Source organism: Rhamphochromis sp. 'chilingali' (genome assembly GCF_963969265.1).
Source record: "Rhamphochromis sp. 'chilingali' genome assembly, chromosome: 2".
NCBI classification, from domain to species: Eukaryota; Metazoa; Chordata; class Actinopteri; order Cichliformes; family Cichlidae; genus Rhamphochromis; species Rhamphochromis sp. 'chilingali'.
The window spans coordinates 18,701,237-18,831,891 of record NC_137930.1 but is presented as its reverse complement, the minus strand read 5'-3'; the positions used below and the strand labels follow the sequence as shown (position 1 = coordinate 18,831,891).

General features: G+C 40.9%; 9 protein-coding genes across 14 annotated transcripts in view; 6 read left to right on the top strand and 3 right to left on the bottom strand.

Moving 5' to 3' along the window:
- Positions 1 to 10,885: 10,885 nt before the first annotated feature.
- Positions 10,886 to 14,593, top strand: LOC308392566 (dnaJ homolog subfamily B member 5). The gene is made up of 4 exons (XM_080875646.1): positions 10,886 to 11,067; positions 11,648 to 11,906; positions 12,252 to 12,784; positions 13,694 to 14,593. The coding sequence occupies exons 1-4, from the start codon at positions 10,960 to 10,962 to the stop codon at positions 13,925 to 13,927; spliced, it is 1,134 nt and encodes a 377-aa protein (XP_080731772.1). The 5' UTR covers positions 10,886 to 10,959; the 3' UTR covers positions 13,928 to 14,593.
- Positions 14,594 to 15,129: 536 nt separating this feature from the next.
- On the top strand, positions 15,130 to 18,613 carry hwa (huluwa; the record flags this gene model as incomplete). The annotated part of the gene is made up of 3 exons (XM_080875559.1): positions 15,130 to 15,711; positions 16,287 to 16,482; positions 18,081 to 18,613. The coding sequence occupies 3 exons, from the start codon at positions 15,130 to 15,132 to the stop codon at positions 18,245 to 18,247; spliced, it is 945 nt and encodes a 314-aa protein (XP_080731685.1). The 3' UTR covers positions 18,248 to 18,613.
- An 849-nt stretch (positions 18,614 to 19,462) lies between these two features.
- atp5fa1 (ATP synthase F1 subunit alpha) lies at positions 19,463 to 25,841 on the bottom strand. 2 transcript variants are annotated; one of them, XM_080876111.1, is made up of 11 exons: positions 25,701 to 25,841; positions 24,506 to 24,584; positions 24,158 to 24,327; positions 22,111 to 22,284; positions 21,619 to 21,785; positions 20,772 to 21,072; positions 20,453 to 20,677; positions 20,276 to 20,383; positions 20,037 to 20,181; positions 19,774 to 19,924; positions 19,463 to 19,687 (listed from the first exon to the last, which is right to left on the bottom strand). In XM_080876111.1, exons 1-11 carry the CDS (start codon positions 25,758 to 25,760, stop codon positions 19,609 to 19,611), a joined length of 1,659 nt encoding a protein of 552 aa, XP_080732237.1. In that variant the 5' UTR covers positions 25,761 to 25,841; the 3' UTR covers positions 19,463 to 19,608. The 2 variants fall into 2 exon arrangements, with proteins under 2 accessions (XP_080732237.1, XP_080732238.1); XM_080876112.1 differs by having other exon boundaries at positions 24,158 to 24,331; positions 24,509 to 24,584; positions 25,701 to 25,755.
- A 721-nt stretch (positions 25,842 to 26,562) lies between these two features.
- Positions 26,563 to 37,516, top strand: ark2n (arkadia (rnf111) N-terminal like PKA signaling regulator 2n). Of its 4 annotated transcripts, none has more exons than XM_080863901.1 (5): positions 26,563 to 26,780; positions 27,598 to 28,503; positions 35,292 to 35,462; positions 35,900 to 36,011; positions 36,135 to 37,516. In XM_080863901.1, the coding sequence occupies exons 2-5, from the start codon at positions 27,663 to 27,665 to the stop codon at positions 36,322 to 36,324; spliced, it is 1,314 nt and encodes a 437-aa protein (XP_080720027.1). In that variant the 5' UTR covers positions 26,563 to 26,780; positions 27,598 to 27,662; the 3' UTR covers positions 36,325 to 37,516. The 4 variants fall into 4 exon arrangements, with proteins under 4 accessions (XP_080720027.1, XP_080720026.1, XP_080720029.1 ...); XM_080863900.1 differs by having other exon boundaries at positions 27,595 to 28,503; XM_080863903.1 differs by lacking the exon at positions 35,292 to 35,462 and having other exon boundaries at positions 26,566 to 26,780; positions 27,595 to 28,503.
- Positions 37,517 to 44,022: 6,506 nt separating this feature from the next.
- On the top strand, positions 44,023 to 57,934 carry ark2ca (arkadia (RNF111) C-terminal like ring finger ubiquitin ligase 2Ca). The gene is made up of 8 exons (XM_080870502.1): positions 44,023 to 44,200; positions 50,918 to 51,218; positions 51,307 to 51,432; positions 51,576 to 51,705; positions 51,790 to 51,894; positions 52,125 to 52,220; positions 52,320 to 52,420; positions 53,986 to 57,934. The coding sequence occupies exons 1-8, from the start codon at positions 44,140 to 44,142 to the stop codon at positions 54,101 to 54,103; spliced, it is 1,038 nt and encodes a 345-aa protein (XP_080726628.1). The 5' UTR covers positions 44,023 to 44,139; the 3' UTR covers positions 54,104 to 57,934.
- A 1,109-nt stretch (positions 57,935 to 59,043) lies between these two features.
- On the bottom strand, positions 59,044 to 95,176 carry loxhd1a (lipoxygenase homology PLAT domains 1a; the record flags this gene model as incomplete). Its single annotated transcript, XM_080864727.1, has 41 exons — positions 59,044 to 60,590; positions 60,706 to 60,861; positions 62,050 to 62,182; positions 62,277 to 62,447; positions 62,560 to 62,745; positions 64,874 to 65,051; positions 66,518 to 66,635; positions 66,748 to 66,875; positions 68,180 to 68,365; positions 68,496 to 68,704; positions 68,823 to 68,949; positions 69,661 to 69,870; positions 70,003 to 70,157; positions 70,405 to 70,567; positions 72,346 to 72,462; positions 72,609 to 72,790; positions 72,865 to 73,032; positions 73,132 to 73,260; positions 73,340 to 73,444; positions 73,570 to 73,721; positions 73,971 to 74,104; positions 74,822 to 74,973; positions 75,108 to 75,444; positions 75,532 to 75,692; positions 75,805 to 75,997; positions 76,092 to 76,288; positions 76,370 to 76,446; positions 79,059 to 79,219; positions 79,321 to 79,475; positions 79,588 to 79,723; positions 80,490 to 80,576; positions 80,715 to 80,875; positions 80,973 to 81,108; positions 81,187 to 81,437; positions 83,495 to 83,618; positions 83,714 to 83,862; positions 84,129 to 84,227; positions 84,867 to 85,051; positions 86,800 to 86,880; positions 88,611 to 88,725; positions 94,444 to 95,176. 41 exons carry the CDS (start codon positions 95,174 to 95,176, stop codon positions 60,110 to 60,112), a joined length of 7,278 nt encoding a protein of 2,425 aa, XP_080720853.1. The 3' UTR covers positions 59,044 to 60,109.
- Positions 95,177 to 96,996: 1,820 nt separating this feature from the next.
- Positions 96,997 to 114,718, bottom strand: st8sia5 (ST8 alpha-N-acetyl-neuraminide alpha-2,8-sialyltransferase 5). Of its 2 annotated transcripts, XM_080876130.1 has the most exons (9): positions 113,955 to 114,718; positions 109,272 to 109,379; positions 108,834 to 108,929; positions 105,345 to 105,437; positions 102,963 to 103,049; positions 101,507 to 101,651; positions 101,255 to 101,367; positions 99,101 to 99,193; positions 96,997 to 99,006 (listed from the first exon to the last, which is right to left on the bottom strand). In XM_080876130.1, the coding sequence occupies exons 1-9, from the start codon at positions 114,098 to 114,100 to the stop codon at positions 98,544 to 98,546; spliced, it is 1,344 nt and encodes a 447-aa protein (XP_080732256.1). In that variant the 5' UTR covers positions 114,101 to 114,718; the 3' UTR covers positions 96,997 to 98,543. The 2 variants fall into 2 exon arrangements, with proteins under 2 accessions (XP_080732256.1, XP_080732257.1); XM_080876131.1 differs by lacking the exon at positions 108,834 to 108,929.
- A 3,878-nt stretch (positions 114,719 to 118,596) lies between these two features.
- On the top strand, positions 118,597 to 123,079 carry rpl37 (ribosomal protein L37). The gene is made up of 4 exons (XM_080875136.1): positions 118,597 to 118,720; positions 119,454 to 119,589; positions 119,882 to 119,966; positions 122,969 to 123,079. Exons 1-4 carry the CDS (start codon positions 118,718 to 118,720, stop codon positions 123,036 to 123,038), a joined length of 294 nt encoding a protein of 97 aa, XP_080731262.1. The 5' UTR covers positions 118,597 to 118,717; the 3' UTR covers positions 123,039 to 123,079.
- Positions 123,080 to 127,388: 4,309 nt separating this feature from the next.
- The window catches only part of LOC308391534 (prostaglandin G/H synthase 1-like), a 12,746-nt gene continuing 9,479 nt past the window's right edge, over positions 127,389 to 130,655 (top strand). The window contains exons 1-2 of the mRNA XM_080874165.1: positions 127,389 to 127,604; positions 127,705 to 127,788. Of these exons, the coding sequence (XP_080730291.1) occupies positions 127,598 to 127,604; positions 127,705 to 127,788 (91 nt within the window). The 5' untranslated portion in view covers positions 127,389 to 127,597. The remainder of the gene's footprint in view (positions 127,605 to 127,704; positions 127,789 to 130,655) is intronic.

The window sequence follows — 130,655 nt, the reverse complement described above, 5'->3', positions numbered from 1 at the left end:
CCTGGCTCACTCCCACAATCCAAAAGCATGCATTGGTTAGGTTAACTGGCACTTCTATTCAGTATTAGCCCTGCAATAGATTGGTGACCTGTCCAGGGTGCACTCTGCCTGCGCTGGATGAAGATGGATGGACAGAACGCGGTGGTCATAGAGGAAAGGTCAGGGAAACACTGTCAGAGGTCTCTTCCTGTTTAATAGGGAGTTCTTCCTTCCCACAGTCACGAAGCGGGGCATTGAGGCTTTCTCTCTAATACTGCAGGGTAATTACCTTTCAATACAAAGACAACCTTTGTCGTCAACTGGCGCTATATAACCAAAACTTGGTTGAACTCCAGGCTTTATCTTCTTTTGACAATGTCTCTACAAACTCTTATACAATTCAACCTGTAGCTGCTATAACCTGTAGTGTGTACATAATCCAGTTAATGATCTGCATGAACAAGCACGCACTACAACAAAAACAGCAAAAAACACCCCCAAAAACCTTCAAAGGAAGAAAGTCCAGCTGGTTCCTTTTGCTTCCATCCTATTGGGCTTTTTACAGGGAACATGTAATGTTATACTAATAGAAGTATGGATATGCAATAGATTTCAGCAAGGAGTTAATTTTGAGTGTGAATAATTATGACTGATGGTGACTCATAGTACTACTAATAAAACTGAAGTCAGTTTATCACAGTTTATCATCTATCACTAGATGGGCTATCATCATTTAAAGGGTAGCCCAAGACACATTTCTCATCAGACCTCTCAGTTGGCTCCTAACTGTGGTTAACCTCATCCTGCAGAACACTGGAGCGCTCTGAATGGTCTTCTGGGTGTTCTAGTTCCCACTGGGTCTGGCTTCTTTGCTGGGACTAAAGAGACCCAATGGCTTCTACTTATCTGTAATAAACCTTCTTTGAGTTCATCGTGAAAATAGGGAGAGAAAAAACACCTTTTCCTCCAAACACAAAGTCATTATCACTGTCTTTTCCCCTTATATTCCCTGGGCCTACACTTCTGTTGACTTTTACATGTGTACTTTACACAGTTTCTCATTTAGCTGCATCTCACTAATTTTGGCTATATTTGTCACATTCAGCTCAGGGAGACCACGTCAGTGGGATTATATGCCTACAACGGAACATAGTGATGGCCATGTTCTCTGCCTAAAGACACTGGCACTGGTGGCTTTTCATGTCAAATGTTTTTATGTCCATGTTGCAGTAAGTGTTCTCCTCCAGAAATTAATTTGCTGCATCCTGTAAATGGGAAAGGCACCTTGTCAAATGTTAAAGACCAGTATAATAAGCTGCACTGTGAGCAGCTGATATACTCCGGTGCAATATGTTTGTCCTTTTTTTTTCTGAGTGTCTAAATTACGATGGTTTAAATGCATCTACCATAAAGCACCCTCAAAAAACCCTCAAGGGAAAAAGGGGTCAATTACATGGTTGTTATTTTCAGCTAAGTACAGCAGCGTTCGGCAGTGTGCTGCATCATTTAGTTTCACTGTCAGCTGTAAATGTGGCTCTTTGGATTATACGATTGCTAGCAGAAAGAGGTGTGGAAGCCACGAACACTACCTTTAGCTTACGCTGTGACACTGAGACACATACTGATGAGCGAGTGAACATGACTTTACATTTTACCATTTAAAAAAACTTTAATTGGGGCAATAAATGACAGTATGTTGCATTGTAAAGGGAGTGTTTTTCAGGACACAGCCATAACTCTACAGTGGCAGCAATAACATGATGATTAGTAAGTCTCAGTCCTTAATCTCAATTTACTGCAGACTGAAAAATATCAAAGTACTCGAGCCTTACTGTTTTTCTAAAGTCGTAATAGAGTGATTTAGAGGTTTTGGACAACATGTTTTTTAATTTTAGAGCAGCTTTGCCCATCAATTTTCCAGTGCAAATGAAAGCTCCTGCTGGCTGAATTTTTCAGCTTGTCAATTGGATGGTTAAAAATAATGGTCTCTGATGTGTTTGGTGAGCGCCTGACTTTTGCATAGAACTACCACGCTGTTGCCTTTCTGTTTGTTCTTTTCAAAAGCTGTGAAAGCGCAATATCCAGCAGGGAATCTGCTCATCTGGCTCTCTTTGATTGGACATTTGCCCCATAAATAATAACAAATATAATGTCACCCTGTAGCGATTCCAAGTTTCCTCTTAATTCATTTCCTGTCCAGTAGTTGTCAGTGCTTTGCCCTCAGTTGCTAACAAATGAGATCCTTCCATCTAATTTTGTGGATGTGGCTGCACATTGCAGCTACATGAGCTACTCACACAGATAATCTTACAGAGTGCATAAGATATGCAAAAAACCTCATGTTTCTGGTCCACTAGCTATGAATATCTAAATGGTGGGTTTTTTTGTGTTTTTTTTTGACATTTTTCTATCAGCGCCATTAAAAAAACAGTGCTAACTGTTTAAAATGTAAATAAACGGAGGCTGTCATTTTGCAGCTATTCTTGTCAGTGCCAGTTGGTGCTGGCCAGGTGTACGGCTGTGACAGTCCTTGGACAGGAGGTCTCATCCTTCTGTCCCTGCTGCTCTGCTTACCAGCTATTTGTTTTCATGCCACGTTTGGGCTCTGCTGCTGGCATGTTTGCTGCTGAAAGTCTCAAAACAATTTGCATAGAAATATGCATAATGTCTGAGCCTCAAGAATGACCTCTGGCTTCTTTAAATGGCACAGTGGAATGTTTTCTTAAATAATGCACACGTTCAGTTTTCAGATTCATGCAGTTGCTTGTTATTTGTGTAATACTTCACACAAATGGGGGGATTAAAGTGTTTTTCACTGATGTGTGGTGGATGGCTTGCTCTGGCCTGCTCCTCAAAGGGATATTTACACAAGGCTGTGGGGATGTAATAGTGCACTATCCTCCAGTGCCATTGGGGGTGTCTTCCTCTGGTTCTGCTGTTTGGTGAAACTCATAAACTTTTCTGCACACATACACACAGATGATTGCAGCAACCTCAAATCTGATGTCTGCAGTAGCTCAGAAACTTTCCTCCCAAGTCTGCAAACATCATTTCCACGTGCTCATCATGTGTCACGCTCTCCTCTCCTATGGCATCCCCTTTCAGCTTACATTACCGGCCTGCACGTGGCCGTTCTGCCTGTCGACTCTCATCTCTCTCCTCATTTCCTCTGAGATTCCAGCAATCTGCAGACTGCCTCTGTCTGTGGTCTCCTACCCCGAGGTAAATCTCTGCTACCAGAGACAATTAAAGAAAGCTCAGCACAGTCAGCAGAAGAGCGGCCAAGAGGAGGCCCCGCTGAAGGAGAGGGAAGGACCAAGTGTCTATCTGGCTGCAGAGAAGAAGAATTTGTCCTTAACATTTACCTTTGTGAGCATTTATATTGTAGGAATGGAACGGTGATGGAATGGCTGGCGCCCCCCCCCCCCACCGCCGCCCCCCCTTTACATAACTAAATTTGTTATATAATTTGGCATTGTGCATGGTGACAAATGATGAATTTCTAAACAGCAAATATTTTCTTCTTCAGTATTTATTCTGCCCTGAAGAGGGCAGTACATTCCAATAAAAGGGTGTAACAACAGTGGATGTAAATCTAATCATACTGAGAGAACAGGCTGAGCACGTGTGTGTGTGTGTGTGTGTGTGTGTGTGTGTGTGTGTGTGTGTGTGTGTGTGTGTGTGTGTGTGTGTGTGTGTGTGTGTGTGTGTTTTAGCTGTAGCATATTTTATTAAGCTTCACTTTGCAAACCACAACATTTGTCGTGCTGATTAGTTATGACTGCAGAGCAAAAAAATTAGGGGGGGCTGGGCAGTCTTTCCTCGACAGCACAGTAGTGGCTGTTGGTAGAGGATATGTAGGGAAAATGCAGAAGTGTTTTCAGCTGTGCAAAAAATGAGCTGCAGGGGAGATTTCATAACCCCCCCCCCCCCCCCCCCAGCAGAGAAACAAAAATAAAAACACCTCCCTCACTGCCAGACATAATCCATCTCCGCCTTCTGTACTCCGCAATCTGTCTTAATGTTTTCTCTTATCATTTCCTCCCCATCTCTCTGATAAATTTTATAACCCGCTTTCTTACTTCTTCCCTTTCTGCCCTTTTCTCTCTTTTTGCTCATCTCTGTTCAGACATCATCTGTCCTCCACCAAAATGATTTTTCTATCTGGGTCACGGTCTGTATCTTTGTGTGCATTTCTGCCTGTATCTTTCTGTGTCCTTATTGCCATCTGTCTGTCTCTATCTGCTGCACTTGAAGGCGGATGGCTATAGTCTAGCCAGAACGACACATACGAGCCAGTCACACACCCAGCCATGTGTGGGAGCTGCAGTCGGGGGGTAGGTGCGAGACGGGAGAAGGCGACAGAGTCGCAAATGAGAATGTCTCATTACTTTGCCTGGTGATAAAATATGGCTTGTTATGACTGTCTTTTTTTAAACTTAATATCTGATATGCATTCCCTAATTCTGCCCTCATTTGAACACAATACTCAAAAAGATCTCTGCTTAAACTCTTGGTGCATTACGTTACATAAGGAAACTTTCCCCAGCGGCCTGTAAGTACACCAGACCTCAGACAATAGATTTTTTTCGGTGGCCTTTTCAAGCAATGTCGATTCATCCGGTGACATTTGAAGGACAGGGTGGCGGTGTCATGATGTGAGATGAGGTTGGCGTCGCTTCCTCCCGTGTGCTCTCAGCAGTATGATTCACCTTTCTGCATCCCCTGCAGGCATCACCCAATACTCCCACAAAAATGAGACAGGGCTGAAGCATTAGCAAACAGTCGCCTGTATGAGTGCTGTGAAAAAAGAAAGAAAGAAAGAAATGAGTGAAAATAAAAAGTATTTGGCCACATCTCTCTCTACCAGCTGTCTACTATGCTGTCAGATAAGAATAGCATGTCTGGTACAGAAATGTAGGCCAAAGTCTTCCATAACTGTAGTTACATTATCCACTTGTACTTGTTTGGTACAAATACTGATGGTATCAGTTAAATATGCTGCATTTTTCCTGCTCTTTTAAGGGTGTTTTATTGAGCAGTGTTGCAGTTTCTTGATCTGCACGGCCTCGTTATATAATTATTAGCCTCTCTCTAAATAAGCTTGCATTCTTTATATACAGGAAAAGCTGTACAACTTTGAAAATAAAACTGCAGAAAATGCAGTTAAAGGTAAAAAAATCTCGCACTCCATGGAGAAGATGCAACAGTATGTAAGCCACAGCTGTTAAATACATCAAGATGTACAACTAGAATATCACTCTTACGTGGGCAGGGCTCTAATAACATAGACTTTATGTACAAGTCAATTGAATGAATAGAAAGGACACAACAGGAGGCTGAGCACACAAAACGGGGGGGGGGGGGGGGGGGGGGGGGAGAGGAGGGGGCAAAGTGGAGGTGGTGTGACTGCCAATCCAAACTGCCAGGGATCTGTTTGTGAAGTCCAATATCAGTTGTTTGGTTGCCTGCCCATCAGTTTGTGGTGTGTGTGTGTGTGGGGGGGGGGGGGGGGGGGGGGGCGGTGTCGGCTCAGAGCTCAGTGGGTTCAGTGTCTGCTTTTGCTTCATCACCTTGTTTTGAACTGAAAGCATCATTATGAGTCGGCTGGTATTATGCTTTTGGAGGACAGAGTGTGTCTGCCATAAAGATGGTTTCTTAAGTAGTAGTGATTTACACCCACAACCCTCCTGTTCCTTTGCTCATTAGTGTCTAATCAGGCAAATCACATGGATTTGGGCTAGTCTGAACATTTTAGAAATTGCTAATCTCTTGTGATTTTTCCCTAACAAAGAATGGCCAAAAAAAAAAGAAAACATATCATGCATCAGTTCTCTGGGTGAAGATGTCTCCTTGATGCCAGAAATCAGAGAAGGGTGGGCAAGACTGCTTCAGACTGACAGCATAATAGACAGCTGGTAGAGCGAGAAGCGGCTAGGATCGATAGGAAGGCAACAACATGTTAAATAAGCGCTTGTGGTTCAGGTGACGGCAATGTAGTTGTGTGGAGGATTGTTATGACCCAAGTCATCATTGTGCGTACTCTGTCCGCTCCTCCACACCTGGGGGTGGCGTTGTTCATTGTTTCTGTTGTGTTTTGATTATGTAAGCTCCAGGCGACAGCTGACCATTGGTTGGAGACTGAATGGTACTCGCTATAAATTGGTACCTGTCAGCACTGGCTGGGCACTGCCTACTTCCTGTTTCCAACAAGGCTGGGCTGTGTGTATAATTGCATAGTGTTGTGTGACCGAGAGTTCTGTGTCTAGAACAGCTTGATCTTTTTATGCACCTGGTAGATGCAGGGGTGGGAAGTCTTTTTCTTTTAATACATTTTCTCTTGTTTAGGTTACGTTAGTTGTGTTCCCTTTACCTAATGTTTTGTTGGTTTTTCTGGATGTGCTCACCCTGACATTTTTTACCGCTATAGAAAAAAATAAACTATTGTGTTTGGGCCTGCAGACCTTGCTGTAGTACTGATCCTTCCTTGGAAAGAGGGAGCATAACAGGGACATTTTCCTGACTCACTGTGGGCAACAGATGACAATTTTTCAAACTTCACAGCCTGCATGAGTATTGTTGCTGATCATGTCCATCCCTTTATAACCTCAGCACAGTACACACATCTTCTGATGGATGCTTCTGGCAGAATGACACACCTAGTCATAAACTGGATTCTTGAACATAATGAGTTCACTGTATTCAAATTGCCTCCACCATCACCAGATCTCAATCTAACAGAGCACGTTTGGAGAATTTTGGAACATTTGCATCATCGACAAATCTGCAGAAAATGTGTGATGGTATAATGTTGAAGAGTGTTTCTGGCATATTGTTGAATCTGTGCCTCAAAGAATTAAAGTGGTGTACCTAATGAGGTTTGCAGTGAGCTTATGGAAGCTCATGAAGTAATAGTAATTGATAGTATGAAATAGGTAGTTTAACCACTGCTTTAGTCTACTCAGACATGTTATATATAATTTAAAGTTAACTTCATGTATTTGATTCCAAACAATAAAAAGTAGTACAGTATGTACTACTGCAGGGGGGGGGAGAAAAACAGCAGCCTGGACAAAGGAAGACGAGAGTGAACACTCAGTACAGCTACTACAAAACACGCGAACAACACCACAAAGAACACCAGGCTCCGTGTAAGCTGTCCGCCTTCTCACCACCTAACAATAACAGTGTTACTGCTGCTTGGTTCTTTAATTAGCATTATTTTCTCCGAGACTGACAGGCACCTTTGAATGTGTCTCTGTGAGAGAGACACAGAGTGTGAATGTGCGACAAACAGGACCAAACACACTGACTGTTCCCGTGGGCAGGAGTTATGAATGCTGGCTGTTCTGATTCACTCTCTCCTGCTCAGTCTGTGAATAGTATGGATGAGCTGCTATCTGTTGCATGACGCTCCTGGCTCAACATGTTCGAACCAAATTTGTCTGCTGCTTCCTGTGAGACGAAGGGAGAATCCTGAGGAAATTCCATCCTCCATTGGATGCCTGAAGCATCACGGAGGAGGAAGCACTGCCATGTATGTACGCTCTCTGTGACACCGACTCCATATCCATGAGTGCAGTCTGCTGTGTGTGTCGTAATCTCATAGTATGTGTAGTACGATCCCAAAATAGAAATGCTAATTTGTTTTTTCTTCAATGGGAGTAAAAAAAAAAAACTAAAAACAGATGACTTTCTGAATTTCATCAGAGTGGCCTTTGTGTAGTAATCAGCACATGTCATCATGTGAATCATTCATCCAGGACCAGTAGAAGAGGGGCAGTCACTTCCTACCACAGATTTATGCTTAATGTAGTCATTACAACCAAAAATTTACTTCTAGGTGCTCAGTGGCACAGATACACAGAGAAAATGCCAGTGTGTCAGCCATAATGACATTTTTCAAAAGCAGCAGATTTGGCTACCTCTGATTCTGGATCATCCCAGCACCATTGTTTAGTTTAGTATCCACGTTTTGCCACGATGTAACACATATTCATCACAGCCTACTATTATTACTATTCTCTGACACTAGGAATAAGTTCAAATATGAGAACATGACCCGTTTGTCTGTTTGTTGGCAGTTACTAAATCCTCGTCTTATGCTATGTTCCATTTACATGCTTATTAGAAAGCCACATCCTTCACTCAGACTAACTCAGATAACATGCTGTAAAAATGCAAGACAAAAACTGAGGATTCGTGACTGTCAATCCAAACTGTCTCGAGTGTGTAACATGAGCCCAGACTGCCAAGTTGGACGGTTTCTCGGGGGGTGTAAGTGTTGTTTTCACTGTGTGTGAAGACTGAATGGGGGATGTGGAGGGGGGCTGCTGTGGAGATGGCACGCTTTGTGTTTTTATAGTTTCGGTGATTTTTTGCTTTAGTTTTTTTTGGCTGTGAATGCAAACTGGTGAGGGTCCAGGCTGGCTTGAGATGGAGTCTTTGATGTACTTGAGAACCAGCCTGTCGACACATTTCACCAGAATGGAGTGTGCGCCGCGGGCTAGCAGCCCTTTAGACTCTGCAGGCTTTCAGAGACGATTGTTGGCTTATTTGAAGCAAGTGGCAACACATTTAAGTGACAGCGATGTGTTGAAAATTTATGTAACACCAACAGCCAGCCAGGTTCAGGTAATATCTCAAATTTTCACAAGATATTTGAACACTTACAAGGGTTTTTTCTTTTTTAACACGTTCAGTTACATAACACTAAGCTGTCTTTTTCTTCTACAGCTGTTTGCTGCTAGCTGCCCAGTGCTTTACTTGCATAGGTTTGCATTTATTGACGACAGAATTATACACAACTGCACCTACTGTACGATCTTATCCGTTCAGTAAAGGCTACTAAAAACATCACAAGAGGGGGAATGGCATTGAAAGGAGGACAAATTGAAATCAATGGGAAAATCCAGCAACAGCAAACATGATGGTTAAAGTAAATTCCAAGGGGGAGAAAAGGATTTCAAAACCTTATTTTAATTTGAGTTATCTTAGATAATCACAATCACTGCTTAGATAAGTGCTTGGTGGTGTTATGAAGATGGCTATCTGCTGACAAGACTTACTTATAGAAGGATTTGGATACTATTCTGACCTTTTAATCAATCTCCATTAGCAGCTCTTTACAGTACAGAAAATCAGCTTTGGCTCTTGGTCACGTGAACATCTAAATGTGGTTTTCTTTTGAATTATGGTCAATATATAAAATATGAGGAGTTTGGGATGTGACAGAGTGCAATCCAACTCAATAACTCCAACTCACTGTGATACTGCCCCAAAAAATGATAATTTTGCATTCCGTCCTCTGCTGTTATACTACATTAGCTTGATAGCTAAGTCAGGTTTTAGACACTTAGAATTTATACTACCTTTTTCTGCCGCCCGACTGTATTATAACAGTTTTTATTAACTGTCTGATGAAAGATTTGAATTACATAACATAACAGACGTCTGATTAAAACTACCGTGTAAAGCAGCAGTCTAGTTAGTACCCCTGTCATGTTAAACAATGGTTTTGTCACTCCTTCTTATTTTCTTATTCATCTCACAAGCCCTCACATTTCTCTTGAAAGGATAAAAGACTAAAATACCAAACTCTGTGTGAACCATCATCTCCAACCAACTACAGTTGTTCAGATGATGCATCACTGATCCCTACATATACACACACTATACCCATCTATGTATCCCTCCTCTTCCTCTTATCTAACCCTATCCCAGCTGCCATAGGGTGGAAGGCAGGGTACACCATGGACATGTAATCAATTTCTTGCAGGGCTAACACCGAGAGACAACAAGCATTCGCACTCACATTCACTGCTATGGCCAATGTAGAAGTACCAGTTAACCTACCCCCTCAAGCTGCATGTCTTTGGACAGTGGGAGGAAGCCTGATAGTCTCAACAAAGTCCAAAGAGTAAAAGTGGAATTTATGACAGACATCATGTGTCTGAAAACTGTTCATAACAAGGCGCTCCTTGAGGTGGTGCCATATTCGTTTCCTTTCAATAGCTGGGACCACATCCTTATTATCCTCATCTAGATTTGACAGTCGTAGATAGAGAATCATGTACTATTATCTACATAACAAAATAGTCACAATACATTTTAACTGGAATACATTCCCCCTACAACTGAATGAGCATTGCCTTACAGTATAAGGTGCACTGTGATGGCTCATAATGTGAATTTAAAAGCAATGATATATAAATATGATGTATACATATAATTATTTTGAATCGATCTGAATCAAACTAGGTGTGAAGGACACGCCCTTTTACCTGAGGGCATCTTGCCTAATATGGGTATTATGGCATTATTAATATGTACTTCAGAAATGGCTATTCCTAAATGATTCTGCATACCCACCAACATAAAGACGATTTAGTCATTTTTGTTCCTCCCATCCACTGAAAACATGTTTTTAATCTGTAAAAAGAACGACAAGGCGTGAGCTTAAATGCAAAAATGGCACTCGAGGACAGGGGCTCCATCACCCAGCAGGGTATGTTCTGTCTGGAGTTTGTCTGGGCAGACAGCACTTATGAGTTCTTTTTCATAACTGTGCCTGTTCTGTCTGTGGAAGGAGAAAAAAAGAGGACTCGGTGTACCGAGTCGTGACTGCTCAAATCTGCCTTAAAGAACTCCGGAAACAAGTCTCAAGATGGAAAAGGGAAGCTGCAACATCCGCGTGATCATCGCCCGAGCGCCAATAGCTCTTCACCGAGAGCGCTGAGGACACCGGCATCCCCTGCCGCGCGTGAGGAAATGGGCGGGTCCGGGGAAAGCTCAGTCACACCGCGTGGGCGGATGGAGCGGCTAGTGGGAAAGGAGGGGGGAGCCGCCGCTCTGGTATTTAACGGAGAGCCGAGGAGAGCTCAGACAGCACGGAAAGCGAGCGGAGCAAGCGAGCGGAGCAATTTCAGCACCAGCCCCGAGGACAGCGACACACGTAGCACCACAGCTAAGTTTCCCATCATGGTTCTCATCTGGACCCAGTTCGGTGTGAAGCACAAAAATGGCAATGTCAAGTGCAAAGTGCGAGTTATGCACAGGGGGGACAGCTCCGGCTCCTCGTCTTCAGCGGTAAGTTTCGCATTTTTCGCGGGGAAGTTTCTGGGGCTGTTTGTCTTTAGCATGTATGAAGTGTGTAAAGCTGCACGGTGCTGACAGTTCGTATGAACGACACCGTATAATTAAACAGTGTGTATAGAACTGGCACATTACTGTTGTACCGGATTCATTCATATGTAAGAATTGCCGGCTCGCTTTCAGCCAATCGCTGCAGAGTATCTCAGTCGCTGAGGTGGGGAAGAGTCTTTTGCCTCTTATATGACTTTCCCCCATCACGTTGTGCTGTGCATGAGCCGATGAAATTCATGGATATGTGACCGCACATGCAGCAGCACGGAGATAAGGGTGTTTTCCCACTGAGACTCTGTTAGAGGTGGGGGGATTTTCTGCATATTAATAGATATTCTGCAGCAGTTTTTTGGAAGATATCTTGAGCATCAGCTACTCTGTTTAACATTCTAGGTGATAGAGGTTTGAATTTGCATGCTTATTCGCCACTGCTTGGCAACACTTGGGATACAAGGTTGGCGCAAGCTGATGTTTAAAAGGTGAAGAAAGGTTTTTAATGTGACATTTTTGTGTGTTTTCGCAGGAAAGCACCAGGTCAGAGCAGGACGTGCCCTGTCTGCCCATCAAACCCGCAGGCAAAGACTTCTACAAAGTCCTGGGCGTCTCCCCTGAATCCAATGAAGATGAAATCAAGAAAGCCTACAGGAAAATGGCCCTCAAGTTCCACCCAGACAAGAACAGCGATGCTGACGCGGAGGACAGGTTCAAAGAGATCGCAGAGGCCTATGAGATCCTGACTGACCCCAAAAAGAGAAGCATATACGACCAGTTTGGAGAGGAAGGTGAGGAAGGGCGAGGATCTGAAATTGTGATTGCTAGCATTTTAAATAGCTTCACTAGTAACTGCCATCTGAGTGATTAGTGTAGCGTGGGCGATTAGATTAACTATTCATGTCATCATCAAATGCTAAATATTGATGTGTGATGACTCCCACTCCTATAAAACAAGCTCAACATGTGAAATGTGACAGCTGTGAGGCTGATTAGCTATTGAGGGAGAAACAGAAGAGTTTTCTTGGTCTCTACAACATTTTAGAAAAGGTGGCATGAAGAGAACTTAGGGAACATTAAATTAGGAGACGTTCTGCAGCAATTTGACTTGAACCTGTTTTCTTTCCCCTTTTCAGGCCTTAAAAACGGAGGCAACATTTTCCGCAGCAATTTCCACGGCGACCCCCACTCCACCTTCTCCTCCTTCTTCAATGGCTCTGACCACTTCGACATCTTCTTTGGCAACGAAGAGGGCGACGACGACCTCTTCAACCCCTTCAGACGGTTCACCTTCAGCCACGTGAGCGGGTCTGCAGGCCCCGACGGTGGCCTGCGGAAAGGCCCGAGGCACTTGCAGGGCGAAGTGGTGGTGCACGACCTGCTGGTGACCCTGGAGGAGGTGATGCAGGGCTGCACCAAGCATGTGAAGATTACCCGCAGCCGCCTCAACCCAGACGGCCGCACCTTGCGAACAGAAGAGAAGGTGTTGAATGTGGTGGTAAAGAAAGGCTGGAAATCGGGAACCAAGATCACCTTCCCCAGGGAGGGGGACGAGACCCCCAACAGCGCCCCCGCAGACATCACCTTCATTCTCAGGGACCAGGAGCATCCTCAGTACAAGAGAGAGGGCTCCAACCTCGTCTACACGGCCAAGATCACCCTTAAAGAGGTGAGTTTGGTGCATCACCATCAGATACATTATGAAACATATGAGTGGCCTATACTCAGATACAACCACTTACACCTACTCAGATAAAGGCTAAGATCTATGCACCACTTCTTGTCCTTTATATAACCATTGAGTAACGTTCTTTCTTAAATGCCAGAGAAAATCGATTCCTGAAAAAAACAGCAGTAATACATAAGATTGAAGGTCCAATCTCTGCCAAATGCAGGGAGGGAGGACAATATCTTTGATTGCAGTCTGAGGAACAGAACAGAGTGTTCTGTTATGGGCATCTGAACCCCTCAGCTTACAGCGGGCTGACAGACCCCCACAAACACAGAAACAGCAGTAAGCCTGCCAACGCCTCCGTTTACCTCATCAGCCCCTGCAGAGAGAGCGAGCAAGCAGGAGCTAAATTTAGCTCCCAATACTGACTGCCCCCACGAATTGCACTTCACCCTCCCTCACAACTACTATGCTGGCTGCAGACTTCTCTGCTTGTATAAGGCAGGCGCCTTTTTTTTTTTTTGGCTCACTCTGTCTCTGGCTCTCGCTTCCACCAGCCCACACACAGATTAGCAGGGTAGCAGTCACTGAGAATGACATTTCAAAGAGCTCCTCCATCTTCCTATGGCTCACTTCAGTCACTAAAACACTTAACGCCCACACTGAGCCAGTAAATGGAGCAGCGATTATAACATCTGTAACACCGGTCTGTTGCATAACGCAGAAAATAACACAGAGAATTGTTTCAGAAGGACAGACACCCCACATTTCTCTCTTATGCAACTTGACACTTTTAGAGAAACTGGATTCCACTCGTAATTAGGCCACTCAAAAAAGAATTGTGAAACAGGTTAAGAGCTTCATGGGTCTGCAGGGCTAACTGTCTCTTTCTTCTCTTGTCTTCAGGCTCTCTGCGGCTGCACAGTAAACGTTCCAACGCTTGACAACCGGATGATGCCTCTGCCTTGCAGCGATGTCATCAAACCCGGTGCCGTCCGCCGGCTGAGGGGCGAAGGCCTTCCCCTGCCCAAAAGCCCATCCCAGCGAGGCGACTTGGTGGTTGAGTTCCAGGTGGCCTTCCCAGACAGAATCCCACCACAGTCCCGAGAGATCATCAAGCACAGCCTGGCACAGTGCTAGCCGGGTGACTCTTACCAGTTCTTACCAGTTCACAAACACAGCCTTGCCCGAGGTGCTATCACAACCAAATCACAACCTCTTATTGTGTTTGGAAGCGGCAAGCGGCGCATAAGCAAGTTGTAGATCACGTGCAACTTTTTGCGAGGAGATGACTTTCTGCGGGCGCTCGGCACGATGCACACCAACTTAGCAGTGCTGTGCGAGCAGTGAGTTGACAGCTGATTAATGGGGGTCTTTGGTATCTGAGGGCATCCATTGACTCGATAGCCTTTCTCTTGAATGAGTTATCTGTACTGTTATACTTGCAAACCTTTCGCAGGATATCAGTGTGCTATTCAAGTCTGTATAGACTTCCTTAAACCTCAATGGTAGAAACATGTAAGGGAAATAACACAACTTTAGTATTCTTATTATTATTACTTCTACTACTGTCATCATTATAGTTATATGGTGTTCATATGACTGATCTTTTGCATTGATTTATTACAATAGCAAACATACTTGTCTACAAAGATCTACTTTGTGTACAAAATGCTGAAACACTGTCTCTAAAAGAGATTCATCTGTCAAATGTTCTATTGAATGATTTGAAATGTCTGTATATAATCTGCGATGAGCCACCTGCTGATGTATTATTATTATTGTTATTATTACTTGATATAGAGATGTTTGGAAGCATGAAAAATAAAGAAAAAGAACAATTTGACTTCTGTTTCCGCCTCACTATTGGATAAAAGTTTATTATTTTCAAATCCTAAACTTACATAAGTGAACTCTCAGACATTTGCAGTCCACTAAATCACACTTCAGACCAGATTTGAAGTTGCTCAGCGATATAGCAGTCATCTTCTGCCATCTAGCGGCCAGTCCTAACATCATCCTGCACACAATAAGGCACACCTGTTGGTCTGTAATTTATGTGGCGGCCAACTGAGCGCTGCACAGTCCTGTCAAATAAAGCCAGTGCTCTGATAGCAGTGAGAGCGCATGCCTACAGTGATGGAGACAAGAATGATTAAGGACAACACTCATATTTGGAGGCTGCATACATTTGAGATGCAGGATGGCATCAGATAGAAAATACTGGCAAACAAAAAAAAGACAGTCCACATTGATTTAAGAGATCGAGCCACCTGTGTAAAGACAGACGACCTGTAATCTGAAGTTTTCCGAAATTCAGCCTCCATGTGTTTAGGAATGAAATGTCGCAAGTAAGTGAAACCACAGCATCCAGTCTGACTGAAGGGAACCCTGTGACGAGTCTGACCTTAGTCGTTCTCTTGCTCGTTCCCTGCGTGGTCGTTCTGCTTCTGCTGAACTGCCTCTTGCTGGGTTACAAGTTACTGATCCTGTCAAAGAAGAAAATCAGTCTGTGGCCAGAACGCATGGAGGAGATGCTTTTGCGGTCTCCTCAGAGAGTCAGACTGTCCGATGTGGCGTTTCCTTTGCGCCAAGACGGGCGGAGAGCGTATTTATCGCTATCAGAGCCCGTGCTCCCTCATCCCGTTACTTCTTCCAGAGCTTCTTCCAGGGAAAGGATCGGTCTGGATCACAGGATCCGGCTTCTGAGGCCAGATGGCGCTACAGGTTCAGGGTCTCAGAGAGCGCCGAGCACCATCCGGGCAACCTCTCCAGAAGCTTGTTTTACCCCGAGACTAAACCTGGCCTCCAGCTCACGGACCTACAGCCTCAGCAAAACAGGCTGGCGCAGGAGTGCACAAGTTTTACCGCACGATTCAGGGACTGAAACCAGAGTGAACCTTGTTCCTCCAAACACTCCTATGGTGAGTAATTGGGTTTTTCCCCAATTTTTTTTTTTTTTTTTGACAAAGTATTAAACGTTGAGTCGCAAATACTTCAAACTGCGCAACTGGCTTAATTAACCCAATTTAGGGCCCGTTAACCCCCTTGTAGCTGAATTAAGTACAAATGCAAAGAGAAGTTTAAGGCCTCACTAGAAGCAGCAAAACCCTCCCATTAGTAACTGCTTTTGTGTTGCATGCTCTGATGTTACCAAATAAACTATCTGTAAAATAAAAATATACCAAAGAAAGTTGTTACACAAGGAATCTCTGAAGGTTGTGTGGAGTCCAAAGCCCTGGGCAGCACTGGTTTGGTGGTAATCTATCTGCTATATAGTTTGCCTGCACGTTTAAGATCTTTTGGGGTTATTTTAGATGTTGCAAAAATATATTTGCAAGTATTTTGGCATATAGAAGAAATAAGTCTAATTTTATCTTGAATGAAGTGTGATGTGATGCAGTTTATCACTGGAAGATGTTAATCCTTGAGGTGTGTGTGTGTGTGCAGTAGATCGTGTTCTTATGAGCAGCTTTTTGTATCCCTTTGTTTTCTGCAGGAGACCGAATTTGTGGGTCTGATTCGGAGGAGCAGTACTTGTGAAATGCTGCCAGGTGTGGACCCAGGTGTTGCAGGGTGCAGGGTTGACAAGATAGACATGGAGTGTGAGTACACCAACCTGCATTCAGAGGCGTCCTGTCTGAACGCGTCTGCAGCGGGTCCTGGACTGGATAGTGATTTTGGAGCAAGTGCAGGTACTTCCCCTCACAATGATCACCACTACAACAACTTCACTGTATACAAATGTCTTCAATAACTGATGTTGATCCATACATGAAATGGGGCTTGCATTTATTTTGAAAACACATTTTATTCCTGACTGAAAGTACTCTTAAATTAAATCCACCAGTTTCTAGACAAATAAGAAAATGTTGGCATATTAAATTTTGATTGTAGCCCAGAAATGGTCAGGAAACTGACCCATGATTTTTATGCGTACACTCACTGGCAAATTTGTCAGGTACATCTGTCAGCTGCTCAGAAATACAAAGACTAGCCAATTACATAGCAGCAACTCTTGGCAAGCATGGCCAAGACAGCCTGCTGAAGTTCAAACTGAGCATTTGCTTGGGGAAGAAAGGTGATTTAATTGGCTTTGAACATTGTGTGGTTGTTAGTGCCAGGATGTTTTAGAAGTTGTTGATCTTCTGTTATTTTTCTATTTTTTATTTTTTTCCCCACACAAACATCTTGAGTGTTTACAGAGGATGATCTGAAAAAGAGAAAACATCCAGTCAGGGGCAGCTCTCTGAGTGAAACTGGCTTATTAATGCTGGAGGTCAGAGGAGAATGGGTAGAGTGCAGTAAGTCAAATAACCGCTTGATACAAATAAGAAATGCAGAAGAGCATCTCTAAGGCATAACATATCAAACCTTTAAGCAGATGGCCTACAGCAGCAGAAGACCACACTGGGTGCCACTCTTTAGGAGTGGCAACTAAGGAAAACTGAGGCCACAGTTCTCAGAGATTCTCCAAAATCGGACAAAGGAAGAGCGGAAAAATGTTGCCTGGTCGATTTCTGCTGTGACATTCAGATGGTAGCGTAAGAATGTGCTGCATAAACCATGATTTGTATCAGCATTGCAGGCTGGTGGTACAATGGTGTGAGGGATACTGGCAAACTTTTAAATGCCACAGACTGTCTGAGTGTTGTTGCTGACCGTGTCCATCCCTTTATGAACAAAGTGTGCCCATCTTCTACTGACTATTTCCAGCAGGATAACGTGCCATATCACAAAGCTCAAATCATCTGAAACTGGTTTTGTGAGCATGGCGATGAATTCACTGTAATCACCTGAAATCTACATGCACTTAATCCAAATCAGTAGCACCTTAGGCATGAAATCTGCAGCAACCGTATGACACTACTATGCCAATAATGATCAAAATCTCTGAGGAATCTTTCCAGCACTCTGTTGAATCTATGCCGTGAAGAATTAAGGCAGTCCTATCCAGAACTAGTTAGATATACCTAATGAAGTGTCTAAGTGTGAATAATTGCTTTAATAATTGCAGAAATCTGTAGACTAGTGATCACGGACAGTAATATCTACACTAAATTCTTGGAAAGATTAGAAAGTTTTCTTCTTGTTGACCTTTCACTACGAAGAATGTCCACATAGAATTTGACCGCAGACGAAGAAAAGATATCGGAGTGTAATTCATGCACATAAAAATCCAAAGTTTGTGTGATATGAATCCTCCAGTTTGCAATCACTGAAAACAGACTGTGCAGCAAAGTACAACCTTTGATCCAATAAACATCTAAAGTGGAAATGCAATTCCTTTCAGGGGTCTCCCTGCGGATTCTGTCTGCAGACAGTGACGGCCTGTCCAACGGAGTGCTGGCTTCAGCTCTGGAGTGGGATTATTATGACCCCTGCTATGTCAAACAGAATAATATACCCAAACATAAACATCGCAGACCTGCAATCCACATGAAACAGTACTGGGTGTAAATTTGTACTTTTAATGTTTATTAATGTGTATCATGTATTTATTCCATTAAGTTTGTTTTTTTTAGAATTTCTTTGTCTCATTAACACTATTTAACACTTTATACAAACTGACATAGTTTTTGTTGTTGTAAAACTCACTCTTCCACAGAACCTGTTCAGACTATGTTCTTCTTCACTTTGACTTCAGTTACTATCAAATGTTGTCAGTGCACTGATAACACGCTTCACTGATGTTAGTTAATTCATCTCAGTTTCACATGCACTGGCCCAGTGGGCTGGTTCTAAGTATCACAAACATTTTCATAACAATCAGTTTCACAGTTGATTTGAAATTCTTTGATTCACTTTGATCTGTAGTAAAATATAATAAAGTACCTATTGATGAAATTGTTAATCTTTATAATAAAAAAAACAACTTCATGTTTACATACTTTGTTTCGGCATGTTCCAGTTGCCTCTCCTGACCAGCAGAGGGCGCGCTTGGTGATATGGTTTGTGATGGGATTGTGCTTATTTTTAAAAATGTCTAAATAAAAAGGCAGCCGAGTCTTTGCAGTAGATTAATAACACAGAATAAAAGGACACTGGCTTGAATGGTATTCATAAACAGTGCTGCAATGTGGTTCAAGTAAACTTGCAGTTTTCAGAATACAGGCTGTATGTATTAATGCATCTTGCTCAGTCACAGAAAATTTAAACAGTTCCTTTCTGTTTAAGGTCTTCAAGCCTTGATCTTAAAAGAAGCTTCAACTACAGCACATGCGATGAACCTTTAGAAAACTTTACAATGAGCTCTAGATGTTTATCCTCTAATACAACTGATCTAGGCTGAGATATGGTTACAACGACAAGACGATCATCCTCATCAACCATTTACTTCCAGTTTCTAGGAAGTTTGTCTTAAACAGTGTTTGGAAACTTTAAAGAACTGAGCTCAAATAATGAGTCTGACCTGATAAAAAGCTGAATTATGCATTTCCTGGCACTGAAACAAAGTTTGAGTGTATGATCATATGAATACAAATGAGAACTATTTGCATTGCTGGTCTTTTGAAATTTGAGGGATATACAACTGCAGCAGTTCTTTTTCTGCTACAGTTTTAAATAAATGCTTTAGCTCAATGCTTACATGTAAATGATTAAAGAATAGGCAACTGGGAAAATACAAAAGCTCCACATAACAGCAGTACTGTAAAAACAAAAAAGGAAACTGAGTCAGAGTTAGGTGGAATACTTTATTCTCTGTTCAGAGAAATCTATACATTTAAAGATCAAGTGCCCTTTGAGTTTGTTTTTTTTAAGTTCATAGAAAGTATAACTGACACTGAACTATGAAAACAACCAGACCAAAAAGCACCACTTTACTCAAAGCTGGAGAGGAAATTCAACACAATTTGTTTGAGCTTGGCATCGGATGCCTCAGAGATTTTGCCATCAGCCCTGCAATGAAGAACAGATTGAGATGTATTGTAACCAATGCATTAAAAATAAAGAATCTGCTACTGCTTTAGAAATGTTAAACTCACTTAATATTTGCCAGCAGGTCCTGGTGCTGGCTCAGTATGTGCTGCAGGAACGCCTTCTCAAACTTGGTGATCTTGCTTGGCTCCATTTTGTCCAAGTGTCCCCTCACACCAGCATAAATGACTGCTACCTGTTCTTCAATAGCCATTGGAGCTGAAAGATGGAAGTTCATGGGCACAGTAAGTAAGACAACTGCAGAATGGATAAATTCTATTTTTTTTTTAATATGGATGCATCATTTTCTATACAAACAGCAAATACTCACAGTACTGTCCCTGCTTAAGCAGCTCAGTCAGACGGACGCCACGGTTCAGCAGCTGCTGAGTGGCAGCATCCAGATCAGAACCAAACTGAGCAAAGGCAGCCACCTCACGGTACTGGGCAAGCTCCAGCTTCATGGTACCAGCCACCTGATGATGGACAGGAAAAATGAAGTTAATGTGAAAGACTCCCAGCACAAAAATCAGTTGAGAGACTAGAACTAGGCAAGACTGAAAGACCAACCTGTTTCATGGCCCTGGTCTGGGCAGCAGATCCGACACGTGACACAGAAAGACCGACATTGATAGCTGGACGAATACCCTTGTAAAACAGCTCAGTCTCCAAGAAGATCTGCGGGAGAAAACATATTTAATGGTGGCTGAGGATCCAAATTAAAATGAGGGAAGGCAACTCACTGACCTGTCCATCTGTGATGGAGATGACATTAGTTGGAATGTAGGCTGACACATCACCAGCCTGTGTCTCAATAACAGGAAGGGCTGTGAGGGAGCCACCGCCGAAGTTGTCGTTCATCTTAGCAGCTCTCTCCAGCAGACGGGAATGCAGGTAGAAAACGTCTCCTGGGTAAGCCTCACGCCCGGGGGGACGACGGAGCAGCAGGGACATCTGACGGTAAGCGACAGCCTGCAGGAAAGCAAGAACCAGACACAGACTTTAAACACAGTTTTTTACGCTTGTGTTAAAAAACGCTCTGTAGCATGAGACCAAATAAACTCACCTGCTTGGAGAGATCGTCATAGATGATCAGGGCGTGCTTTCCATTGTCTCTGAAGTACTCTCCCATGGAGCAGCCAGAGTAGGGAGCCAAGTACTGCAGTGGAGCAGCATCAGAAGCTGTAGCTGACACCACTATGGTGTACTTCATGGCATCGGCATCAGTGAGCCTCTTCACCAGCTGAGCCACTGTGGACCTCTTCTGGCCAATAGCAACATAAATGCAATAGAGCTTCTTCTTCTCATCAGTCCCATCGTTGAAGCGCTTCTGGTTGATGATTGTGTCAATGGCAATGGCAGTTTTTCTGCAAGACAAATGAGGATACACAAACCACCAGTTCACATTTTTGTGCTTAGAACAGTTTTAGAAGATCTAACAGTCTAAAAAAAGTGTATTATATTATAAAGAGTGTATTTCTAATCCATTATTCATAAACACAATAGAAATCCTAGCTTCCAGCATACAAAAATGACACCTTGTTCACAGTGATGTAAGCTCATGTAGATATATGGAATTATTTTGCACATTTGGTTTCCCATCTGACAAAAAACAATCAGATGCTTCATGAGACATCATATCTGCAACGAAACATGAAACAAAGCTGGCAGAACTTAGCCTAATATGAACTAATGAGTTTAAAATGTCATTTATGAAGTAACAAAAAAAACTTGTCTGTGAAAAAAATAATGGTCAAGTGCTAAAAAACACAACAACAACTTATTATAATAATAGGGTATCTGTGACCCCTTCTTTGGAAGCGTCACTTCCACTACTGTAGAAGCACTTAAAAGGGACTGGAAATCACATCAAATACTCTGTCGTATTCAGCTATTCACTTTGAGCCTCTTACCCAGTCTGTCTGTCTCCAATGATGAGCTCACGCTGTCCACGACCTATGGGGACCAAACTGTCCACAGCTTTGATGCCGGTCTGCATGGGCTCCCTCACAGAGATACGGGGGATGATACCAGGAGCTTTCAGTCCCACACGCCTGCGAACCTTGGAGCCCAGAGGGCCCTGTGGAGAAAATGATGTATAAAACCATCAAGTGTACCATCAATCAACTCCACAAAGCCAAAGGCCAAGCAAAATTGGGTGAACAAAAATCTCTTTACACATATTGAACTTTAGTTGAAAGTTAATGAACCAACTCCTCAGTTTACTAATAGATTATTAAACAGCAGTTTCAATCATTTATCAAACATACCTAACACTCTACATTTAACCATGTGATCATAAACTATAATATTTGAAGTTTCAAGTGCTGTTCGGCTAGAATAAGCAATGACGCAATTAATTTAGAATCTGGAAAACAAGACTCTCTTGGTTTTCTGACAGGTACCTTTCCATCGATGGCATTTCCAAGAGCGTCCACAACGCGACCCAGGAGCTCCTCGCCTACAGGCACATCAACGATAGCGCCTGTTCTTTTGACGATGTCGCCCTCTTTGATCAGCTTGTCATTACCAAACACTACGACACCAACGTTGTCAGGCTCCAAGTTCAGAGACATACCCTGGGTAGGAGAACAAATAACCATTATTACCTTTGTTTGCATGAATTTACCATGCAAAGTACTTGAACAACCACTGTGTTTAATAATCCATTTTAAAGGACAGTATGTGGGTAAACTAGGGCTGAACGATTATGGAAAATAATCTAATTGCGATTTTTTGCCCCAATATTGCGATTGCGATGCGATATGCGATTATTTTTTAAGGTATTTGTCTTCTGTATTATTAAACAAAGACAAGCAATACATCATATAGTATGGCCAATACTATATTACATTAATTTTAAACTGTTCTTTCCTGGAAGACAGACCTCTGTTATGATGACATGAGGTGATGCATGAATTGATGACTGACATTTTTATTTAACTTCTTCAATCACAACAGTATATTTGAACATACACAATAGTTTATTTTTAGCTTACAAACATCTGAGCATAAAGTGCTGACAAGGAACCCTGGTGTAAACATTAAAATGAAAGTCAGTACAATGTGCAGATTGCAGAAATATACATAAACAAAATCAGTGGCTTTACCACACTCAGTTTTTCGACATCTGTGAACTACTAGACAGTCATTCAATTAAAAAATAATATTAAATAAATAAAACTAATAAATAAAAAATACACACAGCTTACTGATCTCTGCAGTCAGTAACATTACACATAAAGTGCAAACATAATAGCAATTGTATAAACACACACACAAACACGCCTATAAAATTTAAAGGCGTGAAATTGGACGGTCTAGCCTTCTGAATCAGAAGGCTAGTTCTGATTAGCGTCACCGCTGTCTCGGTGGAGTTTAATAAACTCGGCCGTCTGCTTCTTGCTATCTAAAATATAACCAGACACTGGCGTAAATTCTCGACTGTCTCATACTTCTGTATGTTTTCTGTTTGACGTTTAGTCAGCTGTGTGAAAACCAAGGAGGAACCCACCCGGGGGATTAATAAAGTTTTATTTTATCTAATCTAATAACTTTAATCTCAGCCAAACCGATTTACTCACGAACAAACAAAACACTGAAAAAAGCCCAACAATAACATTTTTAGGTTGTCTAAGTGACTTATATATTACGTTTAACCCGAGCAGCGAAACTCCGCGGTGATCTGAAAATGATGTGCCGGGAGTTGTGCCGTTCTCGGCCGCATCAGTAACCCTCGAGCTCCCGGCTAGCTGTCGAGCTGGTGGGTAGCAGACGCCTCTGAAAACGTCGAAGCACTTTTGCAAATATGGGATATCTTGATAAACCGAGCAGATATTTGATGTTTACACAACTACTTTCTCGCCTGAAAATATTTTAAAAGTTTATTTTGTGACCCAGAAAGATTAGTATGAGTAATTTTAAAACTTAGTAGCGGCCGCCATTGTTGGAAACTGGAGTTTGGCTGGGCCGCGCTATGAATTCTGGGATATGGTAGTAATTTGGACAGCCTTCGGCACGTCGCTGTGACGTAATCGGTCTACAAATGCGGCCTCAGGAGGATGCAGCCCATGAATTTGGACATGTCCAGAGTATAATCGCAGCCTTTGCGGTTAGAAAATTGCACTTGATCATGTCGCGATATTATCGCAAATGCGATATATCGTTCAGCCCTAGGGTAAAGACTAATCACAACCACATCTTTAACTCAATTTTCTGCCAACAGATCCACTTATTATCAGAGGTTATCATTTCAAGGAACAACACATTAACCTGGGATTTAAACTTGAGGCAGTATGCTTACCCAGTGGCTTACAGATATTCTTTGCTGCTAAAGTAAAAATCTATCATTCTCCAAACACCTTTGACTTAAAATGATCTAGAAACTGTTTAAATATTTTTATTCACTCGTGGTATTTAAACAAGGTCATTATGTAAGACTTAGATAGTCACCTTAAGACCAGAGGAGAACTCCACCATCTCCTCAGCCTGCACGTTCCTAAGACCGTACACTCTGGCAATACCATCACCAATAGACAGTACGCGACCAGTCTCCTCCAAATCAGCACTGGTATCAGCTCCCATGATTTTCTCCTCCAGAATTGATGAGACCTCAGCAGTGCCTGTAATGTATAATGAGTGTTTACATTTCAGGGTTAATAAAGTTCTATGAAACTAATTAAGACAGATATTGTGAGATCTTTACATAGTGGTTCTTCCTCAAACATTGCTGGGGAGAAATGTTCCAAAATAATTCATTTCTTAGATTCTAGGCTGAAGCAGACTTCCCAAAACACTGACCTGTTTTTTTCTGCAGCCATGGGCTAGAGGTGTGTAGATTCTTGGCTCCTACACAAGCCGCAGCAACATTCTTTGATACCTTTATCACATCAAGAAAGAGCGAAAGAATTAGTTTTATCCAGGCTGGAAATACAGCAGTTTTCAATCATTAATTATTTAAAAACAGTCTAACCAAATATAAACTGGCAGCTTATTAGGCAAACTAAAATTAAAGAGGTCATGATGTCAATCATGGAATAAATCGTTCCAAATGAACATTATAAAAAATAATAATGAAACCCCCGTCTTTCATTATTAATTACATTGTATGATAATTTTTGAGATTTGTTGTGCTGTTAATTTTGAAATGTCTAATGTTTTGTCTATAAAAAAGTAGATGATAAACTTAATAAAATCCCCAGCTGCTAGGGAACCTTTCTACCAACCGTCAACTCAACACCAATTATTGTGAAAATACAGAAAACACAGCAAAAAAAAATAAGTGACCAAAGTAAAGATTACAGACTGGACTTGTTTTAGGTGTCACTGCCACTGGATTTAAATCACCTATAGCCCCCTGAGTCACAGAGGTGACAAGCAGAAATAAAATTTAAAAAGCTACATACAGAATACACATGAACTACTGCACCATGCATTACCGTGTCATTTAATCACAGCAGCTATATTAAAATTTTATAAAAGGTTGGGCTGGTTCTAAGTATGACAAACTGTATATAAAAGGTTTCAGGTCATAGAGTCATAGGACAATCTCAACCGATGACTGGTACAGATCGAGTCTATAATATCCATCCAGAACAGTGAAATGTCTACCATAATGTTGCTTTATGTACTGAAAGAACTGTACAAAGCTTGCTTGATAAATACATTATGACTAAAGCTGTCATACCGAAGGGGCCAAACCTGACCTTCAACACCAAGTTACAGCTTTGTCATTTCCACTGACACTCGCCTAGCAGTGCAACACGTGGACCAGCGTTTGCTTTTTTTTTTCATTTATCGACTCCTCAAGTTGGGTTTTGCTGTCTGTCAACTACAAACATGTTAGCAACAGTGACTGGCACTGTGAAGGGCCCAGTGCCCTCCGATGCAAAGACGTGCGCGCGCACAACAGCCGCCATGGTTTTGTGCGAATAAATTCTTGTTTTTCTTTAAAGAAGTGAACAAAAACGTCACATATAGAAGTAGAGGTGCTTACCAATCCAGCCCTGCGGGGCAGGTTGCGGGCGAGAGCCGCTGCGACGCGAACTGACAGCATGTTGGTGTCCTACGAGGTGTCCTGCTCCTGGAGAGGAGAGAGAAGGATGGCGGACACGGCAGCAAATTGTAGAGAGGTCACCGCAACCCGGAAGTACTTCAAAATAAACCACTCTCCAGACTTTTTGTAGTTTTTATTTTTTTTTTACTTTATTTTGTTGTATTTCTTCGGGTTCCCTTTAAAAAGTGTGTCGGTAGCTGCATAGATCACAGTAAAATAAAATCATTTGGATACTGACTGTACTTCAGTTTAATTTTTATGTTTTTTAAAAGATGGCTCCTGTGGCTCCTCCACAGATCTTTTTTTTTTTTTCATACTTTAATTAAATTTATGCACATATTACAATCTCTCGTTGGGAGACAACATTAGTGCAACAACATCTCGAAAAGGTTGAATAAGAAACCAAACAAAAAAAAAACAAAAAAACAAAACACACAAAAAAACAAAAAACAAAAAACAAAACAAAAACACATATATACATATACATAAATATATGAAGGCCATTTTTATGACATATAACAGTTTCCTTTCTGCGAACACTTTAACATACATGTGGCTTACTCCTCCACAGATCATTAACCTAAGGAATAATGCGGATATATGGAAAGAGAGAGAAAGAGGGCGAGGGGTGGGGGTGACAGAGATGGTGCTCGGAATAGTGTAAGATGGAGGCAGATGATCCGCTGTGGCGACCCCCTTTGGGGAAAGAAGCCGATAGAAGAAGAAGTGCTGATTTCCGAACAATAGGGGGCGCTCGTCTAAGTAGCGCATACCGGAAGTGGCGCACGTAGCTTTGTGAGCGATGGAGACATTTTAAAAAAAAACATACAGCTAACTGCTAAACAGGGCTCGCGGAGCTGCGAGTCTTCTGCGTCAAAACACATTCAAATTCTTCCAAGTTGTAAATAAGTCAAGTGCATTCAGCGGTGCACAGTTTACATATCACATATCAGAGAGGTTGCACGTTACTGAAGATGTCGAGTGTGACACTTGGAAAAGAAGAATATAAGTAACTCTGCGGTAAGTTGTAACTAGCCGAGTGCTATTTTAAAGGCTAAGTTGGTTATCGCTTTTGACTGATAGCTGCTGACATTATCCTGCTTGTTACAGCTCTGGCTGGATTCGTAGCGCTTCCATTTTTAGGCTAATGATAGGCCGCTATCTTGCAACGTGAATATTTTTTCCACGTCTGCCTGTCGCCAAGTTTGGGAATCTTAAGGTTATGACCGAGGTTAGCTTCACTGTGCAGCTAAAAGGGTGTGCTAGTTCCAGCTAGCCCTTGACACAACTAACTGAAGTAATTTATCCGGGAACAAATAAACATCCTGTAGTTTACACGGGTACTTTAATGGGTTTAAACCTTTGTTTAAAAGGGTCGTTTTCGCTGTCTGTGAAATCTAAAACTAAAGCAGATGCTTAGCACCTTCTAGTAATACCGTTAAAAACATATTCTGGCCAAATATTGTCCGACATTTAACGTGTCTGTGTGCTTTTATACTTAAAGCAGTAATTGGATTAGAAAGGAAGAAGTAGTAAACTATAATATTCCACTTTTATTTATTTTAGTATAGGGTATAGCTTTGATTTAAGAACTTTACGGTTATAGTAATAATTGTTAATTATTCAGTCTCCTAAATATTTCCAAATAAATATTGTAGTAAAGAATTTATGTGTCATGCAAGATATTTATTTTAAGTTGTGTTTTTTTTCATATAATTCTTTTGTAAAAGTAATTGTTTTGTTTAAAAGAATTAAGGTTTAAAAACAATTGTTATTGTCTTTCAAGTTTGTTTAGATTGTTTAACTAAAGTTTGTGATGCTTCGTTTCCTCCAGCAGGTGAGGTCCTGTCCAGGGACATTGGTCCATGCTTGTTGGACCTTTGGCCGCTGGGCTCAACTAGCATGAAGATGGCTGACTCAGAAAAGGCAGAAGAATTTGTAGATGCTGAGTGCCCCTCAGAGTGCCTTGATGAAGCTCAATCAGCCACAGCTTCTGTTCAAGCAGAGCAGGATGAGCATCTGAAAACAGAAACCACTACCAGTACCAGTTCGCCCCCAAGGGAAAAGGAGGCGGACAGCCCCTTGAATACAGAAGGTGAGCAGAGTCTCCTGTCCATGCCATGCTTGATGAAGGAGCTTCGCAGAGACTCACCAGAGTCTCAGCATGCCTCAACAGGAAGTGACAAACCCGTGTCTCGTCATATCTACGAGAGTGACTCCTCGAACCCCTGCATGCTCTCGCCTTCATCCAGTGGCCACCTGGCTGACTCTGATACACTCTCCTCAGGGGAAGAAGGTGCTGCTCCTCCCATAGGAGAAGAGGAAGAGGGCAGCATGGAAGCTACAGGTGATCCTGGGCAGGCAGGAGGAATGCAAGCATCTGCCACAGTTGCAGGGGGAAGGAAGTCTCGACGGTCACGTTCAGAGAGTGAGGTGCCTCCAAATACAATGGCTGCAAAGAAGAACCGCTGCCAGCCCACCATGATAGCAGCCGCAGGAGGCCAGGAAAAACAAACCAATGGCAAGTTTTCAAAAGTGAAAGGTCACCGCAGTCAGAAACACAAGGAGCGAATGCGCCTGCTGAGGCAAAAACGAGAGGCAGCAGCACGGAAGAAGTACAACCTGCTGCAGGACAGCAGTACAAGTGACAGCGAGCTCACTTGTGACTCCAGCACCAGCTCCTCCGAGGATGAGGATGATGACACCTCAGGGGGTAGCAAGACAATCAAGACAGATATTCCAGGTAATAACCGATGTTTACAACGCATGCTTAAGAGCTCAGTACTACTACCATCACTGTCCACTAGCAGCCACTTAGTATTTCATATAAATCTCTGACTCACATTGCAGACTAGTACTGGTTTACAACATAAGAAAGTATTGACTACTGATCAGTTAGACATAAGAGTCTGCCTGCATGAGTTAAAAAAAATTGTCAACCAAATCATTAAACTGATACAACAACTGTACAAATCCTTCCTAACATCAAATCAATAACAGGGCTGCTTTGTTTGTTTTGTCATTTTTTTCCTTAGTTATTTTCCCATCCATGTCTATATTCATTCAAGTTGTCTTTAGATGTATACAGTATATGTTTAGAGGACCAGCACCTAGTCATAATACAGCATTACCCCTTTCAGACATGTACCGTTTTTAGTCAGACAGACATCATCTTAGAATGCATTGGCTGGACAATCATTCTGTTCAGTTTTATCTAGAAGTCTCAACAGAGCGTCACTCTTACAGGCTGAAGCTGCTGTAGGTTCAACCTGCATTTGCATATCACTGTCAGTATGACACAAGTCTAAAATATATGCAGTTGCATTAATGAAATTGCAACTTTGCACATCTCTCTTAGCATTTGTCTTGGTAAGACATCCATGATGAAGAATTTTCACTTTTTCCAACCCAGAATAAAGCTCATTTGCTCTCACACAGTCTATATGCTGTATTTGGGAGCTGCTACAGCAAACACTCACACATACAGAACCTGGTCCTTGTGATGATGAAGGAGGAAACAAAGTCTTCAAAAAAGGAGATTACACTTCTTCAGAGTTGAAAGTATCCTTGTCACTTTGTTTGGCACTTTATAAACCAACAGTGTATATAAAATTATATTTAAAGCTTAAAGTAAATTAAAGATCATTAAAAAATGGTCTCAATATAGATTCATCACCTGATTGTTCTTCTTTGGTTCTTTGGTGGTAGGTCAAAACCTCTTTGGAAGCTTTTTTTCTTTTCTTTTCTTTTTTTTTTTTTGATTGGCTGGAGAAATCCTGCAAATAAGACACACATACCATGGCTCTCCCCATCACTGTTATATCAATGAAGCTTTAAACAACTAAGCAACATTAATAATATAATTAACAATATAAAGCCCCTTTTCGATTAGTACCTACTTGGATCGACTCGGCACGTTTCGCCACAGTTTTCAGAGTTTTCTGTTAGGTCATAGTACCTGCCTGGTACCTGGTACTTTTTCGTACTTGCTCAGCCGGGGTTCCAGTGATCCGAGCAGGTACTAAAATGTGATGCCGTCAGACTGCATGCCACTGATTAGCTGGTCAGTAGCATCACAATGGCTACAAAAAACCGTGGTCCCTGAGTCTGGCGAAAAGCCACAGACCGAGTAGCAGGTATATTTTTGCCTCGGCGTCCACCTTTGTTGTAGCGTTCATGTCACATATTAATCGCGTCGTTCACACACACATTAGGAGGTACTAAATTGTAATGGAAAACCAGTCGATCCGAGTCGATCTGAGTAGGTATTGATGGAAAAGGGTCTTATGAGTGATAACCAGGACTGGAACAGAATGGTAAAGCAAGCAATCTGACATATCCCATGTCTGAAAGAGACTTAAACATTGTCATGAAACTCTTTCTTACTGATGATTTGCTATGGGAGTCTAATCAACATTGTCCAGCTCAGAGTGGTAAAAAAAGAGTTGAGTTAATGTAACCATTACTGTGAGTTCTGCAGTTCAACAAGTCAGCCATTAATATACACAGCCTTTGCTCTAAATAGACATACTATGATCTCACTGAGTTGCAAGACTCTGCAGTCACTGCTGGTGTCAGTAAGCTGTAGAAATACTGGCTTATACATGAGTAAGGACATAAAATCCAATATCTAATGTTGTGTTTCACTAGATTGCCTAACCTCATAAGTAATTAGTCTGTTTTGTTAGAGGGAGTTTAGCAAGTATTTCATTCACATGAAAACTGCTGGGCATTTAGTATTGCATTTCCTGCATTTCTGTCCTTACTAAATATTCCTTAATGTTTCAATATTCTTTTTGTCCTGACCCATCACACACTTCACTCCTCCTACAGTGAATCATGTCAGAAATGTAGTTGGGTGCTTTCCTATACTTTAAATGATTTTGCAACACCTTAGATGAGCCCGTGAGTTCTTGTCATCCTGTTGAAAGTGTAAATGCATACAAATATATACAAATCTAATTGAGAATGGCTTTTTGCGAATCTGTGGGCCAGAGGTGTCTACCTGGAATAAACACTCATTGGCAAACGCTGATTGTAACGCTTGCATGCACGTTAGACCCCGTGAGTTTGCTTACATGTTGTAGAAATCTTTTGGGTGAGTTGAATTCTCCAGAAGTAGCTCCTATCAGGCTGGTGTTTAAAGGTCTCCCAACGGAAGAGAAGCACTCGGTTTACTGTTGGATAATCTTTTGATCATGATTGTGTTCTTTAGCGTATAGCTTGATGTATTTTATTACTGTAGCATTTTTACATTAAAATCAAATTTTAGTTTCTTGTGTTTCATAGATGATCCGTAATAAATTGTTTTTGTATTAGTAAAGGTACTTTGGTTTATATAAAGTCTATCTCTTAGTTATGTCTGTTGCTTTTGCGGCTCAGATTTGAAGTTATTTTGCTTTGGGTTGTTGCATTTACTTTAAAATCTTAAACCTTTTCCAAATCACTCGATCAGTCACCCTCAGACCACCAATTATCTTCCTTCAGGGATCTGTAGGACATGAAATGTTTTCAGCCATTTTTTACATCCCGCACACAGATTTGAGTGCTACAACTGCATGATGTAGTCCATCAGCATGAAAAGAGTCGATCTGCACGTTACCTGAAACAAACTGTCATTTTCTCTGTAATGCAAAAGTCCACCTCCGAAGCATGAAAGTGCTACTGTATTTTCTTATGGCTTGGCCTCAATGTCTTTAAAGCTGGCTTCAGACGTGCTTCGGAGAGATCCAGAGTGGGATCCCAGATTCATGGGTTACTGGACAGCGGCTCGTGGGACAGGAACGGCATCGGCAGCGTTCTGGAGGAGGCCATGACGCGCTTTGCTGTGATGCAGCGTCAGACCGAGGAGCGCTTCCGCGTCTGGATGGAAAAGCTTGCACACCTCGACTCGGACAACGATTCTTCCAAGCGCTCGAGTGACGGCCCAGAAGGGCAGCAGCAGGCCTCACAGGGGGCACGGCCTTCCCCCCCAAGCTCATTTTTGCCATCTTCAGAGTCTGCAGAGACTATGGCTGCCTACATGTTGGCACGAGAGAACAACAGTCTCACCCACACCCCTATAAACAACAACAACAACATCCACCCTGAAGTTGTCACTCAGAATGGAAATCTAGGTGTTCCAGACCCTGGTCTCTTGAATGTTTAGATTTCACTTCTGCTTCACCCCTCGCAGTTTCTTACTTTGATCTCGGCAAGTGTAGAGATAGTTAAGGCAGAAAGCAATGGGGTATACCCGTTCAAGGATGTGAGGGCACTAAACAGAAACACCACCAGCAGCAGCAGCTGGGCCTGAACTGGTCATTTGAACTTGACTCTGTGCAGACCAGGGGCCCGTGCTATGAAGCAGGTTTAACATGTCTTCTTTATATGGCTTTGTTAAGCCTAGCAAACACAGTCACATGGAGTCTGGTAATCGGTTGGGTTCTTTTTGTTTGTTTGTTTTAATTAAACCCAGCTATGAGCATTTTCGCATAACATGCGTAATGGTGGCACCAGATGACCAACTGCAAAGACTATGGGACTATAGCCACTTAAAGTCAGAACAAACAGTAATCCTGATATGAAGAAAATTAAAAATGTAATCCAGGCAAAAAGCCAGGAGGAAAAATTGGCATAAAATTGCATTTTGTGTGAATGTGCAATTTACTAAAAGGCCCATTAGTGATGATGCTCCATCACTGACAAACAAGAAAATATAACTTGAATTACAATGATGTATTTCTTCAAATTCATGTGTTACCTGTGGTTGTTTATTTAGATAATTTTAGCTCTGTTGTTTCAGCTACAACCCGGGTAATGTTAAATCGAATGACATCGGGTAAAATATTTTTTTAAATTCTTGCAAATTTTATAAGGTCTAAGCACTGGAATTTAATCAGTTAAAGAGTCTTGACATATGGAAAGAAGAAATGGGCTCAAATGCTCACAGGCATAAGTGAAATAAAACCCACTCAGTACATGTGCTGTACAGCCCAAAGGATCTTCACAAAAGACAACCAATTGGTCAGTAGTTGGTGCTTTATATACGTTCATCTGTTATGTTGAACATGACCTACTCAGGAGGTCGTGTATTTTGGTGTGGTCTAATGTGGCAGTGTACCCGCAGAAGGAACTGAATTTGGAAGCGGGGGAACCCTGAAAACCTGAAACTAGCTTGGAATCCTGCTTAGTAGCACGGGCCCCTGAGGCTCAGCATGTGTGCTGGCACTGAATCACTGTGAGATTTGACACTGAGAAAAATTCAACTCACCTATTTGATTTCTGCAGCATCTGTGACACGGAAACATGGCTTCTCAATAGACTGAGTCAGGGCTCTTATTGTATTGCTTTGCTTTCTTTCTTTCGTTTTTTTCAGCACCAGCTGAATACCCTCTTTGACACATACAGAGTAACTGTTTTATTTCTTTCATTCAGCATATGAACTATAATGATGGGTAGCCATCATTGCAGTGTTAAGTGGGGTGCTGCTGTGTAATAGCATGTGCCTTGTCATTCTGAACTCATGATGGGTAAAGCATTATAGTGCTGTTTCCTTAAGAATCAGGTTTACCACTGCATACCCCCCGTTTGTCTTGAACTGTTTGCACTTTGCTTGTAAACAGTTCAGGAAAATCTTGTGACAACCTTTATTTTGGTGGCATAGCTTTACTAACAGAACATTTAAACATAGATATGCCTATAAATATAAACACAATATACTAACACACACAATTTCTTGCTTTTTAAAAAATCTATATTAAGGATTAGACGTGTTTACATTTTTTAAATAAAGGCCTTTCTGTTACATTTGCTGCTGGCACTGCATTTGCGCAGTAACATGAAACGAGTGATTGAGGAATCTGGAAAAGAAAACTTGTGGTTATTTTAGTAGCTTAGGTGTAGATTTTATAACATCATATAAGGCATGGGTTCTTTTGTTGTGGCTATTGGCTGCATTGGCCTCAAATCTTCAGTCATATTATAGTAATGGGTATTTGTCTACTTCAATTTTGTTTGCACTGGTCTGCCAGTTTATCCAGTGTCCCCACCAGGCACTGCGTATTCGCATCTTGACTTTAAACTGAAAACCCAGGCATCAAACGTGCAGATATAGAGCAGTAATACAGCTGCAGTATGGTGCATGGCAATGTTTACGGATTTTTTTCTAATTAAAAAAAGAAAAGAAAAAGTGAGATCTATGTGATCAAGTGGCCTTCTGGTTCACATCCTGTGGTCTTTGAAAGGGGGGAGGAAACAATCCTCCTTGAACCCCCCTCCCCCCCACACTGTTTTCACTGATGTAGATGACCATTTGGGTCTTATTTCTAAATACTGCTAACAACCATCACAGAGACTGATGAAGGAATCTTTGGCCTGATCATATTTAAAGTTAAGATGTTCAAAAGTGTTCTCTATATGTGTATATGTAGCCCTATGACTGTCATTTTTACAGAGCCTAAAGCTAAGCGACGTGTTTCCCCCACCTGTTTGCATGCGAGTATATTAGTATATAGAATGTGCAAGGCCAAATTAGTTTACATCAGCAGCACGTGTGCAAGCTATAGCTTTTCCTTATGCTGATAAACGGTGACTGACGGGACATTTTATCTCTATATTTTTTTTCCTTGTTTTCCCTTGACCTAACGGTTTCATGTTGTGTGAAGATTGCTTGTTTTGTAAAGCGTTCCTTTGCCATTACGGATTTAAATAGATCCAGCGTCAGCTCTCCTGTACTCCTTAAAACTAGAATGACTTTTAAATCAACAGTTTTGTCAGCACAGTAACGAGAGCCTGTGCATGAAATCAAAATGTGCATTAAAAACAACAGCAAGGACAGTCCATTGTTTACCAAAGACACTAACCTGGTCTACATTAGTGCTTTTCTATCTCTAATACATGGCCTTTATATTGGCATGTGCTTGGTTTCTTTGGTAACCCTAGTATCTACCTATATCAGCTATTCATAGGCAGTGTTCTCTCACAGTACATGCTGTCCAGACAAAACCCCTCTCACACACCCACAGATGTCTGGATAGCAGAGTGTGTGTCTGTCTGTGTCTGTGTGTCTCTCTCTCTCTCTTTCCCAGGGACTCCTTTTTACAGGGTAGAACAATTATGTGCTCCCGCTCTTCTAGTTACACTCCTGTTGTTTGGCTTTGTTTTGTTTAGTTTTTTTGACTATCCCCACTACATTTCATTCACTGAGTAAGATTATTTTGAAATGTGTTTTGTAACGACTGTACTCGAGTGTAGTTTTTATGTGAATGGCTGTTATTTTAAAAAGCAATAAATGGAAAGAACAAAAGGTTTGTTGATGTGCTTCAAATACAACCATCATTTATAAGAGTATAATGCATTGTTTTATTTTAGAGTTAATGTAGACCTTTACTTCAGGGGAAACGGGGGACCAATGGGGGTTTTCTTGTGTCTATTGTAGATGCTAAGACTTAGCGGGTCTGTGGAAGCAGTGTCCAGTCTCTCATTCAAACAGAAGTCGCACTATTCCCAGGCATGATTTGAATAATGAAGTGTTTTCTTTGTTCTCTGCAGACGGGCCTCCAGTAGTGGGTCACTATGATATTTCAGACACTGATTCTAACCACGAGAGTATGAATGTGGAGGCAGTCCGGCCCACGGTGATAAAGCATGAGCTAAAAACACACAGAGGCCAGGATATGGCAGCTCACTCTGGGTGTATAAGAGCTCTGAGCTCTACCTCAGGTCAGTTACAAACCCGGTATAATAAATTCCAATCCTCTCAGTGAAGGCAGGACATTTTAAAGGCATGGGTTGTCATCAGTAAGCTGAAATGTGCCGTGTGGCAGGAGGCGGTCTTATTAATCTCAGCAAGACACTTTTGAAGCACTCTTTATCCCACACACCGCCAGCTGGCATTTGATGTTACTAAAAGTCTTGACCTTTTTTGCAGCCGACAGAACATGAATATAAAGGCAGCCATCTAATGTGTCACTCCATGCTGTCCAGTCAGTTTTACAAACACCACTGTCAGCTTCATCTCTGTTTTGTGTTGGGGTTTGTGTTTTTTGTGTGTCTGTGTCAAAGCAGCTGCTGTCTTCACGTGTCAGCGAGGTCTGAAGCGCTCTACTGCTTCGGCCCTCCTCACAAAGCATGACTGTGTTCCTCTACATTTGTTTCAGGCCACATGGAGGCAGAGCTGTCGCACAAGGAGAGCTCTCAGCACAAGGGCCAGATTAACATTGTTTCCTCTGACAGTGAGGTGGAAATAGTCGGAGTGCAAGAAAAAGCACGGTAAAGACTTTCAGTGGGGAAACTGTAAAATTCTACTGTTACTGCCCACCCCTCCACTGAATTCAACTTTTTACTTTTTTTTTTTTTTTTTACTTCTTTTTTTTCTTTCCTTTTCAAATCTAGATGCGCCCATCCTTGCGGGGGGGTCATAAAGAGTTTGTCCTCCTGGAAAGAGAACTCAGGGGAGCAGTTAAACAGCACAAATCAATCACAGCTCTGGACTACTGTTTCCCCTCAGCCCAACTGGGTGTCCCCTCCTGAAGTGGTGGACCTCACGCTGGACGAGGACGGCGGACACAAATACCTACTTTAATAAAAAAAAAAAAAACCCAACGTATACACTGAAGACTTTTTTTTCCCTACACACCTCTTCCTCCCAACTGCTCCTCATCCATCTTGCCTGTCCTCCACGTTAAAGCTAAACTGAATCCTTTCTAGAGTTGTGGCCTCGCCTGTAACCGCTTGTGGGCTCTTCCTGCTCCAAAGCACTCTTTTGTTTTTAACTTTACTGTTGAACAATCATGTATCAAAGCCATTCAACTGGTGTGATTCCCTGAACCTTTGCTTGTCAGCTATGAATTTTAGCTGCATCTAAATGGCACAGCACCTCAAGTGAAGGTGGAAATGTACAAGAATGATTTATCTGGTAATGATAGCAATATCTTCCCTTCATTTAATACCTCAGTTACCCTTCAATACCAGATATAGGCAGTGTGTCATGTGCTTGCAAGCCGTATAGTGAACATTTCAAGTTGCTGCTTTAGAGCAGGTCAGTATCATGAGATGGCTGTGAACCTGCTTCACTACAGACTTTGAATGAAATGTTTTCAGAATTGATTTGGCTTTTTTTTTTTTTTTTTTTTTTTTTAATCTGCAGCCACTTTAGGTCAGAACAGAATGGCAGCTTGTACACTTTCTGTTGTACAGTAGACCATAGATAAATGACAAAGTTTACTTTGTATCTGTCAAGGGTAATTTTCTATTTTTTCCCCCCCATTTTCAAAGGTCTTGCCACTGGACTTGCATTTAGATCCGTCTGCCTTTATAGATTGTTTTACTATACGGTGTACAACCCATGCTCTGATGCTGTCAGTGAGTGCTTTGCTTCATTTGAAAAGAAGTATCGGATATTTAGGGAAACTTTCACTATTTTTAGAGAGTTAGATGAGAAGACTGGTAACAGAAATCTATTTAAAAAAATAAAGCAGTTTAGAGCTAGGTGGATGTGGTTCTTGAGGTAGAGTGGTAAATGGACTGTATTTATCGCTCTTTTCCCTTCACCCACATTCATACAAGCACTTTTTTTCTGTCCATGCCTAAGCACTCGCACATGCATGCATTAATGGGAACTCGGGGTTCAATATCTTGCCCAAGGATCCTTCGACATGAAGAAGAGCCAGGGATTGGATCACTGATCTTCCAATCAGTAGAAGACCTTTAATCTTCAGAGCCACACAGAGAGTGAGGCATCCCATAATTGGAGAGTCGGGTTTTTTGATTTCCTAGCTCCATCTAGCCACATGTCAAAAGGGTCAAAATTTTGAACTCCAGAATCTTCCCATTAATGTGTAATCTGCATCTGACTGTTTGTGTGATAGTGCTGGATGCATGTTTGTGTGATGGGTGTTTTAGGTGGGTGACAAAACAAAAACTAAGACTGCAGTCCATTTATATTCGCTCGACAGAAATCAGGGAAACACTCTCTCCAAGAGCCACATACTAGTTCCTTTGCATTTACTAGTTAACACATGGTATATCAGTATGAGTAGTTAAAAAATAAAAGAAAATTTTTTTTACATGCTGTAGTGTGAAACCCCGGACACTGCGTACACATTGGTCTTTGACTGACGAGTCATTAACATTTATCCTCCTTTTATACTCCTTATGTAAACCATAAATTACAAAATGAGCTTCATGTTTCATTCTGTATGACCTGAAACTAGTGATGGAGCCCATGAAGTCATCAGGGAAGTGTTCAGTGAGATTACAGAGCAAGCAGGTTAACGGCTGTTTTCCGATAGGCTCGCGCACAACCAGAAGTCTTTTTGCAGCCAGAGGAGTCACCTGCTGCCGGCTGTTAAAAAGAATACAGGTTTAAGACACTTGGGAGTTGGTTTCTCCACCTTTAGTATGGTCAGAAATAAATAGGTCAAGTAGATGGACACGAGCATGCTTGCAGTTTCCTTGGTCTCTATTCTTTCTACATAGCTAACTGGCCGCTAGCTTCACACAGTCAGGTTATCGATCTTCTCATCTAATGTTTACTCATCACCAGAATGCCAATAAACATTTCTGAAGAAGTCACTTCATTTAAAATTTCAGTTTTTGTTTGTTGCCACTATAATACAGGAACAATAAAACTTTTTATTTTTGGTTAGGGGTGTCTTGTTTTTTGGGCCCTCCACAAGAATTCAAGTTTGTCATGTGACACCTGGGGGAAATTAATTGCACACCTGTGATTTGAAGCCTGGGAAGAAAATAAGCAAAAAAAAAAAAAAAAAAAGTCCAAGCTACAAAACACTACGACAGTGCTGTTTTTGTTTTCAAAGATGCATTGGAAGCCACACTTTTGTTACAGTGTTTGAGTGTCCAAGGGCGACTTTAATTATCAGTGAATGTATGTCCTTGCCGTGCTGGCTGGTTGTACTTATTGTTTGCATGCTTACCTTGAATGGATGCAAACTCCTTTAAATCTCTGGGGACCCCTTTATAATAACTGAGGAACTGTATCTTCCAATGAATACTGCAAAGCAAGATGGCCTGAATGCCTTGAAATGTGCACTATTTCCTTTTAGAAAGGTTTAAAGCTTATTCTTTTACCTTACAAAGCAGCGGATTTTGCTATCGCAACAATAAATATTTTAATAATAGATGTTAATTTCACAAACACACATATATCTATACATATATATCTATAGAAAAAGAGTAAAAGTGATGTTGAGTTTATGCCCAATGTGTGAGTTATGGGGCATTTATAGATGAGATGATTATTGTATAAACTGTTTTCTGTTTTTGTTTTTCAACCCTGATCCTCAGGGCCTGCTTGCTCTCTTTCCTGCTGTCTTCTTTTGTCTTCATGCAGTACTGCAGCCACGCTGGCTAAAAAAAATGTAATCAATAGCTTTACAGGCTATTTTAACACATTTCTTGTAATTGCATATTTAATAACATACACTTTCCTAAGTGACACTTGATAATTATAGATTTATTTTAACTTCTGCTGGTCACAGAAAGATAAAATTTGAACGATCTAAACCAAAGTCTATATGGAGCTTTTGTTCTCAGTTTATTTCCCAATTTATTCTTAGAAATTTACTATGTGAATCTGAATCTCTTCATTTGGAAGTCAGTGAATTTGCTGTGAAAAGATCGAATATAGTTACAAATTGAATATATTGTTGAATATATATTTGGTTTTACTTGGCCAGTTTTTTCTGTTATATACATCTACCACTGTAAGAACTCTGTACCACAACACTTCAGCTTGCAAAAACCATTTTGCTGTTTTTCTGTGGGACTATTATGAAATGCTAGCGAGGCATCACTTGTGTCTTTAGTGATATAAGTGTGGTAGAAACCACGGCAGTGATGCTGGTTGCACATAGCATGTTTGGTGGCATCTTTCATCCTCATCTCCGATGTTATCGTCATTGCCGGTATTTCAGCCTCACTCTTCTGTTTTTGCTCCGTTTTGCTGTCAGTATTTTAACTTAACAGAAGTGTTTATTTTGTTGCTTCTGCAAGTCCCTGACTTCCTTGAAATTATGTCTGTAGAACAAAAAGAAACTATTTTAAAACTAAATAAACGGACCGTTATTTAATGAGCTCTTGTCAAGTCATTTATTTCTGTGTTTTACAAGCATATATTTGCAGTTTTTGCTCGTGTGCTGTGACTGGTGTCAAGATTTTGACACCAGTCACAGATTTTTGCCTTTTCTGGCAGACCAAAGTGGTGTAATTAATCTGAGACGAGGATGGTGACACGTTTCAGCCTTTCAGGTATGTTTACAACTTTAGCATAAAGTGCGATTTGAATTTCACTTTTAACAGTTCACCCTAAAAATGTTAAATCATGTCATTACAAGACTGATCTGAATTCTTGCTTACTGTGAGTGTTGTTTGAGTGTTCTTATCTGTCGAGTCCTGTGCACAAGTCTCGAGCCAACCCTCATTCCTTTTACATTTTCATCATGAAATATAACTATAAGGTAAGAGGGAACAATATAAGTGAGTTACTGAAACGTGCACACATGGAACAGTATATAAGACAAATAGTTCGTACAGTTCTAATAGCTTGAAATTAATATTTGGTATGGCCGCCTTTATATTTCGACACAGCCAGGAATCCTTCTCCAGGCTTCTTGAAGAACATTCAAAGCTCTCTTTGGACGTTGGCTGCCTTTTGTTCTGCTCTCAGTCAAGATGATCACACACTGCTTCAATAATTTTGAGGTCCAAGCTCTGGGGAGGCCAATCCATGACTCCATTGTGTTTTACAGATGACTGTTGACACTCACTGCTGTACCTCTACCCTGACGTCCTTGGTACATATTCATGATAATAAGACGTGTTGCCACTGGTTTTCAGTCCAGTTCTTGTGTAATTTGGCATACCTCAACATACCTTTCTGCCTGTTTCTCTTCCTTAAGAATAACTCCTTGATAGCGACCCCATTAAGACCATTTATGATTCAGTGAACATTAGATGGATGAAGTGAAGGCCCAGATGAATCTCTCCATCTTACTTCTAAAGGACATGACTTTCAGATGCTGCTCATCTGCTGTAGATTTTTTTTTTAGCCCTGATGCTTCTTCTTTTGTACTCCACTTGTCGAGCTTCCTCAATTTGTTTTAGGGAGACACTGCACACCACACCAAGATCTGCCAAGTTTTAAGCTAATATCTTTTTGGAAATGGCCTTGTTAGTGCAGAAATCGAATTTTACGCACGTCAAGCTGACAGTTTTCCTATATGCAAATAAAGAAATGGGAACAATTTATGTGTTTACAACTTCAAGTTCTTTCTAGGTTGTCTGCCACAAAACTGGTTTAACAACAACACTAGTTCAACCTTCAAGTTAAGTATCCTTTATTGTGTTTGAATGATTGATAGGTCAGTGTTAAGTGACTTAACAAACAAACAAAATGGTTACGTACAAGGCCTGGATTGAAAATGAGTGAAAAAGCAGACAATGTCCAAGGACACTTTAACAGATCTTCAGAAGCCTGGAGAACTATTGCTCAAGATCACTTTTAAAAGAAATTACAAGCGTCTGGCTCCTTGGAAACAAAATATTTAAAGGGTGTCACAAGACTTAGTACTGTATAACTGCCACCATAGGTATAGCACTTAACAAGATGTCTCATTGTTTATTTTATTCTGTGGCCAAGCAGTCTAGACGGCTGCCTGACTGTGAACAATGCAGGTTCATCCTCACCCACCAAAGTAGCATGCCAGGTCAGAGGTCACCCTGTAACACCTGCCACTAGGGGGACATATGGAGTTCACATGAAGAAGACAATGAGGGAGTGGAGCAATGCAGTCTGCGGGGCCCTTTAACGAAAAACTAAAGCCCTTTAGCCAGCTCTTTCCACCCTCGGGGCAGAACATCAGCTGTATGCTAATTTTCACAGGGCAGCGGTGGCCTCACAGAGCAGTGAATGTGCTGGCTCACTCTCAAAGCCAGAAATGATTGCGCTTCATCTTGCAGATGTCCTTTTACACTAAATGATGCCACTTAGGATTTTTGTGTTGTACATGTTTTGTTCCAAGTTATCTCCAGTTTCTTCAAAATGGCATTTCATTTGTTCAGTCCTCGCTCTGCCCACCTCCAGAGGGCTTTCTAAAAATAAAGAGTGGAAATAAGTCTCATTTCTGGTGAGGACACAATTTTTACATCAGGTTCTGCTGAAAGAGAGCTCAGCTGCTGCTTCTGTTAATACGTCAACTACAGCCAGCTATCCTGATAAATGCTTGTGTTCAAATGTACATAAATGTGTGGAATAAAGTGGCAGTTTTGATGTGTGAAATTGATTGCAGCAGTGATAGTAAAGCATCGTGAAAGGCTCTTTGTGTTTCACAGCAGGCTTAAGGCATTAGATGACGGGAACTGGAGGACATATGGGACTAAGAGTTTTGTGACCCCCTCAGCCTCCACAGGCCCATCTGTTCCTTCATCCTTCAGGCTTAACACTACAGGCAGTGAGGTTTTTGGGACACAGGCCCCTTTTTTCACAAGTTCTGCTGTATGACAAATCTGGCCAACATATATTCACGAATATTCAAAGAGTTAAGTATTACTTGAACTGTATCGGATCATCAAGAAGATCATTCAGCAACATTTTCCTGATGATCGAGTCTGACAAAGGTCAAGGCAAATAATCTATGCAAGTATATATCTTTCCTTTTTTCAATTCTGTTTATGAGAGAATTCAGTTGCATATGCATAACCATTGGCTGCCCTATAGGTAGGGTTAGGCCCAACCAATCACAACACTTCAATCCAATCTAAAAAGCAAAAACAGTAAATACCTTTTGTTTCACTTTTGTGTAAGACAACCTGTGCTGTTTTTCTTGTCAGGCAGTGAATATTTGGCTGTCACAAATCACCCTTGTTGGCCCTTAATTGTTAAAGCAAGTTACATCCTTCCTCTCTGCCATCAGTACTTGTTTCAGCGTTGATGAAGACTGACATTTTTCATGATTTCACTGAAAGCAGATGTGATGAAATTGGACAATAAAGTAAGTTGTTTGTTTGTTTGTTTTTCTTTTTACAAGAAGGTACCATATTGAAGCTAATGGTGTTTGCAGTTTTAAATTTACTCAATTTTTCAGCCCTGGAAGTTCTCACTTTTACTGACTTAACTTTGAATGATTCTTTAAATGAACTGCCACCTGCTAAGCTTTTTGGGTAATATAGGCAAGAGGCTTTGACAAGGTTTGAAAAGTGCAAGTGAAAAACAAACAAACAACTGTGTCTGCCTTATCAATTTTTTGCAAGCTGCCCATTATGAGTCCAGCAATACATGTATGGTACTGAATCCAGTGTAATTTTCATAATGCTATTTTCTCTTCCCTTTTAAGCCAACTATACCTGAAGCATCAAGAGTAACGCTACTGAAAAGACCCTTCAGAGTGTTAAATATAATCACATTTGTACTCTCAAATGTTATTTTACCCATGGTCCATGTACATATGATTTTCCTTATTATGAGTATCACTGACACCTATCTTGCCATCCTCTTAGATCCTTTGAATAGAAACCTTTTCATACTTTTCAGGGCATATCTCATATAAATCCCTGCATTGTTCAGTTCAGTATACCCTATCTGCAATACATGAAAGCAACTTTGAACTTAAAAATGTAAATGTACTAAATAAATGATAAATCTACTACATTGCAATGCAACATTTATGCCTTACGTGTAAAGAAGGTAATGTATATAGCAGAATCATCTCAAGTCCTGCATTGAAAATGCCTGATATAAAGGCATAATCGGGACAAGTTGGGGCAACTGCTGATTACTATTGTTGTGGATACAGCTGCTGTTTTTGTAATTTATACATATATTGGGTAATACTGGTGTTGTTAACTGTGCCAGTATAGTATTTATCTGTAGTATCACATCAATTTTAAAAGTGTAACGAAAACATAGTGTAATGAAAACTTGAACCTATTTTAAAAGGGGAGAGGGGGGCAAGGAAGACCAAAATAGAAAAATATTTGCAATTAGTCACCAAAGCTGTCAAATAAATGCAGTGAAGCAGAAGTCAAAACTTTCATAAAAAAATACTTGAGTAAAGCCTGGTGAGGTAAAGTTCCGTTTATTTCAGGCTCCGTGATAAACTATAGCCATAAGGTACCATCAGATCTAAATGTTCCAGCCACGAAAGTACCCCGCACTGTGCGTGCGGATGGGAAGGATATCTCCGCCCAGGCACTGATCCTATTGGCGGATCCCGCTGTCAAATCCGGAGGGTCCTGCTCGGAAGGCTCCACTGATTGGCTACAGGGGTCTGTGTGTGTGTGCAGGCAGCGCAGTCTGTTTGAATGTGCTGGTGACTGAAGAGGATCATTTCCATGGACCATCTGTCTTACTGGCTGCGCACAAAACAAAGAAGGACCCAGGATGGTTTTAGTGCATGTCGGATATCTGGTTCTCCCCGTCTTCGGCTCAGTTAGAAACAGAGGTATGAGGAGCTTTATGTTCTCTCTTTTTTTTTTCTAACGCTAACCCCGAAATAATACTTCTTCATTACTTGTCTTAAATATCCACAGATGATGTAAACAGAGCTGACACCTGCTAGCTAAAAGCGAGCCAACGTAACAGCGAGCGATACCGAAATTATATTAGCCTTCTTGCTAGCTGTAGCCGAACCGAGACCGCTAATGAAGCGACCGAAGACGTGAGCCCTCAAATGCCGACGAAGACGTTGTGTTTCGGGCCTGTAAACCGCACTAAAAGGACTTCAGCTGTCAAGCGGCAGCTTTTCTTTTCCCCTTTTCATTTTTTTCTTTTTTACCCTCGGCGGCTAGCGCGCTTCTGTCTGGTTTATCTATTTATCCCTTCGCCTTGTTTATGTGTGTGCCGTCGCCGCTAGCTACTACAGCCCGGACAACAACGGCAGATTAATACCAGCCCAGCTTTATTTAGCTTACAACCTCCACAGGGGTTTCTTAAATTATGAATTTAGCCAAGCTAGGGTAGACCTCTGAATCCAAAGTGCATCCTTTAAAAAAAATCTCATTTCTGCGAGTTACTTTAACTGGATGGTTCTTCCACTGAAAGACAGCATTAGGCTAATCGGTGTAAATTAGTATAAGCATATGACTGGTTTTTAATGCGAATAGGCTTTAACATTTTTGGAGCATGTCCCCGTCAAACCTCTAATAAAAATAATAATAAAAAAAATTCCCTGCAAATTTCGCTGCAGGTGCTCCAGTAGTGAAACAGCATAAAATCCGTTTAATAGGGCATAACAACAATAACATCATCCTCCACTGCAGCAGGGCTCTCTGTGTTGATTATGTAATAATAATAGTAATTTGTCGTGCATTGTTAAAACTACATGCAGTAGCACCAATGATTTCATTGTGCTTTTATTTGTGTTCTTTTTTCCTGTTCCATAGTATCGAGGCTGGCTCTACATTCCGCATTTCTCAGACCTTTGTCCCCCTCCATTGTGTAGCTAACGATCATCTGCTGCTGTCTGCCGTAGCCTCTGCCTGTTCTCTGCATCTAGCTGTATTGTGAACCCCTTCTTCCTCATTTCCTCTTTCCATCTGAAGACGACATTGGCATTAAAACAGAGTTCCCACTCATACCGTATCCTTCTGTGTAACAGACTAAAGAATAACACTCTCTGTAGAAAACAGTTTGTCTTAATTTAAACTGTCATGTTGCTCTTTAGTGAATAACCCATTGTAGCGTTAGACTTTACTACAGACTGTCATTGTGATTCTCCCATTCAGTGTGGATAGACTACATTCTGCTGTAAATTTCTGTAAAGTGGATACATTTTGATCCTCCCCTCCCCGATTCGATTACAGCCAGGCTTGATCGAACTCGTTGATTACTCTCCTCACAAAGGTGCATTGTACCGTCTTTTTGTTGTCAAAGGAGCACTTTACAATTGCTATTACTAATAATCTTGTTATCCTGATAATCACTAATTGGCATGCAGCGCTTAAGTCATTTTGTTTTTGGCGACGTTATGTTTTTTTTCCCCACATTTGAAGGTCCACTGCACCTGTTAATGGTTGCTGGTCATAATCCTATCCATGTGTCAAAGCATTTGTCCCTGCTAGCTGAGCGGACTTCACAATAAATTGGAGAGATGTGAATCTAAACCCATTTTGCCATTTTTGCAGCGCCCCACCACCACTACCACTCCCTCTCAAATCTTACCTCCAGCACCTCCAGAATGCTATCCATTTTACAGGGATGTGTATATCCTGCACTGCTGTAGATCTCCTTTTTTAGAATCAAAATGTCTTTTTTATTCTTTGGTTGTGGTTTTTCTGCCTTATGTTCTTGTATTAGATCCTAATGCATGGTCATTTTATACTTTTGTTTTTCCACATTGAACAGCAGATTCCAATGTAATCTTTGTGAAGAGATGTCCCTGCTGTACTGAAATGTGCTGTAAGCATACACATCTACTCATTGGATGCTGCTTCTGTTCTGTTAACCCTACAGAGAGCATGGTCAGGCCTTGCCTTTGGTCTTTATTTGCATGGGATTATTATTATTATGCTTATTATGCTTATGTAGAGTCTCTTACTCTTATTATTACTATTATCACACAGTGCCACACATACTAATATTTTTCCAATAAAGACTGTAGTTTTCTTCCTAACCTTCAGTGTGCTTTTTGCTGATTTCCATGTGTTCCTCCCCCTCCTCCCTCCACACTGTGCTGTCACTGAGACGGTCCCCTCACTCTATATGTGCTCTCATTTCTCAGCTGTCTTTGACAGAGTTTCTTCAGGTTGCCACACTGCTTACTTTGGAGTAGGGGCAAGCACATTTTCTTTCCATTTTTAAAATGCAAAGGCATGTTTGATATTGAAACCTCGACACTGACATTTCCTGTTACATACAGGCTGTCATTCCGTCCAAATCCATACACTATCTATAGACCAAAACACAGCCTCTCTCACAGCCAATCATTGGTGTTAACATTGTGAGCAATATGGGTGAAATCATGGTATGTGTAATATATATATTTTTAAATATAGTTAATAGAAGTATATTGCAAAAAAACACTCAAAAGGAGTTAAATAGTAAATAAAAATACAAGTGTTTAATAATAAAAAATTTAAAAAAAGCTGGCATGCTATATAAAATGAAAATAAAACAATATAATTTGCAAGCACGTTAAACCCTATATTTAAAAAATAAAATAAAAGTGAATTAATGAAGCACAAAATAGAATTTAAGGATTATTCAGGCCTTTTTCCTTTTCTTTATGGAAAACATAAGTTCTTGTTTTGAATTTGATGCCAGCAAAATCTTTCAAATAAGTTGCGACAGGGGCATGTTTACCACAGAGTTGCATCAGCTCTTCTAACAACACTCTTCAAGGGCTTGGAAACTATGGCAGACCGGTTGCTGTAGATTTGAAAGAAACATGTTTTCATGTAAGATTTCAGCAGCTCAACACTTCAGAGCCCCCTTTGTTATATACATGTTATTTATTTATCTTTGGTTCGCATTATCTAGAATGTTGATACTGGGTGATGGCTCTGACCTGTTTAGCCCCTGGACTCACTCTGTACAGAGCCATACTGCTGTAATTCGTGAGGAATGTTGTTTTGCACGGTCTTGCTGAAAAAAAAGCAAAGGCTTTCCAAAAAAGAAGTCATCTGATCCGATACCTGTACATATGAAATTGTTCAGCATTAATGGCGATTTCACAGATTTGTGAAAGCACCATCAAGATTTGTGAAGTTACTCATAATATTGCTCACTAATGTATGCGCATATCATCAGGAATGGTGCCATTCTTCTGAATTATATTTATGTATAATTTGTTTGTTTTTCACAGTGGTTTTGAGAAGTTGTTTAGTCCACTTCACAGATTTCCACCACAGAACTGAAATGGCGCTGAAGAGCACTGCCGTTCAGTGTTGGTTTTCAGCTTTCCCCCCTGAATACAGAGAATTCTTAGAATTCCCTTAATCTTTTAAACAACACTGAACTGGTGATTATATAACCCAGTGATAGTGGAAGATTATGGAGATTGTGTTTTACTTTGAAAAAAAAAAAAAAAACACTGGTGAAACGCTCAACATAGTTGCATCTAAAAGACTCTCTTTTTAAACCCAATTACAAAATTGATCTATTTTCAGTTTACCCAATTGGAATCAATACTGTTTTTTAGAAGAGGTTTCAGGCATTTTACTAGCTGGGTTTTCCCATCTTTTTGGCCCCTGTCCTAAAAAGTATAGCTTACAATTCAAACTGAGTGTATATAAAACACAACAACAAAAACAGGAAAGAAAAATAGGATAGTCATTTTTTTCTCTTCATCACAAAATCAGTACTGCTACCTTACCTTGTACCTTAGCAAGATGCCTTGAACAAAAGCCACCAAGTGGCTTTGTCTTACAAAGACAAAAACTACCTTCCAGCACATCTGTCAATCATTCATCGACATGTTTTAACTGAAAAGTGTAAAAGTACTATCCACTAGATAAGAGATAATGACTACCTATTAATTGGTGAGTTTTGCCTACATATTGAGTTTGCTGCCTCCTGGCTCTAGCCTTTAACATCAGTACTCAGCTATAAGAGCAATATAGACTTGACCTCCAGCACAAAGTGAACAAGTAGACAGTCCTAAATGTCTAGCTATTCCTTTTTGCAGTCTCCAAATGGGTACCGCAAAGACAATACAGAGGTTCAATAATTAAATGGTGGCTGCTCAGTCTGCATTTAAACTCGTGTCTCTGTGGTATGCTGTCAGGTCCTCAGCTGGTGTTTTTCTTTATTAGCACAACGGACCATGACACATTTATATTCATGTTGCCTTTCTAGCTGGTGACAGCAGCATAACTAAACCCAGTTAGGCTAACGTTGTTTCTCAAGCACAGATAATGTGTTAAACTCTGAGTAATGAGTGCAAATGAAATAAAAGAAGTCACATTTTTGTTGTTAGTAGTAACTCATTTCTCTTTACATGCTGGCTATGCACATCAGCCAGCTGTGTAATGACTTTTCATTTTCATCAAATCTTCAGTTTTTTAGACATCTGTTGTGTTTCTCTTTAAATGTGGCATTAGATGCTTCTTTGAAAAGTGTCCAAGTGGGACGCTTTTCTTCCATTTTAACACTTGACTCAGCTGCGTGAACCTTACATCTGCGCGCAGTGTCTGAAAAAGGCTAAAGGTGTGTCCGAGGCACAGCCATGTGTGCTCTGCAGCTGACTTCTAAATATTCCAGCAGCTGCACTGCATGTGCGGCTGCACTGATACAAAACCACGAAAAGCAAGGTCAGCACAATGGTTTTCCAAGCATGTGCATGTTATGCTGGATTTTTTTTTCTTCACCAAGTGCAGCTGTACAACACATGCACTGATTTTGCCTCATTAATCCTCACCTTCTGATGGTGAGTGTTATATTTGGCGACCTCAGCAGGTGTGGGGATGGTTTCTGCCTAATGGGAGACCAGTGAGACAGGCAGAGGACAGGAGTGTGTTAGAGAGGAGGTGTGATGTAAAGCTGCAGTGACTTCAGGAGGAGTGGAGGGAGAGAGAAAGAAAAGAGTTGAGGTTCCATGTCAGACTGCTGCAGTCGCAGGTGGGTGGGGCTTGCTGGCTGTCACTCACTGTGGGACACCATGCTGCAGCCATGCTGTGGGGGAGGGGCCGCCTGTGCAGCAGCTGAGGGGAGAGGATAGGTGGAAGGGTGTGTGTGTGTGTGTGTGTTTCTGTCTGTGAGTCAAAGACAAAGCCTCAGATGTAACGGTGGAAACATCAGGGCTGCTGCTGCTGGCAGCTCTGCAGTACGTCAAATATTAATGCCAGCAGTTCATGCTGTGAAAAGCTCCCAGACACAAATAATCTGATATTTACCCTGAACTCCACACAACAGTCCAGCTTTGCCGGGTCACAGGCTTCATGCAAAACTGATGCACAGCCTTTAACCAATCCAAGCCACCAGTCTGCCATTTCTGCTCTACTTCCTCAGCCAAATGCTGTTTTTCTCTTTGCCCATGGCTCTCTGGGTTCACTGGCTTTCCATGTCCCGAGGCTATATCCAACAAAGCAAAGCCAGAGAAATATGTCGTTTCAGCAACAAAAAACAGAGCATTTTGGGAAATGCGTTTGTTTCATCTGCACAGAACTTTATCAAATCATAACCACTTCCCTGCACATCTAACTCTCCTTAATTGATTTGCTACGTCTTAAAAAAACAGTGAAGTAAAAGCAATATTTCCTTTTCTGCCGTTGAGAAATGTTACACACTTGTTAAATTTTAAATTAGATCTCAACTCAGTGAACCAGCTACTGTTAATTAAACTTGTCAGGAAATATTAAGTATGTCATAGACCATTAACAAAGAGCCAAATCTACAATGTGGCTTCATGTTATTGTTTGAAAGATTATGAGTAAACAGTTTAAATGGGCAGTTCTTATTCACGGGACATGCAAAGACACAATACTGACATATTTACGTATACACTGTCCTCCAGACCCCGCTGTCTGCTTTCCTCTCCAGAGGAAATTTAGAGAAGCTTTAATTGGAAGTTAAAGGAGTAATACTCTCAGCTTGCTTCCAGCATTCATTTCTGTGAGCTCTGAGTAATTTGTATTGATTGTTTTGTGCAAGTGCAACACCAAGGTGACTCAGTGGGACTAGCACACAACCTCCCATCTTCTCTGCTTAATAGGAAGGGTGGAGAGAAGACAAAAATGAAAGCCCATAAACTTTTCAGACTTTCTTGATGGCTATGGTGCATTACTGTTATCTGACTCTTTTGTTGAGAAAGCCTCAGTTTAATATGTTCCTTCAAACAGCAAACGCAATAAAAATAACAGAGTTTGAAACTATTGGTTTTGCTGGGATTCGTTTTGGAAATACCCTAGACCCCCAGTTAGTGAGGATGCGTCTTTCCTGTTGGCTGCACATGGCAAGTGGAGACGCAGACCATTGAGTGAAATCCGTCTGTGGGTTTAGTTGGTGCTCCACAGGGTTCTCCATGTCTGCGTCGTCCATCTGCTGTTTTGTCTGTCTTGTCTCTTCCTGTGTCACGTTCCTCTCTGCGTGGTTGGTTTTTAAATGTGTTTGTGTCTTTTTTACGAGTGTGTGCGAAAGTGCTGTTGGTTCGTCTCCTTGTCGTGTAAGTTTCAGTGAAAGTGATCGCAGCTCCGTTTTGATCCCTCGCATTTATTCCCAATAGGAGCGCACTTCACCAGGCATCAACACAGCCATGCTACCTCCTGCCGACACTTTCACCTGGGTGCTCCCCAGGCGCCCATCTCAGCTGAGTTTCCTCTAGGACATGCCAGCCAGCCCCCGCAGACAGGCCTGGCCACCCACCTGCCCCCGACGCACCATCCACCCCTCACTGCCCTGCCCGGACCCCCTCAGTTTCAGGATGTGCCGGGGCCTTCATTCCTACCTCAGGCCTTACACCAGCAATACCTCATCCAGCAGCAGCTCCTCGAAGCGCAGCATCGCAGGATCCTCCCACACTCCAGGTAGTGACCCTTACATCCATACAAACACAACTAAAAAAACAAACAAAAAACCGAGATATTTTTAAATCAAATCTCTATCTAATTACAGAAGAGCCCAGGAGCGTATTCCCCTGAACCCTCACAGACTGCGTTCGGGCTACGAGTACTCCCCGCCCCTCCATGTTCCTCAGCCAATGACACAACAACCGCGGTACCTGGCCGAAGGCACCGACTGGTGAGTCACCGTTGGGGATTAACGAGAATCCTGCAGAGTTGAGAAATGATCCCGTCTTTTTTTATCTTTCCACCCATCTGTCTGTCTGCCACATTGCCTGGCATGGGCTATGTTAATTTAGCCACGTTCCTCTCTTTCTGCAGGGATCTCAGCGTAGATGCTGGCCTCCCTCACCATCAGTACCAGCTCCAGCAGCTTCCGCAGCACTATCAGCATTACCTGGCCTCCCCTCGAATGCATCACTTTCCCAGGAACACATCCTCTGCACAAGTGGTATGTTGGTCACTTCCTCAGGTGGCCTTGGATAGCTTGATAGTCTATATTCCTGCTGTAATATAATGAAGGATTTTGTTGTAGGTTGTGCATGAAATCAGAAACTACCCATACCCCCAGCTTCACCTGTTGGCGCTGCAAAGTTTAAATCCTTCGAGGCACGCCACTGCTGTGCGAGAAAGCTATGAGGTAAATCTGACTGTCCATCTATCAAACTCTGCACCTTCCCACGGTGTCACTTTAAGTTATATGTACTAACTGTTCTCTAGCTTTTAATCAGTATGAGCTTCATACGCAGATTTTTTTCATTCTTTCCTGACCATGAAAACAGCAGTGAACCAAACCATTTGTTGTCCATGTAGTAGCTTTTTCTCTTTTTAGCATTCTGGTTCATTTTATTAACTGGGCTGTTCCTGCAGGAGCTGCTGCAGCTGGAGGATCGACTGGGGAGCGTTAGCAGAGGAGCTGTTCAGACAACCATAGAGAGATTTACTTTTCCACACAAATACAAGAAGGTATGGCAGATGAGACAAAAATCTGTTGAACGTTTGCTTTTTTTCCCCCTTTTTTTTGACCCTACATTTCTGTCTCTCTGTAATGTGACCCACGAACAGAGAAAGCCCCTGCAGTTGAAGATTGGGGAGGAGGAGGAAACAGATGTTGATGAAAAATGTACCATATGTTTGTCCATGCTGGAGGACGGAGAAGATGTCAGGTAATAATTACTTTGTAGACCCAGAAATCATAAAAAAGAGAAGTGCACTTATTCTGAGTGAGTTAAATGGGAAAATCTATACCAAATTGATTTGATGGGAAACATGATGCTGCAGGCTGCAGATGATGAGCTTAGCTCAGAGATGCATTGCAGGATGGGTCTAGACAGCAGGGACTGATGGGGAAGACGAGATGGAAGCCGGACTTCCTTTTCTATTATCGTAGACAATATGACATCATTGAAAGACTGATAAACTAATTGCCTGAGTGAGACATCAAGCAATTGCAAGAGATAAAAGAGGCACGACTACAGGAATTACTGTACCATTACCATTATCAGCGTTGCCTTCTAACATTTTTGTCTGATTTTTGTTTTCCACTTTATAATAAATATCACTTTACCTGACTTATTGTCAGGTTTACTGATAATCATGATATGATACACCACATCTCTGTGTATTGTCTGCAAACTCCTCCTGTGCAGTCTGTAGCACAGCAGCCAAACGTTGCACACAGGTACATCTTAGGTCCCTGATGCTACTTAACCACCTACCAACAAGCTAAAGTGGACTATTTTTTAGCTTTTACAGAGCTATAACACCTTAAAATGTATATTATTTTGATTCAAGGACAGCAACATCTAATTGATACTTAAAAACTATGGTATATGTGATATAATGTCATCAGGCTTCCTGGCAATAAAGGACTAATAGTCAGAACATGAGCATGGGCCTGTAAAAGTAAATATAATAAATCCAATATCAGTCATTTCATGAAATGCAGTCATTTCAAATCATCATTTCATCCACTGTCTATGTAATATATAGTAAGAATTTCTGACAAATACCAAGTATTTACTTCTTCCCATTGTGTTTCTGCTGACCTTCTGAGCAAATCATTCATGAGAATCTTTCCAGTCCTGTACCACATGTGTGCATAAATGAGCCTCTGCTATGAGCTGTTGCCAGACAAATAGCTGAGACTCTAGGAAGCTGCTGATCATGGCTAAGAAATAGTCCAATCTCAAGCCACCCACATACCAAAATTTAGTTACATTTTTTTTTTGATAGTTGTATTTTCACATGGAGACAAAAATCCCCTTTAGTGTTGCATCAGGAAAGGCATCCACCATAAAACTGATCAAACATGCAGAACTACCTGCTGCAGTGACCCCTTGTGAAAATGGTGCTGCCAAAAGTAGCCTCTATGCAGAGGCAGAAGCATGGCAACAACCTGCTTTTCAAATGCTGGAATTATAATCCCTAAAATGTTCTGTTCCATTACGCACATGCATTTGAAACAGTGGTTGGGAGGGAATTTTTAGGTAACAAGAACTGTCCCCCTGGGTGAGGCGAGAGGATCGGTTTGCAACATAAGAGTCTCAGCTGTCTGAGAGGCATTTGGGACTGACTACTCAACAACAAAAGTTGTCTCTACATGCCTGAATGAACAGAATTAACTCCCCGAGGGTCTTTTTAAGCTCACAACTGTATGCACTGGAAAAGTAACACACAGTCATGTGAATCCACACTGACCCTAAAGTTTGTCTCTCTTCCTATCCTGCAGGAGGCTGCCCTGCATGCACCTCTTCCACCAGGGCTGCGTGGACCAATGGCTGGCCACCAGCAGAAAGTGTCCAATCTGTCGAGTTGACATCGAAACACAGCTGAACCCCGACAGCTGATGAGATTCGACACTCTCGTGATTCAGTCGCCCTCGTGGTGCGATTCTTGCTTTCTTCCACCCCCGGCTCACCAGCCTCCCCCACCTTACCCTACCCCACCCCACCTCCCTCGACCTCCTCCTTCCCGTCGGGTGCTTTGCCAAATGTCTCCAGACTTCATGTGACATCACCACCCTTCTGAGTCACGCTTTACTGAGCCAAGCCAGGAAAACTAACTGCACGGAGAGGCCGCAAAGGACTCTCTTTATATAGAAGCACATCCCTCTGGAAGCAAAAGACACACTAACAAACACATACTCATATACACAGGGTTTACTTGTAGCTTGCTGGTCTTACGTGGGGTTGTTGTTGCTGTTGTGGTGTTGTACTGTAGGTAGCCTGGGGCTGTGTAGCATGTCCTCAAAGCCATGACTTAATGTCCTGAGACTAGAAAACACATAACCCCAGACCTAGCTGGCTACTTTTCTCTCTTCTCTTCAATCTCTCTCTCTTGCTCTCTTTTTACACACACACACACACACACACACACACACACACACACACAAATATATATTTCTCTCTTTTTAAACACAATCAAAATGAATATTCTGCCACGCAAGAAAGCTTAACAGAATCTAAATGCTCTGATGCCATGTTTACCTAAAGATCATTTGTGGTCGTAGTAGAGTAGCAGTAACCAATAAGTGAGATCTGGTGCGACCTCCTCGAGGCCAAGCACCAGCTAGCTGGGTGTTTTAATTCTCTCATGCAGCTTTTGACATTTCGCAGTACAGTTGTGCGTTTACCTTGGGCTGGTGTCATGTGCAGATGGTGTGATGTGATTAGGTCTCATTCACTGTCAGGGAAAACCCAGTGACTGCGATGTTTTTGTGTTTGAAATTGAAAAAGAAGAAGAAGACAAAAAATAATAGTGTTTTCACCAAAATGCATTATGTCACAGTGTAGCTTGAATCTCCGCACAGGTTTTATGTCCACTGCCCATGCCATGTGTCACTTCAAGAGACTGCGTCTCACACAAACGTGTTAGGTGAAGAACACGGCAACTGGAGTGCTTATACAACACAAAACCAAAAGAAACAAAAAGAAAAAACACAAAAAAACCTGAAAAGGGATGAACAACAGACGCTATCATGCACTGCAGAGCGAGGTGGGAGGATTTAGCTGCCCTTGTACCTGCATTTCCATCTGGCACTAGGCCAGTGGCAGAACAGTGCACACTAAAAAACAAAAAAGGAAGATTGCATGTTTCATTTTTTGGGTTTGGGGCTGTTGGCTGTGGTAGCGTTTCTTCACTTTTAAAAGGTACAGAGACGCCTGTGCATGACTTAGTTAATCTGAGCTGTGACTATCTTCTGAACACTAACAAATATTAATAATAATAATAATAATTTTTAAAAAGTCAGTGGTTTGCTCCCCTGACTTGTAGCGCGTGTCATCCGGTTCCCTTTGGTGGCGACCTTGGGATCCTGTTTTTTGATGTTTACCTTATTGCCTAAAGAACAAGCACATGTGACGATAGTTATAGCAACAAAAGTTTCTCCTCGGCATCGCGTTTGGTTTATATATAGGTACGGATTCATGCAGTGTTTTGAGCTGGGAGAGGAGCTTGCGTATTGATCTTGTGTTATATTTGTGTGACAGACCTCCCCTCGTGGTTGCTATGCTGGTTGCTATGCTGTATTTGCTAGAACATGTAGAAACGTGGTGCGACGGAGGCAGCCTCCCTCTCACAGTGCACACAGACACGAGACGACAGGACAGCAGGAAAGCATTCAGGCTGTTAAAACACACTCTCTCTCTATCACCATTTCTTCTCTCTTTTTTTTTTACCCTTTGTGTCAGCTTGTCACTTCAGTTCCACAGAGCTGTGTGTGTGTGTGTGTGTGCGCGTGTGTTACAGGACGCCTTTAGGACCCTCATTGTCCTCTCTGCACTGTGATAGCATATAACAAGGGTAACACTTGGCCCAGAGACTCAATTAACAAGGCTTACTTCTTCCTGTCTTGTGCACTGCCAGTGTTGACACTGCCTCCTCCTGTAGTGGAGTCATCCGTGATGAAAGTTGTCATAGTTTACACAGGGTGTTGTCAGTTGAGATGCCTTAAGTATTTAACAATCATAATTTATTACTAACTGTAGATACTGTGGGTATGTATTTAATTTTATATAGTTTTTTTTTTCTTTTTCTGGAGTTGGGTTGACTGAATCATAATTTATTTATTTACAAATATAACATGAAAAGGCTATTAAAAAATGGATACCTCATGTTTTTTGGTTGCATTGTTTTAAATGGGAATGCTTTGCATGCAGTTGTACTTTTTCGGAACACTAAAAGTAAAAAAAAAGAGGAAAAAAAGTTTTGCTGTTTGATCTCCACAAGCTGGCTGTGCGTTTACTGACCAAGGCTGAGCTACTGAGCCCGTTCTCTCTCTTTCTCTCTCTCTCTTCCTGTCTTCTATGTCTCTTTTTCTCTTTCATGTGGTGCTGTGGATCTTGGTTACATTCCATTCAATGCAATCTCTCCAATCCCCCATGCTGTGATGTAGTGAACAAACTGCAAGTGAATTGGTTTTGGTTTGTGACAATTTTTTTCTTTTTTTTTTTTCTTTCTTTTGCACTAACTTGTTTAAAATGGGAACCCTCTCACTGGCAAAAAAAATATTTTAGATTATTTAAATGAACTGGCTTTTATTTTTTTATGCTCTGCTTCTCACACAATGCACTAAGGGTCTTAATGAAACATGTTCCTTTGTTTTAACTCTTTGTGTTATCTCTTCAGTTGTCATCTCTCTAGTGTTTCTCTGTTCGTTGGTTTCTTATGTTGTTGTTTTTTTCCCCGAAATGCTTTGTAGATTTAAGCATAACAAGTGCCTCGCTTTAAGTGTTAGGGGATATTTCCATATAACGGAAACCATGAACAACAATCAGTCCATCCACCATGCCTTACTGGTTGCTTAGTTAATTAAGTGAATGGAAAACGAAGGAGCTGAGACAACATTTGACTAAAGCCATTATAATCAATCAATCCAAGTCAAGCTGTCCAAAAACTAGCTGCCGGTTTGTAGTACCGAAGCACTGCATTGCTGTGGAAATAGCTCTGACTATAAAGAGGCATGTTTCACCGTGGGCTTTACAGCGGTCCTTTCGATGTACTTCTCCATTCTGTTTTCTCCTCTTCTTTCCGTCTCCGTTTGATTTTACCGTCCGTCCCTCCTCTCCGACTCTCTCTCTGTTTGCTTTCACAGTCTAAAAAAGGAAGGCAAGGATTTAAAGCACAACCTTTTCTAAAGAACAAAAAACAAATGCATGTTTTCTCAGGTTTCAGTGTAGTCGCAATGGTTTCATAGTATATGGTGAAAATATATACAAAGAATATAACAGAAAAAAAATTATAAATTTTGTTGCTGCTTGAATCTGACAAAAACCAACAAGTGAAGAGAAACTATCCCAAAAAGTGCCAGTGAAAGGGCTGCCGCCATCCTTGTATGAAAACCTGCTGTTTAGCTGTGACTGCGCAATGTTTTTTCAAAATAGGATATTTTATCTGAAAATAGAACTATTTATCATTAATATTAAAGCAATAGCGCATTAAAATGGTTTTGAGCGTGTTGATGATGAAGTGGATGAGCCTGTTATGGGTAAATGTTAGATTTACATTTGGTGGAATTTTGTACTTTATTTATTATTACTACTACTAATAATGATGATAATGATCTCAAAGGTTGCATTGCTAAACCCAAACTGTTCTGTTTTTAATTTTTATTTTATTTCATGGCTTGTATATTATCCTTTTATATGTGCTCTTTTTGTAATAAACTTGGTAAAATGGAAGTGAACCTATTTTTTCTTTTGTCTTTTTTTTTAACCCCTCAAAATGCAGCAGTTTTGTACTTCATCCTTAGTTAAAGGTGAAGTCAGGTCATCAGGTTGTTTTATAGAGAAAAAAAAAGATATTGTACTTATAAATTTATAGCGTTTTACGTATGTGGCTAGAGATCACCCACATGTCAGCTTTGATGGGATCTCCTTTACCAAAGAAGTGAAAACACAAAGAAAAGAGGCAACAGCATCTGGATATAAAGTCATCCTCTTCCTCCTCACCTCAAGTCTTATCTGCTGAACTGAAGTCAGGACTCTAAAACACAAAAATGTGTATAAACATCCTCATTTATTCCTAATATTATTCCAGTTACTTATTGTCAGAAGATTAGACTGTTATCTTTCTATCTCCAGCTAGCTGACAAAAGCTAACAACAACAGCAGCTGGTTTTAAGCTAACATTATGCTAGCTAACGTTAGGCTAAAGTATCCTAAAATTCCTAAAAATTCACACTTGATTACATTCTCACACCTTATAAGAGGTTATTCACTCAGAGCGTCAGAGTTCAGCAAAGCTACATCCACTTCAAAGACTGTTTCACAGAAGCTAACAGAGGCTACCAGCAGCAAAAACTATAGTGCCGCCTAATGTTCTGTATGTCCTCAACAACTCACCTTAGTATGGCTGTCATTGTTCAGACATGAGCTTCTCTGACTCAGTGACACATATTGGACTTGAAAATAGAGATAGGTGCTTCTTACTGGGCATTGACAGCTAAGGCAAACAGAAGACTGACAGCTTTTCACAAATAGGGAAAAACTCTTTCCGGATCTGGTCCAAACATTAATAGAAACTTGCCGACTGACCATGTCACCATGGGGAACAGTCTAAATTTAATGTTTATGGTCTCTCTTGACTGACTACAACATGTTTTTCCTTTGGCCACCGTATCTAGGATTATACACTTGAATCAGGGACAAAAGAACTCAGTTGACTGATTTCTGCAATCTACTGACATGTAGCGGTTAGATTGTAATTCAAAAACCCGAAGAAATCATGGAATCTCTGTGTGTCCCTGTATTGTTGACTAGACATTAAAACAATTGTTTTGGGCCAAGGAAAAAGTTATAAATATAAAATTCATACACAATTACTTCTTAACGATCACTTTGACATATTTGAATGTCCCATTTGAGTCATTTATTTACCTGTTTAATGTAATGTCTAAATATCATTCTCCACAATTTGCATAGGATCATCAAAACTGAACAACAGAAGATTGGAAAATCATTGCCTGGTCTGTTGAGACTCAGTTTTTGCTGCAGAAATTCAGATGCTAGGGTCAGAATTTTGTGTAAACAACATGAAAGCATGGATCTATCCTGCGTTGTATCAGTGATTCAGGCTGATACTGGTGATGGTGTAATAGTGTGGAGGAGATTTTCTTGGCACATGTTGGGACCCTCAGTATCAACTGAGCATCATTTTAACACCACAGCCTACCTGAGTATTGATGCTGACCGTGCCCATCCCTTTATGACCACAGTGTACCAGTCTCCTTCCAGCATGATAGTGCGACAGGTCACAAAGCTCAAATCAACTCAAACTGGTTTCTTGATTTGTTGAATGAATTCACTGCACATAAATTGTCTCCACAGTCACCGGATCTCAGTCCAATATAGCATCTTTGCAAGTTTGTGGAACTGAATATTTGCAACAACTGTGTAATGCAATCAGGTCAATATGGATCAAAATCTCTGAGGAATATTTCCAGCATTTTGTTTGCTGTGTTTAAGGCAGCTCTGAAGGCAAAAGGAGACGACTGTAATAGCAAAGTATAACTAATGAAGTGCCCAATGAGTGTATATTTCTGCTTAACCAGACTTGAAGGTAAAGTTTAGACCTACCAGCAAGTCAGAAGTGAAGCTGAAAACTGGGTGTTATAAACAAATTGGATTTATTTATTCATTTGTTCATTTTATAAAATCTGTATTACAACAAAACAATGCAAAGAATCCCTGATATTTAAAAAGATTGGCACTTTCCTTTTTCCTGACCACATTAGACATCATCATGACATGTTTTTTTTAATGTCTCAGTTCCTGAGATATAAAACTTGCTAGAAGGAGAATCTCTTTGGTCATTACTTTTAAACATAAGAGGACATGCTTGAGCTGTAGGGTTTTTTAGTATTTTGGGTAGATGGCCCTGGAGATCTTTCCATCTGCCTTCTTAGAGTCCAGCCATTTCCCACAGAGAAAGATAGTGGTAACACCATTGGCTGTGTTGGTGACTTCCACACGATCGAGGAGCCAGCCAGGGCTGAGACCGGAGTTGTCGTGTTCTACCCGGACTTTCTGCAACTCCCCCATGTCCAGCATTTCCACAGAGAAACGGTCTGTTTGCCCACGTTCAAAAAGGTTACGAAACTTCTGACGCAGTTGCCTGCAACCCGAATCTCCATTGGAGCCATAGAGAGTAATGAAAACATTGGCATCGGTTCCTGCACCCTTTTCATCACCTGTGATGACGATGATCTCATATTTGACAGGTACCAGGCTTCGAGCTTTGCTTGCAAAGCTCTCGATGGTCTTTGTGCACTCAACGGTGATGAAATCGTCCCTCTTAGGAGAAAGAGGAATGAGGGAATTGCATTTGAAAATGTACCTGGAGATAATGGAGCAGAGCAGAAGGAATATAGTCTAACCATTTGAGAATATCAAGAAATTGTTTGATGGTGGAAAATAAATGAATGGCTACAGTGGGGAAGCAGCTGCCTTACTTGTTTCCCAGTTCTCTTTCGGTCACAACAACCTCCTCCACGTGCCAGTAAACCTCCCCCTTTACTTTCTTTCCATCCTTGGGTGTATGGCCCAGACAGATGCCAGCAATATCACCCAAGTTCTTGGATGAAAATTCAAACCTGTCAACATTTCCCCTAAAAAGAGAGAGGAACATGGATTCGTTGGTGAAAGTAGCTATTAGAGCAGGGCAATATGACCAAAAATATTTCTCACGATATACATTTGAAAATTTGCGATAACGATATAACTGACGATATAATTGACACTAGACAAAATACTTTACAACTCCACAATTGTATTAGTGCAAAAAACCCCATCAATGTATTTTCACTTAAACAAGCAGCTGTTTTTTGCATTAAAGTTATATAAAAATGTAACAGTGCAAATGCAAATTCCTTGCTGACAGTTTAACCAAAAAGGCATTTCCAGTGGAAATTGGCCAACATATCCTCAGCATAACCATGTATAATATCCACAAAACTTAAAAAGAGCTTATACACACGCAATACGGTAATATTATGTTGAAGCACAGTACGTATCACTCCACGAGGCTGTTCCCTACGATAGACGTAATGCTCCGACAATCCATCAAGTGGTGCAGGTTTGTAGCTTAGCAAAGTCGTACTAAAACATCAGTCAGTAAACACAACCAGAATCCAAACATAAGGCACTCGGTATTATAAGAGGCAGTGTCGATTTTCAGAAAAATCAAAGGATTGATTTTAAGTGTGCCGTATTTTCCAAAAAACACGGTAATAACCACGGCCCGCTAGCACGCTCTACCAAAAATAGTGCTTTGTTGTGTATCTGACGGACGAAAGCTAAACCAGTTCCACACCACTGAAGTTGCAGCATTTTTACAAACCAATTATGGTTCATCCTTTTCATTCAACGATCCGCTTTCGCCCATGTCATTCTCCGTCGCCGCCGTGCCTTTTTCGCCATGTGCGTATGAAAACAAAGGCACTGCGCATGCGCGTTTTACCCACATTCTATCGCGATATTTCATTTTCTTGTCATTGCCCAACATTATACCGGTATTACCGTGAACGGTATGATATGGCCCAGCCCTAGTAGCTATTCCCTTAAATTGCTTTGCCTTAATTGAAATTCACATCACTGCCAGTTTGTTCTGTGTCAGAATTAATCTTTAACAGGATGGAGTGTAGTCATGACATCAGAGTGCGGTGCTGGTCTGGTCTTAAGTATTTTGGATAATCATCATGAGGGCAGAGAGAGAGATGCAGAGGGAAAGAAAGCACATTTCTTTTTCATGCAAACAAGCTGCCGGTGACTGAGTTAATCTTGCAGCAAGTACCTACCGCAAGAACCTCTTCTTCTTTGAGGAGTTCTCCATTACAAATTCTTTTGATCGACCCTTTCTCCCTTCAAGTACAATCCAGGCATTTTCCTTGGTTTCAGCTGCGTCTCCAGTTGTGATACAAATTTCATACTCTGTCATAGAGAAAAGGAGACTCAGTTACAGTAAAATGTTGTTGCACTAAACTACAAGGGGGGATAATTGAATGCTGTGAGGTGCTAGCCTTACTGGTCTTTTCATTGAGGTCCAAGTAGTCATTGTTAGCACAGGCCAGCTCTCTCATTATCTGTCCATCATCATCGTTCTTGGCAAGCCAGCGGTCACAGGGGAAACGAAATGTTTTGTCCATGATCTCGTCCTTCACGTCAATATACTCCAAGTGCCAGCCTGGAGCAATACCTGCATGTAACGAGATGCAAAAAATACCAGTGTGCAGTGCTTTCAAACTTTTCATTCTAAGAACAGTTGAGCTCAGTCTAAGCTGTTCACCGTGCCAGTTAGAGCAGCTGACCTGTGTTATCGTGCCAGACTCGTACTTTGGAGAGGTCTCCCATGCTGAGGATTTCTGGGAAGCGAAACGTGTCCACCTGCTTGCGTTCAAACTTGTTGGACTTGTTGCACTCTTTCAGCGCCAGTGTTCCTGTGTCCCCGTTCTCTCCAAAAATAATGATCCACACGTTGGCATCAGTGCCTGCCCCTGAAGAGATGCAGCAGTTTACTATTTAGAAAAAAAAATCCTCGACAATAATAAGGGATTTTTCTTGGTTTGGTTACACTTTTAAATAAACATGGGTGGAACCATGGACAGAACTTTGCTTGGATTTTAGTCTATAAAGTCACAGCTTCCCAGTCTACATGGTCACTGAATGCAATTAACTATAATAAAAATGATTTACTGTCACTCGAGCTAGCTCTAATTATATACGTGCAAAGCAATTAAGCTATATCAAAGAGTTGTATGGCAGTAAAAAGGCTGTACAGCAATAGCAAATCACCACCTGAAAAGTAAACTGGGGAGCAGTGAGAGCTGGGTTCTCTGACTCATACAGCGCATCTATAATCCCCCTGTGCTTTATTATTTTATCACAGTCGGTTAGATCCTGAGTGAAACCTCACTCAGCCTGCAGCATGTTTTCAGTGTCCTTGCTTAAACTCGCTTCTGTAGAGTAGGCAAGAATGTTGATCATTTAACAATCCAGCAGTTGTAATAAGAAATTATCACGCTGGCAATATTTGAGATCTGGATATTTTTAAAGTTATATGTAACATATGTAACTTATGTGACATATATTCTAATGGACACACTTGATCTTCAGTACCTCTTTATAGTATACGTGCATAGGAACAGCTCTGCCTATGTGATGTTGTTTGTGGGTGTGTTTGCATCTATCAGCCTTGCTCATTTTTTCCTCCCAGAGCCTTAGTGGCGGTGCAAGGCTACATGTCAGCTTCCAGTAACTGACAGTGGCAGAGAGCAGCCCTTTGAAGTCGGCTCAGACTTCTTGCCATTCTGATCGTATTGATCAGCAGAGCAACTGAGCTAGATGAGAATCCAGGGTGAAGAAAAGATGGAGCAGCGGTGTGGAGGGCTTCTGAAGAGGATCTCTTTAATTGCCACGAGGGATTCAGCCATGAATTATTCCACCTTTGCCTTTGCCTAGGAAAACAACAAACCCCTGCACAAGGGCAGGCAAAATGAGGCTCTAACTCTGCATTGATCTTTGGGTAGTGACTGAAAACACGGGATGGCAGTCATACAGTAATTAGTCTCTTCCAGGCAGCAGCTCGTTTGGCTTTGATGGGGAGGGTTTCACAGGATGTTCACAGTATAGAGCCACTCACAGGTGCTCAAATGCAGAATACTCTCTGGTGTATCCTTTGAAAGTGGTCCGAAAAACAGATGATGAGGATGTGATCCAGGAAACGCTTGACAAATTAAATGTGTCCGCTGACCACAGAGTCCTTCAGGATCCCCCGGGAAGAGCTGGAGGATGTTCCTGATGAAAGAGGATGTCTACTCTGCTCAGTCTCAGCACCCCTGAACCCAGAGAATAAAGGCCGAATGGACAGGGAATGCTCATAGGCCTGTTAAGTATACTTAGAGTGCCCTCACTGACCCCACAGCTCAGACCTCAACATTTCAGTTATTATTTGGTTTTATGTTGACACATTAAGATATGTGCAATCAAAACTGGGTATTGGGACTCTTATAGAAAAAATGTGCTTCATGTTTCTAATCTTACCTATTTGCTTGTGAATAAGTAATCATTTGATATCGTCAAGCCCCTAAACATGTTCAGATCAAACAATATGAATCTTAAAATGGCCACAACAAATATTGGCAACCTGTAACTAGTTTAAAAAACAGTGTCTGAAAGAAGCTTTTATGCTTTTCATTTCTTCTGTCACATATATCCTGTTGCAATGATGGGTTCTCATATTAAACACAGACAAATTTTCAAATAATTATCTAGCATATGTGCAAAATCCCTTCCCTCATCAAAGTTGTCCCTCATATCTTCATATTTTGCTTCCAAAGAGTCAGACTTTCCTGTATTTTTCAAAAGCACTTTGAAAAATACTTTTCCTGAATTTATGAAGAGCTTTCAAAGTTTTTCTTTGGACACTGGGCAGTCCAGTCATTATGCTTGACCTGATTATACTTGAAATTTCAGAGGAAGGTTTTGTTTGTTTGTTTGTTTGAATCATTTAACATTGATCTATGACTCATTCAAACATAAAAGGACACCTTGAAGATTTCCATGTATGTTTGGACAAGTACTGCATATTTCGAATGGGACCACAGAGCTGGGTTGAGAACCTACCTGCGACGTCACTTGTCTTGACCTGGACAATGTAGGTAGTGACCTCCACCATCACCTCCTCGTCCACCAAAGCTGCCATCTCACAGATCAGTGTCCTCTTGGGTCCATGTGTCCTGGACAGCCACCCTTCATAGGTAAACACAGACACCTCCTCCGTGGTCAGGTTACGCATGATCACCTGAATGCACAGAATTAGCTTATAAATTAGCAAAGCGTTTGGAAGATTGCATTATAATTATTAAAGGTAAGATTTAACAGTAATAAATGCTGCTGTGGTGTGATGTATTACAACAGGAGTATAAATATCAACCTGCAGATGAAAGTTCAGGGCATCATCAGTAGTAATGCATTCATTTATGATTGATATTGCTATTACTTGAACCACAGTACTAGTGTATTGAATGCTGTGTCATATTATGGCTGGATGACTACTGTGTTACCAGCAGGTACACTAATCCTGCCTCTCTGAAGGTTTCGAGTTTCTAATAACAGGAAAAATCTTCTCTGTTAGGCCAAGAATCAGCCAGACATCTATTAGCTCTCCCTTCTGCGTATTTATCTGGACAGATTACTATGCTGGCAGTCCACCTGGTGCACCATTGTGTCAGTTTCAAGGCGACGACCTGTCCATAAAGGCAGCATATCTGCTTGTGATGCTGAACACACAAGGCTCTGTTCAGGGTCAAGTCAAGGAGATGTTCACAGCGGCTGAGACTCGGGCACGGATGGACAGGGCTTTGTATTGTTTCTGACTGCTCTGCCGCCCTACAGGCATGGTGCATTTAGTAGAGAAGACATTTGCATAGGAAATGTGTTCTACTTCATCAAAACCTTTAGCCTGAGACTTCACACTAAATTTAGTGGTGGGAAGTGATATCATCCTCACAGAATCATTTAAAAAAATCTTTCAGTACTGAGGCAGTCAATTCCAATATGTTGCACTAGTATTCTGTAAATTAATTTATATATAAGATGAAATGATTTCTCTCTCGAGGCCAAACACGGTGCTCATTTGTAGCGTGTGCGTACTGTAAGAGAGAGCGTGTCCGTGATTCAAGCAACAGCGGCACGGAGAATAAAATGGGTCAATATGCTCACTCCAGGAGTTCTGGGCCCTGCTCTGTGTGTGTTGTTGCCTGTGTCTTTGTGTGTGGTTGAATCATTGACCGTTCTCCTGCAGGCAGGGGTAGATGTGTGTGTGTGTGTGTGTGTGTGTGTGTGTGTGTGTGTGTGTGTGTGTGTGTGTGTGTGTGTGTGTGTGTGTGTGTGTGTGTGTGTGTGTGTGTTTGTCTGTGCCATTTAATAGATTGAATGATCCTGTGACCTACAGCATGTGGTGCCAGGATAAAAAAAACACAAGCCTGTGAGTGCTTTGTACTATTGATCTTGGAATGAGATAGCGATTACTCTTCTGCTTTTTATGTTGCTGGTTTTATGTTTTATGGTTGAGATCTGCAGTTTCTTCTTTATAACAAATTAGGCCTCGGCAAGAACAAAAAATTCTATGCATGATATTACTAAAGAGCTCAATCTGCACACGTTCCCTTTTGCTCTAGCTGTTCCTGGGGGTTTTTTCTAAACCCTTTTTACCAAATAAACATCTTCTAAATGACTGCATTGTATCTGTGTGCCTGGTGAGCCGACCTTGTCAAGAAACCAGTCGGGCCGACTGCCTGATCCATCTATCCGGAGTCGCATTTTTCTCAGTGGGGCAACGTCATCGATCTCCATGTTAAAGGTGTCCTCTTGACCTCGCTCAAACCTTTTGTTCACCACCACATCAAAGCACAAAGTTTAGAATCTTGAGTATGAATTGGTCCTCTCTTTATTTTACAGTTAGATACATGAATGAAAATAGAAATCATTGATGCTACCTGTCCTCATTCTTCTGCAGCAGCATCTCCTCTGTACTGCCGTTGGCCCCAAAAACAGTCATGAAGATCTGGGTGTCTGTTCCCGCATTCTGCACATCTCCGGTTACCACTGTCACCTCATAGATAATCTAACATGGAAAGATTATCAGACATCAAACAATACTATCCTCCCACAAGTACATCTACAGCTTCACTGGACGAGCACATACGAATTAATTCAGTCATTTTAAGGTTGTAAACAGTGATAAAATAAACACAAATGCAGACATTGGTTATTTAATAGCTATGCCATGAAAAGGGAGGTGACAGCCAATATTTTGGGGCTTCCAGTGTAGCAACAGTTGTGAATATCTGGGCTAAGAATTCCTGTTCTGTGCACCAGTGAAATATAAAGGAGCTAAACCATCGTGTAGATGGATGCTGATGGTTTAGAGTAGTTGTAGGCAACTCCAGGCCTCGAGTGCCGATGTCCTGCAGGTTTTAGATGTGTCCTTGATCCAACACAGCTGATTTAAATGGCTAAATGACCTCCTCAACATGTCGTGAAGTTCTCCAGAGGCCTGGTAATTAACTAATCATTTAATTCAAGTGTGTGTATACAGGATGAGATCTAAAACCTGCAGGATACCGGCACTCGAGGCCTGGAGTTGCCCACCCCTGGTTAGAGTCCAGTTTGGCAAACACAAATCCTGATGTTGCTAGGATTTTCACATCAACTGCTGTCTTCTGTGCGTGTCAACCACCATGATGTCTGGCTGGTTGGCCAGAAGCTGCGCCTGTGTGACAGTCAAAGTCCCATAGGACCTTCGCCATGTTGCTCTCAACTACCTCTGGAGGTGTCTCCCATCAGGACTTGTGGACTTCTCTATATGCCACACAGGTGTTCATCTACACCATCCTAGCCACTAGGTTTTGTCTCTATGGAGCTAATGCTTAGGTCCTGCTCCTGTGCTGCCGTGATCACCATCTGTGCTGTCCTTTAGGCCAGCTTTCTCTAGACACTGAAAGGATTTCTTAATTTCCACTTCTTCAGTCTGTTGATGGCAGACCCCATGGAGGGCCTTGATCTTCCTCCTGTTCTTTATCACAGTCTCCCTTCAGCTGCCTGAGACACTGTTGTCATGCTGTTGCTTTTCGTTTTATCCTGAATCACGGCTCTGACAGTCACTAATGATAACCCTCCTGCTTAGTAGAGCCTCAGCTTGCAAAAACCTCTGTGCAATGTGAGGTGTTTTCATGTCTTGAAATCAGTGGAAATGATGTCCTCTTGTGGACAGCTTATTATATATTATTATACATGTACTATGGTAAGTTTACTACTTTGTACTTTCTAAATTATTCTCTTGTCTTAATTTAACTCAGTAACACCATGATGTATGTATGTTGCCTGCAACATGGCTTTGCTTTCAATAACACGTCTACATTTACAGACCTTATGGGAGATAGAAATGGCTTCTGAGTCCAGCACACTGAATACTCTAGCAGTCAACCCATCTCCTCGATCTTTGGCCAGCCAGCACTTGCAAGCAAATATATATTTGACCCCTTTGGTTGGCACAGCAACACATAGTTCATCAACCAGCCAGCAGCTCTCTGGAGTGGCCCCATCATGGCCGAGCTGCAGGAAGGAGAGAAACAATCACTGCCAGGAACGTGGGTGTATTTTTTCTGTGTGTTTCAGTGTGTGTGTGTGTGAGAAGCTATGTTAGTGCAAAATCTTCAGTGAAACAAATTCACCTGTCACTCACCTCAACCTTTTTGATCTCCCCCACATCTGAACCGTGGGACTCGAAGCTCTCCAGAGAGCCGGCCTCAAAGCCCTTCCTCCCGTCTTGCAGGTCCAACCACAACCTATCTGTCTGGGTGTGATTAGCCCCGATAATGATGACATAAGCCCTGCTGGTGGTGCTCGCATCCCTCTCCAGTCCAGTGTAGATGGTGATGTGATAAGGTATGACTGCATAGAAAGGGCCGAGCAACTATTCGTTCATTTGATGCATTCAAGGGATTAACAACAAACACATGAGAGAGCATCAGGTGAACTAGCAGTGCAGAAGAGACTTGAGTTTTCTTACTTGGAAGATCAATTTTTTCTTCTTTCTTCTTCTTGTTCTTCTTGTTCATGTTATTGTCGACGCTTTTCTGCATTAGAGCCAAGTTCTTCTTTTCACTGGCCGAGCTCTCTCGAACTCCTTCATAACCCTGAGAAAACAGAACGGACACTTAGTGATGCAGCAGCCATATCTGCAGAGATACAGACCCAAGTCGATGCTAAGCCACTAAATGTTTTACAAAGACTTCAAAAAGGTGCTGAAATTATTTCAGGTGGTGTGCCACGAAAGAACAAAAAATGAATCCTAGTCACTTTGGTGATCAACCGCCATTCACTTTAAAGTGGATCTGTCACACTTTTTCTCATGTTATGTAACATATACAGCAGGGCTCTGTGTTACAGTGGTAAATGCGCTTATACAGCCAAAGTTTCAAAGAATGAGGTCAGCATATGTGCAAGTAATTCATATGAGCCAAACACTGATGTGAATTTCAAACTTTTCAAATTCATTTATTTTTTACTCTTGGCTCTGTTGTTGGGAGAAGATCTCCCTAATATGGTCTTCTCAGGCACACAGGTCCGGCTGTGAGCACAGAAACCCCACCCACTTGCTGTTCTCTGTAATTGAGGGGCTGCCAATGAGAATAAAAGGGAGCTAAAATGGCTTTTATTTGGTCTGTAAATGAACTGAAGGGCAGTTATTATTTTTTTGCTATTGTGAAAACATCTAAGAATAAAAATATGGAGCTAGAACTGAGGACATTACGTTAATTGTGCTCAACTAGTGTAAGAAATAGAAGAAATCAGTATATCAAAACCTCTTTCATGTAAGAAGTAGCACTTTAGATTGTTCATGTTACCTTGACATAAAAGTATCTTTGGATGCGTCTATCCTCTCTCTTCTTGGAGAGCCAGCGTTCACATAAGAAGAGGAACACCTCTTCTGTATCAATGTCCAGCACCTCCACCTGATCCAAGTACCAGTCAGGACTCACCATACTGTTATCATGGCGAATTTTTATTTTGAAAATCTGACCGAGGTCTACTGCCTCTATAGTGAACTTATCCACCTGGGAGAAGAGAAACATTCAGGAAATAACATCAATGTTGTGTACTTCTTTTTTGCTCTGTAATCTGGAATATATATATCTACAGTGTAGGAGACAAGAATTAAAAAGGTCACAAAGTTCAAGCTTTCTTACAGATCCTCTTTCAAACTTGTTGCTGTTTGTCTCCGACTTGCTCAGTTTTCTCTCCCCGGTGTCCCCCAGGTCCCCGTAAATGGTGAGGAAGACGTTGGCATCAGTGCCGGCTCCACACACATCACCTGTCATCACGGAAACTTTGTATGTGTGGGCTGTAGTGGGAGACAGTGATCACAGACAGGCAGGGGATTTTGTGTGAGGCTGCTGCCAGGAAATAGATTGAAAATGAAGCAATTTTGCATTGTAGTTTGATGCTGCTGTCATAACAGAGACTTAGTTGGGGGTATAAAGGACCAGAAGGGAAAACTGTCTCCAAACTAATGCTCAGAAGGGCAGATAAAAAGACAGGATGACAAATCGTTTTTGTGTTTCTAATAATGCAGCCAGCAGGTAACATACTCTCCAGAGCGTCTTCCACCTCGACTTCAGTCACTTTCAGGCTTCCATCTCTTGAAAGTTTCTCTGTGATGATGTCAGAGGGCACAAGCTCTCTCACCGTTTCTCCATCGTCCTCTGACTTGGCGAGCCACCGCTCACAGGGGAAGATCACGGTCTCTGAACCCTACAAAGAGACGATTAAATTCTGCAGTTTAATCTGTGTGTTTGTGTCTCGGAGGAGGATCAGCAAACAGAATATTTAGACTGGCTGAGCAGCAACCCAATATGTTGAATCACAAATGAAATCACAGTGCTGCTTGACCAGCTAAGAAGACAACATCACCACCTGCTGATTAAAAACAGAACTGTTCCGTTATTAGAAGAAGGGAATCAGAGGATGTGCTCCTGAGTGCTGAAATCAATCTTGTGAATGAGGCTTTCGGGTGTGGCAGCCCAAATACAGCCCTAATAGAGTGTCAGTCCTCTGCGCAGTGAAATGTAACTCTGGGCGTTTGATATACGGCTGCACAGTTTTAAAAACTTGAGTGCTGACATTTAATTTATTTTTTATATTTGCACTCAAAAAGCAAATATGGTTCTTTTTAGGTATTTAAATGTTTTAGATTCACAATTTACACACAAAACATGCAACAGTTTCATGAGATATGATCACCTGTACTAGGTTGAAGTACCCATAATATACACTCACTGGCTACTTTATTAGGTACACCTTATTGGACCCCTTTTTTGCCTCCAGAACTCCCTGAAATTTTCATGGCATAGAGTCAGGTGCTGGAAATGTTTCTCAGAGACTTTGGTCAATATAGACATGATAAAATCACACAGTTGCTGCAGATTTGTCAGCTGCACGTCCGTGATGCCGAACCCCTAATCCCACCACATCCCAAAGGCCATTTGAGGACATTGGACTCATTGTAATGATCAAGAAAACAGAAGATGGGTAAACTGTGGTCATAAAGGGGCAGACATGGTCAGCAACAATATTCAGGCAGTCTGTGGTGTTGCTCTGTGGTGCTCAGTTGATACTAAGGAGCCCACATAAAATATCTCCAACACCTTTATACCACCACTAGTCTGAACTGTTGGCACAAGGTAGGATGGACCCATGCTTTCATATTTGTTTACCTAAATTCTGACCATATCATCTGAATGTTGTGGGAGAAATTGAGGGTCAGACAAGCCAACATTTTTCTAATGATCTATTGTCCAATAATGGTGAGCCTGTGTGAATTGTAACCTCAGTTTCCTGCTCATAGCTGACAGCAGTGGTTCCCAATTGTGCCTTTAAGGTATGCCTTCTGCATATCTTGGTTGCAACAAGTAGCTTTTTGTGTTACTGTTGCCTTCCTAACAGCTGGAAACAGTCTGGCAATTCTCCTCTGACTCCCAGCATCAACAAGACACTTTTGCCAAGTGAATTCACTGCATATTATCTCTTGTCCAGGCCGTCCTCTGTAAACACCAAAAAGGTTAGCGCAGGAAAGCCCCAGTGGATCAGCAGTTTCTGAAATATTCACACCAGTATATCTTGCACCAACAACCATGCTACCTTCAGAGTAATTTAAATCACCTTTCTTCCCTATTTTGATGCTCAGTTTGAATTTCAGCAGTTTACAGTCATGTCTGCATCACTAAATACATTTGGTTGGTGCCATCTGATTGGCTGATTAGATATTTACTTTAGCAAACCAGTTGAATAGACAAACCCAACAAAGTGGCCCTGAGTATATCAAGTAGTTCAAATTACCTTCACCTCTTTCTACAGTACAATGCTACTTGCACACTTTCTGTGCTGTCAGCCATCAGTAATATTAATTCACCAATATATTACTGCAATATTCACCAAAGTTTTCTAAACTGCTATTATCAGCTACTATCATATTTTTTACTTAAGCCAGTAAAACACTTTCCCTCTGTTCATGTATCCTCCGCAGACAGTACCTTTCCTTTCCTGAGGAGGCGTCTGATTTCCACTCTGTCCAGATGCCAGCCTGGGTTCACCCCACGGTTGTCATGGCCAATACGAATCTTCTCAATTACATCTCCGACATCTTCTAGCTGCACAGACAACAGAACACTTGGATAAACGGACAACTTTCACAAGTGAAGTTCATTGCTGTAAATGCAGAAACACGCTCATGACTTTGCTGTTCTAGTCCCCAAAGCAGGATGAATGTATTTATTGCTTCCCTTATTTAACTTACCTCAACAATAAACATGTCCTCAGCTCCTCTCTCAAAGTACATTCTCCTCTCCCTCTTGTTGACACACAGGGACTTCTGCTGGGTGCACACTGCATCTCGGCCATACAGGATGATGAAGACGTCTGCGTCTGTACCGGCTCCAAACACGTCACTTGTGAAGATTTTGATCTCATAAGGAACGACTATAAAATGGAATAATAACCAATTAAGTTACACTTTTAATACAGTTAGAATATGGTGCACTTTTCTGACTTACATGGTGTGTAAAACTCTGTTTGAAGAGGATTAGGGAAAAGCTCCCTGACGATGGCTCCATCATCCTCTCCTCTGTCCAGCCAGCGGCCGCAGGGGAAGTGTAGTTTCTGTCCCAGAGATGGAGCATCAATCTCCACCCAGTCAAGAAACCAGCCTGCTGACCCTCCCCCTTAAACATTAACAGAAAAGACTGTGATCATTTATGTAGATGTAGTCGGAGTATTTCTGCATTATTCTCGGCACAGGCAGCCAGTCGGTCCTAATGTACCATTGTTGTCGTGTCCAATACGCAGCTTTTTCAGGGGTCCGAGGTCCACGGCCTCCACAGTGAACACATCAATCATACCTCGCTCAAACTTGTTCTTATGGGTCTTTGAAGCCTTCAGGTTAATAATTCCTGTGGATACAGAACAGACTAATTATCATTTTAAACACAGAAAGCAGGCAAAAAGCGCAGCAGTCACTTCCAAAGCTACCTGTGTCATCCTTGGTGCCATACAGGATCATAAAGACGTTAGCGTCTGTTCCTCCGTACTTCTTGTCACCAGTTTTTATCCTCACTGTGTATGTTGTTGACATGGCTGCAGGAAGAAGTTACCACATTTAATAATCTCTGTGTTATATTTCTCAGAAAAACTCAGAAAACGCTCGATATCTGACATCGGTCAGACACTTCTTTCTTCGTACGCAGTAACGTTGCTCTCACCTTTCTGTTCCAAACCAAGAGTAGCTTCAGAGTCATCTTCGTCATCATCATCTCCCTTCTTCATGAACGCCTCATCCACAGGAACAAGCTCTCTGGCAAGCTGTCTGTCATCCTCATCGACAGCCAGCCACCGTTTGCAAGGAAAGAAGTACCTAAAATATATATGCCAGGATACATAACTTTTCCATGTCAAAAAATTTGTTTAAAATATTTCCCACTTCACACCACACAGTGGTGCTCTAGCACACACGCAGAGGCTCTGTCTGCTATGTAGGATGGGGATTTTTTGTGAACCCTTTGTGTTTCTGAATTTGTGTCTAGTATGACTCAGCAAAGTGCAAATTTGCTTTCTCCATTAAGGGGTCCGTTAAACATATAACATCAATGTGCTGGTGACATACGTGGTGTCATCTTTGTTGTCCACAATCTCCACTCTGTCCAAAAACCAGCCGGCGCTGGCCTGGCTGTTGTCATGGCGGATCCTCAGCTTCTTCAGGGTCCCCAGGTCGACTGCAGAGATGTCGAAAACGTCTTCCTACGTCGCCCGCCAACAAGCCCGGTGACAAAGGGTCAAGAAATGCCACAGGTTAGCGGACCATGAGAACCTCATCACTTATTCATCTGATCTTTGTTTAACCCAGAAGGCTACCGAAGCCAAACATTTGTTTGATGAGAGACTTTGCCAGGAAAACAGTATCAATTACAGCAATCCTGACAATGCCAGACGGCATTGTCAGGATTGCCTGACACATCCATTGCCTGACACATCCATGACGGCATTATAAAAACATCAACATGAGATTTAGCATTTTAATAAGGCTGATTTTTAGGCCTTGGTCAGGTCGGGCTGCCTGTTTCCCCCATATACAAAGTCTCTGCAAAGCCAATGCAATATCCTTCATGGACAGACATGGTAGTGATATCCATATTCTCCTTTAACTCTTTGCAAAATGTCAATACATGAGTCAGTGCGATTCAGTTTTCTTTATATAACACTAAGTCACAATAACAGTCACCTCAAGGCTCTTTAAATTGTAAGGTAGAGATCCTATAACAGATGATCCCCTATGAGCAAGCACTTGGCAACAGTGGGAATGAAAAACTCCCTTTTAACAGGAGAAAAACTCCAGCTAAACCAGGCTTAGTGAGAGGGAGTCAATACCACGACTGGTTGGGGGTGAAGGGAGGAAGACAGGAAAAATCAAGAGTTAACAAATTGATTTCCTTCGGATTTTCAGCAAACCGGGTTTACCTGGCCTTTCTCAAATTTGTTTAGGTTGTTGGATTTCTTGAGGTGTCGCTCTCCCGTGTCGCCTGTCTCTCCGTAGATGTTGATGTACACATTGGCATCTGTCCCTGCCCCCCACATCGTCCCAGTGAACACATGTATCTCATAGGAGTTCACTGTCGGAGAAACACAGTAAATCATCAGCGACATTATGAAAATGCACATGAGGGCATTGGCTTGATTTTCAGGCTCACGGGCTTCAGCAGCAGATATCAGTGAGTCAACATGACCACATTCATGCTCTACTTACTCTCCAAGTCGTCATTATCCTCAGTCAGCAGCTCAACCACAATCTCCCTGTCCTCCTCATCCCTGGCTAGCCAGCGGTTACAAGGAAAAATAAATGTCTCCACCACTTCCTGCAGTTCTTCAATTATCTCCACCTCCTCCTCCTCTTCCTTCTTCTTCTTTTTCTTATCTTTCTTCTTGTCCTTTTTGCTCGTCTCTTCTTTCTTCACCTCAACCTGCACCATAGCCATCGTCAGGCGCTTGATGTCCACAGTCTCCAGAAACCATCCGTCTCCAATACCCTTCCCGTTGTGGTAGATACGTATCTTATAGATCTTACCAACATCCTGAGCCTCAATCTGGGTTGCAGACATGAAACAAAAGTCAAACCAGCAACTCAAATCTCTGACAGACGTTGACATAACCTAAGCAGTATTAATACAGACCTTAAAGATGTCAGTGGTGTCACGTTCAAAACTGTTGGAGCGACTTTTTAGAGGCAGAACTTCAGTTTTTCCTTCATATCCATAGATCTGACAGAAGACTTTGGCGTTAGTTCCACCTGCACGCACGTCACCTGTGACTACTGTCACTTCATAGTTGATCACTGTTATAGGCAAAAGGATTAAGCATTATGAGAAGCAGTGTATCTCAACCTATCACTTTAAAAATGATTAATTCTGGCTGTGCAAACTGTTTTTTGCTTTTGTGCCTTTTACATTGTTCAATGTCCAACGTCTCGCTGGGATAGAGCTCCACCTCCACCTTTCCATCAGCTTCATCTTTACAGAGCCACCTGTGACTTGGGAACATGTACTGCTTTCCGTGAACCGGCACAGAGATCTGCACGCTGTCCAGAAACCACCCGGCCCGCAGTCCCTCGTTGGTGTGACCTATCAGAAGTCGGTTGATCTGCAAGCATCAGAAAGCACACAGGCAAAAAGAAACATAAATAAATGTCTTAATGTCTGTCTAATTACATGCAGTACAAGTCTTGCAAACTTACCTTCCCGATGTCAGAGGTTTCGAAGGTAAAGATATCCGTGCGACCTGTCTCAAAGTAGTTCCTGAGATCATTGTCGGAGACTGCTAATATCACCTTGCTAGTATCACCCTTCTCCCCATACAGCTTGACGAACACCTTGGAGTCCGAGCTGGCCCCGTTCACACTGCCTGTCTTGATTGCTATCTGGTAGCTGACATCTGAGGAGTGAAAACAATCGGTTTAAAAAACTGATGTATGCCTACAAAACTGGGCTTTTTAAAATGTTCTTGTGTACTCACTGAAGAGACGCAGGCCGTCTCCCGCTGGAACTAACTCACGGACAATCTGTCCATCATCCTCATTACGGTCCAACCACCTGAAGAAAAACACACATGTAAATGTACCTCAATGGCGTAAAAACAGAATCAGAGGAGCCTTCCTACACACTTAGAAAATCCCTGGAAATGGAAATATTAAAAAGATGACATAATATTTATGTATTCATAACTTCACTGGAAGAATGATGCTATAGGACTGACAGAACCTCTGAAGCCACTGAACAATAAGAAGAGGAAAGAAGAGGAAACAGACAGAACATGATATTAACTGACTTACATTTTAACGGTTACATTTTCCAGATTAAAATCCCAATCATTAACTTAATAATTACAAAACATTTAAGTGGCCTAACATTATTCATGTAACAATTTCCACACTGAAAGTGGGAATCAACTTTCCCTGACTGCCAAATCAAACAGACAGGAGGAGGTAACACTGCACCTCAGCCTTGTGGTTTTGGCACCACTATTAGAAGCACAGAGCTGGCCACATTCATTTAGTCTCCATTTGTAATGGCACACTCGTCCATCAGCTGCCTAACTATTTACACGCAAGCCACTGGAGAGCTAGTGAAGGTAAGAGCGGTCAATTTACAACACTTAAGAGAGATTTCGAGCTGGTGGGAGGATTTTGTCTGACTGGATTCTGTCTGTGTTGGTTTCAGAAGAAAGTGATGTACCAGAGGAAGATGGGAGGGATAGGGTGAGTTGGAGGCAGATGGTCCTCTGTGGTGAGCCCTAAAGAGAACAGCCGAAAAGAGAAGATGACTGTATGCTAACTAAAGCTCCAGCCCAGGCACGTGCAGAGGGGGGGACTAGAGGGGCTTGAGCACCCGCCCCTTTCCTGATGGGTGCCCAAAGTGCCCTTTTGTTGAGGCAACTTTTTTTTAAATTTTTTTTTTTTATGTGAGTGCCCCTCAACAATAATATTTAACTATTAATCACAGTTTTGCTAAATAAAAGGATCTGGCTTGCATCAGTCACATGATCACATTTAATCAATGATCGCCCTTGACGGCAGAACGCGCTGGTTACGAGCCGGGAACGAGCTCACAAAGAGCACGCGCATTTTTAGCGGTCCGGAGCTGTAGGAGAAACACAAGTTAACTCAGAGACACAGACTGATGCGACAAAACCAGTAAGTAGGTGTACAGCGTACACTGTAGTGTGTAGCACCCAGGAGTATTAACTTATTACGTACACGTTGGTAAGTTGTCTTGTTGCAACTGACGAACTGAAACAAACGAGCGTGCTGTGTGTGCAACAGCGCGACAAACATTACCTGTCCTTTTATGAACTGCACATGTAGTGCTGGTCACAGCTGCTGGCTACCTGGCTGTCATGGGTCTGTAGCTCTGTCACCGTTTTAGGGAACATATTTAGTTTTAAAGTAAGTTTCCGGGCTTTTCCTGCCTTTCTGGAGGGATTATATTTCACTAAAAAACGATCTAATATGCATGTCCACATAATAATTATTATAATTATAATATATTAAAAAACACAAGCTGCATTTTAAAGAACATACATTAAGAAGCAGATTATATTAGATTTATATTTTAAATAAGACAAATTTGGATTTTACAGCAGTAAAATGATTGTATCTCTACAGTTTAAAAATGTAATAAGCTTTGCCCCTGCACAGAGTGGATAGTGAAACAAATGGAATCATCATAAATACATTATTTCATATTTATTACTTCCCCCTCCTCATTGCTTTATTATTGTAGCTCTAGTAATAAATAATAATGTAAGGATTCTGGATCAGCACAGTGATGCCCATAGTACAGTATTCTGAAGAAGGTCTAAAATGTCACTGTGTGTGCGTGCATGTGTGTGTTTTATTTAGATGGATTTTTAAAAAAAATATTACTCATGATATAACATTGTCCAGACATGCCTGGTAAGGACATGAGGAGGAAACAGTAGGAGCTGTGTGAGGCTACTAAAGGCAGGGCTATAACATTTTTCTGTCATCATTTTATTATAGATTAAGTGCAAGAGTTGTTAGGTGTGGATAATTAGATTATAGCTTATTGCAATAGCAAGTTGTGCCTTGTTCTCACATATTAAGTGGAGAGTGATATATGAAATGATGGGATGGAAGGAAGAAGAGAAGCAAAGAGTGATTCACAGGCAGAGCCTAAATTATTTCTCACAGTTTTTTGTTGCCTTATGGTTCCAAGCGCTGTCACCAATCTTTGCATTTTGTTATTATCTCATGACACTTGTTTAATCAGCTACCATCTCTCCTATGGACTTTTTAATGTCTACAGTCTCAGATCAACACAGCCCTGCCCTTCCCATATTAGATTCTTAATGAATGCGTGTTGTTGTTATTCAGCCTGGTTCAATGTGCCCCTTTTTAACTTTGAGCACCCGCCCCTTTAAACCTCTCTGCACGGCCCTGCTCCAGCCAACGATTGGTTAACTTAACCTAGCATAAAAACAGGAAACAGGAGAAAACTGCTAGGCCACTGTCCAAAGTTCAAACCTGAGGAGTTCTGTTAAGTGATTTTTAATAGTGTCAAGCATCCTGCTGCTTCTAGTGCTTTTAGTTTAAGATTTAGCATATAGTGACAATGAAATTAATAATCTGCAAAGAAACCATATCTGTGAGAGCATTTGAGTTATTTGGAAACTATTGTCTTGCCTGTAACAAGGAAATTCAATGGCCATACTCTCTGGCTGGCCTTCCTCCCTGACCATCACCTTATCGAGGTACCAACCGCAGCCTCCACCACGGCCGTCATGACCCACACGGACCCTGCGCACCTGGCCCAAGGATACGGACTCAATGAGAAACTCATCGTGCTGAGGGAAGAGAAAGAGACAGCCATGTAAAGATGCTTGCTGTGCATTTCACACATATTTACTTAATTATTGGGTTCATTCTTGTTTATTAATACACTCACGTTTCCCTTTTCAAATTTGTTAACGTTGTTTTTGCTCATAATCATGAGTCGATCGCCCGTCTCACCTAGGTCACCAATAACATTGAGGAAGACGGTGGCATCGGTGCCACTGCCACTGACATTTCCTGTGCAGATGGTGACTCTGTACTTAATCACTGAAGAAACAAAGAGAGAGTAAAGGAGCTACATTCACTCAAGACATACTGTTTGTAATTGACTGTGAACATGGAGTCTGAACATCTGCAGTGTTCTGCAGAGCCCTCTTACAGGGCAGTGGCTCATCAATAAGTACTCCTGTCGCTGGAAGCTCTCTGACAATCTCATTGTCATCCTCGTTGATGTCCAGCCAACGGCCGCATTCAAAAGAATATTTCTCCATGGTTAGCGTCTTGAGCAAGGTGACCTGCAGAAAATCATAATTTGGTTCACAATATTCCTTTCAAACAGGACTGCAGCAATGACAGCATCTAAACTGCTCAAAAAAAGAAATAAATAAAGGAATGCTTTGAAAACACATCAGATCTCAAAGGGAAACAAAAGTCTTGCTGGATATCTATACTGATATGGCCCTGTCCAGCTCTTCTAGAGTCCCTGTCGCTTCCTTGCTCTTGAGGCTGTGCTGGGAGACACAGCAAACCTTCTCACAATGGCATGCATTGATGTGCCATCCTGGATGAGATGGACGCCTTGTGCAACCTCTGTAGGATCCAGGTATGACCTCATGCTAACAGCAGCGACACTGAACCTAGCCAATGCAAAATTAGTGAAAAAACAGCCAGAAAAGATGAGGAGGAAAAACGTCAACCTCTCCAACTGTTAATTTCATTAACACCAAAACAGCTGAAGCTGATGAGATCGGCTTCAAGGTACATTGTTTACTATTTCAATACATAATAGCATGCTAGCATTTGTCAGATAAAGTTGAAGATATAAAGTTAAAGCAATCTTTAAGGTTTCACTTAATAGTTGTCAAAGCACGGGAATCAACAAAGTCCAAAGGCAAACATTCCCAAACAATTGCTGAGATAGTTCACACCGGAGCGAAGTGTTGAACTGGTCCAAAGACTTCAACATCCACAGTACAAGTAACACTTGCTCAGTGCCAGATTCATTGCTCAAAGGTGACCCTGTACAACAGACTTAACAGCTTATACTGACAATTTTTTCACCTTTCCTAAATGCCAACCAGCGAATGGATGTCTCTTCTCGTGCCAGATCCGCAGTTTCAGCAGTCTCCCAATGTCTGGCATTTCAATCTACAATTATCCCCAAATGTAAAATAAGAATGGATAGTTTAGGAAAAAAGTTTCTTTGACAGACTTTATGATTATTGTGCTAAATGAACAATAGATGAAGCTGTTTTATTCACCTTATCAGGTGAACTCAAGACTTACCATGAATTTATCAACCTGGCCTTGTTCAAAACTGTCCGAGTTGTTTTCTAGTTTCATTTCATCAGACTTGCCCTTCTCTCCATAGATCTGCAGAAACACCTGGGCATCTGTCCCTGCCCCTTTTACATCTGAGGTCCAAATCCACAGCGACCATGGGTACTCTAAATGGAAACAGAGTAAGTGTGACACTAAAGTACATATAGAAGATTTATGTTTTGATGTTTTATTCACTGAGTAAAGCAGAATGAAGACACCCACTCATCTGTTTTTTCTGCCTGAGAGAGACCATCTCATACAGCTCCCTCTCAATCAGCCCATCTCCCTCATCCTCATCCAGCCACATCCCACACGGAAACGTCTGCTCTATCCCCGTGAACGGACAGTATATAACCACCTGGATGAGAAATGGTTGATGGATGTATGACACTTTGAGAAGTGATCTGTTCATACTTAAGAAAAAGAAAAAAAATACCTTTTCACAGTACCATCCAGCACCAACTGCGCCATTGTCGTGCCCGATGGTGACCCTGCTGAGTGGGCTCATCAGTTCACAGATCTCCACATTGAAGATGTCGATGAGACCGCGCTCAAAAGCCCCGCCTTCAAGGAAGACTTTGCCGCTGTTTTTTATGCCCTTAGCTCCATGCATCACCATGTGGATCTTAGAGTTGGTCCCCGCACCCCTCACGTTTCCAGTCATCACTTGGACATTGTACACAATTCCTAAGGAGCGACAGGAAAATGCACGACACATTTTTGGTCCAAAGTGTTAACACTGAAATTAACATTGGCATCATCATCATCACACCAGTAGTCTCTTCTAGCTCCTGATGTCCTCTTGACTCATTTAGTAGCTAAATGCTCCACTACATTGACTAAGCACCCAGTGTCACACCTGAGAAAAGAATGTGCAGTACATTTTTAGAGCTATAAACTCTATTGAAAAAAGCAGGTGAACCTGGTATATTTTACTGTTCATATAGGTCCACCACTAACAGTGTTCCCTTTAAAAGTTTCTCAGGAGTTTATGGTTTGTTTGTTTTTTTCTTTATACCTACAGTGGCATCAAACAGTAAGGTGAGTCAACTCTAAGGGTTCAGGACATAATGAAAACAATCTGGTCTTTAGCAAGTCTTAAATTTAGGCCAGCACAATCAAATGATCAACCAAACATGGCATATTACACAGTGTCATTACTTATTTTTTAAGGGGAAAAAAGCCAAAATGCAGTCCACCCTCACTCCTTCGATTAGGATTAGGAGGGTGATGAAATGCACTTGATTTATTGATCATTAGCTATTGTGATCACGTCTATAAAAGCAGAGGTTTAGTCAGTGTGCTGGTCAGGAACAGTGAGGGGTGTGTTAACACAAAGCCAAGGAGGAAAGACATTAGCAACGATCTTAAAGAATCAGTTGTTGCTGTTTAGCTGGGTATTTATGAATAATTTAAAGCCCATCATTCCACAGTGGGAAAGATTATTCACAAATAGAAAAGACAGTTGCCAGGTGGAAATTACGGTAAAAATCCCCTCTTGGTAAGACTGCTGTGCTCAGAGAAACAGCAGAAACCCAAGAGCTACATCACAGACTCTGCAGACCTCAGTTAGCATGTTAAATATTTAAGACTAAACAAGTATTGTTTGTTTGAAGAGGCTGTCAGGAGAAAGTATTTTCTCTCTAAAAAGAACATGACAGCGTAGCTAAGGTTTACAAAGTAGCATCTGAACAAACCACAAAACCTCTGGTACAATGTTCTCTCGAGACCAAAGTGAAGCTGTTTGGCCTTAATGCACAGAGGCACGTTTGGCAACAACCAAACACAGCAGATCAGCGCAAATGCCTCCTACCAACTGCCAAACACGGTGGTGGAAGGTTCATGATTTGTTTTTGCAGCTACAGGACCTGAACACTTTGTACTCATGGACTTGATTGCAAACTCATCTATACACCAAAGAATCCTATAGTCTCATGTGAAGCCATCTGTCTAAGAGCTAAAGCCTGGCTGAAACTGTGTCATGCAATAAGGGAAAGATTCCAAGCAGAACAGCAAATGTAAAACAGAATAGCTAAAAAGAAAAAACAAACTGGTAAGACCTGGTAAGGACTAGATCACTTTTTATTATGTCCTGATATGTAAAAAATGGACATAGTGTCTACTGTCTTTTTCTGCTCTTTTCTACAGCATGTCTTTTATCCTGTTTTCCTTCTCTCACCCCAACTGGTCGCAGCAGATGGCCGCCCCTCTGTATCTGGTTCTGCTGAGGGTTGCTTCCTGTTAAAATAGTTTTTCCTTCCCACTGTTGCCAAAGTACTCGCTCATAGGGGGTCATATGATTGTGGGGTTTTTCTCTGTATGTATTATTGTAGGGTCTACCTTACGATATAAAGCGCCTTGAGGCGACTGTCGTTGTGATGTGGAGCTGTGTAAATAAAATTGAATTGAATTGAATTTTTGCCATGACTGTTTACATGCTCTCCAATGTGAATGAATTTTCGTAGAATTTCAATATTTGACCTAAAAAACCTCTACATGGGAATAGAAATACTTGTCAGCATTTGCAGTTGTAACAGGGCTGTTAAAATTCTTCAATTTTAAAGATGTTACGAATTTGAAAAACTGGCCTTTTAGCCAACTGTCTCCACAGACTTTGAGCTTTATACATTGGTCCAAAAAGTCCATTTATATTTTAATATTATCCACAGTAATTTTGCATCAATTTGAACTATTTGCAATTTCAGTTACCCTCGAAAAATTGGTTCCAACAGTTTTTTTCTCACCCATTGGCTGCGTGGCTCCAACCAACACATCTCTCTGTATTTTGCCATCACCTTCATCCAAGGCAAACCAGTTATACACCGGGAATTCGTACAATTCTTTGTTACCCATGTCATCTATTACCACCTACACAGGAACATTACACACTATCATCAGCGTTTTATATATATATATATATATATGTACACATCTGAGCAGATTGCGTATGCTGGTTTACATGCCTTATCCAGAAACCATCCAGCTGAAGAGCCTCTGTTGTTGTGACCTATAGTGATTTTCTTCAGCCTCCCGAGGTTTGGGGCCTCTATTGTAAACTTGTCCTCTGACCCACGTTCAAAGTTGTCTTTGTCACTGTCCAGTCTTCTCTCCCCTTTGATAATAAACACACAGTTTATAGCAAACACACACACACACAATAACCACGTATGTCATTGCAAAGCTTACCAGTGATCATGGTTTAATGTACCAAATGTTGAACACTTTCTGGCTTTAGTTTAATAACTATGAAGATTTCACACAGTTACTTCTGTTTGTGTAACTGTACATTTACAGTATTATCTTTCTAATTTTATTACTTTGTACAGCTTTACATTTTTTTGTCAACCATATTAAAAAAAACCTTTGTTCCCACCCTACCTGTGTCACCGTTCTCTCCAAAAATATTCAGGAAGACATCAGCATCGGTTCCACTTCCCTTCATATCAGCAGTAAACACGCTCACTATATATTTATTCACTGCAGAACATGGGACATAAAACAAGTCAAGCAATCTGAAGGGTATGTAAGTAGCACATAGCAGTCTCTTCGACACTCAGATGGCTTCCATTTTAAATATTCATAACAGTGCGTGTCTGTTCATTACAGTTATATTGCTGTGACCACTCCCTCACCGCACAGCACCCTTGTGTCTTTACGTGAGCCTCAGGTTCACAGTGCTTTGCTTGATTGGCTACAGTCGCTTAAATGCTAGATCACGTTGCCACAGAGGACACATGGGCTGTACCTGAGGATTACACTCTAGTGGAATTCAATGACAGCCTGAAACTCTATCTAAAACACTAAGCTATCGAGCACTGGTTGTGTGCAACTGGCCAGACACATGGCTCTAACACATAAAAAACATCAGACGTAGTTCTCATTTAGAAAAATAAATATTTAAAATGATTGTCCACTTTGAGTGGTAGAGACCAGAGTGCTTTCTAGAGGCATTACATAATATTTGGCTTTTAGACATCTTATTACAAGAGTCAACCATTTCTAATCCCCGGGGTTTCTCTGACATGTGGAGAAGGTATTTAGGACTGTTATTTTGTTTTAACCTCTGTGAACATTTTGGTCTGCTTATTATTACAGGTTTGTCCCGGATTGACCTACATTTCGGGACGTCCATGGGGTTCATGCTGCCCAGCAGGTCCCTGACAAACAGGTTGTCGCCCTCCTCCCGACTCAGCCAGTTGTTGCAGGCAAAATAAAAGCGCAGATGGGGTCGGTTCATGTCAGTCACCACCACTCTATCCAAGAACCAGCTGGCACTCATCCCTGTGTTGTCGTGCTCGATCCTGAGGAAATCAGCAGATTCAGAGAGAGACACGAATGCAGCCTGGAGGTAATATCAGATGAGACCCTCACATCTCATTTGTTTTTTATTTTAAATGTCTGTTTGAATGTCTTCAGTGTTTAATACTATACAACAATGGTTGTTGTGTTTAAGTATTGCAGCTTACACTATCAGACACTGAAAATGAATACGATGGGGTAGAATAACAAAATGAATAATGCACTCCCATGTCAAATCTAGAAATCTACACTATGTAGATAAAAATACCAAGCCACCTACACATTACAACAACGGGAGCTGCTTATCCATAGAAACACATGGTGTGAAGCTCCTGGTGCACAATTTGTGTGCTGATGTTATTGCCACAGGAGGTTTAGAGCTCTGCTGTTATTGAACAACATTGGTAACTTTTAAGAACTAACCATCTCAGCATCTGGTCAGTGCTCTGTGTGTGGCTTATATAGTGAGTCACAAACAACAATGACAGGACAGGTTAAAAGTTTTACACTTTTACTGCTGTTTATGTTCGGTTTGCTAACTCAAGATTGGTGGAGCTGCTCAGACTTTCCAAGTAGGAAATCTGAGTTGAAGGGGTGTCTCAAATTGAAACTATAACTGGGAACTTGGAAATGTCGACGTCTGACTTAACCTGGAATGCGGCATTAGTTAGTGACTTCCTTTGTCTCGGGATGCTTGATTAGTTTCAGCTGTGTCTTATTACCCTTATGGTTCCCATCTCCCCGATTATCTCTTCTGTGTATTTAAAGCCTCAGTTTGCTTGTGTTCCTTGTTGTGTTGTCCTATCGCCTGCTGTTCTACATCCAGCATGTTTCCTGGACTTATTATCTTTGTAGTTTGGGCTTGTCTTTGTTTTGTTTAGTTTTGTTTTTATCTGTAGATCTTTATTGGCCGAATAAACAGCTTACTTGTGTTGATCTTTGCCTCCCTGTGTATTTGCATTTGGGTCCCCACCTCAGCCCACTGCAATATATATGACAGCACTTTCATTACAGTAAGGATTAACACTGCCCTGGCAATGTCTACAACAGGAGAAGCTTTATTAAGTTCTAGTTTGGCCAAATAATCCCCGCACATAATCTCCTTACCATTTTAGCTTTTTCCAGAGTTTTGAACTGTATTGCTTTTTTCTACAGCAAATGTTGAATTATTCACATGCAATTTGAGTAGCCCTTAGAATTTTAAGTTCTTCTTAAAATGTCTTAAGCTGATTTGCCTTGACCTTGAAAAAAAAAAGCAAATAGGTGGACCTTGACTGAGGATCGTCTCCATAACAGGTAAGAAAACTGTGTCTGGCATGCTAGAAAAAGAAACAAAGTTTTAAATCAGAATGCAACATTATTCTTTTAGCAAATCCTGACAATTCAGCATGTTTAAATCTTGGGGCCTGTTTTCAGAGGTCATGTCTTGTGGCTGCGATGTAACTCTGTGTCTTTCTCTCTAGAGGAGACAAACTTCACACAGCAGATGGGGCTTAACCTTCTGTCACTGGATGAAATCCTTTGATGGCCCGCCGCACAGCGAGAAATGTTCCTGTGGGATCCTCTTAGTAAGCTGCTGTTATGCTGTGTGAGGAATGCTCAACTATGAAGCAGAAATTGTGATGTTGTCAGTGACCTGTAGTTGTGCATTCTGGGTATTTAATCCAGACACAGTAATGGGGTATTTAAAGCGTGCATACATGTGAGTTTTTATACGAGTTATCACAGTCGACTATTAGCGATACACTACCTCAGTTTCTTTAGAGGCCCCACGTTGTGTGTTTTGATTCGGAAAACATCCGTCTTATTCTTCTCAAATGCAGTCCGGCTTCTGGAAAATGTCAAAATGTGAATAATATCAGTACAATGCTCTGAATGTCCCAGTCTAGAGACCCAGAGACACGTGACCTAAACTCTGGAACAGTAAATCGTATCCCCCTTAATGACGCAGATTTAGGGTACCCTGGTTGTCTCGTGGCAGTGGTATAATCTGAAACCTTCACCTCTCCTGCTTCCTCCTCAAGTACATTTACCCCCTCCCGGAGTCGAACCAGGCCCATGAGCACACCAGACCCCCCTCTGCCCAACACCGTGAATCAGACACCCTCTTTTCCATTAACAGAGAATATCTGCCTTTGTGTCTGACCCATATCTCCATCTGTTCTCATCTTCCTGCAACATTCAGTGGACAGACAATGCCAAGGCTCACAAAATAAGGTGCACAGTGTCATCATACTGCAACAAACTGCCAAGATTGAAATACTGTACAACACACATGAATACATGCCCTCATTCTCAATGTCAAATCACCTGCAAGAGAATGAAGGGGAGAAACTGATTATCCGGTGGAGGGGTGGAGAAAACTCACAGCAAACTTTGGAATTCATGCAATTTGAACGTGTTTTTTATAATTACACTGAATTTCCAAAGAGTTGCATTTTTAATCTGCCTCACTGATCAGTGGGGCAAATATTCTCGGAGACATAGCAACCCTCCCTTACCTGTATCATGCTGTTAAAGTTTCCAGTGACGATAACACAATACAGGCAGGACCTAACTTATATTGGAGTAAGGTGAAACTCCTTACAATGCAGTTTGTTTAATATGTCACCAAAAGGGGCTCCTGAACATCTGTGTGTGTGTGTGTGTGTGTGTGTGTGTGTGTGTGTGTGTGTGTGTGTGTGTGTGTGTGTGTGCGTGCGTGCGTGCGTGCGTGCGTGTGTGTGTGTGTGTGTAGCTCATCGGCTGAGCAACACTACAGTCACACAGCAGATAGACAGTAAATGCAAAGGATGTGGACGCTGTCTGAAGTGGATGGGTGAGACCACCACAAGGTGTGGGTGACATGGTCCAGAGTGGCTGACAGTAACATGGTATATCTGTTACGCTTCACAGGTAATCCTATCTGTCAATCAATGTGTGCAGAGATAAAGGAAGCCTGCTGCTAAGATCCCCTGAGAGTCATTTGATCGTCCCCAGAAATGACATCGTGGTCTTCTTTCATTTATCTCTAAATGGAAATGAAGACCAGCCATGTCACATAGTTCCTCCTTACTCCAGATATCCTGTGTCCAACACTTAATGCACTGTATATAAGAGACATTCCCATTTACCAACAAACCTCTGCTCTGTTGTCTGACGTCAAAGAATTTACTGGTTAATATCTTTTTTAATGGCTGGTGTGCAAAGTCATTTTATCTTGCATCACTGGTTCTTTGGACATCAGGTTTTGATGTTAAACAGGAATTCTCTCACATACAGTGTTATATTGACAATACAAGCCAACACAAGGACAGGATCATAAGCATCATTTTACAGTTTGATTAAATAAAAAATACCTCTTTTCTGTGCTGAAGGAATGGAGAAGAATAGAAAAGATTAAAAAGTCAACAACTGACATTGAAAAGGTGCTAAACTGGCATAACAAACTGAAAAAGGATGTATTAAACATCATATGATGGTGAAACAGAGTAAGTCACTTAGATCTGATTTAAACAAACGAAAAAAAGCATATTCATCAAACGAAGTCAAGAACACCACCAAAAGCCCTTTTAAACTCACTTGCTTGCCAGGTGGACCTTGGGCGTGACGCCAAAGTCTCCAAAAAGGGTAACAAATACATTTGCATCTGTCCCAGCTCCTTTAACATCACCAGTGACAGTAACTACCTCGTACACTGGAAGAGAGGGGAGAAGGGAGAAGAGAATAAAAGGGAAAATACAATCTGAAATACAGTCACAAATTACATTATATCTAATACAAAAACTTAATGAATAATCACTTGAACCAAAGGACGAACACAAAGTCACATCCTCAGTGTCCAATAATCTATAAACATTATGGAGCATTATGTTTCCTTCCATGCACAGTTGCCAGGGAATTCAATGAGGCGAAACTGCAACGAATCCATGTCTGGCATTATACATCAGCCAATCCTCTCTCACATTTCATCCGTCTGTAAAATCTACCTGAGGTGGTGACATTCACATCGTTTGCATGGAGGAGAAGAGAGGACGAATCAAACTAAGAAAAAAATCAAGTCGTGCAGAAAATAAATCCTAATGACTGCTGATCGCTCGACTTCTACTCAAGAAACACCCTTTCAATTTGTGGGTTATTATGAAGTACGGGATAAGTGGTGGCAGCATTTAAGTTCCCTCTGTTTTACATTCATATTCATTAGCAGATCAAAATAACTATTTTCCTAAAAGTAATACTTTGGTTTAATCCATGAAAAAAGTTTTAGTGTTTTGGAGCTTTAGAGTAACAATCTAAACAAAAATCTGCTGTTTTAGAGAAGATTTCAAAAGGATGTTCATTCTGTTACAGACTATAAAAAGGTAACACTTTGGTCCAGCAACGTTAAAGTATCAAATGGATTTCTTCTGTTTTGATTTCATTTGAAAGTATTGGTCTTTGAGATGAAAGTCTATGACCCAGGGATGAAACAACCAGTATAAAGTATGCCATACATAGTGTGGGAATGAGAAGCACCACTAACCCTTTCTAATATGTGGGTAACATTTTGAAAAAGTTCCTAGCCTTATCATCTATTTTGTAAATGAGTGGCTCATTAAATGCAATAGATTTGGAGAAGTTTATATATAAGAGAGTCCTGTGAAAGTATACCCCCCATGTTTTAATACCTCGTAGAACCACCATTAGCAGGTGAAGTCTTCATTTTCTATTTGGCTTTATCCATCTCCCTCCTAGCTGTGGAGGAATTTTATCACACTTTTCGTTACACAGTTGCTTCACTCCATTGATGTTTGTGGACATTTGTTTATGCTCAGCTTTCTTATGGTCCAGCATCTCAATCAGGTTGATGTCTGGACTTTAACTGAGCCATTGTAATACCTTAATTAGTTTCTTTTTCAGTCAGTCTGTTGGGCAAAGCTTTAGCTGTCCAATAGATGGCCTAATATTTGACTGTAGAATACTTTGATAAACAGAGGGGTTCACGGTTGACTCAAAGACTGCATGGTGCCAAGGTCCTACAGCTGCAGAACGAGCCCAAATGATCACCCCTCCACCACCATGCTTCACAGTTGGTTTGAGGTGTTTGTGCTTATATGCTGTGTTTGGTTTTTGCCATAAATGGTGCACAGCAAATCCAGCATGTCCAAATTAACACTGTCGGATTTGATTTCAACACTATTAAAGTGTCTATATGGGTCCACACCAGAGAGTGTTAATTTAACTCTTTTTGGAGAGTTGGTACGTTAACTCTGATTTAGTGTTAAACACCAAATCTGTCTGGAGTTGATAATTTAACACTTGGTGTTAAGAGTTTATATATTAGCTCTCAAAGAGTATTTTAGTTTAACTACGTAAGAGTTATCTTCTAATTCATTCTAAAAAGCGGGAATTTTACTGTTCTGAACTTCTAGAAATTTCTTTTGGAAATAAACATTTACTAAAAAGATGCAATGGTTTTTGAAAAACATTTATTCTGAACTGTGCACCACAATTTCAAAACATTTTCTGAAAGATGTAACAGTATACATGTTCTCACTTTCATTAGAATTTTGTTTATCAAAAGGTCTGACATGGTAAATGCAAATAACAGCATTCTCATCACTTATTTCTTCAATACAATATGCATGTCCTTCATTCATCCCTTTGTGGAACTTCAACGCACTTCTGCTCTCCCCCATATTCCATCTTCACAAGCATATCCTGTGCGGAGATCGAATAAAAATTAGTTGACAGTAATTAATGGCACAAATAATCCAGTAAACAATTGCAGCACAGTAAAAAAAAAAAAAGGAATCCTCTTTGAGCCATTACTTGTGTAAAGTATTTTCCCAAAAGACAAGGACACAGGCAACAGGTAATACTGAACTAAATGTAAAACCTCAACCTTTTTCATTTTTACCTAAACCGTGTGCACAAAACTCTGGAGGGATCTATGCTACCGTAGAATCCAGTCAGGACGTCTGCTACTGCTGTTTGCTCGTTTTTTTTTATTTTTATGGGCGATCGTTTTCAGGCTTCAAGTAGCACCATTATACTAACATTTCACATTCTAGACATTGTTTTAGGTGTATTTGACCAAAAGTTTGACTGAAAATTCACATGCAAGCTTTTTTCAAGGCTGTGGTATTTGCCTGCAAACAATACCTTTCAGCTAGCTAAAACAGAATATTATGCTATCACCGAGCAACATGGCTAATGCCTTTCACACAGCTTTGTCTCAACTCCAAAGAGCCACAGAAGTAAAAGCTAATAACAATTGAAACAATCTTTGAAAAAATGACTTACCAAGCATGGCAAACAACTCAAATATGTAGAGCAAAATGTTCTGAAACGGCTTCACTTCAGCTTCGATTGGAGCCGTGCTGGGGGCGGAGTCTGTGAATTTACTCTGTTGGTGTCATAGCCCCTGTAGGAGTTCAGAGTTAAGAGGTCAAGAGTTAATGTTTCCATTGTAACACCTCTAGATTTGACCTAGAAACACTCATTTTTAACACTCGATTTTAACTACTATCATTTTACACCTCAGAGTTACATTAAAAGAATGTGACTCTGCTTAGAGTAAAATTAACTCTACTTTTGCAAGGAGACTATTAACACCAAAAAATTTAACACTTTTGAATTTGCTGTGTGCGATTAATTATGACCACTTTGGTCTCCAAAGGACATTGTTACAGAAGTTCTTTGGTTCGTTCAGATGCAACGCTGCAAAACCTAAGCTGTGCTGCCATGTTGGTTAGACGGAAGAATCTTTCTCCTGGCAAACCTTCCAAACAAGCCATACATGTTCAGTCTTTTTGTACTTGAGCTGTCATGAAATTTAACATTTACATTTAAACCGTGGCCTGCAGAGTCTGGAATGATAGCATTATGTTAGCACACAACACACCTACATGCTCCAGACCAGCAAAATGCAAAAATGTCTGCGTTTATAGAGGTACTCAGACTACATACATATGAGATAGTAAAGTGACTGGTTCTTAACTCTTTTCTACATGTTTATATGACAGGCCTAATTCACCCAAGCACTTTGTTATGCTTTGTATCTAACATTCACACTCTTACGGATGATTATTACGTTGCCCCTACTGAGGCATCCAGGGATAAAATGAGATGACCTGTCCTATCTCCTGAGCTACAGCTGGAGTTGGTGGATAAGGAGCTGTTTCGAGAATGTCCTGCTGCCTCTGCAGGGTACCTACTGTCTCTTTCCTTTGCACCAAAGCAGATAAAATAAATTCACAATGGTTAGTGCTTTCTAACTGGTTGGACTGATATCCCTGAAATTAAGTGGCTTTGTGTTATCGAGCGTTCCCTTCATTTTTAGTATATAGGACTACAAAACTAGACTAAAGTGAATCTGACATATATGCTGCAGGGTGTCCACTGTTCTAGGTAAATGTTAAAAAAGCCAGTTTGAGGTGTCATATGAAATAAAACTAAATACTAAGGATAAATGCATAAGAAGGCTAGACAGCAAGAGAATATCTTAAACCTTCTAGAAGATGGAGAGAGGAAATGTACAGATCTGATAAAGGAGCAATTTGATCAAAGTCAATCTGATACCTAATTAACAGTGAGGCGAGCTATTAAACCCAGCTTAAGGAGAAAGAGAGACACCTGATAAAATCAGATAGACAGTGGCCTGGTAAAACTCAACCATGATAATCTCCTTGGAGTGTCAGAAACCTGAGTGGGTCAGTTAGGTAACAAAGATGTTCTCACTGTAGAGGTGTATCACAGCTACAAATACTTAATGTTCCTTTTATAATCTGCAAGATGATCAAGAGCTTCAAGTAAATCATTAACTATATAAAGTCAGTTTTATGGAGGTGTTTATGTGGAAACACATAAATAATGTAATTGAATGTAATAGACAAATTATGATGTTGCAGTGTTGCATGTCTTGTAAGCTCTTGCAAACACGTTCAGAAATGTAAAAAAACAAAAAAACAAAAACTGAAACAAAGCAAAACTTCTTTTGGGGCAAAAGTACTAAATCTGTGCCTTTCCCAAGGTTGTTTGAATATATATCCAGCAAGATATATATGGAAAAAGTGCTTGTGCATGTGTATGTGTGTTTGTGTGTTTGTGTCTGGAGCACTGAAGCACAGTAAAAAAGCATTATATAAGAGCCAGTCCATTTACCATTTAGGAGTCTGCTCAATTCTTCATTCTGCAAATAGCTTCCACTGTAAAAAGTTCACAAGAAGGACAAGAAGGAATAAAGGGGCTTTTGAGCTTGACCTTTTGAACTATGACGCCATCTAATTAATTTCTCTCACTGGATGCACACAAAGAACATTGTGTTAGGATATTCATGATGACTGATAAACTGCGATAAATATTCTAGTAAGCATGTTTTATATTGGGTTATTTCATCAGCAGTACTCGTGAAAAGGCATTTTTAACCTAATCCTACTAACTGCATGTCTTTGGACAGCAGAAGGAAGCTGGAGTACCCATGCAAACATTGGAAGAACATGCAAACTTCACACAGAAAAGCTCCAGCCAGATTATGAATTTGAACCCTGGACCACTTTACCCTGAGGCACGCTACCCGCCTGGTTTTTGTTTTTAGCTAAACTGACAGAAATTTCTTTATCATCATCTTGTCCCCAACTGGTAACAGCAGATGGCCACCCCTCCCTGAGCCTGGTTCTCCTGGAGGTTTCTTCCTGTTAAGATGGAGTTTTTCCTTTCCACTGTCACCAAACACTTGCTCATAGGCGGTAAACTGATTGTTGGGGTTTTCTCTGTATTATTGTAGCGTTTCTACCTTACAATATAAATCAGCTTGAGGCGACTATGCTATGATATTATGGTATTGGTTTTTTTTTTCAGAATAAACAATCAAAACAATTTAAGTAGGAAACAATTCCAACATTCTGTCAAAAAGTCAATTATTTGCATGTCAAAAACCTGACTTGCAAGCTTAAATTGAATTCCATATCTGAAATCAGTGTAAAAAAATAAGTCTAGTCTAATCAGAGGATGCTTAAAATATGTTACATGACAAGAAAATCTTATGCTATTAACATTATTAACAAAAAACACACAAAATAGTCCTGCAGAGTTGATTAACATCTTTCTGAGGGCCTCTGATCTGCTTTAAGAAAGCTCCTTTGACTCGCAGGCCTGATTCTGGCCCCGGCTGTGCTCCCAGCCCCTGGGACTGGGATGGCACCCAGCACCTGTCTGCCCCCGAGCCACTGTTTGGCATCATTCATGTAGAACATAACTGAGCTTTCACCCAGAACAATAACAGAGGGATTCCCCGGAGCGCTCCAGCTCAGTGCTGACAGAACTGGAGTCAAGGTTTGAGCAGCTGATACACTCCAACATATTGACTCAGATTTTTTATTTTAAAAGCAACATGTGAGGTTTCTCCATCTGCTCTGCAATCAGATGCTCTTACCTTTCTTTTTGAAGTATTCATCTTCATATCCATCGGATGAGTCTGTGTGGTAGTTCAGCAGTTCATTCTGGTAGATTTCAGAGTAGTCCACCTGTTTGCTTTTGGACTTTTTCCCCTTCTTCTTTTTATCTTCATCACTGTCTGCTGATCCCTTTTTTGCCTTCTTTTTCTTCTTTTTCTTTGTTTCCTCCTCCTCTTCCTGCTCCTCAATTAAAGGCTCCTCATCATCGTCATTGTGAGACTTTTTCTTTTTCTTGCCATCTTTGGACTTTTTATCTTTGGAACCCATCTCCGCGTCCCCCTCCGGGTTCTCTGCAGAAGATTTCTTGTGCTTTTTCTTCTTTTCCTCCTTCACTCCCTCGGTCACTTCTTCTTTGAGTTTCTGTGATTTCTTCTTTTTGGTATTGGTTGAGGGATCATTGTTGTTCTGCTCACCCTCATCATCTTTGCCTTCAATCACAGCCTCAGCATCCTCGTCCTCATCTGCTTTCTTTTTCTTCTTTTTCTCTCGTCCCTTTCCCCCCTCTTTTTTAGCTTTCACGTTCTCTGAAAGCTCCTGATTCTCAGTGCTCTCGGAGCTCTTGTGTTTCTTCTGACTCTTCCCCCTTTTAGTGGTGTCCCCTCGGGTCAAACCGTTGCTCCTCTCCTTTAACTTTGGCTCAGTTTCCTCCACTTCGTCATCAACCTCTTCAGTTTCTCCTGAAGCTGTGGATTTTTTCTGTTTGGACGGCATCTTTTATTCATTCACTTCCCTGACCCTTAGTTTCGTAAGAGCTGCGTAGAGTTTCTAATGGTGTAAGACAATTCATTTGACCCTTGGCTGCAGAGATGCTCTGGGATCGTGGGGTCGGAGCAGCCACTGAGGACACACAGATGGAGGGATGACTGCCTGGACGTCTCCTACCTGGCCACACAACCTGCAGACACACACACTCACACACACACAAACACACCATGCATACACACACATCACTCATGAAAAATTAGTGTCACTTCAGCACTCACATGACCCACAGGAGAAAGCCCTGTGAAAAAGGAGCCTTGCACAGACAACTTATCCTCTCTGCCACGGCACCCTGTATTATTCATGGTGTCAGGATCGCTTTACGGGCCGGGGGTGTCTCGCTTTTACCTGCAGTCGCACTCATACAGACAGGACCACAGACACGCATGTACACATCCACACACACCCCTACACACAGACACACACACACACACACACAACTTTACAATTACTTCTCTTTGTTTATTGTTGCATCGAGTGTGTCTAATTCACATTCACAGGGTAAAAGCAACTTATAATTCTATGTAATACTCAGACAGCATTGATTTATTTTACTCAGTGCAACTTATAATGAACTCTAACAAAGGTAAGAGCAGCACGTTTTAGGAAATATGCTGCTTGTGAAAAGGCTATTGCTAGCCTGTCTCAGTCAGGAAAAAAAAGTACTGGCTCTGGCTGGTGTCTAGAAAAAATATATATATTTTTACAGTTTCTTCTTTATTTACAGACGAATCAAACACCATAAACAGCATATATAGTTATTTAAAAATAATCAAATCAGTTAAAAAATTAAAATCACTCTGATGTAATTTACAAATTGAAGTAAATGAGAACGTTTCTAGTTTTTGGACATTATTCATGATGCAAGTCAAAACCAAATAAATATATACATATTTAATACCCCAAATAATACAGAAGAAATTTCCTCACATCATTTGCCCAGAAAAAAAATACTATTTCTGTGGTGCTCTAATGATGGAGAACGGGAGGAACTATTGAATCTAAATTAAAAGTTAAATCATCTGCGGGTTAGCATCATTTTCCATATATCAGGGACTTATACAATAAATTATAAATAGAAATAAGAGAAATAAACTTAAGAAATAAATAATAATGACACCCTGTTTCATGCATAAGTTCCTTTGCATTGCTGTTGTATCTCTGCCTCACTGGCATACACATCTGCATTTGACAATGTGCCAAATCATCCCATTAGCCTTATTGCTGCCATCTGACACCTGATGATGCAGGCATCAAGGAGAAGGGCAGAGTTTGGTCATATTGGTCTTTCAACATCAGATTACCCAAAGATTGGCTGACAGCAAAGAGTCAAACCTCATTGGATTGCTTCACTGCACTTTTCCTCCCCAGGAGTTATTGTTTGTCTCTCGCCTGCCAAAATTTCAAACTTTTTTCTAATTCACATTCAGCTCAGCTGCCCTAAAATTTCAGTTTCACAGGTGTGTAATAATTTTTTGAAAAATGCATCACTCAGCTACTTATACCTGTGAGTTGAGGACATGTATTTGTTTTAGCTAGCCTTTTTTCGCCTGTTCTTGAACAGAATCAACTTTTTAGGATAGCTGTGGAGTGCACATTGAGGCTGTGGTTTTACAAGTTTATTGTTTTACACTTTTTTTAATGCAGAGTTTTGATGCATGTTTTTATTCATGTGTGGTCACATTTTCACTTCACACAGCAGTGCATTCATTCACACTCTCATCCCAACACAAAATAATGAACATACAAGTGAAAATTCAGACAAGTTTATTTACAAGCACAGTAGCAGTATAAAGAATGATCCAGAGTCATTTAAGAAGCACTGTGTTATATATTACCTCCATTCTTTACACAGACCAGATCCCCTCTATTTCCACTCTTGCTCATTAACTGTGACTGTAGAGCAATTTAGCTCGAAACTTTTTGGTGCTCCATAAACACACAAAGAGTCTGTATAAAGACATGAAGGAAACAGCATTTTTTTTAAAATCTTATTTGTAATGCATTTAAAGAAATAATGGACAAGTGCACAGCTGAGCATGAACAGAGGAGTGACTGAAAAGTAAAGTTACAGTCTCACAAGTGAAATAATTTGTTGCATACAACAAAACAAATAGAAAAACCTTTTATGACTTTCCAGTGTACCACAGTAGCATAATACATTTTTGGGGGTCATAAGTGAAAATGATACCACATCATCTCAGCCACTTTAACATATCCATCAATCTTTCTCCAAGCAAGAGTCTTGTGTACATCTCCAAAAGCACTGTGAGCTTCAGTTGAGGCTTAAGTGTAAACATAGGCTATATCAGTGATCGCTGAAGCAGGCACACACAAAGCCAAGTATAGAGTAAAGTCATGCAGAGCACTACGTGGTTATGAGTGGAGTTTACAGGGAGGGACTCCAGTAGAATACAAGCCATGAACTGCACATGAATTGCTTTACCTTAGTGTGCTAGGGTTGTGCTTGGATGAAAAGAGGCAAACTAAAAACGTTGTCTGCACATCATACAGAGGGATTCCATACCTCATAAGGCAATAAGGCTTAAGACATGAAAGACAGCGATAGGCTGGGTTGCTTTAAAAACTGGAAAGCCAAAAGTTCTGTGGAGTTGGTGTATTGCAAAATATTTTTCTAGCTTTCACCCTAATCTATGACACCCCACTCCTCCCCCAAAAAACGAAAAGAAAATCTTGCCTCTTTTCCACCAGAAATGATGAGAAATATTTGGAAATGGGAGAAAGAAGGCCGCGGAAAACAGGCCGTTTCAAGAGTGTTTTTAAAATATTCACCGAGGGAATATGGTGAATAGGAAATAGATTACAAAAGTAGACAACTGAATTTTACAGTTTGATTTTCTTTTCATATTTTTTAAAATATTAGCTGAATATTAAGATTCAGACTTTGTTTTTTTTGTTGTTTTTTTACACAAACATTAAAAGCTGCCACACCCACAGAGTGTCTGAGAAAAAGAGAGAAGAAGACGGGCTTAAATATCTGTGTGACCAAGTAGAAAAACAACACCTCTGTACAGCCGAGCCACTAGAAAACTCCACAGAAACAACATCACTATGAAGACCACTTTGTTCACATTAAAAACAAGCATCCAATGGTCTGACAGTCGGAGATAAGATGCTGGCAGAAGAGAAATCTTCAACATGTAGATGAGAGTGTCCCAAGGCCAACTCTGTTTGAACTGGGGTCAAAATAGTTGCCTGAACTGAGATTGCCGTGATGAAAACTGGCCTAAAGACAAATTAAAAGGTCAAATCTTGAGCAGTTGCATTAAAGCAAATTACTAATTAGAGTGAGGGATCATGCGCATGGCCCTGTGTGTACGTTGATGATCCCACGTGTATGCATGTGAATGAAGTTGAAAATTTCATGAGGCATTGCGTGAAAGCCCGGCCGTGGTTTGACGTTGTCATAGTAGTGGTGTGTGATGAAGATGCCAGAGGGGTTCATAGGAAACGCCCAGAAACCGTAGAGGTGGACCTCCTCGCACATCTCTAATGCGGCGGTGACTAGCATCAGGCCGCTGCTGAGCCGTTTGGCGCGGACGCCCTGCACCGCCCAGAAGCGCTGCACGTTAAGCAGATACTGCGGGTGGAAGAAGAACACACCTCTCTGGGAGTCAAAATCATCCAGCATATACTTAACTCTGAATGACACGTCGGTGTTGCGGGTGTTGTAGAACGCGGGTAGCACCACTGAGGAGTTTTCGTAATTCTGAAGGACGTCATAAAACGGCCTCCGCCATTTCTCCAGCTTCTGAAATCTGCAGAGAAAGTGATTCATGTGATAAAAGGAAAAGATCATTGGCAGAAGCTGAGCTAAAGAGGTGTTCTTTCTCAGACCCATATTTACAGTACCTCTCAGTTATAATGCTCGGGTTTATTGTCACCAGATCTGTTTTAGTCCCAACATCTGCTGAATATTTGTCATTAATGGGCGGTATGTTGCATCTGCAAAAAAAGGAAAATAACGTTTCACTAGAGTTTAATAATCATTTAGATTTGACTTGATATGTTTAAAAAGAGGCATGCTGAGGAGACAACCTGAAGAGCTGCACAAGTAATCATATAATAGTTTTAATAAGAAGTTGTTGGGGTATTTTTCTTTTTACAATAAATTACATAAATTGGTTAACCAACCAAAAATCCAGAAGAAAACACATTACACAAAAGGCATAAACTGATTTGCAGGTCATTTGGGGCGACCGTGGCTCAGGGGGGTTGGGAACCGTATCTGTAACCGGAAGGTCGCCGGTTCGATCCCCTGGCTCTCTGTCCTGGTCGTTGTCTCCTTGGGCAAGACACTTTACCCTACTTGCCTACTGGTGTTGGCCAGAGGGGCCGATGGCGCGAAATGGCAGCCTCGCTTCTGTCAGTCTGCCCCAGGGCAGCTGTGGCTACAACCGTAGCTTGCCTCCACCAGTGTATGAATGCGAGAGTGAATGAATAGTGGCATTGTAAAGCGCTTTGGGTGCCTTGAAAAGCGCTATATAAATCCAATCCATTATTAAGTGAAATCGGTATTGATCTCCTACCAGCCAGAATTGTGACTCCCACTATTCGTACTATCCTGATCTCAGTTTGTTATGTGCATAAAGCACACCTGTACACACAATCAGTTTCTATTATTCAAACCTGTCTGCCACCATGGGCAAGAACAACGACTCGTCAGAGGACGTCAGAGACAAGATCGCACCATGTACAAGTCAGGAATGGGCTACGAGACCATCAGCAAGAAGCTTAGTGAGAAGGTGACAACTGCTGGTGCAATTATTAAGAAAAGAAAAAAATATAAAATCATAAAGTGATGAGAACCTACTTCCCTCAGTCAGAAGACTGAAAATGGGTCATGGGTCTTTCCGCGTGACAATGACCCAAAACAAACCACTAGGGAAAAGGAGTGGGGAAAGAAGAAGCACATTAAGGCCATGGAGTGGCCCAGCCAGTCTCCAGAACTCAGTCCTAGAAAATATATGGAGGGAGCTGAAGCTGCGAGTTGCCAAACAGCAGTCAAGAAATCTAAATGATTTAGAGAGTTTCTATAAAGACGAGTGGACTAAAATCCCTCCTGAGATGTGTGAAAACTGACCAGCTACAAGAAACGTATCGAAATACTTATCTCACTCAATGACATGAAGCTCAACTTATAACTTTTATGTAATGTTTTTTTTCTTTATCTGTATCAAAATGAAACGACCATAAAAATTAGAAAGTGTTCATTCGTTTGTATATTCAGCAGGGGATCAATAATTATTTCCACCACTGTAACTGGAATAAACAGGAATTTTAACATTTGAATTTCTCTTGGTGAAGCGAGGTCTATGGGACTACACTGATCAGCAGCAACATTAAACCACTTCATATTCATTTTGCTAAAACAACTCTGATCCTTCAGGACATTAACAGTACCTCCAGGGATGTCCTTTGGTATCTGGATCTGCAACATTGGCAGCTTGTCATGCTGAATCCCCAGACACTCAATCAAATTGGGATTTAAGGTGTTTGAAGGCTCAATACCTTGGGCTTTTGGGAAGCCACTCTTCAACAATACTTGGTTGGAAGTTAAATGTCAAAGTTACAAAGTTCCATTTTTGTGAATGGTAGAACCAAGGATTTACTAGCAGAAACTTGGATTCTACAACGATCCAAGTAATACGCTTCAGTGGTTTTGATGTTGTGGCTGTTCAGTGTGTAGATTTCAGAATTTAGTGCTAGTTTATTATTTGATGCTTTGAGTTTAAAGGTTGGGGTAAAATTTCAAAGAATTTTGCATGAAAGAGGAAGTACTTTTATGACTTCTTGTCATGTAATTTTTCCCAAGTTAAAGTTTTAATATTCGTTCATTATTATTTTTTATTATTCATTCTCAATTAACCACCAATTGTTCAATGACAATTTGTATGTATTCCTCGAAATTAATATAAAGATCAAGAATATTAAATCAGAACAGAATTCCAGGTAACACTGTACAACTCTCACATATCAAATACTAAAAGACTGCATCGTGAATACCTAAAAACAAAATCTGCTGAGTCAATTTCCTTTCCACATTTGCTGTTCTTGATGATACCACCATTTCCAATGACAGCACATTTCTTGAACTGCGACTTGGAATACGGCATATCCTGAAAGACATGAGGTGGTAATGTCAAATGAACACAACACAAGAACTTTTGAAATAAAACACATCAGATCAGCAGGTTTGGAAATGCCCACAGATACAGTAGAAAATAGCAAACACTCATAAAGAGGTGGTGAACTCACATCTGGTAACATCTTGAAGATCTCAGTAGTAATGGGAAGGATCCCACTGGTGTCCACCTCGTACCTCAGCTTGGTCCCTGCAGGAGTGTTCCTCTTGGTTGTGAACAGAAAGTTAGGAGCATTACAGCAGCGCGACAGAGACATCCTTCAGGACGACACCAAAGAAAAGTAAAACTTAGCTTTAGAAGATGCACGGTAAGATCAAAACCAAAATTATTTCAACCTTTACATCCTAATTGTTTTGGGTTGTTTATCAAAAGATGGTCATTACAAATTAACAATGTCTTTTTAAATAAAATGTTATTTCAGCTCTTGATATCGTCTTAAAACATACCTTTGATTAATGAGTTTGCACATTTTTTAAAGAGCCCAGAACCCAAAGATGATAGTTTTATAGATCACTGGTCACATTGTTAGATACACTTGCTTGTTAATGCAAATGTCATCCAGCAATTCAATGCCTTTTGGCATGTAGAGCTGGTCAAGACAACCTAATAGGTGGTGAATTACTTTGAATGGTTGTTGCCATACAGGGTGGTATTTTTGAGTATTTCAGGAGCTAAGGATTTCCCACACAACTATCTCAAGGATAAAATACCTAGTGAGTGGCAGTTCTCTGGGCAAAAATGTCTTGGTGTTGCCAGAGGTCAAAGAAAAATGACCAAGCTGTTTTGAGGTGACAGGAAGACATCAGAAACCCAAATAACCATTGATTATATACAAAGTATACAGAAAAGCATCTCTGAATACACAACATATCAAAGCTTGAAGCAGATGGGCTACAGAAACTGATGCTAAAGTTCACATGGGCTCTCCAAGGACGTGATGGAGATTGAGATCATGGATGTGCAGCTAAAAAATCTCTAGCAACTGTGTGATGCTATCATGTCAATTGAGACCAACATTTCTGAATGTTTCCAGCACCTTGTTGAAGCTGTGACACCAAGAGTTAAATTCTGTAGACAAAAAGGAGTCCAGCCCAGTATTAGCAGGGTGTAACCAAAAACGCTCCCATTGAGTGTATATAGTAAGATCCTGAACATGTTTGCTTTTTTCTTTTCTATGTAAGAATATATAGTATTTTATCCAGGATACTAATCCTTCATCTTATTCTACTTGGTTATTTATGATTCCCCAACAGTCAGTTCATCGAAATATTGTTCTATAAAATTTGGGGTTGGTATTCTCCATATTCTGTACTATTTGTACATATTTGGCTTGTAAAGTTTACTGTATTTTAACTACATTTTATCAGCAGAAGTAATCATTAATTTTCTGTAGAGGACTTCCAAACCAATAAATGTCAAGGTGATAATAGATAATAATGTTTCTTTTAAACTATTCAAAAGGTAACCAGTGCACTTCACAAAAAACACAGTCTTTAGAAAAAAGACCTTTTCGATAAATGCAGACATTTACATACATAATTCCTCTGCTCAGAATGAGTAACACTTACTTAAAGTTGCTGGCCTCCTCCTTGTTCTGCTCCCACCTACACACCTGCAGGTTTCGCCATCTTTCAAAGAGATCTGACGTTTTCACCCTGGTAGAGAGACGGACAGGATTGAGAGACTTGTGGGATGAGGAAAGACGACTTTATTCCGACTGACATGGTTTTTCCAATTAACCATTATTTCTGAAGAGGCAACAAATTGAAGAAACACCTTAAACGTTTCAAAAAGATAAACCAGAGGCCAAAAAATTTACTGCAACTTTACTGATCACCCTGGATCTCGACTCATTAACAGAAAGCACATCTGTAAATAGATGTCCTTGAACTGACATGCCCTTGGAGATGATTGGGGCGGCGTGATTTGCTCTGGGAGTCAGGCTTGTGCGTTCATTTTGCTGCCTGCCAGAGTGACAACAGCTGTTCCCTGCCGCAGCCAGAGTCGTTCTAGGGCTTTCATTGAGCACTCAGTATGATTTTGATAATTAAGCTGCCAGCCTGAGGGCCACATGCAAAAGGTCACTGGACATTGTTCATATTCACACAAGAGGAAAGATGCTGCTCAGATTGCCTTTGGAGCAAGTGGCTCATTGAATGAATCTGGCCAGTGATCTACTGTATGTTGTAAGCATGTTATTTATAGTGTCCTGTAGTGATAAGAAAATAAGAAGCGCAACAACTTGGCTCAATAGTGTTGGCAACAAAATGGATGTTATTGAGTAATGAAACTGCTCAAATGGTCAAGAATTGCCTGAAGTAACAACATAAAATAATCTGCGCTAGCAAATGTGTCAACTGTATTGACACTGTGTGTACTTACTGAAACATGTACTTATTTTTGTTTGTCTTTTTGGTCACACTATGGCATGACTCCAGACCTGAAAGTGTTGTTTACTTAGCTGGTTGACCTTTAATAACTCAATAACTATTACTGTGAACTTTTATGATACTGGATGGTTGACAAAATTCATTGGGTTGCCTTGAAATCTTTCATCACGCCAGTGTCAAAAACTGCTGCCCAACAGCAAGAAAACAAATAATATTGGTCTTCTATTGGTGGGCCTCTTCACCATGTTTCACGGTGCTAGTGCTAGTTTAGCCAAAATAAGCAAGTATTGCTTTCTACACTACGCACTAAAACACCCTGTATGTAGGGAGACTTTGCAAATTAAGCCTCCTAATGTTAGCTGATAACACACCACCTTCTCATCTTAAAATAGCCACTTCTAGCGTTAAAAAACCAACATGTCAGAAGTCAAAATGCTAACACAGGGGCTTCCAAAACAGAGCTCTCATCCATCTTTAATGGAATCATGTTCAAGTATCTTCAAATACTATCCTTTTCAGATTTATTTTGTGCCTTGTGCAGTATTAAGTTGTAGCATTGAGAATGTTAGCATGCTAGAATAGATTTAGCCCATTTTTGCCAACAAAGCCTCAGCTTACAAAGAAATAATCAGAATGTTGTTGACACATTTGGCTTGCATTCATCACACTTCACATGATATTGTAATGTGTGACATACAGATGAAAAGTTCTGCAGTCATTAGTTGGCTATAATGACTGTAAACTAATGAGAATTAAAATCTGCTGAGATGTGTCAAGGTTGTCAAGGAGGACAACTTCACTAAAACCTGACCAATACTTTAGAAGGACGAGCAATTCTTGAAAATGCCTGTAAAACTACCAATACTACCTTCACCATGAGCACAACTTAGCTTATTCTCTAAGCTAAGTTGTACACAAGTACAGGATGTCATTTTAGAGTTGTTGTTGTTTTTTTAACAAGATTGTTAAGGGCCAATCTTGTGGCCCTTAACAAAGGGCCACAAGATTGGCCCTTTGTTAAAATATCATCAATATCTTGCCAATACTCTTAGTGGAGCAGTCAGGGATGATAGACATCTCATCATCAAGTTTGAAAAATATTTACACCTAAAATGCTGACTTTAAGTAATCTGATTACCTGTAAATTTTACATGTGATTTGGCTAAACTGGTACAGTGTAATTTAATTATTAATTACTTGAATAAATAAACTTTTCATTTTATGTATTTATGTTGCATTTAGTTAAAATTATTGCTTCTTTTAGTTCAGTTAAGCTACAAAAGAGTTTAGAACTCCTGCTTTGACTTGGATTCATATTGTTGTCATCCAGAACCAGACATTGTTTTGAAAATGCTAGTTACTCTTACGCTGGTGGTGATGCTTAATTTTTAACTTCTTCATGCGTTTTTTTTTTTTTCTTCTACTACTCAATTTATCTTCACTGACACTGTACCAGTGAACCCTACTCCTGACACATGAATACTTTCATACATGATAAACACGCAGGATTACCTTGGAGATTTTTTTACCTTGTTAGATGAAACATAATCGGACACTCACATTGTCAGCACTTTGACGTCTATAATCTCCTGTCTGAGCTCCCTGCATGCAGTAGAGTTGTAATCAAAGGAGCCATCATAGTTTTCCAGATACCTGGAGGGATAAAAAGAGTCATCCTCTGCTTACATCTATTCAACATAAAAGAATTTAACAATAAACAGAAGAGATAAAATACACTATGCTTAAATAATATATATATATGTAAAACAGTGTGTTTAAAGGTCACAATAAGAAAAAATATTTCATTTTTAATATAAAATGTCTATGGTTTGACTTTATGAAATACTAGAATATCAGTAGAGCATTGTGGAATGACAAATGACAGAAATGATGTCACTGATTTTAGGCGTCACAAACAAGATAGTAACATGTCTACTGGACACTTGCACCAGATTCTGTTACATCTTAGTCTAAACCAATGTCATACACTAAGTGAAGAAACGTAGCACCTCTCATATTTTTATATAGTTCACTGGCTATGATGAGAACTTGCATGGTGTAACATTGGTACTCTGGGGCTAAAATGTGTGCATACACTGTATGTTCACATGTTGAATTAGGAGAGAAACAGACAAGGAAATAGGGCTGATTCCAGTGCTTGGCTTGCTAAAATGGTGGATTAGACGGTTTAGCGGTGTAGCATCTGGTGGTTATGAGCGTGGCCGGGTCGGTGCTTTTGTGTGAGGAGTAAGTAAGTATATCAGCTGTGCTGGCTGGAGTAACGTGACAGTTTGACTGATTTATTACAATTTTGTCACACTGTAAACATGAACACATACAACAGTAGTCATGCAAACAAGTAACCATAACAAAGAGGTAATAACAAACAAAGAGTTTGGGAGGAATTTTATCTTTTTTAATAAGGACTAAAGAATTGGAAGAGCTTCTTTTAGACACATGTGAAACAATCGTTACACTGGAATGGCAACATTAACCAAAAAGTATACAAAAATAATGTCTTTAATGTGTGGTGTGCTTTTGGTTGATTTCACAAAATGGTCGTGTGAAGAACGCTGGAAAAAGAGCCATGCTGGCTGGGAAATTTAAAGTCGGCTGTTGTATTTCTGTGTACTGATGCCTCATTTCTTCCAGCCTTTTGTTTAAACGTGATCAGAAAGCGGTCAGGATAAAATGTGTGTGTGGTGGGGGGCGTGGTTAGTATGGAGGAATAGGAGCCTGCTAGTATTATGTTTTGTTGGGTAGTCGATTTTTAAATATCACTAATTACTATAATGCTTTGTTGAAATAGCTTGGATGTACATCTGTGAAGCAAAGAGACTCCGTTATGGAGATGTTTGGTTTCATCCTAGGGTTAGAAGCACAGACAGTATCAAAGATGCACGTAGCCACCATCACAGAAGTTATTAAGTTGAACGTTTTCATGTGGTCACCCTGGTGCTTTAAAAACCAGGTGTGGTGAGCAGGCTCTGACTGTTCAAAGAGTAAGGGACTTCACCCCCTGCTGACCATTCAAAAGAATGCAAGCCATGGTGGCTTCACCTTCAGACCCAGAAGCTACATCCATCTTTCACACTGCACATGTTTAGAAGCCAGGGATGAAAATTGAACTGAACATGTTACATGATTTAGGTTCTGAGGGGAAAAAAAATAAGGAAACACATGTATTTTCCCTCATGCTTATCCTATTACCACAGCACCATTTGCTATATTTCTGCTGCGATGCCTGCTAACATTAACCCTAGCTAACTGTAAATACATGTGCGACTGAAATCTGTCATGGGTTTTCCACGTGCGCTTCTTTGACACTACATGTAACATGCATGGACTCAATAAAAATTCAGCATTATATAAAGTTATTCTGACATTAGCACTGTAGGCCACAGTCTTGCTTTAGTGGTTATTTAGATGGGGTTTTTTTCACATTTGCGGGGGGTTTTTGTTCTTACACCATCAATATGATGCATTTGTAAACTGTCTTACCCTCATGAGATTGCTATCTTTATCCTGATCCAAAATCTTCCTGTTAAGGTTCGGCAGTTTATTTTTATTTTTATTCCTATTTATTCTATTTATCCCCTTCGTATATTTTATTTATATATGTCTCTGTATTTATATGTGTGTGTGTGTGTGTGTGTGTGTGTGTGTGTATATATATAATATTCTGTAACTGTAACTTCTGTCGGTGCTGTGCTTTTGGAAACCGAATTTCCCAGAGGAACCCACCCGAGGGATTAATAAAGTTTTTATCTTATCTTATCTTATCAGTGAGGCACAGAACTGATCCATCTCTTTCTGGCTTCATTCACCTAAATGTTTTTTGTTGGCTTGTTTAACCCAAAGGACATATTGATCTGTTGTATATCTTGTGGTAGAGACTTTACTTTTCTTTACATCTTATTGTTAAACTGAAAGAATTCATATACTGGAGAACTACATCAGAATTTTAGAGGGCTCTTGCAATGCTAACAGTGTTTTTGATAATGCTTGGTTAGGGACATGATGACATGTGAATTGGGGGAACCTGCAATGTGTCTTTGTTAGAATGAATGTTGGTATCTGTCGCACATTAAATGGAGCATTCTGTTTTGAAAGATGAATAAAACTGCTGCATATTACTTGTGGCTGTGAGGTAAATGAGGTGAGTTAACAAAGCAAGAAAAAAAAGATTATAAAAGGATGCAACAAGCAATACAATGGAGAGATGCATTAAAGGAACAAGATGCTGGGATAAGATTGTACAAATAAGGAACGATGAAACTGGTTGTCTACATCCACCTGATGATGCAGTGTATTTCTGAGGTTATACAGAGAGGAGCGGTGGTCTCATAGAATATATTTGACACGCTGAATAGAGGCTGTTCATTCTTGTTTTAGCTAAGATGATAAAACCTTTGCAAGTGTTCTCTGTTCAGGTCTGAAATCAAGACAACAATTTACTCCATGAGGTGAATTTCGTCGCTTATGGCTTCTTAGATTGACTGCGCAATTGCTGGTTGAAAAAACCAATCCAAGATGAGCATTTTAGCACAATTTCGTGGGGTGTGGGAGGCGGGGAGGGAAAAAAATCGGGCACGTTCCTGTCTTCTTGTAACAAAGAGAGTACAGTGGGGAAAAGGGGTTAAATCCAGGTCGCAGAGAGAGACAATGCAGATGTGAGAAGGGGAGATAGGAGGAGCGGAGAAGTGTCCACACTATGCATATGGTATACACACAGAGCTGTGCAGAACAGTATGAGACATAGGTTGACAAGGCATTTTGAAATGGGTGCTGGATGCGACACAGAGATACAAGGAGAAGCCAGTACATCAACAGGAGACCGTGGTTCAACCAGCTTCTGAAAGGGGGTGGGATTTAGGGATTTGGGAGGGGTCGAGGTGGACGGGATCAGACAACATGCAAGAGCAAATCTGAAGTGCAACCACCACTGAAAAAAATATGAGAGTTTATCCCTTTTAAACTAATGAAAAAAAAAGAGAGATATTCTTGGGTTTCTGTGAAAATGCTAAAAATGCCTTCAAACTGGCCTACCTTTGAGGGCGTTTTTTTTTCTTCTTAATATCAGCTAGGCAGGGTGTGACTATTACGGAGATCTGTGAATCTGGCTGAAAATTCTGACGGAAACATCTGTCAACATGCAGACAGGTTAAGTTAGAGTTAAACGTGTGATGTAGCCCTGTGACATCAGCAACCCCCTGCTAGCTTCCTAAACCTGCAGATGTCAATAACAAGTAGAGAAGAAAAGTGCAAATGTGCCTCGGCTTGAGCCCTTTCTACAGCATCTGAGGGGAGTCATGGGGTATCAGCGGCCCAGTCCACGCATGCAGGGCTGGGTCGTCACTAGAGATGGTGGATTTGAAACTTGTGATCTCTCATTCACTCTGCCTTTCAGTCTCTCTCTCGCTCTCTCTCTCACACACACTCTCTTTTGTCAGAGGTGTTGTGCAGTCAGTGGCGCTGGAAAGGTACCTTTTCCTTCCATTTCTGGCAGGCTTCAGAGATCCGTCATCGGAGAAATTAACGGGACCGGTCCAATTTCCTGTCTCGTCCCCTTTGAGTCGGCTAAACTGTTGCGCACTAGTAAGAAAATGAGTCAGTTTATTTGGGATTTATTTTCCCCATTGTGCAAATGTCAAACACATACTCCCAATCGCATATGTTCAGTCACAAAACCCAGAAAAAGTTGTACCTTTACACACTCACACATGCACATACAGAGGAAGAGGGGACCAGCTTTTTGGCTAAAGAAAGACAGTATATGACACCAAGCAGGGTTACAGTGACACCGTGATCTGAATGATACATTTATGCTGGGCTGATGCCACTAATCTGAGTGTGATTCAAACATTCACACTGTGCAATATTTGCTTGTGTGAGCGTTAGACTTGTAAATCAATATATTGAAGTGAGTGATTTAAGAGATGAGCGATAATCAGTGCCAACCGGCCAGCAGATTTGCCAATATAGTATTAAGCTGCCAATCTAGACCATCTTTTCATCCAGATATTACTGAGAAACAAAGGGAAGATTGGTTTAAGCCACCAGATCTAATAGTATTCAGTGAGTGAGAAGAACCTAACCCAGGTGAGGTATCTCAATTTAGAGCTAAAGACTAATACATCGATACTGTACCTAACAAAAAGATGCAATGGCTTGCAGAAGCTTAACCTGACCTTTGGTCTCGCTATGTTAACTTCAGCTGGATGCCATCACAGTACATTTATCAGAGGAGGTCATTTGGTGCATGTGTTTTATAGGATGTTATAACTGTGCCCGGAATAAAAAAAAGCTCATTCTACAGGAGCGAGAGCCGGGATTTCTTTGAGGGAGAAAATGGAGGAATGCAGCTATTTTTAGCTGTCAATCAAATCTGAAAATGGCAGTATTGTTTTGTTGTTCTCAATAAATCCATCCTCCTCCTTTGCTGCACATGCAGCAGATGTTACTTAGACAGGAGGAAAATGTGTTGAAAGCTATTTTCAGCTCAGTGTTTGTGCATTAGAAGGGTTTCTGGCACCAGGATTAAATGGTAAATGTGATCTTTATGAAGGGAAATGTCAGCACGTTAAAGTATATTCCTTAGTTTTGTGGGGAAAAATGTCCAGTCATTTGAAAACTTTTGTGCTTTTCACGTGTTGTTTTTTTACTTAAAATTTGATCTTTGAGATTTTCTCAACATCATCACATTCCATACATCTAAATATCCGGAGGAGTACAACTTCTCCTGTTATGCTGACTATTATGCAAGTACTCATGCGTGACTCATTTCTAGGAGTGCTTTGTGGGTGTCGTGCTAATTTCAGCAGGAGGAGATTGAACCCAAAGAGCATTTCTGGATGCATTATGTGATGGAGCATTTATCATCAGGGGCTCGCATCAATACCAATCGGCAGGCGCGCTTAGCTGCTCTGAGTGCCACTTCAACATCTCCATGGCAGCGGCTGCAGAACCGAACGCTAAAATTCGAGAGGCTTCTGTCCCTCTTCTTGTGCCTCAGACAGGACAAAAGCTAATCAACGCTATTCAAAGCGGCACAGTTTGGTTCATTAGGTTATCTAACCTACACCTTAAACCCATAAACTTCTCTTCCACAGTGTGTTTTTTGTCCTGTCTTCCTCCCATCACCACCAGTCCTCCCTAAACCAGGTTCTCCCTGAGGTTTCTTCCTGTTAAGAGGGAGTTTTTTCTTCCCACTGTCACCAAGGGCTCGCTCAAAGTCGTCTGTTTGATTGTTGAGGTTTTCTCTGTATTGTTGTAGGGTCTCTGTCTTACAGTATAAAGCACCATGGGGCTACTGCTGTTGTGATATAAATAGAATTGAATTAGTCATAGCCAAAACAACAAGCCTACTGCAGGCTTGAGTTTAATCTGACATACTTCCGTGTTGTAGCAAAAATTCAAACTCCAAAAGTGATTACTTGAGTGCTTTGACAGGCTGGTAAGACTAGAAAAGCTCCATACAAATGTAGCTACATTAGATTACTTCTGACTCACAGATCAGCTTAGGATCAGGATCAGCCCTTAGGAGCCCATCTATAAGTCCACATGAGATGCTAATGCAAGCATTTGTAGACAAGCAACAATCACTAAGTTGCCCTGTAGCACTAATGTGCTCTGACTCCATCAGCACATCGATCTGGATGCTTTTTCACTGCTGTGTGTTTCTCTAAGACGACCTCGTCTGTTGTTCAGGCCAAAACTGAAAACTGGGCTGTAGCTGAGCCTCTCCTCTGCTTGTGCTCTTACTTTTTCTCTTCATATTCCTTCATATTGTTCAAAGTGCGGTGACTTGATACCATGTGCTAACATCAATGCTCAGTTACAGCTGTGTCAACAGCACAAAAACCAACAAAAAAAACCCACACGCACAAAGAGAAAAGGCTCAAAATCAGGGAGATACAGCTCACTTACATAATGCAACCAGAAGATTTAATAAACATCCATGACTCCACAGGGCAGCCAGTAATTTTGTGAAATGATTAATTGAAGCAGTAATAGACTCACTGATAATGACTATCATAATTAGTTGCATTTACACTGCCACTCATCATCTGTGCCTTTCTTAATCCCTTCCTCCCTGCAGCCCGGGGTGCTATTCTCTCTATCCAAGAGTATTTTTAGATCGCCCTCCTCAAGTCAAGCGGAGTTGAAAGTTAATGTCTTCGTTCTCAGAAGTGTGTCAGCGGTGTCCCTCAACGATCTCGGGCTGCCACTTTATAATCCTACACTCTCCACTTCACCCCTTTGGATGGCACCAGGATGGCAGACAGGGAGCGGATTTATGTGTCTCTCTAAGGTGCCTCCTTTCAAACTGAACGGTCAGATTCACAGACAGATTTATCAAGTACATCAATGTGCACGTCGTACTGTTTGACTTTAATGGGTATCCTCATGCATTGAACTGAGAGCCCCTTCAGCCATAACACTGACGTATACACAGAGTGAGTTGATGTAAGAGTGATGATACATCTAAACTGTTACTCCATAAGCCATCATTCAGTTTGCCAGCACCCAAATGTCTCCTCTGCAACCATCCTAGCCAGCCTACATGCCTCATGTAATTACCAATCTGTTTTTATGTTTTGTTTTTTTCTGTGAAGCACTGAAGCAAAGAAGTGCACAGCAAGCATCCTGCCAATGTGTTCTCCGGCCAAGGTTTGGAGGAGGGAAGAGGCTGGGTGTGGCCGAATCCATGTGGATGACTTTGGATTGTTTATGCATGGGTAGGTATCATAAGATGACGCTTCTCTCTCTCTCTGTTTCACACACACACACACACACGCATGCATGAAAACACATTCCTTTTATCACACTCCTTGGGTCTCTCACAGTCCCCTTCCTCTTTCCCTCGCACCCACTGAGGTGTGTGCAGACAGACTGTAGCAAAATGGCTGCCGCTGAGCCAACTGGTTTCTGTTGTGTGGCTTGTTCCCCTTCTCTCCTAGGCCGAGCTCTAGGAGGAGAGCAAAAAAAGGCGCAGGGGCGAAACAAAGTGTGTGTGCTTCGCGTCTGAATTCATGCATCTCACTGAAGAAGTCAGGATGCCATGAATCCATGCCGAGTATTATCAGACCAGCCCGGCAGGGTGGCAAGGGAGGGATTAGTTGTGTGCGTGTGTGTGTTTTTTGGGAGGGAGGGAGGGGGACTTTCAGATTGCAGCACATATATGTTTGCTTTAGTGAGCATATATGTCCTGTCGGTAAAGTATCTGGAGGTGGTGGTGAGAGGGGGGGTAAAGTTTTATGTTTCTTTTTGAAGCACCTGAAGCTCAAACATCCCAGCTTCTCAACATCTGCTCGTCTCACGGGGATTTTAAGCACAGAGTATAAAAGAAAGTGACCTGAAAGTTGGGAAATAAATCTTGCAGTGGGTTTACAGTGGACTACAAACCAGGGTCCAACTAAGGAACGCCTCTGTCAAGGGGTTAAATACTGATGCAGAGGCATGAAACGTGGCTCTGCAGTGGCAGCATGTGCACTAGGGTGCAGCCTGGTAAAATGAATTATTTAACAGGGACCAAAAAGAAATACACATCATCTTCAACATGCTGCTTTCTGTCATCATCATCACCATCATCATCATCACCATCATCAGCTCCAGTAGCGTTCATATGTGTTATGAAAATCTGATGCCTCTGTCAGATGTAGGCTACGACCAGTCAAGAAGGCTGAAACGGAAATCAAAGAAAGGTCTTTGAAGAAAAAACGAAAAAGAAGGGGAAAACATTACCATGCACAGCTGAAGCACTGTGTATGGTATGAATGTGATGCTTCGTTTTCTGAAAAGATCAAAAAACAAAAATAAAAGGAACAAAAAGGAAAAGAAATCCAATGGAAATTGTTTCTATGCCACTGGGGAGAAAGAAAAACATGGATGGTTAATTGCTATTGTTCTTTGCAGCCACTAAAGCTTGTCCCGACATGTAGACCATCCAGACTACTCTCATTTCTACTGAGCATGTTCTTACCTCATCACTCACATTTTTACCTTTTCCATTAAAAGCCACTGATATGATCAACAACGACTACAAAGGCATGCTTCTTACCGCTCACTGTCATCCTTACACTCTTGGAAACTGACTGCGCTCTAATGTTCTTTCTAATCGTGGCTGAAGAGAAGAAAGGAGTGGGGTAAAAAAATATCAGCACTTACCTCTTGATGTAGTTTTTCCCGTAGAGAATCTGCTGCAAAAGTGTGACGAGCCCAAACGCGCAAATAAATATGAAACAAAGAGATCTGCTGCCGAGCAAGTCTTTACCCGACGATGGGTCGGAGTATCCCATTTTTCGGCGCAGCATCCAGGGCTGACGGTGACACCCGCTTCGGTGTCTCTCTTCGCTGCATTCAGAACCAGGATGGCAGGTGTCTCGTACCCGCTGGAGTGGACATTGTCCATCACATTGTTTTCCCTTTTAGTCTGTTTTACTGCTCTCTGACCACAGCATCACCGGAGGAAGGTGATGTGCACCGGGATCTGCGCTTGAGATCTCAAATCGTTAGTGACCTTGTTTTAAAATACGCGATTCTTATGTTTTGTTTTTGTTTTTAATGTCTGAGTAAAAAAGCACGAACGGCCCCGGAGGATATTCTCGGTGCCTATCGGTTATCGCCCTATACCCGCTTCGAGGAGGCGCAGTCTCTCCGTCGTGTGCAAGCGGTGCAGATTTGTGTAAAATGCGCGCTGGGTGCAGAATAAATCCTGAGATCTCAAGTCAGACAAAGCAAAGGCATCGATTCTTATAAGCGCGATTCTCGCTCTTTTTCTTTAAATCGGGGGGCTGAGAGAATAACAGCGAAACACATCCCTCGTGCGTCTTGTCAAATCTGAGCAAAGGTGCGTGACTGAAATCTAAAAAGGAAGGAGGATGCGCCTTTTCCCAGCCAGGCGGACGGGGGCGCGCCGTAATTCATTTAGATGCTCCATACTCAGCCAAAACGCAAGGTCACGGTCTGCCGTTCAAGGATGCGTCTGCGCAGACACGACATCTACAGCCGCCCACTTCACATGACCTCGCAAAGCTGATAACAAAACAAAACAAAAACAAGTTTACCATATTCCACCTCTAAACTGCGAGCCTGGGCAAACTTAAAGAAATGACCAGATTATCTTCCATTACAAAAACGACACTAGCAGTAGGCGGATGGAGTAAGAACTAGAGAAGTACTATGAGTAAAGACTGTCCTGCAGAGCCAGACCATCGATGCCAAGCTGATCTGTAACTGGACGGTATCTGCAGGACTCCTTCTTCTGACTTCTCCTATTTCTGACTGACCCGTTTTAATACAAGGTACATACAATACATACAACTAAAAAATAAAAGATTTTTTTAAAATGTGTCTTGTCATCCTATGGCATGTGTTGCCTCACAGCAAGAAGGTTGTGGGTGTATAGACTTGGAAGATCTCCTGGGGCCTGTGCAGATTCACTCCAAGGCATTCCAGCTTGCCTTGTTTCTACCTGTTAATACCCCACCTTTAGCCTTTTGCCTTATAGGGCAGCTACGATAATCCCAGCATCCCTGAAATGGGTACAAGGTTAAGAAAATGGATAGATGGATGGAGGATTGATTGATTCATTAAATTGTCCTCTGTCTGGCGAATAATCAGCAAATGCACCTCACACAAAGACTATGTCAGTATTTTGTTCTGAAGCTAACTAAAATGTGGTCTTTTATTCAATAGGTAGACAGAGTACGGATGGAACAGACGGCCAGTTTACCATATTTGAAACACCTCAAATATGTAAAACATGTCCACATGTGTTTTAGCATTCTCTTTGGTCATAGGAAATTTGTAGTAGGCGAGCCAAAAGTTATTGTCCCATCAGACTGAATAGTTCCTTGTGCTTGTATCACTGTTAAACCAAATTGAGATCTTTGTCATTTTCCTGCTGGGCTCTAAAGCCTGATATATGGCACAACATGGTGTTATTCAAGGTTATCAGACAATCGAGACAATTGTGTGCAGCGTGGTGGTGAGATACAGTTGAGACAGTGTCTGGCACAATGTCTAGCTGAATGCGTGAGTAAATTAATGAGTGATTATCTTTGTTTTTTGAATAGTTTATTAGGCTGTTGTTATGTGGTTGTACCCTGCAGTGTTATTACTGCTGTTTGCAATCACTCTTCAAGTGAATAACTTTCAAATATTGATAGAAATTAAATGAAATGCAATTAAATACTTCTAGACAATTGCAGTTGCTATTATGTGTTTTAGAAATTCTAAACTTTTTACTGCTGCTCATTAAATTAAATTGTTAACAGAAATTAATTTTTTTTTTATTCATTTTTTAAGACTTTTGCATTTGCATTGAAGTTGTTAGGCAGCGCATGATTGTGGTCACAGTGCGAGTGAGGACTTTAAGGTTGTACTTGTACTATTCTTCATAATGTTCATTATAACAGCATATTTGGGAAAGTACTGTGAAGTATGGACTAAGGAAAGCAGCCAAGAGGCAGTACAGAGAGAAGCTGGATGGCTTCTATTCTACTGCTAACTCCAGGTGGACGTGGCAAAGCCTACAGCACATCACAGACTACAGCATCAGCTCCATAGACAGTCTTCCAGATAATCTTCACCTTCTACACCCGCTTTGAGACGCCCGGGTAAAGCACAGAGAGGAGGCACACATACAGGACAACCTGCCCTTCACCCCCTCCCCTAACTGGCTCATCGGGTCAGGCACATAAAGAACTGAAAGAGGTCAACCCTCACAAGGCAGCAGGACCAAACAACATCCCTGGGCAGGGTCTCCTCAAGCATGTGCCAGTGAGCTAGCTGATGTTCTCAACTTCATCCTCAACATCACCCTCAGCCAGAGCACTGGTGCCCCTTGTTTAAAAAAAGCAACCAGTGTCCTGCTTCCCAAGACGAGCCCGCCAACCTGTCATGAGCACTCACTCTGACCATCATGAAGTGTTTTGAGAGAGTGGTGCTGGCCCACATTCAGAACAGCATTCCGGACACTCTATACTCCCTTTAGTATGTCTACTGATCCAACAGGTCCACCTCAGATCCTACACTTTTCTCTCCCTCACTTATATAGACACACACCTATCAGAACTTCAGTCAGCATTACTACAAACATAGGCTGAGGGATGCGTTGAGGGATGCATCCTCAACCCTGTTCACCTACAAATGGGTCGCCTATCACAAAGATAGCATCATCCTAAAGTTCACGGATGATACTGCAGTAACAGGACGCATGACTGGCAGCAACAAAACCTTGTGGCAACACCAACGCTATGGACCACAAACGCCTGCAGAGAGAGGTTGGGACTGCTGAAAAGAGGATTAGAACTCCACTGCCCTCTCTGCAGAGCATCTACCATCACAGAGTTCATAGGATAGCTGTCTCCATCCTCAGTGACTCTACCTACCCCCAACATGGACTGTTCAGACTTCTACCCTCAGGCTGGAGGTATAAAAACATGAAATCTAGAATCTCCAAACTAAATAACTCTTCCTTTGCTACTCCCATTTGGGCCCCATTATACCTGCTGCAACTTCATCTCACAGTCACTTGTATTCATACAAACCATTAAGGTGCAAGAAGCCGCTGCAGTATTCTCCTGAACAGGTGTGACCACTCAGACAATATCGCTACATAAGTGCTGATATAGGAAGAAAAGAAGTCAAAACTGGAAGCCATTGTCAAGCTTTTTCCCCCCCCCCCCACAAATTCTCAGGTTTCCAAACCGTTCCAATATCTCACTGTACATCTGCATGTCTCTGAGCTTCTGTACTGGAATATCATTAAAGTGGTGGTAAAAACCAGCACAATTCTACACTCCTGTCTTCAGCCCAGCTGTGGTGGTGGCAGTTACAAAAATCGAGAGGTGCACAACCAGCCAAAGTGACACAGGATGCGATGTCAAATTCACCGCACGACACCCATGACAACCCCGTCATGGGTGTCACGGCAGGTATAATGGGGCCATTAGACGTCATCTGACATGAGCGTGCAACCATGGTTTTACAACCGTCTGCTTTTTCTCAAGTTACACACAGGTGATTGCCACTCATTACTGTTTCTACTGCACATGCTACTGTAGCATGCTAAAATGTAAATTGTGTAAATGTGTGCATAGCCTTTTGCAGCTCAGTCTTTTTATTTTATTTATATATATTTAGCATATCTTATATTTCTATTGCATTAATTTTATTGTACCTAGTGTAGTTCTTTATAATTGTTTCTACTGTTTTTAAATTATGATTTTTTTTCTATTTTTTTCTGCGGAAAAAAGAAAGGATTTCATTGCATAGGAAACATGTTTCTGTGTAACTTGAATCTAGAAGATAGGGTTTCAAAAAATTGTTCTAGTTTCTAACTAAATATTGAGTTTTAATAGATATTATGAAGTACTGTACAAGTATTTTTAGTTTTTAGGCTACAGACATTAAAAAAAGCAAAAACACAGTTCTTATTTCCTTGAGCTCTTGATGTTTTTATATACAATATCAATGTAAGCCTTATAAAGATGACATGTGTCATACTACGATGTAATAATGAGTGCGTTTCTTCTGTTAACTCATCAAATTCTTATATTTTGAATATCACTCTTAATATTAAATAAATACTAATCTGAAACACGTCTTACTCGACATACAATTTATAGAAAACAAAATAAAACAAAAATACTTTTTTACTATAAGTTTTTTCTTTCATACGGGAATGCGTCCGAAAGGTCGTGTTTTCATTAAATAAAAACATGCACGCCGGTGTCGCCACTCAGACCACCAGTCAGCCGGTAAGTAAATAAAATTATATTTTTGTTTGTTTTTTGTTTTACCTTTTGCACAAAATGCTTTACGGAGGGGTCACATTTCTTTGTTACACAGGAAAAAGCACGGATGTAATTTGATGCAGCTCCAGCTCCTCTTCCGGTCTCTTTTCCCACAGCCACCGGAGAAAAATGGTATGTAGCAGCGCTGGTAGACAGAAATCTCGTAACATCTGTTTAATGTGCCATGTATCTGACACAAACTGAAGCCACTTCTGTGTCGGATAAACACTGTAACCGGTTGGATGATGTATTTTTGAGATAAAGTTTGATTTTGGTAAAAAATACTGTTGTTCCTGTCACATCCATCCAGCACTTGTTTGCTGTCGTTAGCCTTTAGCACAGTTGCACTGAATGGGCTAAATAGTGCTAGAAGAGGACAAAATATCGTAAGCTTGACTTTATCATCGATTGTGGATTTTTCCGGTAATCACAAAAATAAATGCATGGAAAATACATTTACGGTTGTTCGTTGGCAAAATGGCAACCGGTGTTTTTCGCCGATGTTAGCATAGCTAGCATCTTTTTCATGTGGTCCATTTCTTTTGGTAACGTGTACAAAATTAGTGTCGTCAGCCACTGCAGATTTTGTCTGAGGAAAGCACGCCGGCTTTCATTGGCCGTAAAGTAACTATCATTTGAGCATGTGTGGCAAGCTGAGGCCACGAGTTGCTGCAACCACTGTGATTAAGTGTTTGCTACCACCTGAAGTTCAGTCTTGTCAGTGATGTTTTTAAAACACAAATGTCTGAACAAATGACTGCCTGTGATTCCTCCTTTTTCACTGAGACAAGACTGGCCCCGGCCTGGTCTACAATCAGATCTCCTTGAGTTGTCCCTGATCTCACATGTTTGTCTTGCTTCTCAGACCAAGGGGACATCATCTTTCGGTAAGCGCCGGAACAAGACGCACACCCTGTGCCGTCGTTGTGGGTCCAAAGCCTACCACCTGCAGAAGTCTACCTGCGGCAAGTGTGGCTACCCTCAGAAGCGCAAGAGAAAGTGTAAGTAACCTTAACGCATGTAATAGAATACACTGTTTTTAAATGTGATATTGGCAAACTTTATGCTTGCTTCTAGTGTTAGTGTATTTTTTTTTATTTTTTGAAATGGCAAAAACCAGCAGGTTGCTGTCTTCCAGCATATTTTAGTGTAACACCCCACTGGTTTGCACCCATGCCCTGTCAAAAAGGCTGGAACTTAACTCATTATGAGCAGCACTGTCAGTATGCTGTTTAGCTCTTCATTGATGTGAAGTGCCATGCTCCCTTGATTTATGGTGCTGTTCATTTTCAGACAACTGGAGCGCTAAGGCCAAGAGGAGGAACACCACTGGCACAGGCCGTCTGAGACACATGAAGGTCGTCTACCGCAGATTCAGGTAAGATGTAAAAAGGAGCAGATCACAAAGTGTTTCAAGGTGTTCGGTGTGTTAATTTATCATGCTTCTCTCTGTCAAAATCTAACAGAGGTGCACACCTCGTTTCCTTTTTCCCCTTAACATGTTTTTGAAAATCGTCACACCGACAGGATTTTATTTTTGTAAAGCTTTGTTTGCTGAAACATCATTTAGGTGTGGATGAAAGGCCAAAACATAGAAAATGGTTTACAATGATACCTGTGTACATGTGAATGTAGCCTTTGTTTTGTTTGGCGGTTTTTATTTCCTTAAAGAATAATAGGTTACAACTGAGGTTACAAGATTTTTTTTCATGCACTAAATAAATTAAATTGCCTTTTCGTCTTATATTAAATTATTGTTAATTACTTGTACCTGAGGGATACAGGTTAAAATTTCCCTTTAGCTTGAAAATGTCGTTTAAAAAAAACTTCCCATGGTGCTGAATGGGTAAACATAAGTTCCACTTCAAGCAAACTTTACTTCAGTTCTTCACTTTCTGAGTCTTAAATTGGTTTTTAGCCTTAGCATCAGTATTACAAAATTGTCTTGATGACAGGACTCTTAAACGTGTAATGAATTTAAACACCTCAATGAAAATGTTTGCAGGAAATCACAATTTGTTAAACACAAGTAAACCTGGAGTAAATTCACTTGATTTACTAGCTTGATCTATAAACCTTGGATATGTTGACAAGTTGTGTTGATGTGTTTCCAACAGGAAATATAAGCAGGATTTCTGTATCTTCTATCAGCTCGATAAAACCAAATAATTTTCCCACTTTGACAAAAAAAATTGACATAAAAAGATTAATAGTTTATATAAAGATGTCTTATAAGACCATAATATTTGCCTTTTGACTTTAAGGGATGGTAAAATTTGTGTGCACAAGCAAATATTTGTATCAACAATTCAAGCAAGTGTTTACAAAATCTAAGAAAACTCTCAATACTGAACTTGTTTGGCAGTTGTAGTTAGCATACCACTCTTTTTTTTTTTCTTTTTTTTTTCTTCCCTTTTTTTTTATTGGTAGACTTTAAACAGAGTGTTAGGCTTGCAGTGTGCAGCTGGGGTTTTTCTTCCCTCTCCCACTTACTCGTCTTGCAGCAGAAAACTGAGCATAAAGAAGTTGCCAAACATTTAGTATTCACACTTCCTATTAAACAGTTTGAACATAGAGTAACGGGGTTGTGTCCTGCTGCAAATCAGGGTTGTCTTGTCATATTTAGCCCACATAGTTTTACTGTCTCACAGACTGGGTGTATGAAAATGAGGTTTGTCTTCCTCAATGCTGCTCACCAATGATGGTGAAAAAAAAAATGTCTGAACAAATGAACTTAATATGACATCACTCTTTTCTCTGAGGTGAGTGGCATTTCAAGACAAGTCATATAGAAGGAAATTTTGTCGGTCTTACTACTTCTTGAGAGTAAGTGGGTGGTTAAAACTCGTACGTTTTGATATTTATGTTATCATTTACAAAACATTCAAGCTGCACAGTGAGCAGTTATCCTATTTCAGCTTATGTAAACCAAGTCGATCTATATAGGGGTTTTACTTATTGAATGATTTTTTTAATCTGATGTTAACATATCAGCTGATTTTCCAGACACATGAAGCACAGGAACATTTTCCTAAGATTTGTTGTGTGTAGTAAGTAGCTTTTTGTTGTTTGTGGCATGTTGTCAAAAAGGAAGTTTTAGGGTGCCCCCTGGTGGACAAAGCATGTGTAAGGTTAAACCGTGTTTCTCCCATCTCTTCTTTAAGTGGGGGGGGGAATAATTGACCAGCTGTTAATAATATTAAAACAGAGATTGGAAAATGGCTAATAGCGGCTCTTGTTATAACCCCTTTGATAAGATTTATATCAGGCATAAATTATATAACCATTTAATGTAAGAATATGAAAGCCGTACTTAATGGCTCCAATTATGCATTTTCATTTTTGTATTAGTTTATGTAATGATGCTAATAACTTGCTTTTACTCCAATCTGGCAACACAACCTTGGCAGCAGCTGTTGAGTTTCCACTGTCTCAGGCAGAATGCCTGTTTAGCTGCAATTCAGTTAAATCACCTTCACTGGCTCATTAACGCTGGCAGTTACTGCACAGTTTCACAGTTCTAGCTGTTAGAAAATATTCAGTGTAAATAAATAAGGGATGGCGATGTGTGTGTGTGTTGGTGGCATAATGGGTGAAAGCTGCGTGCAAGCCTCACAACAGTTCAAACGTGGCCAAAATTTACAAAACACAGTAGATCTGAGGGCAAACTATCTTTAATCTCCTCTCCGCTGCTTCTGATAACATGAATAATTTACCTGAGCCCAGTCCAGCTAGCAGGCATCGAGTCTGTGTTAAATTGGGACAAATCAGGGAACCCAGTAAATATTTTTAGTAGTTGCGTGGGTGTTTTCTCCTGTCGTGATGATCTTAAGCTTTTACATGTGGTACAGCGGTGACCCTCCAGAAGTGAAGCATCTAAAATGTCTGACTCATTTGGACCTGACATTTGGTGGTCTCCTCCCTCCTGAGCGCTCGGTCTTTCAGTGTTTGAGGTAGAGAGAAGTATTATGTGCTGCCTGTAGGGGAGGACCACGTCAGTACCAACATTGTGTGTAGTTTGTGTATGAAAATGGTTTACTTCTGTTGACTCAGGGATGTGTTTTCCAGAATGACGTTTTTGGTGAAATAAACATTTGCATTCTTAACGTCACAAACTTCCTCCAGTCTCAGTTGTGCCAAGGTGCCCTGCATTTTCTATTCATTCTTCATATAAAACAAGTTAAAATCATTATTTATATTAAGATTTAATCATCAGCATTCAAGCAGGTTAGTTGGGAATAATATTTGGATCGATGTAGTGGTTTTAGCGTTTTTGTAGAATAACAAACAACGTGACTTGGACTTCTTTAGCATGATTACCTCTTAGTAAGACTAGTCTAATATGTCAACAGCATAATCAGTTTTGTTTTTGTTTTTCAGGAATGGTTTCCGGGAAGGCACCACCCCCAAGCCCAGACGCGCTGCAGTGGCCGCCTCAAGCTCATCCTAAAAGACACATTTTTGGTTAAATAAATGTGATGATAAACAGGAGTTGCAGGCTCGTTTTGTGGTCCTTGTTGTCTACCCATCCATCAGTGGCCATAAACAGTGTTGTTGTAAACAGATTTATATACACACACACACTGACTTTGTTTCTTCTTGATTACATTGTATACATCTCCAGTGTAAAGGGGGGGGGAGAATCAGGAGTTTGTGAAAAGTGGAAACGAACTTGGAATAAAAGGTTTTCAGTCACATGAGCTGGTGTCTTAATGTTGGAGGTTTTCTTACAAGACCAGCCTTATAAGAGCTAATGTCTGGTTTATGGAAATACTGGGTTAAAATATAACAGTCTCATGAAAGAACACCTATGATACTGTGAAATGGTTTTAAATAAGGACAGGGGTTGTAGACATACAGACTTACAGAAGTGGAAGTACAGTTTTGTTTTTTACAACATTGTGGTTGGAAGCACTGATTAAATTCAGTGAAAGTAAAAAAAACATAATTCATATTAACAGGATTACACAACTCCATGGAGTGCAAACTTGATTATAGTTTACGTTGAAATAATTCTATGCAGCTTGAATGTGTTTAACACAAGCAGCGAAAAACTAGCGCTAGTTGCTATCGTTTATGCCGGGTGCCCTTCCCTCTACATCCAAACAGGAAAATAAGTATAGTTGGGTTCACGTGAGAGGTGTAGGAACCCTAAAGTTGGCTGTGGTGGTGAAAGGGGATAAAAAATGTCGGATTTCTGTTTTGAGCACAAGTAGATTTTGTGCTGATGTTGCTCTAAAGCGAACTGCCCTGTGGCTTTAGCATAGCCTGCAGTAAACTACGCAGTATTTCATGCAGCCTTTGAATAATCCGAAGTTGATAAAGCTCAGTTTGTTTTGTGGGAAGTTCGGGGGGTGTAATTTCCAGGGGGGGTTATGACCCCCCCCCCCCCCCCCCAAATAATCAGACCCAACCAATATAACACCCCCCAATAAAATTATGAACTATCTTGCATAAATAGGCTGTTGATGTTCTTTACTCATTTCAGTTATTACCAGCAAAATAGTTGCATGTTTAATCATGTGGGAATTTACCCAGATTTATTTATTTAGACAGAGATCTTGATCCCACCAATGTTAGGCACAAAGTTACGCCGATGGGTCTATCAAACATCACTGAGCAGTCCTTACCTTTTAACAATAATCTCTCTTCTTCATCTCTTGTCTCTTAAATCTTACAAAGAACAATATCTGGCTAAATCAGTTTAGTAGGAAGCAAAATCACTCAAACCATAAGACACTACAAAACACTTTAGCATCTTATTCCAGGTAAAATATTTTTAAGCATATTGTTCTAACAGTTTGTAAAGTTAAATTATCTGCTTGAAATATCTAACATTAAGCTTCACAAGAAAATATTTTTTATTTGCTCACACACAATGCTATGATAGACTGAAAGGCTGTGTGAAACAGAAAAATGGAGACAGACTCTTGGCCAGTCATGTAGTCAGAAGCCCCAAAACACACACACTAACAGGGAAGAGAGAAATCATAAAGGGGTAACAATAATCTGGAGGTTGTGTAATCCTCATCGTCCCATTTTCTTGTGGGAAACACAAATCTGTTTGTATGTGTAGGAAAAATGTTGGTGAGAAAAAGTTGTGCTTATAAAAGTGTTGTGAAAGAAAAGAGACCAACTCCAGTGACGTGAAGACCCTACAATAACACAGAGAAACCCCAACAAGCAAATGACCCCTATTTTAACAAGTACTTAGTGACAGTAGGAAGGAAAAACTCCCTTTTAACAGGAAGAAACCAGGCTCAGGGAGGGTTGGCCGTCTGCTGCGACCAGTTGGGGGTGAGGAGAAGAAGACGGGACAAAAGACGTGCTTTGGAAGAGTGCCAGAGATTAATAGAAGAAAAAGAAAATACGCATTCCTGTGGAAAAGCTAATAGTATCCTAGCATGATTCAGCGTAACAATACTAGCCTGCAGTGTTTTCATAGACATGAATTCAGTTGAGGGCTGAACTGTTTCCAAGCCGCAGCTGGTCTGAACATCTGTACACACAGGAGAGTCAGTGAGGCGAAGTTGTTTATTGGATACAACATTGCTTAAATATCAATTAGTCTGCCCACTGATTGCTTTCGGACAGAACTGATCTAGATACTAGAGTTAGTATTCGGTGGTCCCAGAGCTGGCCTTTTTTCAAGCTACCCAAAGTCGCTAACAGCACCCATGCCTGCATAGTATAAGTGCAGCTGGAAGGCGAATAGCAATTAGTTGCTGTGTAACATCCTCAATGACAAAACAAGTCTAAATATTTAAATAATATAAATAATGCAGAAATTTCTCAGAGGAAAGTCTGTTTACAAATGAGTCAAAATACAGAATTTTTATGGCTGCGAGTTGGAAATTTCCCAAGAGGCATCGCAGTGGAGAAAACAAGCGGTAGGAAGTATGTGGTGATTTCTCAACAGAGGTTTCCTTGAGACATGAAATTACCAACAATCTGAATATGGTGATTACCAGATAGAGATGATGGATGTTCAAAGTATTCCTGTTACCAGTAAATCCAAACATTTTCTAAGAAGTTGGAAAGCTTCTTAGAAAAACTTTGCAGATACAACACCAGAGCCTCGGGAGCTGCTTTCAGCACTGTTCCCAATTGCCTGTGCTTATGCATGCGTATGCTGACAAATGTAATCTACCGGGCAGTCTGTCAAGTTGATTTACAGCCTCTTTGTGTGTAGGGGTAGGATGGCTTCAATCACAGATAAGCCTCGAAGGCTTTTGCAGCAGCTGTAATTCCCAACATTCTTCCTGATGCTGTGGCAGAGTTTCTCCTTTGCACTGGCAAAATAATCCTCCACCTCTGTGAAAACTGTGTTGTCCTTTCATATTTTTAACTTGTAAATCTGCCGCATGGCCAATGCACAGTCACTCACTGACTTAGCATATATCAGACAACCTAATTCAAAAATGATGCATGAACGAGTCACTTTAAACTGACAGTAAAATGCTTTTCTTTCTTTTTAAATACAGTTGAATGCTGTGAATGCTGCAGCACTGCAAAGACTCATGGGAATGTAAATGTCTAAAAGGATTCGCTTACAAGTGCTATTATTAAGACTTTGTAGGGCATGTGTGAAGTGGTTTAAAGTGCTCGCGTGGACAGGAGAAGAGTTAAGGTTTAATAAACAATGGACCTCCATGTTTCTAGTTATTAATGTTCTCCAGCCAGTTGTTTTAGAGCAGACAAATGTTGAATCAGGGAACTGAGACGATTCTTATTTCTGTCATATTCTGACACAGACAAACACACAAAATACATAAAAGTTATAAATTGATTGATATGTCACATTGAGTGGCATAAGTATTTGATCCCCAAGCAAAACATGACTTAGTATTTGGTGGAGAAACCCTTGAGAAACTTTATAAACAGTTTAGGGTTCTTTCCTGCCACTTGGCAACCGCCTCGTGGCTCAGTCTATTGGCCCTTCAGTGTGATGAAGTCGACCTTAGCAGAAAAACACGCCAAACGTTTTCCACCTCCGTGCTTGACTTGTTCGAGTTGAGTTTGATTTTGGTTTCATCTGACCACAGCACTTTTTCCCAAGCTTGTTGTTGGCCTTACAGCCCATTCCAGTCTTGTGCAGATGTACAATCTTTGGTCTGGCCCATGGTGGTGAGAATAGAAGAAATTGATTTTGTGCAAAGGTGAGCTTTTAATACAATGAGCTGACAGGTATGTCTTTTATGTAATGTGTTGTTTTCTGGATTTTGGCTGAGATTCTGTCTTAATCTGACTTCCTGACTTCTTCTAATGGCGCCATCATGACTTCCTCTGAACTTTCATAAACTCCAGTGGCAGAGGTGACATTAAATCCTTGGCTTATCTCTCTGAGAGTTTATCCACGGCTGCTTTTCCCTCATCTCAAGCAAACATCCGAGGCAGGATGTAAAAAGCACCTGCCAAGAAACCACTCAGTTGGAAAAGTTTATTGTTCTTCTCAGTGCAGGGGAAGTGTCCTTATTAGTGTGCCATGTTAGTCCAGACTGAAATATCTCCACAACATTTTGTGTCTTTTTTATGGAAATGCAATGGGTGATGTTTTATTACGTTATACCCAGAAAAAAATGAACCAATATTAAAGACATTAAATTGAAACGATTACAGCGTCTAAAACTATTTAGCTCCATGATTTACAAGGCTTTACAATCTTAGAAGACCTTAAAACAGTGAACATGGCAATAGAAAGTTAGGCAGTATTTAGGAAGTAGGGCCACTGATCACCAGTAGTAGGCGGTAAAGAGCGGGGAAACCCGCACTTGGCTCCAAGTCACCGTCGCTCTTTCTCTCCCCTCTCCGGGGGCCATAAAGGCGCAGTGCAGCTTGGCTGTGCTCACACACAGGAGTAACCTGTTGGATAGCTGGTTTTGCTTCTCTTTCACGCTGACCCAACACCCGGATCGTCTCCATACTCCTGATCCTGTGTTTACCTGCAAAATCTGGATCCCTGCACCTTCCCACCCGTTGTATGAGTTGGTATGAAAAACTCCTGCTGGAATGAGAGGTAAGTAGAGATCGAGCCCTTTACGTAGAGGTGCTGCTCGGTGATTTGATGTTTCAGCTGCTGGACACGAAACTGACTGACTTTTAATCATGTGGGGAAGCCTCTGTCCTAGGATCAGCCTGTGCGCTTTTGTTGCTGCTGCGGGAGCCTGCGTGTCGGGGTGATGACGTTCCCTCGAGCACAGGTAGGTAAAGAGGACTGGTGGGGTTTGATGCTCTGACTTATAGCATTACCTGTTATTTGGAACATTTGCTGCTTTAATAACTGCAAAGTCTGCAGCAAGAAACACACGCAGTCTGTGTTTTGACTAACACTGGTTGTTATCAGGGCTTTTTTCTGAGTGATGTGAGTGAAGCTGCCAGCAGCTACACATTCGTTTAACCCCGATAATAAAGACAGGCACTGGTACAGTAACATGACATCATCCGCTGGAAGACTAAGGAAAAGATTATTCGCGAGTAAGGAGGAACTCCTTTTAATTTAAATTCAAGTGCAGGCTGAGTATTTCTTAATGTTTTTCTATATAAGGTAGGATTTCAACACTGAGCACGGGATCATTTGTCAAAGTGCTTGGATATACGTTTTGAAGACCCTTGAGGAGACCAGGCATTTCCTGCCTGGCCCATGTGGGCACTTTTTCCATCTCTCATGTCTTACACACGTAATGCAGCATGATCAGCTCTAACTTATTTCTCATGCCGACTCCACATTTTAAGCACCGCCCTTTTCAGAATGACATTTTTTCAGGATGACATATTTACGCTCATTGTCTCCAACGGAAGACTCGCGCACAGAGATTTATGTCTAGTCACAGGACAAAAATTTCTCCATAGACTAACTCACTCCTGGTGATTTATGTCTACATTGAATTTAATAGTGCTTTTTGGAAGGTCTATGCAAGATAAAAGATGTGTGTGAGAGATTTGAGAACGAGAGAGATTTGAACTTCTTCTGACCTCTCAGGCAGTGTGTATGCAGTTTACACAGCTGTCAGATGTAGTTACACATTTGTTAAGTGTGGAGGATCGAGGCCAGGAGGTGGCTTGGAGAGACATGAATCCACATGTGCACGAGGAAGTGTTCCATGCCGCACTGTTTTTACTCAGAAGAGCTTGGATGTGTTGTTTATCTTGCAGTTCCAATAGAACTGATCTAACGAGTTATGTAATTGTGGTTATCAGTGTATGGATCTTGGAGAGAAAGAATGCCTGGCCGGCCTTATCTGTCATCATAATGTAAATTAACAGGATTTACTCTCACCCAGAACTTGCATGCAGAAACTTGCGCGTCAGTAGTTTAGACGCCATCCCCCACCAACACCCACCTCCCCCACCAGCACCACCCACCTCCTCCTCACTCTGCTTCTCTGTGTGTGTCCGAGAACAAAGGTCTTTTCATGCGGATGGTTTTTCCCACACTGGTTTATTAAACTTGTAAAGAAGTGTACGATTATCTTTTATTTGAAACCTTGGATAACTAAGGGTCTTGCAAATGCGTGTAAAAAGAAGAATAATTTATATAGGGACTATATAACACAGGGAACTAAGAATGCGGAAATGAAATATAAAGTTTATAAAAATAAGTTGGTATTAATATTGAGGAAAGCCAAGAAAGACTATTATAATAAACTTTTTCAGGAAAACAAGAATAATATTGAGGGCATTTGGAATATTTTTAAAGAAGTATTGGGTAACAAGAACACACCCTCAGATCGGTGTATTTATTTTATTAAGAATAATCAAGTTGTCGATAATAAGACTGAAGTAGCAAACGAATTTAATTCCTTTTTTGTAAATGTTGGACCTACTTTAGCAAATTTAATTAGAAAAAATGACGACCCAGAATATGAAGTTTGGAAAGGAGAAAGTAGAGTGGTTAATTCTATATTCTTAGCTGATATTACCATAAAAGAAAAAGTAGCAATTGTAGAAAATTTTAGAAATAAAAAATCTACTGACTGTGATGGTATAGACATGGTTATAATTAAAAAGACTTTAGACTGTATAAGTATTCCTCTATGCTATATTTTTAATCTCTCGTTATAATCAGGAGTATTTCCTGATCGAATGAAAGTGGCAAAAGTGATACCCTTATATAAATCAGGAGATAAGCATAGTTTTAACAACTATAGGCCAGTGTCTCTTAATTTTGTCACAGTTTTCAAAAGTGCTTGAAAAACTTTTTGCGCAAGACTTGATAGTTTTATTGAAAAAACCAACTAATAAATGAAAATCAATTTGGATTTTGTAAAAATAGATCAACGGCATTAGCATTGTTGACTTTCATTGAAGATATTTCATCTGCAACCCATAATAATAAATACACAGTTGGGGTATTCGTTGATTTAAAAAAAGCTTTTGACACGTTACAACATTTTATTTTGATTTCTAAATTGTATAATTATGGTGTGAGAGGTGTGGCATTGACTTGGTTAAGGAGTTATTTAGAAAATATGTACATTATCTCGGCAATACCTCTGAAAGATTGAAGATTGTATGTGGGGTTCCTCAAGGTTCTATTTTAGGACCTAAACTTTTTAATTTATATATTAATGATATCTGTGAAGTATCAAAAAGGTTACATTTTATTTTATTTGCAGATGACACAAATTTTTATTGCTCTGGAGAGAATTTGAAAGATTTGGTTGAAATTATGACTTCTGAGATGTTAAGATTTAAAAAATGGTTTGATGTAAATAAATTATCTTTGAATCTGACAAAAACGAAATTCATGATATATGGCAATCGTGTAAAGGAGGAAGAAGTCATTATGTCCATTAATGCAGAATTGATTGAAAGAGTTACTGAATTTCGCTTTTTGGGTGTAATAGATGAAAATTTGACGTGGAAATCACATATTGAGTATATTAGAAAGAAGATGGTTAAAAACATTTATATTTTGGGAAATGTAAAAGATTTATTAGACCAAAAAACAATGCGCATTTTATATTTCTCATTGTTTTTCAATACTTTAGTTACTGTGTCGAAGTTTGGGGAAATACATATGAGAATACTATAAAACCTCTAAACTTATTACAGAAGAAAGTGATAC

Bases quoted from the DNA above. Each gene is read 5' to 3' on its own strand.
- atp5fa1 (XM_080876111.1), bottom strand. From the start codon at position 25,760: ATGCTGTCAGTTCGCGTCGCAGCGGCTCTCGCCCGCAACCTGCCCCGC. The intron at 22,285-24,157 runs GTGACTATCTAA...TCTCCTACCCAG, and splicing joins AGTTCTCCTCTGGTCTTAAG to GGTATGTCTCTGAACTTGGA. The intron at 19,925-20,036 runs GTGAGTATTTGC...TCCATCTTTCAG, and splicing joins GCTTAAGCAGGGACAGTACT to CTCCAATGGCTATTGAAGAA.
- ark2ca (XM_080870502.1), top strand. From the start codon at position 44,140: ATGGTTTTAGTGCATGTCGGATATCTGGTTCTCCCCGTCTTCGGCTCA. The intron at 51,433-51,575 runs GTGAGTCACCGT...CTCTTTCTGCAG, and splicing joins CTGGCCGAAGGCACCGACTG to GGATCTCAGCGTAGATGCTG. The intron at 52,221-52,319 runs GTATGGCAGATG...ACCCACGAACAG, and splicing joins TTCCACACAAATACAAGAAG to AGAAAGCCCCTGCAGTTGAA.
- ark2n (XM_080863901.1), top strand. From the start codon at position 27,663: ATGAAGATGGCTGACTCAGAAAAGGCAGAAGAATTTGTAGATGCTGAG. The intron at 28,504-35,291 runs GTAATAACCGAT...TGTTCTCTGCAG, and splicing joins AATCAAGACAGATATTCCAG to ACGGGCCTCCAGTAGTGGGT. The intron at 36,012-36,134 runs GTAAAGACTTTC...TTTCAAATCTAG, and splicing joins GGAGTGCAAGAAAAAGCACG to ATGCGCCCATCCTTGCGGGG.
- st8sia5 (XM_080876130.1), bottom strand. From the start codon at position 114,100: ATGCTGCGCCGAAAAATGGGATACTCCGACCCATCGTCGGGTAAAGAC. The intron at 108,930-109,271 runs GTACCTTTCCAG...GCATGTTGACAG, and splicing joins GCCAGAAATGGAAGGAAAAG to ATGTTTCCGTCAGAATTTTC. The intron at 101,652-102,962 runs GTAAGTGTTACT...GTCGTCCTGAAG, and splicing joins GAGGAGGCCAGCAACTTTAA to GATGTCTCTGTCGCGCTGCT.
- LOC308392566 (XM_080875646.1), top strand. From the start codon at position 10,960: ATGGTTCTCATCTGGACCCAGTTCGGTGTGAAGCACAAAAATGGCAAT. The intron at 11,068-11,647 runs GTAAGTTTCGCA...GTGTTTTCGCAG, and splicing joins CCGGCTCCTCGTCTTCAGCG to GAAAGCACCAGGTCAGAGCA. The intron at 11,907-12,251 runs GTGAGGAAGGGC...TCCCCTTTTCAG, and splicing joins CGACCAGTTTGGAGAGGAAG to GCCTTAAAAACGGAGGCAAC.
- rpl37 (XM_080875136.1), top strand. The intron at 119,590-119,881 runs GTAAGTAACCTT...GTTCATTTTCAG, and splicing joins TCAGAAGCGCAAGAGAAAGT to ACAACTGGAGCGCTAAGGCC. The intron at 119,967-122,968 runs GTAAGATGTAAA...TTTGTTTTTCAG, and splicing joins GTCGTCTACCGCAGATTCAG to GAATGGTTTCCGGGAAGGCA.